The sequence below is a fragment of the Physella acuta genome, unplaced genomic scaffold, assembly GCF_028476545.2.
Source record: "Physella acuta isolate Inbredline_101_S28 unplaced genomic scaffold, ASM2847654v3 ptg000299l, whole genome shotgun sequence".
Classification (NCBI taxonomy): Eukaryota; Metazoa; Mollusca; class Gastropoda; family Physidae; genus Physella; species Physella acuta.
In genome coordinates, this window is record NW_026731818.1 from 74,532 (window position 1) to 188,418 (window position 113,887).

Genomic DNA, 113,887 nt, shown 5'->3' on the forward strand with positions numbered 1-113,887 from the left:
TAGAATCAACGGCGTTTAAACAAAAAATCTAAATTATATTTTTAATAGTTGTTGTTTACGTTCTAAAGTTTCATTTTATGATTGTAATATTTTTTAGAGATTCCGATGTTTTAAACAGTGGATTGTTGAGCTATGATTGACGTCACATCCGGTGTATTTCCAGATCTCAAAAGATAAGCTGATACGACCCATGGAGGGAGGGGTAACAGACTCTTCTCACAGGGAGGGGTAGGCTGCGAGGGTGGGGGTGGGGGGGGGGGGACAATTTGGGACAATTTGTGTCCTGGCTGGGAACGTTGTGGTTTAGAGTCGTAGGAACAGTTAATGGCTGTGTTTGTGTGTTTGTGTGTGTGAAGTGATATTTCTGTGATGGAGACATGAGGGGGGAGGGGGGGGGGGGGCGACTAAATGACAGTCTTTAGTTGACATTAACCTATGGAGCTACAAGCTAAGATTAAAACTTACAGATCGAGAGATGTGGCACCATAGGATCTAGCGATTAGGGTGGGTCACAATGAGAGGTAGAGATTAGACTGTGTCACCACTGGACCTAAAGATTAATGACGTGACACCAATTACAACTATAAAGAGGCGTCTATATATATATTTATATATATATATACATATATATATATATATATATATATATATATATATATATATATGTATATATATATAGATATATATATATATACTTATTTTTCCTTTGGTGGAGGGGTGACACACCGGGTGACACTCTACCTAGCGACGCCACTGACGAGATGTGTGAGTGTCCCCATACAGTCTAGAGATCAGTCGGTGTCTCCACGATTAGTATTTTCAAACATCTCATTAGTAGTTTAGTAGTTCGGAGACCCGCGCGCCTCTTTTGACAACTGTAGCCTTCCACCCCCCCCCCCCCCCCCCCACACCTCCAGCAGAGTCTATAAAATGGAACTCATGGAACTAAATTTTTGATTAAGCTGACATTTCTTTCCTTTTTTTTTTAGCAGCTTATTTTTTTTTTTTCTTAACACATAGCTCTGAAACTGAACAAAACAAGTCCCTATTCTAAAAGTTTATTACAAACAATTTGTGATACATTATTCTTTTAATGTTTACTTACCAGATTAAATAACGCAGCATTTGGTTTTTTATTTTTAAATTTGCATTTTAATTGTATATTTTTATTTCTTTTTTTTTCCTTATTTTTACCACAAATAATTGAAAGTATTTTAGAATCTTATAAAGGAAATATTATTTTTATGTTTTTGTAATTAGCTCTTTGCTTTTTTTTCTATTTTGGTATAAATAATGTTTGTAATGTGGTTTTAGAAAACTGAAAATTAAAGCTTTCTTGTCCGACTTAATTTTTTTCTGTTGTTGCAATCGTTCAGATGGACTCGATGTAGACTTAACTTTTGAACATCATCATATTACATTGTCTAACATACAAGCCAGATATTAAAAACCGTATTTTTCTGAAGATTCTACTGAAATTATTACGCAGAAATGTGTGTTATGTGTTGTCGACTAAAACAGGTTTATATAGAATCAACTCACACGCAGTGTTTAAATAACAGAGCAAAGGGCCATAACCACACTTTACATCACCTATCATTCGTCTCTTAGTTCCGTCGAGTCAGGTTTAAAAGAGAGCAGGTGTATAATTTTTGTTAATATTTTTTTTTTTCAAAAGTCTATCCGACACTGATTTTAATTAATTAGATCATGATCTTAATTAAAGAGCAATTATTTTATTTATTTGTTAATACGAATATTTCTCAATAGAAAGGGCAAATTAATTTTCAAGTTACATAACTATTCTTCATTTAAATCGATTGGGCTTCGTTTTTTTCTAGAAATAATTAATTTTAAAAAGTAAAAATGCGATAAAGTCCCAAAAGTGTTTTCTAACGTGCTGCCCATTTTCCTTTTTATTTTAACACAATTGCAAGAGTTGCGTAACTTCAGTCAGGTTTGCCTCGGTCACCTCCCTTGACGCGGAGTGTGTGTGTCACATGAGAAATGAATGGCTATCGTTTTACAAATGAATTCGATTTTTTTTTTATGGGAGGCACGACTTGAAAAATGAGAACACAAAACGGCCATATTGTTAAGAAAAAATAATAATCACGCAATGGATTTAGATCATTTATAAATAGATTACTTTTTATATTTAGAGTAAAATTTAATTACCATTTTAAAAATGTATTAATTATCCCACACTAGAGTGTGAAAAAAAATCTAGATCATAAAGAAATATTTTCGCGTACTTTTAGAACATGTTTAAGCGATTACGAAATTTCCTGTTTTTGTTGTGATCGTATGGTGTCATCAATCCCTAAACAGGTATTTAAATAGACTGGCCACGATAAGTTGAGAATTAGGGGCTTAATTTAACGAGTAAGCTTATACTCAAGCCCAATTACATTTTCAAAGCTAGCGTAGAGAGGAAATACAAGACTTTACTCTAGCAAGTATTAGAAAAATATTTCCTATGACAAAAGAAAAGGAAATTTAATTCAGGGCTTTAGAACGACGAGGTGAAATTAGGGTCTTAGTATGGCGAATGAACAGGAAATTGGGACTTAAAAAGGCTTATTAAAAATTGGATTTAGTGTAGTAAAGTACCAGTAAAGCGAGAAGATCGGGTTTTTAGTGAAGAAAATAGTCGATAAAAACGGTAAGGAAAAAGCGAGACAACTCTGTTTGGTATTTATTTGTACGAACGACACTCACAAGGGTACTATCTCTTTTATGACCAGGTTATGTTATACACTGTCATGTTATTGTGGTAAAGTGGTTATAAACTGTAATTGTCTAATTAAAGCCTAGTTTGTGTATACCCCCATCTCAGTATGTGAATGACAGTAAGCTGTTTTTTTTATTATACATGGGGTTGGGGGGGGGGGGGGTGAGATGAAATAATTGACGAAACATCATGCATGTATATATATAAAATATAAATAACCCCTTTATATTTTGATAATCTTTACTAAATCCAGTGAGTTTCAAGTCAGGAAGTAAATTGTACGAATATACGGAGATGTTCCATTTCTTCAACACGCAATACAAGCTGGGGACACGAGGAGAGCGAAGAAGAAGAAGAAGATTCGGGTCTATTTGTCTATCGACACTGGGGCCGTCTGAGTCAACATCTGCTGCTCGGGCTTCTTGGAGGGCTGAACCTCCTTCACCAGCGAGGATGCCGGGATGGCCATCTGCACAGGGTTCAGGGGCCCCTTCTCCATGGCCTCGGTCTGAAGCGGGACCTTCATATCCGGGTCATCGCAGGTCGCCTCGTCGTCACAGTACCGGGTGAGGAAGGAGGGGAAGAGGAGCGACATGGCCAAGGTGACGCCCCCTATGCAGAAGAGGATCAGACCAATCAGCTTGCACATGTCCAAGGTCGTGTTGTATTCCTGCGCGCGCTGGTCCACGTACGCGTTTCCGGTGAGGCTGTCGCCAATCAGGACGTGACGTGGTGGAACGAGGTAGCCAATCAGAATGCCGGTAACACCGAATAGTAGGAGGGTGACCCCGATCCACATAAACAGCTGAGGATTATAAAAATAAACATTAATTTACAAGGATAACGATTTAAAAAAAATGGAACCTTTCAAGCTGTCAAGACAAGATAATGTAGTGTTTAGCAGTGTTTCTTCCAGACTATTTTCTCCGGGGGGCACTTGAAATTTTCGGGGGGGGGGGGGGGGGGGGGCTCTGCCTATAGAATAAAAGGTATACAAAAGAAATATTTTCAAATATGTCACTCCACTTTGCTGAAGTTAAGTTTTTTTTAATCCCGTTGAGTACGTGGAATGTAAATGTGTGAATATAAATCAATGCAATGCGCATATACCTTTATTAATCTAAAGATAAAACCGCGCCATAGCGCAGGTTTTTAGCAACGTGTAGTAGATGTAGACAGTAAATTTCTGGCAGCAACTATGACTAGTTGGCCAAAACAAACATGGAACAGGTCAGCTGTCAGTGAAGCAAAAGCAGCCGGAATGTCGTGGACCCAACTTGGAGGAATCTCCAAAAACCGAGTAGGGCGGAGAGTTGTGGTTGCATCCCTGTGCTGCAGAAGGGGTCCACTTGAATGATGAGGATGCTATGACTAGTTCTTTTTTTCCAAGCTTTTAATCTGGTTTACCGCACCATCTAGTTAGGCTGAGAGCACCGACTTTGTCCAAAATTTGCCTACGGCCGAGATGATCAAATACCTGTCACCCGTTTTAAATACTAAGAATTCAGTTACGGATTCATGAACCATTGATAGATGTGACTTCATGCTTTACCTAATGCACTATATCACCCTGGCATTAAGGGCTAACAAGTCACCATCCTTTCACTTCCACAAGCAACATTGTCATAGTAGTTGCGACATCACAAAGTAGTGTTGACATTACAAAGTCAGTGCTCAGGCTACAAATAAATCATTGAATGTGTCCTTTATTAAAGCAAAAATTCAACTCCCCCCTCTCTCTCTCTTATACAGGCTACCGCTATGTTTATAGCCAGGCAGAAAACAACAGAGTGACAAGTCGAGCAATGTCCAAACCCCTTTAGCCAGCTGCTAGATCCACAGGTCTGCCACATGCATGTGCTACCTCCACAGTTCATCGTAGTGGGGATGTTCAGCAAGGGATGACCCACATTCTCGATCCCGGGTACTGAACTCATGACTTTCACGGTAGCAAGAGCTCGCTCTACTACTAGACCCCAACATAACTGATCAAGTTTGGCTATACCCCAGCATAATTGATTAGTGTTGACTAGACCCAAACATAACTGATCAGATTAGCGTTCTGAGATCACCGAGTTGATCAAAATTTATAGACAATCCCTAAAATGCTGAACTGCTGAGACAACCAGAATGACTAACAGATTATTCTTTGATCACTAAACCGATGATTTAACCGCACCATCACCACCACAACCACACCGAACACAATCTCTGATTCTCTAGAGACCCTCACTGCCGCCATCACCACCACAACCACACCGAATACAATCTTTGGTTCTCTTGAGACCCTCACTTCTAGCAAGAAAATTAGCCAGATAAACCTTGCCAGTTGGGCTATTGCTAAGTTGGAACCGGAAGAAGACGGGAACTCTGGCATTTGACATGGGCTTGCGTGTCGTGCGCCCAAGTCACGAAGCGTACCCTCTGGTTTATGAATAATTCATGTCATTTCAAAACACGTTTTCGTTAAGCCGCGGAATAATTTCATGGAAGCGATTTTTTTTGTCTGGTAGCGTCTGTCTTTGCGATGTTTTTTTTTTTGCTAGTGACAAAATAGATTACAAAACAGTAGCTGTTTTTTTTGGTTCCCGTGTGAGGCTTTACAGGCAAGTGTAGTGACTTTAACGTTAGTGGCGGCCGTATAAAGTAAATTGATTTTAAAGGAAAGCATTTTTATATTCAATATGCAATCATTTTTAAAGCCTCTAAGCGAATGTAATAAATTTTGAAATTACTTCTCGTTATTGATGGTTACATATATAGAAATGATTATTTGATACAATCTGAAAACAAATGAACCCACCTTTAAACCCACACAATCCAAAAAAACCTGAACCCTCCTTCCAAACCACACACGCTTAAAACACATGAACCCATAAATCCTAAAACCCCTGACCCTATGCAATCCTAAAATATCTGAACCCACACAATCTTCAAACCCCCTAACAAAAACAATCTTAAAACTCCTGAACCCAGAAAATCCTACAACCCCTGAACCCACCTTCCACCCACACAATCCTAAAACCCCTGAACCCAGACAATCCTAAATCCCCTGAACCCACCTTCCACCATATGGGCGTACACCGCCGACGCCTCTGATGGGGCTGCAGCAGAAAGCGGTGGTCATCGTCCTCGTAGACCGAGGGGTCCTTGAAGGTGGGGTCTTCGTAGAAGTGGTGCAGGTACGACTTGACCCCGAAGTACATGGGGCAGCTCCTCTTGCGCTTGGGTTTGCTGCCCGTCTCTGAAGCAGGGGGGGTGGGGGTTGGGGGGCGTGTTAGAAAAGATAAGACTGTAGCATATACAAGTGACAGTCTAATTCCTGCACTTATGTGGATAGTGGGTGCAGAACAGCAGTTTTTTTTTCTTTTAGTGTATTAATGTTTGCTCCTTTCTACCAGCCATGGTTACCTGTGCTCCCCTGGAACACCTGTGCTTACCTTTTATCCACCACGACCACCTTTGCTTACCTTTATTCCCCCTCTCGATCACCTGTGTTTACTTTTACTCCCCACGACCACCGTGATTACCTTTACTCCCCCACCCACACGACCACCTGTACTTACCTTTACTCCCCCTGACGACCTGTGCTTACCTTTACTCCCCTGACCACATGTGCTTACCTTTACTCCCCACGACCACCTGTGCTTACCTTTACTCCCCCCTCTACTACCTGTGCTTACCTTTACTCCCCCTCTGTACCACCTGTGCTTACCTTTACTCCCCCTCTGTACCACCTGTGCTTACCTTCACTCACCACGACCACCTGTGCTTATCTGTACTCCCCACAACTACCTGTGCTTACCTTTACTCCCCCCTCTACTACCTGTGCTTACCTTTACTCCCCCTCTGTACCACCTGTGCTTACCTTTACTCCCCCTCTGTACCACCTGTGCTTACCTTTACTCCCCCTCTGTACCACCTGTGCTTACCTTTACTCCCCCTCTGTACCACCTGTGCTTACCTTCACTCACCACGACCACCTGTGCTTATCTGTACTCCCCACAACTACCTGTGCTTACCTTTACTCCCCACGACTACCTGTGCTTACCTTTACTACCCCTCTCGACTACCTCATGTTTCTCCTCCGCCGGACCGTCAGAACTGGAACCATCACCTGGCCCAGTGTAACCCTCGCCATACCCCGCCATGGATCCTTACTTTAGAGCATTCTGGAACCAGAGAGAAACAGGTAAAAATTGGTGACAGAAGCAGAGAGAAACAGGTAAAAATTGGTGACAGAAGCAGAGAGAAACAGGTAAAAATTGTTGACAGAAGCAGAGAGAAACAGGTAAAAATTGGTAACAGAAGCAGAGAGAAACAGATAAAATAAAATACTTAAAAAAACTTTTTAAAAAACCACGTTTTTCTTGTGGACTAAAAAATAGAAAATAACTATTTACATACATTTGATGACAAAAAACGTGGGTACGTTCACCATCAAATTTCCCGACCCATCTGCCCGACCCACGTTTTTTGTCATCAAATGTATGTAAATAGTTATTTTCTATTTTTTAGTCCACAAGAAAAACGTGGTTTTTTAAAAAGTTTTTTTTAAGTATTTTATTTTCTCCTTTTTAGTCCGTTGCTACACATGAAAAACGTGGTTTTTAAAAAAGTTTTTTATATAGTTTATTTTCTACTTTATCTAATGACTTGATTAAGTATGAATTGACTAAGTGTTTATAAATACACGGACTAAAAAAATCTTGAGCGACCAGGATTCGAACCTGGGTTGTCGCGGCCACAACGCGAAGTACTAACCACTATACGATCACGGCCAGCGCGCTCACATCGATTGGGGCCGAAGTAACTGTGTCAATAAGCCTTCAGTCTTGTCGGTATCTTTAGAAATCATGTCCTCAATTTTATGGTCCTTTGGGCGTAATTAAATTAAGCTAATTACGGTCTCTAATTGCTAGTTTTTATGATTGCATCTGAAATTGTTAGGCGAAAGTAGCATGCATGCCAAATTTCAGGTCTCTAGAGCAATCAGAAGTGGGCTAATTTTCGATGTCAATTTTAACAACAAACAAATCCACACATCCACAAACGCGAAGCTGAGTTAAGAAAAACGTGTTAAAATGGTGACAAAAGCAGAGAAACAGGTAAAATTTGGTAACAGAAGCAGAGAGAAACAGGTGAAAATTGTTAACAGAAGCATAGAGAAACATGTGAAAATTGGTGAGAGAAGCAGAGAGAAACAAGTAAAAATTGGTAATGGAATGTGAAATAGAAAGTAGTGATAAAAAAACTAAATACGGGTAAAAAACAACGCAAGCAAAAAAAAAACAGTAGTACTATTTAATTCGATGTTGGCTAAGAAGTAAAGAGATACGATAAAAACAAGCATACCGGTAATAACATGTTATTTACAAAATATAAATAAAATTGGACGAAGTTTTTAAAACGGTCGATAGAAGTCAGTTCTTTTACGCTGATTAACTCAAACCATCCGGATTAGTTTAGTATTTTAAAAGTTGGTTTGTTATTGTGGAAAAATAAAGAAATTTTATACGCTTTGTCACAAACATTGTAAATTGTTTACTTTATAATGTTGTCAATGTCGCTGTTAATGTCTCAGTGATTGTCGCAGTGAATGTCGCAGTGAATGTCGTAGTGAATGTCGCAGTGAATGTCGAATGTCGCAGTGAATGTCTCAGTGAATGTCGCTGTGAATGTCGTAGTGAATGTCGAATTTCGCAGTCAATGTCGCTGTTAATGTCTCAGTGAATGTCGCAGTGAATGTCGTAGTGAATGTCGCAGTGAATGTCGAATGTCGCAGTGAATGTCGCAGTGAATGTCGTAGTGAATGTCGCAGTGAATGTCGAATGTCGCAGTGAATGTCTCAGTGAATGTCGCTGTGAATGTCGTAGTGAATGTCGAATTTCGCAGTCAATGTCGCTGTTAATGTCTCAGTGAATGTTGCAGTGAATGTCGCAGTGAATGTCTCAGTGAATGTCGCAGTGAATGTCGTAGTGAATGTCGTAGTGAATGTCGCAGTGAATGTCGCAGTGAATGTCGCAGTGAATGTCGCAGTGAATGTCGCAGTGAATGTCGCAGTGAATGTCTCAGTGAATGTCGCTGTGAATGTCGTAGTGAATGTCGAATGTCGCAGTCAATGTCGCTGTTAATGTCTCAGTGAATGTTGCAGTGAATGTCGCAGTGAATGTCTCAGTGAATGTCGCAGTGAATGTCGTAGTGAATGTCGTAGTGAATGTCGTAGTGAATGTCGCAGTGAATGTCGCAGTGAATGTCGCAGTGAATGTCGCAGTGAATGTCGCATTAAATGTCGCAGTGAATGTCGCAGTGAATGTCGTAGTGAATGTCGCAGTGAATGTCGTAGTGAATGTCGTAGTGAATGTCACAGTGAATGTCGCAGTAAATGTCGCAGTGAATGTCGCAGTGAATGTCGCAGTGATTGTCGAAGTGAATGTCGCAGTGAATGTCGCAGTGAATGTCGCAGTGAATATCGCAGTGAATGTCACCGTGATATCCTCCCTGCAGCCAGATGGGGAGTTAATTGAGCGGCGGGACTTCTCTTCTGCGCATGCGTAAATTAGCATTCCCTGATAGCCTGTGCTCATCGAAGCCAAGGACAGGCCGAGTATATGCGCGCATGCGCAATCAAGCGCTTATAATCCAGTAAAAGCCGGATTTGGGCTTTGAACGCATTAACCCCCACTCCCCATTCCCCACCTCCCTCTATGCTTAACCTTTCCCCTACCCCCACCCCTTTGTTACGAGATACTGTCAGATATTTTATTTTGTTACTCACACGCTTGCTAATACACGTACGTCTTGTTAGAGATTACGGTTATAATTCTTGCACCGAACACATCATTTTAGCCGCTTGATACCTTTTAAAACGCTAATTTTAATAGTTCGGGCGATTGAGCTTAAGAAAAAATATTTTTCCTTGTATAATCAAGAGTCATATTGAGCTTTATATAACGGTACACAGTTTCAAAATATCAAAGAACCATCACATCTTTCCAAAATTCAGAAGAAAAAATAGTGACATCATACGTCGATTTAGCTTTGTGAGAAAGCATGGGACAATAATTATGTGTTCGGCCGAGGGTGTTGGCTTAATTCGAGGTCCGTCATCTAGTAGATGACTTTGTATAAAGATTTTTGTATAATATCAATTGATGGCGGTACTGTGGTAAAGTATCTTTAATGATGGTAGTAGAAGTAGAGTTTTTCTGCTTTAGAGGCAATAGGAAACAGATTTATATTTTGTTATGTGGTCAATACAGTTCCAGTACTGCCCTACTCTGCCTATTTAAAATAGGCTCTGTGTTCTACCCATTGATGTAAAAACCATTTTGTTAAGATGTGGAGTCTGGCAAACAAACAACCATCAACTCTTGACGAAATTCAGCAAAAACTCCATGAGCGGTTTATACACTGCTCACGTTGAGGTTGCAGCAAGAGATCGTGACCCCGTCATAAATTAGCCACGATTTAATTAGGTCTCTAAAGCCTAACAAGGTCCCACGACACGAATATCTCAAGGTCCTTCAACTAAGACCCGTTGTAAGACACAATGATGAACCCCTCCCCGCCCTGTAAAAGTTTAACAATAAACTTGTAATTCTTCTTTCAATTCGTGAGGGCGCTTGGCGAATTAAAAAAAAAAGTCCCTTTTCAATTCATCAACCTTAACATCTGTACAGAATTGCTATGTGAAGACATGAGATTTTTTTATTTTCATGAAATTGTCGTGAAATTTTCGTGAGATGACGTGAAATTGTCGTGAAACGTCGTGAAAAGTCGTGAAATTGTCGTGAAATTGTCGTGAAATTGTCGTGAGATGACGTGAAATTGTCGTGAAACGTCGTGAAAAGTCGTGAAATTGTCGTGAAATTGTCGTGAAATTGTCGTGAGATGACGTGAAATTGTCGTGAAACGTCGTGAAAAGTCGTGAAATTGTCGTGAAATTGTCGTGAAATTGTCGTGTCTTGTTTAGCTCACCCCTCCAGTTCTAGTTCCCACTCGATCAGGACGCACACACTGATCTGACCCCATCAAGTCCCACACAACACTGGTTTTTAATTCGTGTAGTAGCTTTACAAATTGATGGAGGGTAAGGGGGGTGGGCTAGAGGGGGGGGGGGGGATATTCAACACAGAAATTTGTAATTGCTTTTTAATTTTTTATTCATGTTATTATCACTGGTTTGGGAAGTTTCGACCAAGAATAGATAATCTACTACCCAACAAAATGGTTTTTTAATCAATGTGTAGAGCACTGAGCCGATTTTACATAGAAACCTAGAAGTCTGTCGTAGAACTGTATTGACGATATAATATTTCCGAATGACGTATCTCGAATTTAGCCACCCCCCCTCCACACAACATGTATTGTCTCCCACTTACTCCCACATCGCCAAAATGACGTCACTAATTCTCACCTACCCGACCCCGCTCCCTAAAATCACTCGGTTATTGTTTTTATCCTTTCCCTGTCTTGATTAACCCCTCCCCCAAACAAAAACAGTCTTAAAAATCTAACCCCCCCCCTCCTTTAAATATGCGACGTCATTAAAAAAAACAACCTCCCGTTACACTTTTTTTTTTTAAAACGAAAAAAAAATCTGTGACAAAATAAAAAAACAAACTCCCCATTGAAATTCCCGACAACACCCTATAGGCGAAGAACCCTGTGTTTGGTATCTAAGTGAAAAAAAAAATCTCCCGTCATTTAGACTAGCAGCTAGCTTATCCCATCACCCCCGACATTTTTATTTCATCTGCCTCTACCCAACATGGAGCCCGTTACGTCAGGCCGCATTCAAGGGAGATAAAACGGAAGTGAATTTCCATTCGATTACTTCCCCTTGGGTTATCTCTTTATTCTTCGCTCACCAACCAACGCATAGAGAGACAAACGTATCTTGTTCAAGGACATAAAGCGCTATAATTTGGTTTGTCATCTGGTTTCAGACATATTTCTTGAGGGATGTATCCTGTAGAGTTATCCATACATTAGCCTGATGAAAAAACCTCTCGATTTGATCATAGAATATATATATGTAAAGAAATATGTTCAGAAAAGGCGAAAGCTAAAAACAATATGTAGATTTATTTTAAGCTTGGCAGGTGATGCAAAATTTGTAAACGGAATATTTTTTTTTTCTCAACAGTTTCTTTGAAATGGTTGCTCACGAAATAACTGTTTTTGGTATCTATTTTATGGTGGATTATTTTTAAAAAAAAATGACTTTTACCGATTTCTATAAAAAGAAATGACTTGATACGTGTAGATAACACTGTAACAAACATATGTATGTGCAAAACATGTGCTAAAATGGTGCTAAATCAATAGACAGCTACGTATATGCTGAAACATATGGTCGATATCAATAGATAAATATTGTGGTGTATTATAATGTGCTAAATTGTATGCGTTATGTACCAAGTGCTGTATTACAACCATGTAGCGCCAATCTAGGAGAGACAACTGCAAAATCAAACAACTGCTGCCTTGTAATTTGTTCTTGGTTGGAAAAGTGCTACGGGAGCAAATCCAAAAAGAAAAGCAGGCTGAAATCGGAATCATCGGCTCAAAACCAGTTGACACGTAATGCTTAATTATGTTAGGGGAATCCCTTCCACATTACAATTAAGAACAAAGAAGAAAAAAAATGCCAAGTGCTAGAATATATGCATGCAGCATCGAGTGCTCAAGTGTACAAAGTGTAGTATACGCAAATGTGAGCAGTTACAAATACTCAAAACTATGGCACGAGATTTGGATATCCTCCTTTACAGACATTAACAAATAAAACATTTGTCCCCGAAATTTGACAAAATTGAAGTGTTTTATTATAATTAGTTTGTTTTTGCGCATTTTTTTCTGATTGCGCTTTTCTCTTAATTCTGCGTGATAAGGCGTAGTTTCCTCCCCTTGATTTGTGATGGCTCGGCTCAAGCGATAAAATCAATACTTCGATAATTAATTGCATGCCAGCAGCATTAGCTTTTGGTAAACTTCGGCCACGTCATCACTGCGTGAGTAATTAATTGTGTGCACGGTAACATCAGGTTCAAGGTCAAGAACTTTATCTCGGATAACAATAGGTGTAACGTAAAGCTAGTCATCTCTAGGATCTTCTTCATTCTTAATTCCCACGTTTTCTTTAACTTGCTTTCTCTGTTTGTTTGTCTTTCCAATCAAATCTTGCGATCGAAATTTCTGGCACTTCCCAGTTAGCTAGCGCGCTGAAATTTTCAGGGAAGCTTTCTTTTGGATGACCATTGAATATTCAATTGTTATTATTACTAAATTGATCAATGGAAACATTTTATTGAGCATTTTAGACCGCTATATAATCTATATATATAATTCTCCTCTGCTAGCGTTAGAAAAAAAACCAGCGACGCGTACCTCGCGCGCAGTGAAGCGAACGATCACATGTCGCCACAGGCTTAGGGGCAGAGAATTTAGCTTGAACCGAGTTTAAACTTACAGGAGGTAGGCCAGTTTGGGGGAGACGATATGGTCGAGTGGTTGGGCACACGATTGCTATCCCACTCGACACGGGTTCAAATCTATGTGTTCTAGTCAGTAACGTATTCAAACAACGTGTTTTTTACGAGTTGTCTTTTTACGAGTTGTCTTCGTTTACCCAAAAAAAGTGAAAAGATAAAATCGATAGCAAGATTTTAATGCAAACAAACAGACAAAGACTAAAAAGTAGAAAATAATAATCATTAAAAAAGTTTAAAAAAACCCACGTTTTCTGATTGAACTAAAAAGTAGAAAATAAATGCTATAGGCCCTACATCACAATAATGCAAGCGATCAGTCTACTATAAGCGAGCAAAAACGTGGGGCGCCGTGATTTTCTTACAGTTTCTAATACTGTTGACTCTCTACAAGCTCCCTAATAAAAGTCAATAGTATTATCTAATCAATAGTAATATAACTTTTACTTCGGCGCCCCACGTTTTGCTCGCTTATAGTAGACTGATCGCTTGCATTATTGTGATGTAGGGCCTATAGCATTTATTTTCTACTTTTTAGTTCAATCAGAAAACGTGGGTTTTTTTTAAACTTTTTTAATGATTATTATTTTTAGTGTTGGAAGGGATCGAGTTGTATCTGCCAGAGGGTTTGAACTCGAGACTTTTTTTTCGAATTTATCAACCATGAGCTTTTGCCGACTCGACCACGCCTCCATCACAATTAAGGATACGTGTCAACTGGTTATGCGCCATTGAGGCCATTGACTCCGATTTCAGCCTGCTTTTCTTTTTGGATTTGCTTCCATAGCCTTTGTCCAACCAAGAACAAACTACAAGGCAGCAGTTGTTTGATTTTGGAGTTGTCTCTCCTAGAAGAGTGGCTGTCCCCAGCTAACGAGCCTCATCTGTCCGAGGGTTTGAACTCGAGACTTTTTTTTTCGAATTTATCAACTATGAGCTTTACCGACTCGACCACGTCGACCTTATCTCTAGGATAACATCAGTTTACCGTAAAGCAAGTGAACTACGGTGACATCAGGTTAAGGTTAAGAACTTTAGCTTGGATAACAGTAGGTGCACCGTATAGCTTGAAATCTAGGATAACATTAGTTTTACAGTAATGCTACGGTAAAATCAGGTTCAGGGAAACTTGGATATAATCCGTTTTACCGAAAAGTTAGTCAACTACGGTGAAATCAGTTTTACCTTAAAGCAAGGCGGCTTGGATATAATAAGTTTTACCGTACAGCAAGTCAACTACGGTGAAATTAGTTTTACCTTAAAGCAGGGCGGTTTGGATAAAATAAGGTTTACAGTACAGCAAGTCAACTACGATGAAATCAGCAAGTCAATTTGTATAAAATAAGTTGAACGGTAACGCAAGCCACGCAGCAACAATGTGATGGGGATTGTGTGGAAAAGTTCAAGGGGAAAAGACTCCATCTATGCCAGCAGAAGAAATAATATTCGATGAGTTCGTGTGTGCTTGGTGATCGTGTGCAGATAGAGGTGGAGGGGGTGGGGGTGGGGGGGACAGGTTTGGTTTTTTAAAAAGTGAGGAATTTAATCAAAACACATGACGGATTGGGTGGTGGTGGTGTGGAGGTGGGGTTGTGGGGGGGGGGGGGGGGGGAAATAAAAGTGTGAAGTTTAATCAAATATTGGAATATGAGAATGGCAGTGGGGTGTGTGTGTGTGTTTGTGTATGTGTGTGTGTGAGAAGATGAAGCTCTCCAACTGATGAAGTATGTGGAGATATCTAGCCCGGGGGGTGGGATTGAAAGTTTAATCATACAAGATTGAGACCTGCGGGGGTATTTTAAAATATAGCAGTTGTTTTTTTTAGATGTTAAAGGTCATGGTCAGGTGACTCTGTTTTTCTCTCATTCCTTGATGGACGTGGGTTGGAATTACATACGGGTGGATACAGTGGCTGGAGTGGATACGGTGGATAAAGGGATACGGTGGATACATGGATACGGTGGATACAGGGATACGGTGGATACGGTGGGTACAGGGATATGGTGGATACAGGGATACGGTGGATACAGGGATACGGTGGATACAGGGATACGGTGGATACAAGGATACGGTTGATACAGGGATACGGTGGATACAGAGTTACAGTGGATACAGGGATACAGTGGATACTCAGATACAGTGGATAGAGTGATTAAAGTAAAATTGTGGATGTAGTCAACAGGTGAATAATGCGCAAATGTTGGATTTGACCCTTGGAAAAAAAACCTTGAGAGTATGCCGTAATGTTACATACATCAAATTCGTCAATATCGAAACTCAAATAACAAGAAATAATTTTAAAACATTTTTGTAATAGGTTAAGCTGAGCTTTAAAACAAAAACACTCTCTGACTGTTCAATACTTGACTGCGATGACGGGGGGAAAAAACAAATAAAATAAATTAAACGGCTTAATTTCTAAATCCTCCATTAAATAGCCCACACCACTAGGCGGCGCTGGCCGTTATTGATCTCTGTTTACGTCCGGTCTGGCCAAGGTCACGCGAAGTCTAGGCCAAGGTCACGCCATCGAGAAATCTGGCTCACTGCCATGCGTAGGCAACACTGTGTCGCAGACTATGACTATAACAGAGGACCCGGCTAGTTGCTAGCATTCTGTCTAAGTCTATTACAGAGGACCCAACTTGTTGGTAGCACTGTGTCTAGGACTATAAGAGGACCCGGCTAGTTGCTAGCATTCTGTCTAAGTCTATTACAGAGGACCCAACTTGTTGGTAGCACTGTGTCTAGGACTATAAGAGGACCCGGCTAGTTGCTAGCATTCTGTCTAAGTCTATTACAGAGGACCCAACTTGTTGGTAGCACTGTGTCTAGGACTATAAGAGGACCCGGCTAGTTGCTAGCATTCTGTCTAAGTCTATTACAGAGGACCCAACTTGTTGGTAGCACTGTGTCTAGGACTATAAGAGGACCCGGCTAGTTGCTAGCATTCTGTCTAAGTCTATTACAGAGGACCCAACTTGTTGGTAGCACTGTGTCTAGGACTATAAGAGGACCCGGCTAGTTGCTAGCATTCTGTCTAAGTCTATTACAGAGGACCCAACTTGTTGGTAGCACTGTGTCTAGGACTATAAGAGGACCCGGCTAGGTGGTAGCAGTGTGTCTAGGACTATAACAGAGGACCCGGCTAGTTGGTAGCACTGTGTCTAGGACTATAAGAGGACCCGGCTAGTTGCTAGCATTCTGTCTAAGTCTATTACAGAGGACCCAACTTGTTGGTAGCACTGTGTCTAGGACTATAAGAGGACCCGGCTAGTTGCTAGCATTCTGTCTAAGTCTATTACAGAGGACCCAACTTGTTGGTAGCACTGTGTCTAGGACTATAAGAGGACCCGGCTAGTTGCTAGCATTCTGTCTAAGTCTATTACAGAGGACCCAACTTGTTGGTAGCACTGTGTCTAGGACTATAAGAGGACCCGGCTAGTTGCTAGCATTCTGTCTAAGTCTATTACAGAGGACCCAACTTGTTGGTAGCACTGTGTCTAGGACTATAAGAGGACCCGGCTAGTTGCTAGCATTCTGTCTAAGTCTATTACAGAGGACCCAACTTGTTGGTAGCACTGTGTCTAGGACTATAAGAGGACCCGGCTAGTTGCTAGCATTCTGTCTAAGTCTATTACAGAGGACCCAACTTGTTGGTAGCACTGTGTCTAGGACTATAAGAGGACCCGGCTAGTTGCTAGCATTCTGTCTAAGTCTATTACAGAGGACCCAACTTGTTGGTAGCACTGTGTCTAGGACTATAAGAGGACCCGGCTAGTTGCTAGCATTCTGTCTAAGTCTATTACAGAGGACCCAACTTGTTGGTAGCACTGTGTCTAGGACTACAAGAGGACCCGGCTAGTTGCTAGCATTCTGTCTAAGTCTATTACAGAGGACCCAACTTGTTGGTAGCACTGTGTCTAGGACTATAAGAGGACCCGGCTAGTTGCTAGCATTCTGTCTAAGTCTATTACAGAGGACCCAACTTGTTGGTAGCACTGTGTCTAGGACTATAAGAGGACCCGGCTAGTTGCTAGCATTCTGTCTAAGTCTATTACAGAGGACCCAACTTGTTGGTAGCACTGTGTCTAGGACTATAAGAGGACCCGGCTAGTTGCTAGCATTCTAAGTCTATTACAGAGGACCCAACTTGTTGGTAGCACTGTGTCTAGGACTATAAGAGGACCCGGCTAGTTGCTAGCATTCTGTCTAAGTCTATTACAGAGGACCCAACTTGTTGGTAGCACTGTGTCTAGGACTATAAGAGGACCCGGCTAGTTGCTAGCATTCTGTCTAAGTCTATTACAGAGGACCCAACTTGTTGGTAGCACTGTGTCTAGGACTATAAGAGGACCCGGCTAGTTGCTAGCATTCTGTCTAAGTCTATTACAGAGGACCCAACTTGTTGGTAGCACTGTGTCTAGGACTATAAGAGGACCCGGCTAGTTGCTAGCATTCTGTCTAAGTCTATTACAGAGGACCCAACTTGTTGGTAGCACTGTGTCTAGGACTATAAGAGGACCCGGCTAGTTGCTAGCATTCTGTCTAAGTCTATTACAGAGGACCCAACTTGTTGGTAGCACTGTGTCTAGGACTATAAGAGGACCCGGCTAGTTGCTAGCATTCTGTCTAAGTCTATTACAGAGGACCCAACTTGTTGGTAGCACTGTGTCTAGGACTATAAGAGGACCCGGCTAGTTGCTAGCATTCTGTCTAAGTCTATTACAGAGGACCCAACTTGTTGGTAGCACTGTGTCTAGGACTATAAGAGGACCCGGCTAGTTGCTAGCATTCTGTCTAAGTCTATTACAGAGGACCCAACTTGTTGGTAGCACTGTGTCTAGGACTATAAGAGGACCCGGCTAGTTGCTAGCATTCTGTCTAAGTCTATTACAGAGGACCCAACTTGTTGGTAGCACTGTGTCTAGGACTATAAGAGGACCCGGCTAGTTGCTAGCATTCTGTCTAAGTCTATTACAGAGGACCCAACTTGTTGGTAGCACTGTGTCTAGGACTATAAGAGGACCCGGCTAGTTGCTAGCATTCTGTCTAAGTCTATTACAGAGGACCCAACTTGTTGGTAGCACTGTGTCTAGGACTATAAGAGGACCCGGCTAGTTGCTAGCATTCTGTCTAAGTCTATTACAGAGGACCCAACTTGTTGGTAGCACTGTGTCTAGGACTATAAGAGGACCCGGCTAGTTGCTAGCATTCTGTCTAAGTCTATTACAGAGGACCCAACTTGTTGGTAGCACTGTGTCTAGGACTATAAGAGGACCCGGCTAGTTGCTAGCATTCTGTCTAAGTCTATTACAGAGGACCCAACTTGTTGGTAGCACTGTGTCTAGGACTATAAGAGGACCCGGCTAGTTGCTAGCATTCTGTCTAAGTCTATTACAGAGGACCCAACTTGTTGGTAGCACTGTGTCTAGGACTATAAGAGGACCCGGCTAGTTGCTAGCATTCTGTCTAAGTCTATTACAGAGGACCCAACTTGTTGGTAGCACTGTGTCTAGGACTACAAGAGGACCCGGCTAGTTGCTAGCATTCTGTCTAAGTCTATTACAGAGGACCCAACTTGTTGGTAGCACTGTGTCTAGGACTATAAGAGGACCCGGCTAGTTGCTAGCATTCTGTCTAAGTCTATTACAGAGGACCCAACTTGTTGGTAGCACTGTGTCTAGGACTATAAGAGGACCCGGCTAGTTGCTAGCATTCTGTCTAAGTCTATTACAGAGGACCCAACTTGTTGGTAGCACTGTGTCTAGGACTATAAGAGGACCCGGCTAGTTGCTAGCATTCTGTCTAAGTCTATTACAGAGGACCCAACTTGTTGGTAGCACTGTGTCTAGGACTATAAGAGGACCCGGCTAGTTGCTAGCATTCTGTCTAAGTCTATTACAGAGGACCCAACTTGTTGGTAGCACTGTGTCTAGGACTATAAGAGGACCCGGCTAGGTGGTAGCAGTGTGTCTAGGACTATAACAGAGGACCCGGCTAGTTGGTAGCACTGTGTCTTAGACTATAACAGAGGACCCGGCTAGTTGGTAGCACTGTGTCTAGACTATAACAGAGGACCCGGCTAGTTGGTAGCACTGTGTCTAGGACTATAACAGAGGACCCGGCTAGTTGGTAGCACTGTGTCTAGGACTATAACAGAGGACCCGGCTAGTTGGTAGCACTGTGTCTAGGACTATAACAGAGGACCCGGCTAGTTGGTAGCACTGTGTCTAGGACTATAACAGAGGACCCGGCTAGTTGGTAGCACTGTGTCTAGCACTATAACAGAGGACCCGGGTAGTCGGTAGCACTGTGTCTAGGACTATAACAGAGGACCCGGGTAGTCGGTAGCACTGTGTCTAGGACTATAACAGAGGACCCGGCTAGTTGGTAGCACTGTGTCTAGGACTAGGACTATAATAGAGGACCGGGCTAGTTTGTAGCACTGTGTCTAGGACTATAACAGAGGACCCGGCTAGTTGGTAGCACTGTGTCTAGGACTAAGACTATAACAGAGGACCCGGCTAGTTGGTAGCACTGTGTCTAGGACTATAACAGAGGACCCGGCTAGTTGGTAGCAGTGTGTCTAGGACTATAACAGAGGACCCGGCTAGTTGGTAGCATTCTGTCTAAGTCTATTACAGAGGACCCAACTTGTTGGTAGCACTGTGTCTAGGACTATAAGAGGACCCGGCTAGTTGCTAGCATTCTGTCTAAGTCTATTACAGAGGACCCAACTTGTTGGTAGCACTGTGTCTAGGACTATAAGAGGACCCGGCTAGTTGCTAGCATTCTGTCTAAGTCTATTACAGAGGACCCAACTTGTTGGTAGCACTGTGTCTAGGACTATAAGAGGACCCGGCTAGGTGGTAGCAGTGTGTCTAGGACTATAACAGAGGACCCGGCTAGTTGGTAGCACTGTGTCTTAGACTATAACAGAGGACCCGGCTAGTTGGTAGCACTGTGTCTAGACTATAACAGAGGACCCGGCTAGTTGGTAGCACTGTGTCTAGGACTATAACAGAGGACCCGGCTAGTTGGTAGCACTGTGTCTAGCACTATAACAGAGGACCCGGGTAGTCGGTAGCACTGTGTCTAGGACTATAACAGAGGACCCGGGTAGTCGGTAGCACTGTGTCTAGGACTATAGCAGAGGACCCGGGTAGTCGGTAGCACTGTGTCTAGGACTATAACAGAGGACCCGGCTAGTTGGTAGCACTGTGTCTAGGACTAGGACTATAATAGAGGACCGGGCTAGTTTGTAGCACTGTGTCTAGGACTATAACAGAGGACCCGGCTAGTTGGTAGCACTGTGTCTAGGACTAAGACTATAACAGAGGACCCGGCTAGTTGGTAGCACTGTGTCTAGGACTATAACAGAGGACCCGGCTAGTTGGTAGCACTGTGTCTAGACTATAACAGAGGACCCGGCTAGTTGGTAGCACTGTGTCTAGGACTATAACAGAGGACCCGGCTAGTTGGTAGCACTGTGTCTAGGACTATAACAGAGGACCCGGCTAGTTGGTAGCACTGTGTCTAGGACTATAACAGAGGACCCGGCTAGTTGGTAGCACTGTGTCTAGGACTATAACAGAGGACCCGGCTAGTTGGTAGCACTGTGTCTAGGACTATAACAGAGGACCCGGCTAGTTGGTAGCACTGTGTCGCAGACTAGGACTATAACAGAGGACCCGGCTAGTTGGTAGCACTGTGTCTAGGACTATAACAGAGGACCCGGCTAGTTGGTAGCACTGTGTCTAGACTATAACAGAGGACCCGGCTAGTTGGTAGCACTGTGTCTAGGACTATAACAGAGGACCCGGCTAGTTGGTAGCACTGTGTCGCAGACTAGGACTATAACAGAGGACCCGGCTAGTTGGTAGCACGGTGTCTAGGACTATAATAGAGGACCGGGCTAGTTGGTAGCAGTGTGTCTAGGACTAGGACTATAATAGAGGACCCGGCTTGTTTGAAATGGCTTCCATTAAAGATTCGCTGTCATTGTTACGGTATTTGTTGACTCGACCTTAAACACGACAAACATTCGGAATTTTTCAATCACAGACAAAAAAATGCAATCATAAAAAAGCGAATTTTTTCAAACATGTCAAACAAACAAAAAATAAATAAAATAGAAATAGAAAAATTGTCTAATACAAACAAAACAAATTGTTTCAAAGAAGTAAAAACATCCTAGTGCAAGCAAGCAAATCACATTTAATATTATCAGAAATGGAGAATAGATATGTATCAGGTTTATTGAAAACAAAATTATAAATAGCTAATTAATTAGATGTTTTTTTTTCTTTCTAAAACTAGATAAATAAAACGTCAGGAACTTATACAACAAAACATTGCGTAACTATGGAAACCTCTTGTGAGACATAAAAACTTAAGTTGACTGTACATTAAAAAAAACAACAAAGAAATTCTCATGAAATATTGATGTTTTAGCCGTAGTGTCTGTACAGTGACACAGAAAAACCACTGTCTCGCATTACAACAATACTGGGAACGCTGCAACTCTCGATAGAAACAATACCTTAAACAGTGGCGTCGCTATGTCGGGTATCACCTGATGCTGTACATCACAGTGTCACCCTACCCCCCACCTCGCGACGCCTCTGACCTTATAACAGCGAGATTTCTAAAAATGACAAGGTTTTTGATAGAATTTCGAAAGTACATACAAGTACAAGCCGGCCTTACTTTTTACTAAGTTAAGCCAAGTTTAATGTGTGGATTAAAAGATCCACCAGCTTAAATCAAAGTGCTAGCACCAGATTAAGACGACGTATAAAGATTACAGACGCCATCACCAAGCAGCAGAGAAGCCCTAGCTGATCTAAGATGTCACCCCGTCAACCTGTACTGTGTCATGTACAAGGGACAAACAAATCTCAATCTCCGTCAGAGGCGTAGCGACCCTTCACGGCGCCCGGGGACAAACTTTCAATTTGGCGCCCCGCCCCCTGGGAGCAAATTTTCAATTTGCCCCCCCCCCCCCACCTCAAACTTTCGATTTGCTCCCTCCCCCCAAAACTATTTATAATTCAAAAGTGCAACTAACACGACATTTTAATTTGTTTTTACAACCCATTTTGGCGCCTCCTAAGGTCGGCGCCCGGGGACATATGTACCCCCCCTGCCCCCCCCCCCCCCCCCATCGCTACGCCTCTGATCTCCATTACTCTGCCTTCAAATGAGAAGAAAATATTTAGGGGAAAAGTTAAGGTTACACACATTGTTGCCAGTGGATATACACAGAACAAAGGTCAATGTTTTTTATAAGTCGAACTTGACCACACACTAATTAGTTGGTTGCACCGCCATGGACGTATTTTTTTCGACGCCAGTTCGCTAGACAATCAATACAGCTAGTACCTAATGGCGTCTGGAAGTTGTACGGATATTAGGGCATTTTTAGAATATGAGGTGGACGCAGAAATGTATTTATTATATTTTTATTACAACAACCTGGTCTTCAGGTGGTGTTTAAACTATCTGACCCACAATTAATTCTCACCTAAAAGTACCCTTTCTAACCTGACGGCCCACGGTGTAGGTGAAGTAGAGTTCACCTGTTTCAGTGACTTCGGCGTATGAAGAAAATAGATAGTACTTAGCCTAGCATCCTGTACTAACCCTGACTAAGTCAGGTACCCATCAGAGCTACAAGTCCTGGATCTCTTTCAGAGATTTTTGGGTTAGCAGTAGATCGCTCTACTACTATATCTCACAGTCCACTTTGTACTAAACTACCTGTCCCATCTATAGTACTAAGCTACCTGTCTCACCTACAATACTAAACTACCTGTACCACCAAGTACTAAACTACCCGTCTCACCTATAGTACTAAACTACCTCTACCACCAAGTACTAAACTACCCCTTCCACCAAGTACTCATTTACCTGTACCACCAAGCATGAAACTACCTGTACCACCAGTAAGCTGCCTGTCACACCTAGTACTAAACTACCTGTCCCACCTAGTTCTAAACTACCTCTACCACCAAGCATGAAACTACCTGTACCACCAGTAAGCTGCCTGTCACACCTAGTACTAAACTACCTGTCCCACCTAGTTCTAAACTACCTCTACCACCAAGCATGAAACTACCTGTACCACCAGTAAGCTGCCTGTCACACCTAGTACTAAACTTCCTGTCACACCTAGTAATAAACTAACTCTACCACCAAGTGCTAAACTACCTGTATTGCTAACGCCAACCATAACAACCAGGGTTGCTGTTATCTTATAAGGCTACTAACCCCCACCCCCACCCCCCCCCCCCCCCAAAAAAAATAAAAAAATAAAATAACAACAACTAACCACCGAGTTCCGGTGTTTCCCATTTAATTAAACTACTGTATAGAGAGAGACATTTTTTTCCCCAGACTTCAGCCATAATGGAACCAAAGGTCAATTTGCTTCATTGTACTAGGCAGTGGATCCAGCCTCTTCATCCAAATATGGCCGACCTCACACTGGGGGAGGGGAGGCAGGGGAAGCAGTGTTGATGACAAGAAGATTAGGCGAGTTGTGAATAAGGTTTAATTTAATACGGATGTCTGCCGGCTAAGGGGTCGGGTAATGGGATTTGGGAGAGGGGGGGGTGAGGGGCAAAGAGATAAGTCACGTTGTTTATGGCGTTATGTGGTTCAATCGATCGATTACTGAAATCAATAGTAGAGTATGTTCTGGTGAACACGTAGATGACTGAAGTATTGTTGTGGGGGGGGGGGGGGACAAGCCAGGTTTTGTGTGGTAGTGTGGGGGTAGTCGTTGTGTGGTTGTTCGTTTGTGGTGGTCAGTGTGTTGGTTGGTCAGAGTGTGGGGGTAGTTAGTGTGTGGGGTAGTCTGTGGTGGTCGGTTGATGTGTGTGGTGTGTGGTATGGTCAGTGTGGGGTGGTCGGTGTAGGGGGTCTGTCTTTGGGGGTGCTCGATGTATAGTATTGTCAATATGTGTGGTGGTCAGTGTGGGGTTGTTAGTGTGTGGGGTGGTCAGTGCGTGTTGTGGTCAGTGTGTGTTGTGGTTAGTGTGTGTTGTGGTTAGTGTGCGTTGTGGTTAGTGTGTGTTGTGGACAGTGCGTGTTGTGGTTAGTGTGTGTAGTGGTCAGTGTGTGTTGTGGTTAGTGTGTGTGGTGGTCAATGTGTGTTGTGGTCGATGTGTGTGATGGTCAGTGTGAGGGCGGGGCGGTAACGTACACCCTCACTATGATAACAACAGGTGAGCACAATTTTGTGTGTGTGTAGGCAAGTGTACTTTTCTCTGTACACCTTTACCTTAACTAGCAACATCTATTTTCTCTCAGCCATCCGTCAACATTAGCTCATAACAATGCTGGTGTCAACATTAGCTCATAACAATGCTGGTGTCAACATTAGCTCATAACAATGCTGATGTCAACATTAGCTTATAACAATGCTGGTGCCAACATTAGCTCATAACAATGCTGATGTCAACATTAGCTCATAACAATGCTGGTGTCAACATTAGCTCATAACAATGCTGGTGTCAACATTAGCTCATAACAATGCTGGTGTCAACATTAGCTCATAACAATGCTGATGTCAACATTAGCTCATAACAATGCTGATGTCAACATTAGCTCATAACAATGCTGATGTCAACATTAGCTCATAACAATGCTGATGTCAACATTAGCTCATAACAAGGCTGATGTCAACATTAGCTCATAACAATGCTGGTGTCAACATTAGCTCATAACAATGCTGATGTTAACATTAGCTCATAACAATGCTGATGTCAACATTAGCTCATAACAATGCTGATGTCAACATTAGCTCATAACAATGCCTGATGTCAACATTAGCTCATAACAATGGCTGATGTCAACATTAGCTCATAACAATGGCTGATGTCAACATTAGCTCATAACAATGCTGATGACAACATTAGCTCATAACAATGCTGATTTCAACACTGACGAGCAGCAATTAGGATGGCTAAAAATAGACGGAATCGTTAACTGCTGTACTCAATAAGGAAATTGGCAGCTCTCTTCAAGGTGAGTGTCTTGTAGGGGAAATGTGGGAGTGATGTGGGGGTGGTGTGGGGGTGATGTGGGGGTGATGTGAGGGTGGTGTGGGGGCGATGTGGGGGGGGGTGATGTGAGGGTGATGTGGGGGTGGTGTGGGGGTGATGTGGGGGTGATGTGAGGGTGGTGTGGAGGTGATGTGGGGGTGATGTGAGGGTGGTGTGGGGGCGATGTGGGGGGGGGTGATGTGAGGGTGATGTGGGGGTGGTGTGGGGGTGATGTGGGGGTGATGTGAGGGTGGTGTGGGGGCGATGTGGGGGGGGGGGGGTGATGTGAGGGTGATGTGGGGGTGGTGTGGGGGTGATGTGGGGTGATGTGAGGGTGGTGTGGGGGTGATGTGGGGGGTGATGTGAGGGTGATGTGGGGGTGATGTGGGGGCGATGTGAGGGTGGTGTGGGGGTGATGTGGGGGTGATGTGGGGGTGATGTGAGGGTGATGTGGGGGTGATGGGGTGATGTGGGAGTGGTGTAGGCGTGTTGTAGTGGTAACAAGTGACAGGATCGTTAACTATGTTGCAGACGGTGGGCGGCGGATGAACAGCGAGTGATTGAGTTAATTTGTTGTAAATTTTGGTAAATTGAATGTGTTTGGTGTTTACGTTTTGTGGGTGACTGGTAACACTTATACACCAAACACCTTTAATATGGTTTTCGTTGTGTGAGACACCAAACACATTTTACATGGTATAGGTGTGCTAAAGGAATATCCACACCAATGCAACGCATACACAAGGGACGTGCTACCGCCACCCGTGCGCAGCGCAGCCCCGGCGCTCTGCTAGTTGTATATACAGGGTGACATTTAGACCCTGAACACCTACAGTGTATGCCGGGTGACACATACATACTATACACCTTTAGTCCATTAAACACCTCCAGTACACATAAACATTGTACTCATATACACCGCATCTTTCCCAACGTATCGAACCTTTTACACGAATAATATACGTGTTAGTGTGTGGGATTGTGGGGTGGTGCTTGTAAGTGGGAGTGTGTGATTTTAATTTCTTAGAGAGTGGAATAAGGCTGATTGTATTGCATGCTTGACCATATGCAATTATTGGTATTTTTATATCCTCCTGGCAAAAAAAAAAAATAATAATAATAATAAGCGCTATGATGATTTTTGAAAAACAAAACAAACAGGTGACAAACAAGCACTTTAACTGCACAAGGCCGTCTATGGTTTTTGTAATGAAGCCAGCAACAAAATCAGACTGTCTTTAAAAATAACACTAACAATTTGTTACAATTATATCGGGCTACACTTCCGTTTCATGACTTTTATTTAAAACCCGCCGTGTTTTTAAATGAGGAAGAAAATCGATCAGCGGGTTGACATTTGTCATTGGCATTTGTCGTTGGCATTTGTCATTGTGCCGGCGTCGTGGGTTTTCTAGAGAGGTGGAAATAATTAGTTTTAGAGAAAGTTCTGGTGAGTTTCTGGGCTTAATGAGGATAGACTTCAAGGGGCTTCCGTTAAACGAAAACGAAAATATCGGATTTAATGAGAGGATAATACTTCTTTTGATGAAGACCAATGTAAATGATTAAATTGAAACAATTAAAACTTTCTAGAACTTATCACAAAAGACATGACGATGTCATTAAACGGAGTGATTTTAAAACATTTTCGAGACTTTTTCATTATATTAAGTTTGAAAAAAAATAAGCTGATACATTATTCATCCTTGTTACATCTTTATATTCAGTGTTTTAACAAGTTGATACATAATTTATCCTTGCTTCAATATGGAGTGGTTTTAAAGATCAATCAAGCTTTTATTCAATCTAGGTTGGATTATGCTTCTGTAGTGTGGAGCGGCAGCTTTATATCTAAGCAGCGTCCTCTTCTATCTTTACAAAAAAGGGCTATAAAACTGGTTACTGGCTTGTCTAGTAGTCTGGATTCTTTTCTTACAACTAAAATACTTCCATTAAATAAAAAGATAATATATACTAAATCAATTTTCTTATATAAAATATTCCACGAAACAGCCCCCTCTTACTTATCAGATCTATTTTCTTTTAACATAAAATTAAATCGTCGTCTTAATTTACCATTCCCATATTCAACTTTTTTCCAAAAACATAGCTTCGCCTACTCTTGTTCTAATTTGTGGAAAAATCTTCCTAATAAAATAAAGCTATCTAGATCTGAAAATATATTCAAATCTAAACTAAAACTAAAATTATTTAATGACCTAACTGACTCATTGTAACATTTCTCATTCATCTATTATATTCTCTTTTTTATCTCACTATGTATGATAATTATGTAACATTGTTTCTTTATTCCACATTTTTAGTGCTATGTTACTGCTATGTGTTATTGAATTGTTATATTTGTTTAACCGGCCAATGTGAAAAAAGGCCTTTGTGCCTACAATTGTAACCGTTTTTTTTTAATAAATTTGAATAAATTTGAAATTTGAACAAGCGTAATTTGTGAAATCTTGTGTAGATCTAAGGAAATTGTGTAAAAAAAACCTTCCGTAACGGTACCCAAATTTTATTTTGGCCGAATTCTAATATTCTAACATTGTTTTAAATTATGTGTATTCCAGAAATCGTCTCTACGCTGTAAGCGTGAAGTGTTTTTTGTTTCACATTTAGACGCTACAAAATGGAGTTCAAGCTACCGGCCCTAATTGATGTCGTTCGGAAAGGTGTGGAGACAGAATGGATATCTAGACAACTGCTAGTCTGCACGCATATATATATATATATATATATATATATATATATATATATATATATATATATATATATATATATATATATATATATATATCGAGCAGTTTTCACCAGGACATGGTGACATTGATCAAAAAGGACGTCTAGTAATTTCAAGAGTTCCCAGCCAGCAGATTAGATTGGCATCAGAATACTCATGTAAACACGCTACAGTTTGTTAACTCGATGAAGCAGCTGGATATAGCCAGTCTTTAAACTAGAGCAGTCGCTGCCTACATTGGTCTGAAGGTCACACCCACTAGACTTAGTCCTCCACTGGTCTCAAGGTCACATCCACTAGACTTGATCCTACACTGGTCTGAAGGTCACATCCACTAGACTTAGTCCTCCACTGGTCTGAAGGTCACGTCCACTAGACTTAGTCCTACACTGGTCTGAAGGTCACGTCCACTAGACTTAGTCCTACACTGGTCTGAAGTCTAGTGTCAAATCCACTAGACTTAGTCCTCCACGGGTCTGTAGCACTGTGTCACATCCACTAGACTTAGATGGTCTTGTTGGCTCTGTTTTAGTTGAGTTGAAAATAGTTGACACCGGGGACCAATTTCTAGTGCAACACAAAGTACTGTCGACCGTCGAGGGGAGACAGGTCTCAAGATAAGCCGGACATTCCGGGGGATGGGGAAAAATGGGAAGGGGGGGGGAGGATTTTTGTTGTATTACAAATCAACCGCTACTCAATCTTAAAATGGGGGGAGGGGTGAGGAGAAATGATGTTCCTGGTATTACAAATGAACAGCTACTAAATCTTCCACGAATAGAAAAAAAAATCATAAAATATTTCTATACGTTTCCGTCTATGTCTTTAAATCTACATCAATATTTCCTTACACATAGAGAAAATAAACATGACACAATTATCTTTTTTTTAATCTATATTGTCCTTACACCAAGAAAATAAATACGCCAACTGTTTATCATTGATAATCTATATTTAGCTCCTCCCCGCTAAAATAAAAATCACTTTGTACTTCCCCCTGTACGAAATGACACTCCGACTCCCTCTAAGTGACACTCCATAGACACCCTTTAAATCACACTCTGTTCCTTGACGTGATTACGTTTATTAATAGATGAAACAGTCCCCCGGGGAAATCCTCTGACTTCTCTCCCTTTAATCAAAGTATTGACGTGGGAACTGTGGCATTTTCACCCCGAGTTGCGTCCCCGTGATATTTGTCATTGTTTCCCTTGACTGAACTGATCACAAATTTTGCATTGAATACCACGTCTTTTCCCCTCGCCAAGCCGTGTAAGGGTTAAACCTACCAAGTTATAAACTAAATACTTATTTTAAAATAAGGAATGGTAAGTTAGGGTCGCTTGTTTCATTCCAAGAATGAAATAGAGAGAGCAACACTAGTAGTGATAAAGATAAACGCGACGTAGAGCAGATCAACCGAGATAGTGGTGTTAAATGCTTGACAGACGTGGTTCGATGTATAGAGAAAGTTTAACAGCGATCGTCAGCAGATTATGGTCGTGTGGACGATTCATCATAGCAGGGTTGGGGGGGGGGGGGGGGTGGGTGATTAAGAAGATAGATGAGAAGCAAGAGAAAATTAATTAATGATGAATGTATTGACCTGCCCCGCCACAGCCCCCTCCCCCTGCACTCACAAATCTGCAGGTAATAAATGAAATAATCACGACGCCATAGAACACCTGCTGTCCCTTCTCTCAACCCCACACCAACAAATTATCTGCCAATATGGAAATAATCACCAACGGCATAACAAATCATCCCCCACTGCACACACATTTCCAACCCCCCCCCCCCCTTCCCCAAAAAAAAAAAACAAACCCAAATTGTCTGCCAATATAGAAATAATCACTACAGCAATATAGAAATAATTCCTACAGCATAACAAATCAATCTCCCCCCCTCCACTGCACATCACCTCTCAACCCCTCCCCCAACCACAATTTATCAGCCAATATAGAAATAATCACAACAGAATAACAAATCAATTCCCCCCCCCCCCTCCACATTGCGCAGACCCTCTCACCCCCCCCTTTCACACACACACCCACAAATTAAATACGACTATAAAAATAATGACGGTACCATAATAAATCAGCCTCATCCCCGCACCCTATCCACCCCTCTCACCCCAAATTACCTGCCACTTACGAAATAATCACGTCTCCATATAAAACATGTCCCTACTGGCACACCCACTTTCATCCCCCCCCCCACCCCATTCCCACCCCCACTAATCAACTGCTACAAAAAACCACCGCGTCAATTTGAATCTGCTGACCAGCAATACACACGTCAACAGAAAAAAAAAATCAATCATGCGTTCAGTCTAGAAACCAGCGTTTCTGCGTCTCGCTCTAACGATTTTCTGAGAGCGACTCCGTCCACTTATAGTTTAATCAGATGCACTTTTAAATTCCAGACTTGACAGACCAAGTCTAATGACGGGATTTTCTGAAATCGTGTGTCACGTGGGAGTTATTGACAAGAAAGATAACTGGGTTCACAATACACTGACGACTGTATGTATGTTCCATACATAAAAATATTTTTATAGGTGTCGTAATGTCAGAGCCATTCAATTTATGTCTTAGGAAATATAAAGATTTAGATTTATCTCTTTACATTGCAGACACAGATTTTCTTTAAAACTACATATATTTAGATATAGGCTATGTTCTTACATTACATTCATTTATATTTTCTTAAAACTATAGATATTTATATATATGTTCTTACACGTGCGGCGTCAAAACGGCCAATGACAAAACGGCCCCGTCAAAACGACCCCGACAAATCGGCCCCGACATAAGAGCCCCGTCAAATTGACCCCGTCAAAATAGCCAGCGACATATGGACCCCGTCATAAAGGCTCCTGATAAATAGGCTCCCGTCATTTAGGCTCCCGGCAAATAGGCTCCCGTTATATAGGCTCACGACAAAAGGGCTCCAGTCAATAAGGCTCCTGACAAATAGGCTCCCGTCATTTTGGCTCCTGTCATTTAGTTTTTTTCCGCAAAACGGCCCCCGTCATTACGACTCGCGACAAATAGGCTCCCGCCATTTAGTTTCTCCACAAAACGGCCCCCGTCATTACGACTCCCGACAAATAGACTAGCGTCATTTTGGCTCACGACAAAAAGGCTCCTGTCAATTTGGCTCCAGACAAAAGGACCAATGACAATACCGTTTCTGTAGAGACTAAGTCTCCCGGCAAAGCGGTCTCATTGAATATGGCGCCTGCCAGTGGGACACCTTCATCAATATTCTTTAGAGTTTGCTTATCCAACACTCTTATGTAATACAACGTATGCATCTCTTGTTCGGCAGGTCTTATTTTTATATTAGTTTATCTATTATAAAATATAGTATGTTTTAATTTAAGGGTCATCTATCTATGACTTCCATAATTGAGTCGGTTAAGGCTGTTCTAACTAAGTGTGTGGGAGAAGGGTCCACGCTATACCTTCCTACCTGCAGTATGCTTGTAGGATATCAAAACAAAACGTCGTTATCTTGTAAACATCATGTATATCGTACAATTTCACTTCTGTGCTCGCTTTTATGCAACAGATCTTTACTGTTGTAAATTAAACATTATCAAAATTTTAGAATTGGTAGATTTTAGCTGTTAATGGCTTGATTTGTTTGTGAATTGATGTTGGTTCATGAAAAACAATTTCATTCAGGCATTAAAAAGAGGTTATAGATTAGTAGTAATGGAGGTAGGACAAAATGGTTACTTTTATGCCAATAGTGGCCATGCCATTCATTTGTCTGGAGCCAATATGTTGGGAGTCATTTTGTCGGTAGCCAATATGTCGGGAGCCTATTTGTCGGGAGCCTATATGTCGCGAATCAATATAACAGGAGCCCATTTGACGGGAGCCAATTTTGACTGGGTCGTTTTGTCGGGGTCGATTTGACGGGGTCATATTAACGGGGCCGTTTTGACGGGGCCGTTTTGTCCCGGGCCGTTTTGACAAGGCACCGATTACATCAACAGACAAAAGATGAAATGTGGTTGATATTATAAAATAACAGGTGACACATTGATTGCCAAAAATTGATGAGGCATTTGCAAATGACAGAGACTGAGAGACTTGAGTGAAGACATCAACTGACAAATATCCTACGTCTGTCAAAAATTAAAGCCATTACATAATTTTACTTGAACTTTAAGCTCAAAATATCGTATTGTACTCTGCAAGCGATTTCTTAAGTCCGTTTTCTTTTAATACTGCAGATTGCCAACTAACTTTAACCCCAAGATGTGTCAAACTCGATGTAGACTCCTAACCTATGCAATCATTTAAGATATGTATCAAAAGACAGACTGACTATGGAACTGCAAAGATTACATTTGCCTCTTGTTATTCACTGCAACATCATAACAAAGCATGTAGAATGTGGCCTTGATCAGCTAGCGTTCGCCAGATATAACATGTATGTGAATCTAGTGCTCTTATTTTACACCACTTAAACTAACTGGGTCAATCACACATTAGTGGATAAAAACAATACAAACCTGGAGCACACTTTAAAAAAACAACAGGTTGTTTGTCTGGAACTGTAGACTGTTGCTTAAATTGTTGACTCCGTTTGATTATTTTAAATCCATTTATGTATTGATGAATTGAGGAAGTTGTTGAATACGCTACTACAATCTTTCAGACCATAATTATAACTGAACAAGCTAAGAGATTGCAGACTGCGTGATAGCGCATCATTAAAGAGAAGACACACGATGATTATGTCGATTGATAAAGACACTTTATTACATAAACTTGATGAAATAAATCGGAACTCAAAATAACTGGCATTAAAAGACCCCACACCCCCACATCCCACCCCAAGTTTCGTGTTCCACCTCTAGTTTTGATGTTTGCGGTATCTTGTATTTTTGGTTTATTTAAAGCTCTTGATTCAGATGCGCTTTGTTCTTTACATAAACAACTTCAGTGATGCATGGATCTAGAGCACCCATATTTTTAATGTAGAATTATGTTTTTATACTTATAGACAGTATATTGTTAAAAATATAATTATTTTACTTCATGTTAGTTTTAATTACCTCCCACTTAATCTGTTGTTTAAGTACTACGGACAATAATCTAAAATATTTGATTCCATATTAGGTGGAAATTATTTGTCATAAAGCATTCGATGTTTCAAAAAATGTGATTAATTTTTTTTTAAATACATACATAAAATGTGTCAAAATTTTATTTTCCTTTAAAAATTAATTTATCTATTGACAAAATGTATAACAAAAAACTGAAAGCGTAATTAAATGATGTATTACAAGACATCTGAACACTTATATTTAATAGAGGTTATAGTGATACTATGCTTTGGTTACATATTTATGTATTCACTTTAAATAAAATGCTAAATACTGCACTTTAACAACAACATAAAACCTTTTTTGATTACTACCAAATGTAAAGTATAGTTCTAAAAACAAGCATGTGGGATACAATAAACCTATCGCATAACTATGATGGAGACAAAAATGAAACAACAACAAAAAGATTTGCTCGGCATAAGTTGATAGCTAAGCTTAATCCATAAACCAAATCATGAGACCACTTGAACATGTTTGTTTTTAAAAGACAATTATCAATCATCACATATTAGCTAAAATTATATGAATAAAAGTAAATTAAAAAAAAACTGCATCTCTAAAATAATAAATGTGATCTATTATAGGGACAAGGAACTTTTTTTAACCATATTAAACAAGCAATGTTTTAAGGCGTAATTAATAAAGATTTAGAGTAGAGTAATTAAGACAAAACTATTACCAAAAAGGTATTAATTACGAATAAAGCTGCGCATTACAGTATCAAATTACTTCAAGCGCTGTTAAATTACATGTTATTGGCTCAATAATATATTTTTTCAAAATATAAACAAAAAACCAAGATATATCACACAAGATCTTCTGTCAAATGTGTTGTCTCTATCAACACGCTGCCACAATGGGGTTATGTTACGCTGTTGTGATGTGAAAAGCTTGTTTGACTCCTTTATCCCTCTCTTGCTGTCCCTGAAATTTGTTTGGCCCATGATTTCATTAAGCCATTATGGCAGCCATTTGAGATGGTTGTCTTTGCTGTATCTGAAAAGGTTTGAGCCCATACTTTCATTAAGCCACTAAAGCCGTGGCTCAAGTGGCTTTTCTAACTGGCTCTCGCCTTACAGGTAACATGAGAGGGAGCAACTCCACTGTTGATATTGTAAAGCGGTATCAATAAATGATGTTATGTATGCAAAAATTGAGAACAATTTAAACTGTTGTTTTGAACAAAACTCAATTGATCATCCTGCGTTCTAGCATCTTAGATGTGTGCTGTTAGTGATTTAATAGTTATTAAAAACTTAAAAAATATATATATTCGTAAAAGAAAATACAAAACCCATTTTAAAATCAGTGTATACAAATACAGTGGTACACCGACATGTGAGTGCTCCGACAATAGAGATCGTTCAAATATTTTATTAATGACTGTCGAGACATTTGAGATACGAGTAACTGAAGTAGTGGAAATAACGATTCGAAGAAAAAAAACCATGTCAAAAACATTGCAAATGTATTGTGCATCGGAACTATTTAATGACACATGTAGAACTCAATTGTAAAAAAAAAAATTCTCAAAAGAAGGATACAATAAACATTATCGTGCAGATATATATGTATACATATGTACATTCTGAATTAAAAAGTGGAGATAATGAGGAAAGCCTGGAGAAAAGTGAAACGACCACCAAAGAGAAAGCAGTGAAGCAAATTAAGCGAAATTAATAAAACATGATAAAGGAACATTTAGGTTTCATTATGTTCGGTGAAGTACAAAGATTAAGTGTAATGTTAAGTGTCCGAACAATTTTAACATTAACTGTGAGTGAGTGAACGAAGTGAAGCGCCACGGCCTATCTCATCCCCCCTACACAGGGCCTACACCTCCACCAGCATCTTCTGTGAGCTCAAGTAAGCTGTTTTTCTAGGTAACTACACTTTATAAACCAAATTATATAATTGCATTATCGTTTGGTGTTTTATTAAACACAATTTTTTTAAATTTATAGATACACTATTATTATTTTTAAAACACGTAACGAAACAATCGCGATTGTATTTGGAGACACAGTGGATACTTGGCATTTTAATTGATTTCTTCAATGAGGAAAATCGCTTTGATATACGAGCAGTTTGACGTACGAGCTATGCTACAGAAGGAGTTAAAATCGTATTTCAAGGTAACACTATTAAACATAATAGTCATTCTACAACAGTGTTGAACAAATCTAGAATTCTAAACAGAGGCGTAGCGATGGGGGGGGGGGGGGGCAGGGGGGTACATATGTCCCCGGGCGCCGACCTTAGGGGGCGCCAAAATGGGTCGTAAAAACAAATTAAAATGGCATTATAAATAGTTGGGCGGGCGGGTGCAAATCGAAAGTTTGAGGGGGGGTGGGTGCAAATTGAAAATTTGCTCCCGATGGGGGCGCCAAATTGAAAGTTTGTCCCCGGGCGCCGGATAGGGTCGCTACGCCTCTGATTCTAAAATCTAATATTAGTAGTTTAATTTCTACCAATGTGTACTTCATAAAAATATAAGGGAGACAACTTACTGTTAGTTCTTAAAATTGTTTAAGTTTAGCAAATTTCATTTTTTTGAATAGAGATAGACATATTTACAATTTTACATTTAATTTTTCGTAGATAATTTAAAACTTCTCAATATATTTATTCTCTAGCCTCTATTTATTCCCAAAAACGTTTCTATTTTTTTGAAATTAAATACCATGAATGCTTTATGATTCGTTTTATACAAACTGATGATAAGCGAAATCTTTTTGGTTTACGATATTAACCATCCAAAAATTATCATTGGTAATAAAATACTTTTCTTTTACTTGGCCATAGGTAACCATAATGTCAACATTTGGCTTCACAGTCTTGGCTTCACAGTCGAAAATGGGGCACAGTAAACAAAGCAGTCAGAAGAAACATAGTAGCATACCCTATTGTAGTCCAATTTTATGGAATTTTAATTTCTCCATTTAACTACTATTTATAAAATTTAATTTCATGTGTTTGAAACTACAAAATAATTGATCATTATAATTTAAAATGTTTAAAAGAAAAGTATTAAAAAGAAAACCGTGGGACAACTGCTATAGATATAGATGTTTAAAAAGGAAGAAAGTTTGTATTCATGTGTATCATTGTAATGAACATCCTTCTGGCTACTCATAAAATGTATTTAAAAATCCATTAAATATATATTTAATTTTCCATCTGGTACATGAATAAATCAGAGGTTTTCCAACACACGAGCTGGCCCCATTCAGTTTTCCAAGTGAGAAGCAAAGACTCTCTAAATCTAGTCCAACACACGAAACTGACGCCGATTTTTATGAGGCTTTCATCAAAACGTTACCAACCGCGTGCCCTGTTTTCTAGAAGTTGAATTAGATCTAAATGTTAACAATGTCGGCAGTTCATTTCTTGGATCTTAGGGCGCGGGTTTGTCCACACTACCAACTAGACACGCCAAGGCATGCTGTAAGTCCCTCGGCGACGGCGCTCAGGATGGATTCAAGTAGTAACCTCATCCACTTATGCAGGATCTTGGGGCGCTAAATCACATAATTCCGTTAGGTCTATGACAGAAACCTTTGCGGGTTTCAAACCTGTACTCAACAGCTTCCCAAGTTTTCATGGCGATTGGGTGAATGATGCAGTAATGCTTAATAGACAGAAAAATGTTTTTCACATTTACAACTGTATGTGGCCAGCTCACGCGTCGGATAACCTTCTGATTTAAGGGGGGGGGGGGTGTGGGGGTGGGGGGGGGGATCCACAAATGACGTCACATTTTTTAACGACTAACAAAAAGGCAGACCTTCACACACACCCACCTCAATGACGTCATTTATAAATAGTGATTGACTATTAATAGTTCTAAATGTTCTAATTAATTTCTAAATAATTATATAAAAAATAATCTTACCTTCCATGTTTTGTGAATTAGATGTGCCTAATACTATGCAAGTAAATTAATATCTGTTGACTAGTGCTGTCTAGTGTCTGATAAATGTGCTGAACCGTACGGCGTCAAAACGGCCAATGACAAAACGGCCCCGTCAAAACGACCCCGACAAATCGGCCCCGACAAATCGGCACCGTCAAAAGGGCCAGCGACATATGGACCCCGTCATATAGGCTACCGACAAATAGGCTCCCGTTATATAGGCTCACGACAAAAGGGCTCCAGTCAATAAGGCTCCTGACATATGGGCTCCCGTCATTTTGGCTCCCGAAATATAGGCTCCCGTCATTTAGTTTTTTCCACAAAACGGCCCCCGCCATTACGACTCCCGACAAATAGGCTCTCGCCATTTAGTTTCTCCACAAAACGGCCCCCGTCATTATGACTCCCGACAAATAGGCTAGCGTCATTTTGGCTCACGACAAAAAGGCTCCTGTCAATTTGGCTTCAGACAAAAGGACCACTGATAATACCGTTTCTGTAGAGACTAAGTCTCCCGGCAAAGCGGTCTCATTGAATATGGCGCCTGCCAGTGGGACCCCTTCATCAATATTCTTTAGTCAGCTTATCCAACACTCTTAAGTAATACAACGTATGCATCTCTTGTTCGGCAGGCCTTATTTTTATATTAGTTTATCTATTATAAAATATAGTATGTTTTAATTTAAGGGTCATCTATCTATGACTTCCATAATTGAGTCGGTTATAGGCTGTTCCAACTCAGTGTGTGGGGAGAAGGGTCCACGATATACCTTCCTACCTGCAGTATGCTTGTAGGTTATCAAAACAAGATGCTGTTATCATGTAAACATCATGTATATCATACATTTACACTTCTGTGCTCGCTTTTAAGCAACAGATTTTTTCTGTTGTAAATTAAACATTATCAAAACTTTAGAATTGATGGAATTTAGCAGTTAAGGGCTCGATTTGTTTGTGAATTAATGTTTGTTTATGAAAAACAATTTCATTCAGGCATTAAAAAGAATTTATAGTGGTATTGGAGGTAGGAGAAAATAGTTACTTTTATGCCAATAGTGGTCATGCCATTCATTTGTCTAGAGCCAATATGTCGGGAGTCATTTTGTCAAAAGCCAATATGTCGGGAGCCCAATTGCCGGGAGCCAATATGTCGTGAGCCCATTTGTCGGAAGCCCATTTGTCTTGAGCCCTTATGTCGGGAGCCAATATGTCGGGAGCCGCTTTGTCGGGAGCCAATATGTCCTGAGCCTATTTGTCAGGGGTTAATATGTCGGGAGTCCATTTGTCGTGAGCCTAAATATCGGGAGCCCATTTGTTGGGAGCCTATATGTCGCAAGTCAATATGACGGGAGCCCTTTTGACGGGAGCCGATAAGTCGGGGCCCTTTTGACGGGGCTATCTTGACTGGGTCGTTTGGCCAGGGGTCTATTTGGCGGGGTCAAATTAACGGGGCCGTTTTGACGGGGCCGATTTGTCCCGGGCCGTTTTGACAGGGCACCGTTCTTACACTACAAACATTTAGATTTTCTTAAAACTATAGATATTTAGATGTATGTTCTTACATTACATACATTTAGATTTTCTTAAAACTATAGATATTAGATGTATGTTCTTACATTACATACATTTAGATTTTCTTAAAACTATAGATATTAGATGTATGTTCTTACATTACATACATTTAGATTTTCTTAAAACTATAGATATTTAGATGTATGTTCTTACACTACATACATTTAGATTTTCTTAAAACTATAGATATTAGATGTATGTTCTTACATTACATACATTTAGATTTTCTTAAAACTATAGATATTTAGATGTATGTTCTTACACTACATACATTTAGATTTTCTTAAAACTATAGATATTTAGATATAAGTTCTTACACTACAGACATTTAGATTTTCTTAAAACTATAGATATTTAGATGTATGTTCTTACACTACATACATTTAGATTTTCTTAAAACTATAGATATTTAGATATAAGTTCTTACACTACAGACATTTTCCTTAAAATAAATTATATTTAGATGTCTCTCTTTAAAAGTACAAACAACTAGATTTTTTTCTTTAAGACAATTTGATTGCTGATTATTAATGACAGGGCATTAAATGACGTCCATCTGTCATTTCTAATCAAGCTTGACATAAAAATAAAAACTAAATTAAAATAAAAGCCTTAAATTTCACTTGAGAAAAATTTAAACTTTACATTTAATGGATTTGACACGTTGTTGTTTAAAAACAGCTTGAATCGTTCGATAATTGGTCATCACAAACAAAATGCACGCTATGACAAGTTTGTTGAATAAAAAAAAAATTCAAAGGAAACAATTAATAATGAAGGCAAAACAAGAATAAAATATCACAGGAAACAATGTCACAGGAATAAAATGTCACAGAAAAAAAGGAGAAGAAAATAACTGGAAAAATTATGTCGCAAGAAAATAATAATTCAGAGAAAAAGCGCAGGAAAAAAGACAAGACAGTAGTCACAAAAAGTAGCGCTATGCGTGATATTGTCTACATAATTAATGCCTGTGATAAATGGCACGGAATTTTACCAAGATATTCTGCCTTTCATATCACAAAAGCACAGCAAAAAGATTTGTCCCCAATATATTTTTCTCTAGCATGAGTTAGGTACCCATTAGAGCTGGATGGACTCAGGGTCGTTCTACTGACTTGAACCCGGTTTCGAAAACCAGACTATTGGGTTTGCAGTCTAGCGCTCTACATCTGGGCCACGCCGTCCCTTTTTTACTCCACATTAATTGGGTCTACTTCAGATTTTGCTTTGTTTATAAACTATTACTTTTTGAAACAGAAAACTACTAATGTGAAATTATAACCCAACTAATACCATGCTATTTTATAACCTATAACAAAAATCTACCTTCTGTGATCAATTATGCCTAGTTTAGTGATTATAACAAGACCGGTGATGACGTATGCCTGTGAAATCTGGACACAATGAGAATGGATAGACAGTTTGAATGAACCAGTGTTTCTTTCAGCCATTTCTCCGAAGCACGTCTACCGCCCCTCCCCTCGATCGAAATGGAATTTATTTAGCAAATATATACTTTACCAGTGTCTGCCCCTCCGCACGGAGAAAAAAAATCTGCAAGAAAGACTGGTAAGAATGAAGAGATATGTGATGATGACAGAAATACTACAAGTATAGCAGGCATTTCAAACAGAAAACTGCAATGTTTCGTCACTTGGGAAGAATATCAATTTCTTCTGCGGTGAGAGTGGAGTTTTAACTAAGTTCCTGTTGAGAAAAACTGCTAAAACACATGCCTATACTTATATGAACATATCTTTTGCTTTAATCCTCGGTAGAAATAAAATCAGTGGATCCATTTTTTTATTTAAAGTTTTAAAAAGTGTATAGCGAGTTTGAACTTTCTAATCTTTATGTGAGGTAGAGTCAGTTTTTTTTTAAAAAATAGCCACAGAAATTAATTGATTCGTTTTCGTGTCAGTGTTAGTTAGAGCTGGTCATTTTAATTGTCTTCACAGTGTTTAATTGATTAATTTTTGTGTGAGTGTTTTAGTTGGACATGTTAATTAGCTTCACAGCATTTAATTGATTAATGCTTGTCACCAGATTTCCATAAATGACATCACAATATCAGCGGCGTAGGCGGGTTGTTGACGTTTAGATATGTGTGTGACTCTGTGTGTGTGTGTGTAGCTGTGGGGGGTGGGGGGGGGGGGGTAATTTTTACGGGGGGGGGGGGTAGAAAATAGGGTGGTGGTGTGTTGTGGCTGTGACTTGGGTGTGTAGGATGAGTGATGGGGGGATTTATGTGGGGTAATGTGTTCCGAAGCGTTGTCAATTTATTTTATACTCAGGGAAATTTGTCATTTCCTACTGTCCAGTACCTCATCTCTTAATGTTCAGTACCTCATCTCTTGATGTCCAATACCTCATCTCTTAATGTCCAGTACCTCATCTCTTAATGTCCAGTATCTCATCTCTTAAGGTTCAGTACCTCATCTCTTAATATCCAGTACCTCATCTCTTAAAGTTCAGTACCTCATCTCTTAATATCCAGTACCTCATCTGTTAATGTCCAGTACCTCATCTCTTAATGTCCAGTATCTCATCTCTCAATATCCAGTATCTCATCTCCTATTGGCCCATACTTTCCGTTTGCCACAAAACACAATCACAATTAACACCCTCCTCCATAATTCTCCAGCCAAGCCAAGGAAATGACCATCTCCTCGCGACTGCCCATCCGCCCCCCCCCCACCTCGCCGCAACACTAGATCGATAACCACGACATTGATCCCATTACGTAAATAACCAGTGTTTAACACAAACGACAGGGAGAGATGCTACAGGGGAAAGCCTGGAAAGTGAAACTGTCAAGGGCGTTCACTCCCCTCTATTTTTTAAATCAATTTTTAAAAAAAACAAACTCGGTTTTCTTTGTTTATCCTAACAAAGCACCGTTTGATAGATCTAGGTCGCATTAAAACTTCTTTTAAATTCATCAAATCATACTTTTTATTATAAAAAAATAATTTAATTTGTCTTTCATATGTCGTTTAAAAAAACGTGTTTTCATTCTTTTAAAAATATTGTCTGTATTTCTCCCAAGATGTCTGCCATTAATGTAACATCATTAATCCTAAATATCAGCTGATCCCGTGCATTGTGTTCTCATCATCTGCATCTAATTAGTTTAAAATTGGCTTTTTTTCATTGGCATCATCAGGTTAATAACACGGTTGCATTTCATCTGATTCGGGTTTTTATCCACAATATGGATGGGTAAAAACGATGCTGTTTAATGGTGCTTTATTTCGCTATGATAACACTAAGAACTATGTAAGATGAATTAGTTTCAAATCATCACAGTAGAAAGATCAGCAGGGTAGAGGCCAGCATTTGTTTATGAATGCACACTTGTACAGAACAACAAGGCTTAAGAACAGCTGAAGGAAAGAAATGATTAGCCAATTTGATAGAAATTTAAGAAGGGGAAGTATTTGCATGTAATTTGGAAGTCTAATCACCTTTATTTAGCAATGTGGTGTATATGGTGTCGCTGTTTTATAAAAACCTACACTGAAATATTGTCGGGTTGTTTTGTATTGGGCAGATATTGTGTCTCTGTCTCACGAGGGAGAGTATTCTGAGTCATATAAAGAAGTGTATACTGGGCCTTAATTAATGAGGGTCTAAACTCGGCTTTATGAAGAAACTTTGTCTTAGCTCTGTGGAAAAGGGTAGTTTCAACCAGATGAATAATGTAGAATTATACATAAAAAGTAGTTTAGGTCGTAAGGAAAAGCGTAGGTTCGGCCCTTAGAAAAGTATAGTCTTAGCCCTATAGAAAAGTGTAGGTTCGGCCCTTAGAAAAGTATAGTCTTACTTAGCCCTATAGAAAAGTGTAGAATCGGCCTTTAGAAAAGTATAGTCTTAGCCCTATAGAAAAGCGTAGGCTCGGCCCTTAGAAAAGTATTGTCTTAGCCCTATAGAAAAGAGTAGGTTCGACCTTATAAAAATCCCTATAAAAACCTTACAACTAGATTCGACCCTATGGATCAGTGAAGAATCTGCTTATATCGATATGTTTCCAGCAATTTGAAATAACAGCCCATTTTTTAAGACCTTCATAGAACGGATCAAACACAAGAAATAACCAACCAAACCTGCTCACGTTGAATTGTCGTTCACGTGCAAGGTAATCTGTGAGACCAATGCCGCACTATTTCATTGCTGAATGAACGTCATTTAGGTAATATGTGAGACCATGCCGCACTTTTTCATTGCTGAATGAACGTCATTTAGGTAATATGTGAGACCATGCCGCACTTTTTCATTGCTGAATGAACGTCATTTAGGTAATATGTGAGACCATGCCGCACTTTTTCATTGCTGAATGAACGTCATTTAGGTAATATGTGAGACCATGCCGCACTTTTTCATTGCTGAATGAACGTCATTTAGGTAATATGTGAGACCATGCCGCACTTTTTCATTGCTGAATGAACGTCATTTAGGTAATATGTGAGACCATGCCGCACTTTTTCATTGCTGAATGAACGTCATTTAGCAGCAGACCTACAAAGGTATTTCTCAAATATGAACACAAAAACACCTATTGATATCCCATGACGCCATCACCCACGCATCGATATTTTAATCAATCTGTTTACAGTACACACGGCCCAAACTCATTGAACCGTGAACCGGCTTACATCACACGTACTCACTCGTTCAAAACAGCTATAAATATTTCAACCTTTGGTCCGCAACACAAAAAACCTCTAAAAATAACCACCCCCACCCCCACACCCCACCCCACCCATTTCGCGATCGTCACGTAGCTGCTATGCTGGCCAGCAGACGTCAGCGTCCACAGGCCTAATTTTTTTGTCCTCTTCCAATGTGGGTGGGAGCAGCCAATCGATATGCAGCACGAGTAGGCGTGACCTTGAAACTAGAAAGGAACCCAAGTTCAAAGCTGAATCCATTTTTTACCCACTTTGGTATAATTTTTTTTTTACTCTCTTTGTTGTTTACTCAATATTTTTTTTTTCCGAATGATATGAGCATTGTGTGTAGTCTAATGGAATAGTGCCTCAGGGGAGAGAATAAACAGTTAATAAAGACAAATGAGACAAGAGTTAGCCATGTGTATACAGGGTATATATTAGATAGAAAGTAGCTTTAAGGGTAGACCTATTTGTGGATAATATGCACTAGTGATATCATGACTATTGCTAATGATGTTCTAACTATATATTTTAGGGATTAGTATTGCGATTAGGGAATGTATCTGTTTAATTTGGCTAAGGTTTACTATTACCATAACAACGTGGTAAGTCTGGGTTAGTAATTTTATGTAAGCGGGTTCGTTTCACTATGTCACCGGATATATGTTAGTATATCTGTCCTAGCTGCCATATCTGTATAGTAGCATGCGTGTCTCAGCCGGCAAATTTTTAGTCAGTCGATTTACATTCTTTACCAAATCAATTATTTTAGCCAGTTTACTTTCTACCTCCCCCCCCCCCCCTTTGTCAACTAACTGCACAAAAATTCAGCCCCCTCCAAAAAAAACTTTAAATGAAAACCTACATGTTTGTTTTTCAATTGATTTTTTTTTTTACATATAAATAATTTTTTTTCGTCACATTTTTAACACCCGAAGTGTCGGGTGGCCATTCGTCACCAAACTCCGACTACCCCCCCCCCCCCCCACCTCCCACTCCTCCTTAGATGCGTGACGTCAAGACTGGGCTACCGCCTTAGCCGGTCTATCAACGTGTTAGCCGGTCTGTTTACAGGTTAGCTAATTTCCGGTCGATGCTCTAAATAACCGGCTTGACCTTTTTAATTCAATCTCACATAGGGTGCGTGGGAGTTGGCGAAGGACAGCGGCTTGCTGGGGGTGGGGGATGGGGGTGTGGGGGGGGTGTAATTGATTGCATGGATTTGGGTTTTGGTGGTGGGGTATTGGCTTGCTGGGAATCTGGAGTTGTGGGGTAATAGTTCGTTGGGATTCGGGACAGGTGGTAGGGAAAATATTTACTGAGATTTGGGTCTGGGGTTGGGTAAAGGCTATCTAGGTGGGGGGGGGGGGGGGGAAGGTGGCTTACTCTGATTGGATGAAGGATAAAACCTTAATAAGGCTGCAAAGAAAAACCTAAGTTCCGACCTAGATCCACAAATTAACACGCGCAAACTGAACCACCATAAAAAAAAAATCTATTATTAGACAACATTTTTTTTTGTTAGACCAAGATAAATCCAAGTCCTCTTGTGATCATGTTGTCATTAGGTTTTTATCAGTGGATTAAGTTACATACTACAGATTATATAACGAAACAAATATTCAAGGTCAGCGCTTGAACATCAACCGTTAAATATCATAACCGTATAATCAATGCAACAACAACACTACCACGATCGCATGACAGAGACAACAACTACCACATACTACCACTCCACAGCCACCGCAGCGATTGGTGAAACCACAATCATTGCGTCAACGGCAGTGGCTCTTAAACTTTTAGGAGCTACCCAGCCCCACTAGTTTCATATAGACATTCACCGAAACTTTCTAATTAGTTCTATCGTCCGCACAGACAAAATCTGATCGTGAATTGTATGTGTCGTGTGTGTGTCTTGACCTCCGCCGAACTCATAACACTGACTCACCGAACTGACTCACCATAAACCACAAAACGAAACAAGCACTACGATTACCATCATGCCTACACCATCAGCCTCCAGTAACATAGTTCTATCACAACTAAAACAGCGACACCAACCACGACAGCTGCCTTTACTGCAACAACATTTTCAGCAACAAAATATCACAAGAAACTAACACTAAATCAAATAACGTCAACAATATCCACCACAACGGAATTATCGGATGATGAAGATTGTTCAGCGGCTACCACCAAACCAAATACCCAAAACAACATCCACTACTGCAGCATCACTAACAGCACCAAAAAGAAAACAACAACTGATGGTGAAGATTATACAGCAGTTACCACCAAACCAAATAACGACAACACTACTACAGCAGCATCACTAACAGCACCGAAAACAACAACATATGATGAAGATTATACAGCAGGTACCACTAAACCAACTAACCACGACAACATCCACCACAACATCATCATTAACAACACCAGAAAACAACAACGGACGATAAAGATAACCACGAAACCAAAATACCACGACAACACCCACTACAGCAGCATCAGTAACAGCACCGAAAACAACAACATATGATGAAAATTATACAGCGGCTACCACCAAACCAAATAACCACAACAACACTACAACAGCATCACAAACAGCACCGAAAACAACAACATATGATGAAGACAGTAAAACGTTCCAGACATCACGAGCCACTCGAGATGACACAGAAAGTAATCGATAAATGTAAACAATTATTTGAGCATCCGTTAGCTTTATCTCTGGCAATGGTTGCTACACGAGGTCACGTGGTCGTTTTCATGGCTGTATGTATAGCTGTATATGTGGTTGTATGTATAGCTGTATCTGTGGTTGTATGTATAGCTGTATCTGTGGTGTATAGCTGTATATGTGGTTGTATGTATAGCTGTATCTGTGGTTGTATGTATAGCTGATTCTGTGGTTGTATGTATAGCTGTATCTGTGGTTGTATATATAGCTGTATCTGCGGTTGTATGTATAGCTGTATCTGTGGTTGTATGTATAGCTATATCTGTGGTTGTATGTATAGCTGTATCTGTGGTTGTATGTATAGGTGTATCTGTGATTGTAATTGTATGTATAGCTGTATCTGTGGTTGTATGTATAGCTGTATCTGTGGTTGTATGTATAGCTGTATCTGTGGTTGTATGTATAGCTGTATCTGTGGTTGTATGTATAGATGTATCTGTGGTTGTATGTATAGCTGTATCTGTGGTTGTATCTTCTTCTTCTTCTTCTTCGTTCTTAATTATTGGTGTTGAAGGGGATCGAGATTTATCTGCCAGTGGATTTGAACTCGAGACTTTGTTCGAATTTATCAACCATGAGCTTTTTGCCGACTCGACCACGCCTCCAACACAATTAAGCGTTACGTGTCAACTGGTTATGCGCCATTGAGGCCATTGACTCCGATTTCAGCCTGCTTTTCTTTTTGGATTTGCTTCCATAGCCTTTGTTCAACCAAGAACAAACTACTATTTTTGGAGTTGTCTCTCCTAGAAGAGTGGCTGTCCCCAGCTAACGAGCCTCATCTGCCCGAGGGTTCGAACTCGAGACTTTTCGGTTTAGCAACCATGAGCTATACCGACTCGACCACGCCGAACCCTTGTGGTTGTATGTATAGCTGTATCTGTGGTTGTATCTGTGGTTGTATGTATAGCTATATCTGTGGTTGTATGTATAGCTGTATCTGTGGTTGTATGTATAGCTGTATATGTGGTTGTATGTATAGCTGGATCTATGGTTTTATGTATATCTGTATCTGTGGTTGTATGTATAGCTGTATCTGTGGTTGTATGTATAGCTGTATCTGTGGTTGTATGTATAGCTGTATCTGTGGTTGTGTGTATATCTGTATCTGTGGTTGTATGTATAGCTGTATTTGTGGTTGTATGTATAGCTGTATCTGTGGTTGTATGTATAGCTGTATCTGTGGTTGTGTGTATATCTGTATCTGTGGTTGTATGTATAGCTGTATCTGTGGTTGTGTGTATATCTGTATCTGTGGTTGTATGTATAGCTGTATTTGTGGTTGTATGTATAGCTGTATCTGTGGTTGTATGTATAGCTGTATCTGTGGTTGTGTGTATATCTGTATCTGTGGTTGTATGTATAGCTGTATTTGTGGTTGTATGTATGGCTGTATCTGTGGTTGTATGTATAGCTGTATCTGTGGTTGTATGTATAGCTGTATCTGTGGTTGTGTGTACATCTGGATCTGTGATTGTACGCATAGCTGTATTGTGGTTGTATGTATAGCTGTATCTGTGGTTGTATGTATAGCTGTATCTGTGGTTGTGTGTATAGCTGTATCTGTGGTTGTATGTATAGCTGTATCTGTGGTTGTATGTATAGCTGTATCTGTGGTTTTATGTATAGCTGTATCTGTGGTTGTGTGTATATCTGGATCTGTGGTTGTACGCATAGCTGTATCTGTGGTTGTATGTATAGCTGTATCTGTGGTTGTATGTATAGCTGGATCTATGGCTATATTTACAGTTTTTTATGGTTATATGTATGGATGTATGTGTAGTTTTATGTATAGCTGTATGTATGGCTAAATGTGCGTTTTAATGTTCGGTTGTATTTGTTGTATATATAGTTGTATGTGTGTAGCAATATGGTTGTATCTAAGGCTGTATTTACGGCTGTCTGTATTTTACAGCTTATCGTATGCCGGTATGTATGTCTGTATGGCTGTATGTATGTCTATTTGTATGGCTGTATGTGTAATTGTATGTTTCTGTATATAAGGCTGTATTTACGGGTGTCTGTATTGTTGCTTTTACAACTTAACGAATGCCGGAATTTATGACTGTATATTTGAGTGTTTGTTGGCTGACTTAAGGGTTTACATATGTATGGCTGTAAATATGTATATTAATGGCTTTACATATGAAGGTATGTACGGCTGTAGATATGTATATTAATGGCTTTACATATGTCGATCTGTATGTCTGGTTCTCTGTTTACTTGCCTGTATGTGTAGAAGAGGGTAGCTGTAACATACTGCCAGTCTGTATGACAACAAGTATAAATGTCTTACAGTATATTTGTCAGGTTTACAATTTGGATTTACTCCCCCCCCTCCCCCCCATATCTGTCAGGCTGTTTGGGCGTGTCTGATTAGTTTGAGGTTGTTTGACTTTGTACAAGGGATGTTCATCTATTGATCTGTTTCGATTAGTATCTACAGCACCAGTGGTAAGGAATCTAACGTATGCGATGAACAAGTTGCTAGTATTAGAGGAAAATAGAAAGATAGATGAGAGAAAGTGAGACAGATATATAGAGAGAAAGAGAGATAGAGAGAGAGATTAGAGAAAGATAAATAGAGAGAAAGAGACATAGATGAGAGAAAGTGAGAAAGATATATATAGAGAGAAAGTGACGTGAGAGAAAGATACACAGAGAGAAAGAGAGATAGAGAGAGAAAGTGAGAAAGATATATATATATATATATATATATATATATATATATAGAGAGAGAGAGAGAGAGAGAGAGAGAGAGAGAGAGAGAGAGAGAAAGAGACGTGAGAGAACAATATACAGAGAGAAAGAGAGATAGAAAGGTAGAAAGAAAGATATAAAGAAAGAGAGATAGAAAGAAAGAAAGAGAGATAGAAAGAGAGATAGAGAGAAAGAAAGATTAACAACGGCCGATAAAGTTGACTAAAGAGTATCTGTTATGGAGGAATAAAAACCATCACCAATATTATTATTTTGCCCGACTCAAAGAGCCGTAACTCTTTCTTGGGCCGGAAGTGACATAAAAGCTGTTCATGATGGGCATAGTCTGGGATTTTATCCCGTTTTTTTAAATATAAAAAATACGTTTGGCCTTGAACTTGAATGATGATGTTGTATTACAAGTTTGTCTACAGGTGGAGCGTGATGACAACGTTTTGTTACGATGGAACTATACACTCAACTTGGTCTAGTGATGTGTTAACTTTTACTGGCTTTATAGTAGCTTTAGACTGCGACAAATAAAATGTGATCTTGAAAGTACCGCAGATAAAATGTGATCTTTAAACTTAGGCAGGTAAGTAATTAAAGGCAGTTGCTTTCTGATGTAAATAATACAATTTCGTTCAATGGCAAGTAAGTCGAGTAATAACAAAGTAAGGGAAAGTAAGTCGAGTAATATCAGAGTAAAGGGAAGTAAGTCGAGTGATATAATAATAAAGGGAAGTAAGTCGAGTGATATAATAATAAAGGGAAGTAAGTCGAGTGATATAATAATAGAGGGAAGTAAGTCGAGTGATATAATAACAGAGGGAAGTAAGTCGAGTTAAATCAGTGTTGAAAAACTTCCAGCGGTATTAGACGATGAAATCAAGATAATTAGGTTACGGTAGGCTAATTGGGACAGTAACATATGGCACACTGTGTACATTTGTGTCGTTATTACACACCTGAGGTTTGGAGTGGATGTTTTTGTACACAAAAATATATAAATTGGTGACTGGTGAATGAAAAGGATGGGAGGGGGGAATACTGGAGCGGCGAGGTTAGGAAAAGTCAGACGGGTGCACATGACGACCCAACTCGACCCAAGTGTAGTAGGTCTCTTGATGCAATGAAGTAACGAAATAGGAGAAGTTTGACCGCGGCAACCTCAGATGAAGACCCAATATCTTGTCTTTACTAAACATGGTGCCAATTCAAGTCTGGAGATCTGTGTACAAAACCCGTCTGGTGATTAGTGATATAAGGAAAGCTCGTGTCGTCACGTGACCAAGATTATAAGCTCGTTTATAACCTTTACATCGTACGTTATATCTCAGCAATCTCCGTAGTTGTAATAGTCTTAACGCTCTATACACAGATACTTTTTTGTACAGTTAACTTATATAATTCTTTATGGTTACATTTGCGTCTATATTTCAGTATCTGTGTATAGTTCAATTTGTAATTGTTGTCATTCATATTTATTAAACATCATATTCTCTATCTATTTAAGTGGCGTTAAGTACAACTGCAAAATTACGGCATGGTCGAATAAATTCAAAGCTTGTAGTAGTTACAACTAAGTCACGTGCAGACTTAGAGACCACTTGATGGTAGTTGAGGTGATCAGTTAAACTAGAAGGTGAGAACTTAAACTAAATGGTGAGCAGTTAAACTAGAAGGTGAGCAAAAAAAAACGACATGAAATAAAAATGTGAAAAGATGCACTCACCATTCCCACATAAGATCGACAATAACTAGATGGCATCCATTCTCCCTCTACTCTCCCGCGCTCAGCGCTAATGGAAACACGGTCTGGATTCGGCGGGCTAACACCGACGTTACAATCACGCGTGGAACTGTATCGAACGTCCAGCACTAAAACCAGATCGATCGGGGATAATCTGGTCAGGCGATCGGAAAATTTATCAGCAGGAAATAAAAAAATAAAAAAAAATAAAAGGAAAAACAACAGGCGTCGTATTGTTGTTGAAAAAAATTAAATGAAATTGTAAGAAAATAGAAATAACCCGGCTGAAGGGTAGGCAGGGGGAGACAGTGGTGACAACAGTTGGGCAGGCGATACCAGCTCGCGAGGAATCTCAGCCAGCAGGGCGCTGGATTTATCGACGAGTTCATGGAATCGCTGGGAAATGTACTCGATATTTTATACATATCGAACTCAGTTTTTAGAGTCGATGTAACTAGCACGAGATAAATGGGTTCCACGTCAAGTACAGGAATCGTTTCAACTCGATACTTTGTGATTAAACACGATACTGAGATTAAACTCGATACTTTGTTATTGAACTTGATCTAAGAATCAACATTAAAAACATGTTGTTTTTATTCGATGTTTGAATGTCCTAGTAACAATGCTGATGCTTGGCCATAAGAAAAAAAATTTACAAGAATATATCAACTACGATCATGCAACACATACGTTCTGCTCACAATATAACACAAAACACGATCTTTATATAATGCAGTACAAGCTTATTTTAGGTGTAGGCCTACATGGAGCTAGTATGTAACGGAGAAAGCAGAACGTATTTTCATATCAATAGTATTCCAAGAGATATTTACTTGTATATTTCTCATTTCTCTGTATATATATATATATATATATATATATATATATATATATATATATATATATATATATATATATATATATATATATATATATATATATGTGTGTGTATGTATATATCGGTGCCATCCGATTGGGTCAGCGCTCTCCCCCGACATGTGAATCAACTGGTTTCAGTTTGCTTAATATTTTGTTTTCTTAACTTTAGTGTAGTTAATGTTAATCTGCTAATCAGTGGCGTAGCGAGGTCGGGTGTCTTCCGGTGCGGCACTTAATGGTGTCTTTATTTTTTACTATTTTTTACTATTTTTGTCTTCGTGTCACCCCCCTAAATGGTGTCACCCGGTGAGGTCCGCACCCCCCCCCCCCCCCTCTCGCTACGCCTCTGCTACTAATTAATCATCTACCGTATCTTTATGCGTGTGATAAATGTGTAGAGCGTACAATACCGAATGAAGCGGGAGTCATCTCCCCTAAGTTCTGTATGTTTGTGTATAGCAGCCGGCGTCTAGTGAAATTGGGCAAAAGATATGGTAGGTAAATTTGTGAGAAAATCGATGTTCTTAGAATATGGTGCTTTATATGAATTTGATATAAAATTGTCAAACCCTGTATGCTTTAAAATAAACTCGATATAGATAAGGGGTCATATATAAATGACGTCGCGCTTTTTATGACGATTTTTACCTCCCCTCCCTCCCCTCCGTCACACATCGTCACAAAAAGCCAGATCCCCACCCCTAAAATGACCTCAGCCTACAACCCCCCCTCAAAATTGCAGCTGAATTTTTCTTAAAACATCGACATTTTTCCAAAATCTTGGCTGAACTCTGTCAATATAGAGTATTTTAATCAATTCCTATTGCAATTTATTAAAAACAGTTCTTTAAAACGCGAAATAACGTCTTAAATTAGTTTTTAACATTGCATTTTTATAATGCAAAAGTGTGACGTCGCATCATCTGAACCCCCCCCCCCCCTCTCCCCCTCACCACACACTGTCACAAAATTACGGACCCCCCTCCCCTTCGTGTGTGACGTCATTTATGGACGACTAAGTACCAAATCCGGTTTTCGCAATTTGTTTAAGAGTTGATAGAAACCTACCTAAAGGATCTAATACTTATGTATGAAATTCCGTACACCATAATGAAACGGTACTTATGATATCGTAGTTACTATCACATACAACCATTTACACATTCAGACATAAGCACGAAGGGACGAAGTGGTCTGCTAACCCGTAAGTCTCGAGTTCGAATCCGGGTTCAAGTTAGTATACCGTCCCTGATTCCACCCAACTCTGATGGGTACCTAACTCAGTTTAAGGAAAGTAAAGGTGGCTGGGCATAGTGCTTACCACACTATCTCATCATATGCCGAGGTCACAGAAACAAGTGAACTCTACTTCACTTGCCCCATAGACCGTCAGGTTTGAAAGGGAAACTTTACTTACTTTACATAAGCACGCACATACAATATTGCAAAACTGGGCCTTTCGACTTCATGAAGGTTTCGAAATTCGAAGTTTGTTAAAATCTCCATTTTGATTTGTTTTCTCGATTACAATAGTTCCCCTTTTGTTTGCACGATTACAATACTTCCCCTAGTCTTTGAACGATTACAATACATCCCCTAGTCTTTGAACGATTACAATACTCCCCTTATTGTTTGCACGATTACAATACTTCCACTTTACATAGTTAGTTGCACAAACCAAGAAAATATGACGTCACAGTCTCAAAACCTTTCGTTTACAAAGAAAATAATTACGTCTACAGCCGTCTACGCATAGCGCATCAAACGGCTTTAAAATAGATATCACGTGACTCCGTAACCCGTTTTAACTTTAGTCGGAACGACTTGATGCGGCCGCTTACGGCAGATTAATTTTTTCTTCAAGACCCCTTTTCTTTATGTCAAAACAAAAGCCACTTAAAAAGGTAAGTTTTCAAAAATTGTATTAAAATATTTTAACACTCGGACTAGCTCTGTATTTGTTAGGATTATTTTAATAATCCATTTTTCTGCTTAAGTCTAATTTTTTGTAATATTTTACGCTTTAGCAGACTACGAACTTCGTCTCACAAAGCAATCCTCCGAATGACACTATTTAAACGGTATCGATACTTTTTAAACCCCTTTCCGCGCCGATTGATTGATTGTAAAATATAATAAATTTTATGACATTGACGCTTTAAAAAAAAAAGAATACTTACAAAATTGGAGTTTAAATGTTGCTAACGTAATTATCTTGTGTTAAATGTTAATACAAAACACATTTATACAAATATGTAACGTTTTGAAGGCCCGCTCTAGTTGTAACTAATTCGCTGTAATCATGATCGAACTGGGAATCGAGCTATTAAAATAAAATACTGTAAAAAGATACACACTTGAACTAAACATGGATCGAGTGTAATATATTTATCTATTTAATTAAATGCACTAGTAGACTTCTTTTTGATAATTATTAGCAATGTAGAAAATATTGAAAATGGTCTCACAAAGTAGACCAATACTAGGAATATCGATACCGCTTAACACGTATCTCCGTTCAGCCTTAAATCTAGTTTTTAAGCCCCGAACTTACTAGTTAATTAATTAGCTCTAAAGGCTTTATACATGATTAATATTGATAAAATTAAAATTAGTGATTCAATTATTGTTTAAATTGTAAGGTTCTTGTTAATAAAACACCATATTGCAATGTCTGTCAACCTATTAAGTAGGCCTATTAAATATACTATATATTTTAAAATAGGCATATCGTTGTTTTCGACTTACTAGATTATTAATTATTATTACTCAGTTGTTTTTTTAAGCACTCACAAACACACTAGCTTTTGTTTAACTAATAACTGTAATAAATATATTAATATGTTTAATATTATTAAAGTTTAATTAACTTTATTAAGCCTATAACTTGATATATTAGTAGTAACATATTTTATGCGGACGTTACAAAAACACAAAAGCCAGTCACTCTTTTAATTTATAATTAGTGGTATCGATGCCCTTCTTCAAAAGGTCCGTGTATTTTTTTTTAGAATAATAAAATATATTATAAGTAGAACTATTAATTTTTTTTTAGCTATCCATTGTCAAAAATTAAATAATATAACTATAATTAACTACTTATGATTTCATTATTTATAGGCAAGACAGAATGGGGAAGAAGAATGCCTTGAATGTAGTCAATCTCTATCAAAGGTATTCTGGTGTAAGTGGTGAAGTGTGAATAGACAATGTAGTTTATTTGTATTATATAAAAAATAAAAATATCTCCAAGGTACTTGATGAGCTATTAGATAGAAACAGACATATAAAAACAACAAAAAATTATTTTGCTAACAGAAACTCTGTAAACAGAATCATAAAAAAATTCATGCTATTAAAATCAAACCCTGAAAGAAATTGGCAACAGTTGGTTAGTTATTTCAATGAACCTTATGTAGGAATAAACACACAGGCAACACCACTATCTGTGAGAAAAGGTTAAAGCTAAATTAAATAAATCAATGGAGTGGCTTGATGCAAAAAGTATCAATGAACAAAATCAGCTAATTGATTTTGCTATAACTGAAGGTGCTCGCAGGCGAAGATCACACAAAACCCAAAAGCGAGAAATTGAAAGTGAAATCATACAAAGAAGAGAAGAATCAATTAAAAAGAAAGAGAATAAAGAAAGAAGTTAAAGATAGATGTTGATAAGTTGGCAAAAGGTCAGTTATTTATTAATGATAAAATATTCTGCAATGTGGAGACCAGACCAAAACAATTGTTAGCTAAAATTATCAATGGAGAGGATATGACTGGCCAACTGCTAAGTGGGAATGTATAAATGAATATGACACCTTGTTTTTTGATTCAATAACGAGAAACACAACCAAAAAAAACTAGGCATAAGAACTAGCCGTGCGTTATGAGCAAATACCTTTTTTTTTTATACCTTTTAGTATTTTACATAAAATATTGCCTGTATTCCTGGATCTCGTACTATGAAATCTAGCATTTAGGCCTAGTTAAAACCGTTTCAGATAATAAAATAGTTTTCGACAAGACTGACAACATACGATCGGTAATTCCCGTCAATAAATTTGTATTTAACATAAGACTATGTGCTTTAATGAACGGAAGAAAAGCCATATTGACTAGTGTATATATGTTCGATGTTAATGGTAGTTTAGAAATTACTTGTATAAATTTGTATTTGTTATTTTGATTTCCTTTTAACTAAATAATGCATAATTTTCATTCCAGGATTCTCAGGTAAGGGTAAATTAAAACAGTGGAAGATAGTTACTAAAGAAACTTATATAAAGTCAATTAAAATAAAATAAAAAACTCTTAAGATCTAGACCTAGATTTTCTAGATCTATATAATCGTCTATAATCAAAACAAAAATAAGCTACCATTAATGGTTATACTAGACATATTCACGTGCGTTAATATGTCAATAGCTGCTGTAGCATACAAAAGACGTTGTATATATTTTAAAAGGTAGATAAAGGACTAGGATAGAGATGGTGATAGGAAATTTGAAATTCTTTATAGGTAAAAACAGCTAATCTGTATAATTTCATAATGCCCTAACGAAAAATTACCGCATCGACTGAGCCATAAACCAATCATTGATCTAATTAAATTAATCAACCCAAGTAAATAAATGTCCAGAGGATTTAAAATTTAGTTGCAAAGGCAGATAAATCTCAGAGAAGATACCGATTACAGAGACAGACAGGTCTTAGAGCGGAGTTTCTCCACTCCCCCTTCCACTTTACGAGACACACTTTCCTCATCAACAGTAACCATTCATAAGATCCAACCTCCCTCCCCCTCTCTAGAATAGTATCCCATGGTGAGTTATAGAAGAATGTAATAGTATTACTTATCCAATAAAATGCTCTAAACAGAATACAAGAAATAAGAATATCTCCTCTAATAAAAATGAGAATTCACAAAATCATTCTGTAATCTGTGTGCTATATTTCACGGGTCCTAGGTGCTTTGACCACACGTGCTTTGACCATAGGGGGTTTGACTATAGGGGGTTTGACCACAGCGGGGCTTTGACCACAGCGGGGGCATAATATATAGATTTTAAAATAGAAATTATAAACTGCTATTTTAATCTTAATTTATGATACAATTAATATCATTGTATACATGTTTCCTGAAAGTCCATTAATAGAAATTATTATAAACTAAAATAGTCAAGAACGATATTTTAGTCTCCACATAAAGTCTGGTGCTAGACCTAATAGATTTATTTTAAATATAAATGAAACACAAATAATGCGACATATAACAAGATGGTTAACTAAATGACAGATGTGCTATAGCAAGAGGCGTAGCGACCCTTCCCGGCGCCCGGGGACATACTTTCAATTTGGCGCCCCCCTTGGGAGCAAATTCTCGATTTGCACCCCCCCCCCCCCTCGAACTTTTCATTTGCACCCCCCCGCCCTCAAATTTTCGATTTGCACACCCCCCCCCCTCGAACTTTTCATTTGCACCCCCCCCCTCAAACTTTCGATTTGCACCCCCCCTCGAACTTTTCATTTGCACCCCCCCCCCTCACACTTTCAATTTGGCGCCCCCCCCCTAAGGTCGGCGCCCGGGTACATATGTCCCCTCCCGCCCCCCCCCCTCGCTACGCCTCTGGCTATAGCACGCAAATATGTCAGTACATCTGTTTGACCATATGTCTCGACAGCACGCTGTACTTTTTCGTGCACCATCTTGTATCGCTTCTCAGCTGGGTAGCTTGCCTCTGCGACACCTTGCAAGAAAGTTGTCTTTTGCCGTGTGCAGTCCATCTGTAGACCTTCAAGGAAACGCCACATTGTTGGGTGACTACATTGGAGGAGAGACTGAAGACTGTAATGCCATCCTTCACAAATGTTATTTGTTCGTGCTACACCATCGCCAATCGTGTGCATTTGATTCCAAGTTTCATCTGGAAACAAGGCAAGTTTGTACTTTTCGCCACGACCACGGATGCGACGACCTCGGATGTAAACTCGAATGTAAATAATATGCAAATGAAAGACTTATAGTGGGACTACATATTTGTGAACACATTTGCTAAAGCAAAAATTCTTGAGTGCAAATCTTAATCCTTTAGGTTATCGCAATTTAAAATATGATTTAGCAACTTTTAAAATAAATCCTTACCATATATGGACAGCATTGGACAAACCACCTGAAATCAGAGACCCTATGTGGACAAAACACCTATGATCAAAGCCGGACACAGCGTTTGTGATCAAACACCCGTTGATAGACCACCTGTGATCAGAGACCATCTGCTGAGAAAACACCTGTGGTCAAACCCCCTATGGTCAAACCCCCTATGGTCAAAGCACCTGTGTTCAAAGATCCGCGCACCATTTCACGACATATTTCTTCATTTTGTTACTACTATGTTTTATAATGTAAATGTTATTTCTAAAGCTATGTTTTGTTGTAATTTAAATTGTATTACATGCGGCCAATGATTAAAAAGTGCACCGTGTTTTACAATACTTTTAAATTTTAGTGATGAATTTAGTGATGTATTTAATGAACGAATTTCGTTTTCTTTGTTTTTTTTAAACAAGGGAAAGAATTCAAAAATAAATTCTGATTCCAAGTAATGAGGCGTTGTCTATTCGATGGTGGGGCGATATTGACTGAAAACACCTATAAGATACTAAAATGATTTCAGATAAAAGCATCTATACGAAAATATATTAGAAGGCATGATCGAAAGGTTTACCGAATAATGCACAATCCAAAAGCTGCGAAATGGAAAACTGTATAAACAGTTTAATTGGGAAAATACAACATAATTATAGTAATAATCCATAGTATTGTCTAGACTTGAAGACGAGTGTTTTTATTATGCTACTCATTGTTAATATCTATAAAAGCTCAACTTCAAAAAGCAAAATGCCATTGCGCACTTTTTTTGTGTGCTCAATTTCCGTTGCGCATCTTTCCTGTAACCCGTCGGGAGTTGAGCGCATGACAGCAAGCCGCTCATGAAATCTCATGACATCTCATGAGATCTTTTATATTTATTAGCAACCAAAGCTTTTTATTTAATACAGCACATTAGTTTTATTTTCTTATTTTCAGTGCATTTAAAAGCTTGTATTATAAAGGTTTTTATATTTCTTTTTTTTTTTTTTACTAATTATTCATTCGTTCTGTATGAAGATGGCACTACGACTACAACCCTGTGTGTTAAAACCTGACTGATAGCTCTAAAAGAGAGTTATTTGCCCTTAGTTCAAGGGCGACGCTCAGACCGTGACAAAACATTCGGCGTGAACCACAGCTCAGCCGACTGATAGAGCGATCACGTCTAGCTAGTTATCTACCCTTTTATTATTGAATTCAGTTATCTTTTAATTAAATTGTAATGATTAATCAACAGTCTAATTAGATTTTAAAAAATGACATTCATACATTGTCATTGAAGAAGAAGATATCAGTTATCTTTTAATTAAATTATAATGAATAATCAACAGTCTAATTAGATTTTAAAAAATGATATTCATACATTGTCATTAAAGAAGAAGATATCAGTTATCTTTTAATTAAATTATAATGAATAATCAACAGTCTAATTAGATTTTAAAAAATGATATTCATACATTGTCATTGAAGAAGAAGATATCTGGGAAAAATGAATGGAATAGTTGGATTAGAAGTGGATTAAAATTAAGTGACAATATTTGCCACAAACCCACAGACAAACAAACGGACTTTGCGACCTAAGTAAAAGGTTATAAAACATGCAAATGTAAACTGTTGCACACTCTTACAGGCGAGGTCATCGACACAGGTGTCAAGGTCAACTCAGGTCCCCCCACACAGTGCTGCGTGGGCGTGTCAAAGTCATCGGCTTGTTCGTTCTCCTGATAACCAAAGTCACACCTTGTGAGTTGACTTATGACTTCAGAAAAAGTTGAAAAAATATTTCCAAATACAGTAGGTCAATTTAAAAAAATCATTGTTCATCTCTCTAACTCACCCTCCCTCTCTTTCTGTTTATGTGTGCGTATATATATATATATATATATATATATATATATATATATATATATATATATATATATATATATATATATATATATATATGCATATACATATACATATATATATATATATATATATATATATATATATATATATATATATATATATATATATATATATATATATAGTAAGATTTTAAAAGGAGATCCAATTGTTTAGCCTGCGATCAGGATGGGTTTTTTGGTGAGGTACGGTGTAAGTACAAGTGCCACTGTCAAGGACCATGCGACCGTACTAGTGGAGACTGTCTGAGGGAGGCTTTGTGTCAGGACGGGTACTTTGGTCACAAGTGTCAGTATTGTGAGTGAGCAGCTTGTTCTGTCTTGGGTTCATGTAAAGATGATGGGGTTCAGCTGTAGAGATGGGGTTCAGCTGTATAGATGGGGTTCAGTTATACAGATGGGGTTCAGCTTTACAGATCTGGTTCACCTGTAGAGATGGGGTTCAAATGTAAAGATGGGGATAGGGTTCAATTAACAGATGGGGCTCAAATGTACAAATCGGGTTCAAATGTTAAGATGAGAATGCGGTTTACCTGTACAGATGGGGTTAGAATATACAGATGGGGTTCGCCTCTATAGATGGGGTTCAACTATACGGATGGGGTTCAAGTGTAAAGATAGGGATGTGTTTTTACCCATAAAGATGGGATTCACCCTTCAACCCCCCCACCACCCCTATCCCTCATAACCCACCCTTCAACTCTCACCCTCCACCTCATCCAACAACCCCTCACCAACTCCACCCCCTTCCTCATCCCTCCACCTCCTCCCACTCAACCCCTCACCAACCCCCACCCCCTCCTCACCCCTCCACCTCCTCCCACACAACCCCTCACCAACTCCCACCCCTTCCTCACCCCTCCACCTCCTCCCACTCAACCCCTCACCAACCCCCACCCCTCCTCACCCCTCCACCTCCTCCCACACAACCCCTCACCAACTCCCACCCCCTCCTCACCCCTCCACCTCCTCCAACTCACCCCCCCCCCCACCCGCTCCTCACCACTCACTACCCCCACTTCCTCCTTTCAGACGACATCGCCCGGCAGTCATCGACTACATCCCCACAAGTAGTCGATAACGACACCACCACCTGCCTCCGTTCCTCCCACCTGCCCGTCTCCTTCTCCTGGCCTGAAAGAAACCATTACTTCCGGTTCATACGATTCTACCACTACCAACGTAAGGAGAATGAATACAGCCAGTGGCGTAGCGAGGTCGGGTGTCACCCGGTGCGGCACTTAATAGTGTCACCACCCCTCCCCCCCCCCCCCCGAGGCGTAGCGACTCTTCCCGGGGACAAACTTTCAATTTTCGATTTGCACCCCCCCCCCTTTCTCAAACTTTTGATTTGCACACCACCCCCCTCGAACTTTCGATTTGCACCCCCCTCGAACTTTCGATTTCCACCCCCCTCCTTCACACTTTCGATGTGCACCCTTCCCCCTAAAATTTTTCTCCATATATTTTACTATCTTTTGCCTTGGTGTCACCCCCCTAAATGGTGTCACCGGTGCGGTCCGCACCCCCGCCCCCCCCCCCCTCGCTACGCCTCTGAATAAAGCCACAAGTCAACACACACTACTCTAGTTATAGAATTTGGAGTACCTGCGCATTCATATACATTGTTTGGAATTAAAATTAAAAAAAAAAAAAAGAACAAAATTTTAATTTAAAATGGGTCACGTTTTTAATTACTAGGGGACGGCTTGTTGGAGTGTTAGAGCACACACTACTCTAGTTACAGAATTTTAAGTAGGCTATCTGTACTTTCATAATGTTGTTTGGAGCTAAAATAAAAAATAATAAATTACAAAGATTTTAATTTAAAATGGCGATGTTTTAAATTATTAAGGGAGGGTTTGGTCGAGTGATAGAGCACACGAAAATTAATTAACCCTTGAGTTCGATTCCTATATTCAATCGCGCACGACGTCTAAACACACTAATACCTGACGTAAACACTTTTTAAGTCGCGGGGTTAATCCTACTTATACACAGTTCCATCCAGAAGATTCGAACTCGGGATTTTTTTTTTGTCGTTGTAAAATCGCCTGCTCTAGCCGCTCGACCACACGCATTACCTGCTCACCCCAACATCCACCCCCAACATCCATTACAACATCCACCACAACATCCACCCCCAACATCCATTACAACATCCACCACAACATACACCCCCAACATCCATTACAACATCCACCACAACATCCACCCCCAACATCCATTACAACATCCACCCCAAACATCCACCCCCAACATCCATTACAACATCCACCACAACATACACCCCCAACATCCATTACAACATCCACCACAACATCCACCCCCAACATCCATTACAACATCCACCACAACATCCACCCCCAACATCCATTACAACATCCACCCCAAACATCCATTACAACATCCACCCCAAACATCCACCCCCAACATCCATTACAACATCCACCACAACATCCACCTCCAACATCCATTACAACATCCACCCCAACATCCATTACAACATCCACCCCAACATCCACCCCCAACAGCCATTGACAAGATACCCAAGAAGGAAGAACTGAACATCCTAGTTGAGAACAGCGCAGGGGCGGTCCCGTGTCAGGACGAACAGCGGATTCGATCCGGCTCCGTCATCTTAGACGTGTACTGCACGCTGACCGACTTGATCAGCAAGGTGACCCTCTCTGGACAGTTCATTAACGGCTTGTGTACTGTGTACATCAGTCCAGGTATGTACAGCTTGGTACACCATAGTTCATGCATTCATGAGAGTCAAAGTAATTTTTTCCATTCAGTTTTAAGTCCATGCTAATTATAATTTCAATAAAAGAAAAATGTATTTTAAAGCTCTACGTAAGGTAAAAGATATTGGAAAAGTTTCAATCTGATAAAAGGAAAACATACCAAATAAAGAATGGAATCCTTAAGAAGACGTAATGGACACGAGCGAGAAAACTCTCAAAGGTATTTGAGAGGTGTATAAATTAGTTTAAAAATCATGCACAGCGTAGTTACAATTAATATGGTTATAAAATCCTGTCTATCTGGTTTTTTTCGGACTTTACTAAAGATTGGATGTATTTGATGTTTATAATATTTTCGGTAACTAAATAAAAATTTAAAAAAAAAGCAAAAACAATTTGGTTTTCACGTGTAATGGCGACATAAACAATGGCATCCTGCTATTGGATAGGCCATCATTGATTTTATTGTACACATTGTAAGCTAAAAATAGAAAACTAGGTCATGGGGTTTTTAATTTGCATTGTAATTTAAAAACTTGATCTGCAAAGTTTTGTAAACAAATAGTTATCGATCGCTAAGTTACTGTACAGCCAATCAATATTTGTCTTACGAAAGTGAAACATCCGGTTTTAACTTAGGCTTGATGAAAATAAATAGAAATGTAGCCTTAAACTCAACAAATTATTTTCAAGTTCTCTGGATTTGCAACTTTTATAGCATTTATTCTAAAAATATAAAATTTCTAAATTAATTTTAGGCTTAAGTTTTTATTTTTTATTTTTTTTTACGGTCTAAATCTTAAAATGCACGTTTTTATTCCATGTCAACAACATTGGGGACGGAATCTCGTCAACTCGCTTGCCTCCATTGTTAGGTACTAGTCAGTTTACTTCTTGCTTTAAATAAATTGTAAACTTTAGCCAGGTACTTGGGAGCACGTAAGACGGAATCAAATCAACACTCAGACACTACTCGGAGACCATATGGGTAGAAGCCCAAACAGTTTGGGCTTGTGGCTACACAGACCTCAAACTTTGGCTTGTGGCTACACAGACCTCAAACTTTTGGCTTATGGCTACCGGACTTCAAAATTTAGGCTTGTGGCTACACAGACCTCAAACTTGGGCTTGTCGCTATACTGGCTTCAAAATTTGGGCTTGTGGCTACTGGACCTCAAAATTTGGGCTTGTTGCTACATTGACCTTACAATTTGGGCTTTTTGCTACATTGACCTTAAAATTTAGGCTTGTGGCTACACTAATCCTGCAATTAGGGCTTGTAGCCGCACACATCCTACAATGTGGCTTGTTATTACACTGTTTCTACTATGTGGGCTTGTCGCTGTAATAAATGAAGGTTAAATACACACTGCTGACACAGACACCTGTTCTGCTTATAATGTAGCCTACCTTTGTGTATGGTCCCTGTAGGTAGGAACCTTGCCATACTTAGCAGCGTCATCTCGCACAAGACCATCAGAAATCCTGCGATTGTTGATGGCAATGTTGCGACATGTTCGAGTTCGAATTCCAAAGAGAATCCATTCTGGAAAGTTATGTTCCGCACTCACGCGTACGCTAACTACTATTACACAATCTGGAACAAAGGTGAGACGTTGGTAGGGTCACCACTTGGTTTAATAAAGGTGAGACAAGGTGTGTTGTTACCACTTAGGTTAATAAAGGTGAGACGATGGTGTGTTGTCACTTAGTGTTTTAAGGTGAGACGTGTGTGTTGTGGGTCTGCGAATTATCCATTCGGCGTGTGTCGCATTCGGGCAAGTGTCCATTCGGGAAATCGGCCTTCGGGCAAACGGCATTTGGGCAAGTGTCTTTTCGGGAAAACGTCCAGCTCCCTTGTGTTGTCACCAACTATTTTAATAAAATAAAGAAGACACGTTAGATTGCTGATACTATATTGTTTTAAACAGAGGTGAGATACATGTAATAAAAATGTAAATAGTTAAAAAGAAAAGCTTGTGAAAAATTGTGTTTGTGTGGGCGCAAATTTTGTTTGAAAGTGTCACATATCTGTCATCTGTCATCTGTCATCTTTCATCTGTCATCTGTCATCTGTCATCTGTCATCTATCATCTATCATCTATCATCTGTCATCTGTCATCTGTCATCTGTCATCTGTCAACTGTCAACTGTCATCTGTCATCTGTCGTCTGTCGTCTGTCATCCGTCATCTGTCATCTGTCATCTGTCATCAATCATACGTCAAGTGTCACCTGTCATCTGTCATCTGTCAAATGTCACCTGTCACCTGTCAACTCCCACCTGTCACCTGTCAACTGTCACCCGTCACCTGTCATCTGTCATCTGTCACCTGTCACCTCTCACCTGTCACCTCTCACCTGTCACCTCTCACCTGTCACCTTCCACCTACCACCCGTCACCTGTCACCTGCCATCTGTCACCAGGTGACTTCACCTACTCCACCAGCATTGTGTCCGGCAACGAATCCATCATGGTCAGCGGCCGGGTATTTCATAAGCGCGAGATCTTGCCCCTCCTAGTGACTGACCCCCAGAACCTCTACAAGCCAGTCACCCAACTCACACTGGAAGCTGATGACAAGACCGCTAACAACAAGACTCTGGGCTTGTGTGAGTTGCGGGCCTTTGGAGGTAAGTTTTGCTGGGTAGAATGACAGGAACCCTAACAACAAGACTCTGGGTTTGTGTGAGTTGCGGGACTTTGGGGGTAAGTTTTGCTGGGTAGATTGACAGGAACCCTAACAACAAGACTCTGAGCTTGTGTGAGTTGCGGGCCTTTGGGGTAAGTTTTGCTGGGTAGAATGACAGGAACCCTAACAACGTGACTCTGGGTTTGTGTGAGTTGCGGGCCTTTGGGGGTAAGTTTTGCTGGGTAGAATGACAGGAACCCTAACAACGTGACTCTGGGTTTGTGTGAGTTGCGGGCCTTTGGGGTAAGTTTTGCTGGGTAGAATGACAAGACCGCTAACAACAAGACTCTGGGCTTGTGTGAGTTGCGGGCCTTTGGGGGTAAGTTTTGCTGGATAGATTGAGGAACGGATGGATTAAGCTTAAATGGGACCCCGATATACCGGCAGATTAAGCTTATCCACTGAGTACGTTGACTGATTAAATTTGGCCCCTGGATACACGGGTAGGTTAAGCTCAGCCCCAGGGTACACGGGCGAATAAATCTTACCCCTCCACCCACGTAAATACGAACGGATGAAGCTGAAACCAAATTTGTAATTCTTTCAAACTTGGGGCATGAGCCAATATCCGATCACAATGCAAGGTAACATTGAATCTGACGCATTTGGATTCTTAATTAATTTTTAACGAGTTAATTGAAATTTCCTATATAAAATGCTATTTTTCCGCGGTATTATATGAACATTGTGTCATTTAGTGCACATTTGTTTTTAAACATGCATGAATATTTTCAACGTATCGAAATTTTTAAAAATTTATAACGTTGTAATCAAAAGCTTTTAGATAACAATGCTCTAAAAAATAAATAAATAGAAAATAGGCCTAAATTATTTCTTTAAATATATAACAATGCTTATCTATTCAAATAACTATAACGAAAATCGTGTGTTAGCATTTTATCTATTGAATACCTTTACTAAGATTTTAAGAAGCGGCCCGCGATTTTCACTAATGTTATTTAAGTAGTCATGCTTCATTAGATATTTAAAGAAACTCGTTTATTTTTTACTTTTTAGAACTTTATCATATAAAAGCTTGTTATTGAAACGTTGTTTTTTTTTAAATTAGTTTTTAATAATTTTTTTTTTTTAATTTGTGAACAACTTTTCACACTGCAAAACGTTTTCTTTTTTAAATTTTCTTTTTAAATGTGACAAACTTTCAGACTGCGCCCCCAATGCATACGGCCTGGACTGTGATTACAGATGTCCAGATAAATGCGAGCAATGCGATGTGCAACTGACTTGTATTGGCTGTAAGAAAGGATACTTCGGACAGTATTGTCAATACAGTAAGTACATCTAGCTGAGTTATTCAGACAGTACTGTCAATACAGTAGGTACATCTAGCTGAAAGTACTTCATACAGTACTGTCAATACAGTAGGTACATCTAGCTGAGTTATTCGGACAGTACTGTCAATAGAGTAGGTACATCTAGCTGAGAGTACTTCAGACAGTACTGTCAATACAGTAGGTACATCTAGCTGAGAGTACTTCAGACAGTACTGTCAATACAGTAGGTACATCTAGCTGAAAGTACTTCAGACAGTATTGTCAATACAGTAGGTACATCTAGCTGAAAGTACTTCAGACAGTATTGTCAATACAGTAGGTACATCTAGCTGAGAGTACTTCAGACAGTACTGTCAATACAGTAGGTACATCTAGCTGAAAGTACTTCAGACAGTATTGTCAATACAGTAGGTACATCTAGCTGAAAGTACTTCAGACAGTATTGTCAATACAGTAGGTACATCTAGCTGAAAGTACTTCAGACAGTACTGTCAATAAAGTTGGTACATCTAGCTGAGAGTACTTCAGACAGTACTGTCAATACAGTAGGTACATCTAGCTGAAAGTACTTCAGACAGTGCTGTCAATACAGTAGGTATATGTTAGTGAGAGTATTTCATACAGTACTGTCAATAGAGTAGGTACATCTAGCTGAGTTATTCGGACAGTACTGTCAATACAGTAGGTACATCTAGCTGAGAGTACTCCGGATAGCATTGTCAATACAGTAGGTACATCTAGCTGAGTTATTCAGACAGTATTGTCAATAAGGTAGGTACATCTAGCTGAGAGTATTTCATACAGTACTGTCAATAGAGTAGGTACATCTAGCTGAGAGTACTCCGGATAGCATTGTCAATACAGTAGGTGGGAATTAAAGTACTTTATTTTCTCAGAATGTAATACATTTGTAGACAAGTTGTTATTGAAGTATTTTATTTTCCCAGAATGTAACAAATGTTCTGGAGACAAGTTGTTACTGAAGTATTTTATTTCCCCAGAATGTAACAAATGTGCCGGGGACACGTCTTGTGACAAGCTAACCGGGGTTTGTACGCACGGCTGTACACACAGATACAGGGGAAACAACTGCAACCACTGTAAGTAGAGTGGGTTCTCTCCCTTTATTGTTTCGATACAATAACAAATGAGTATAGTAAAAGCCAATGATTGTTGGGTAAAAAAAAAAGGCTGGTGCAATACCGCATTTTTTTAAAAAATCACTATTTAACAAACTCTAATTATTGAATACAAGTTAAAAATTACTAACGCGGCTTTCAACCTTAACGTTTTAACAAAAACTCTAAAAGCACTAATTCTATCTTACAACAAAACTCACCGACTCGATCTTCCAACAAAAGTCAACAACAGTTTTTTATCCCCTCCTCCGGATGTAATAGAAAAATAAACTGGGAGTGATCTCCCCTAAACTTTTTTGAATATTCTTATGTAACACTACGGGGATGGCAACTTGGGGTATAGACAATATTGTTAATCCATTTTTACTTTCTCGTCTATACAAAGTATAGAGAAAGTCTTGTAATCGTGCAAAAAAAAAAAAGAGATTTATGCAAATCTCGACGTTTTATACCTCCGGAGTCGGAAAAACACAGTTTTGCAATTTTGTCCATACGTCTGTGTGTGTGTGTGTGTGTGTGTGTGTATGTGTATGTGTGTGTGTGTGTGTGTGTAGACACGATAACTTAAGTACCGTTACAGCTAGGTTGATAAAATTTCAGATACAAGTATTATATAAAAATCGTAGATCCGTATCAACTTTTGAGCGATTTTCGATAACCGGAAGTGGAACATTTTCTACTTTGAATTTTTCAAAGCCTATAACTTGAGTACTAATTCAGATATATAAATGAAATTTCACTTGTAAGTATAAGATCTAATTCTCTGCCTTCTTTCAAATTTTGAGTAATTTCCGTTGAACGGAAGTAGTAATTTACGATATTTTTCATATCTAAAAAAAAACCAAAAAACGCATGTGATTTTATAAAATACTAATATAATTCCGCACTATTATGCACATCTTTTTTTTTGGCATTCACTTGGTGTGCAATTCTTTTTTCTAAGAGATTCTGTTCTTTTTTAAAAAGTTTAAGCAATTAAAATGGATTAAAAATATTGTCTATATCCTGAGTTGCATCCCCCGTAGTGTTATATAATAATATTCGAGAAAGTTTAGGGGAGATGACTCCTGGTTTGTTTACATTGTTTTATCCAGTACAATGTTGCAATCCGCCGCTCATACCCTATTACTTAATCTTTACAAAATATACAACACACACTATAAACTAAAATAATTTAAACTTTTAATCGACATAACTTAATCTTTGAACAATCTTGCATATTTCTTGCAATAGTCTGCATAAACTGCAACGAACAAAACTCATCGTGCGAACAAATAAACGGGACGTGTTTGAATGGTTGCCGGACGTCATTCACGTCGCACTCTTGTTTAAAAAGTACGTCATTCATGTGATATTCTTGTTTAAAAAGTACGTCATTGATGTGATATTCATGTTTAAAAAGTACGTCATTGATGTGATATTCTTGTTTAAAAAGTACGTCATTGATGTGATATTCATGTTTAAAAAGTACGTCATTGATGTGATATTCTTGTTTAAAAAGTACGTCATTGATGTGATATTCTTGTTTAAAAAGTACGTCATTGATGTAATATTCTTGTTTAAAAAGTACGTCATTGATGTGATATTCTTGTTTAAAAAGTACGTCATTGATGAGATATTCTTGTTTAAAAAGTACGTCATTGATGTGATATTCTTGTTTAAACTACTTTATTTGTAGAACAGGAAACCGTGTTTAAATGTAGGTCATTGGTGTGATATTCTTTTTTAAAAGTAGGTCATTGGTGTGATATTCTTGTTTAAAAAGTACGTCATTGATGTGATATTCTTGTTTAAAGTAAGCCATTTTTGGTGGAAAAAATCGTGTTTAAATGTAGGTCATTGGTGTAATATTCTTATTTAAAATTACGTCATTTCAGGGCAAATCGTGTTTAGCTGTACGTCATTGATGTGATATTCTTGAATAAAATGTCGTCATTTGTCCATTTTGAAGATTATCCTATTGAAGTTGTTGTCCATATTTCAGACTGCCCTATTTGAGATTGTGCTATTGCAGATTGTCCTATTTTAGATTGTCCTATTGTAGATTGTCATATTGCAGATTGTCCTATTGCGAATTGTCCTATTGCAGATTGTCCTATTGTAGATTGTCCTATTGTAGATTGTCCTATTGCAGATTCTCCTATTGCAGATTGTCCTATTGTAGATTGTCCTATTGCAGATTGTCCTATTGCAGATTGTCTTATTGTAGATTGTCCTATTGCAGATTGTCCTATTTTAAATTGTCCTATTGCAGATTGTCCTAATGTAGATTGTCCTATTGTAGATTGTCCTAATGTAGATTGTCCTATTGTAGATTGTCCTATTGCAGATTGTCCTATTGCAGATTGTCCTATTGTAGATTGTCCTATTGCAGATTGTCCTATTGCAGATTGTCCTTTTGCAGATTGTCCATATTGTGAAGGCAATGGATCTTGTGAAAGGCACGACGAATTCCACTGTAACTTTGGATGTATATATGGCGCTCGCGGTAAAAACTGCTATGGTAAGTCGCCATTCAGATGGGGGTACACAACGACAGCTAATGCCTATTCAACTTGTAATAAACAGCAACAATAACCCACTATACAGGAGGGGGGGGGGCTTTACTTTGCTACGTTATGTGTTTAAAATGTGTTGAACAGTACTACAGTAGATGACTACATATGTGGTGCACAGTACTACTAAAGTAACTATCTAAAGAAGTGATGAACAGTACTACAGTAGGTGACTACATATGTGGTGCACAGTACTACTACAGTAACTATCTAAAGAAGTGATGAACAGTGCACATACAAGACCACTAGAGATGTGCTGTAGATACACATTTTTTATGTTTCTTTATAAATATTAACGTAATTCTATCGTTGGGACCAGAGGTGGATTAACCAACTGGCCGGGTTGGTAGAGCAACACCCCCTCGTTTTATTTTACAAACGGCAGCGGACATCACGTTCTTACCGAATTTTTTTTCAGTTTATCAATAAAACTGAATCTCAAAAGTGAAACACAAAAGCTAGATTTTATGTGTGTTTTTTTTACTTAAACTTTAAAAAAAAAGAATCTCGTAGAAAATAGAATTGCTCACCAAGTGTACAGCAAACAATGTGTGTATAATAGTGCGAAATATTAGTAAAAATTCAGATGCGTTTTTGATAAATCGGAAATAGCGTAAATTACTATTTCCAGTTTGCAGAAATTACTCACAATTTGACAGAAGGCAGAAAATTAGATCTTTTATCTATTTGTGAAATATCGTTTGTCGATCTCAAACAATACTCAAGTGATAGTCTTTTGAAAAACGCCAAGTAGAATTTCCACTTACGGTCACCGGAAATCGCTAAAATGTTGATACAGAACTAGAAATTTGATATTATACTTAAATATGAAATTACATCAACCTTGCTGTAAAGGTACTCAAGTTATCGTGTTCACATATATATACACACACACGGACTAAATTGCAATAGTTTTTTCAACTCAAAGGAGGTGTTATACGTCGAGATTTATGAAAATCTCAATTTCGATTTTTTTTACACACTATTACAATACTTCCTTTATACTTTGTATACGAGAAAGTAAAAACACTTAGTGCTAATTTTTTCTTCATCAACAACAGCCTGACTCGTGTCATTTCTTTCCCTCAAACAGTGAGCGCGTTTGGTCTACAAATCATAACTCTACCAGTCTCCATCTACTTCTTGTCGGTGGCATTTTTCCTCATCGCAATCATTTACTACGGCTGTCGGAGTCAGTCAGAGCTGGAGGTCGTCGAAGAGTAGCCCGACCGTTACAGGTTCATTGTTACATGTTCATGATGAATAGCCCGACTGTTACATGATGAATAGCACAACTGTTACATGATGAATAGCACAACTGTTACAGGTTCATGATGTATAGCTCGACTGTTACATGATGAATGGCTCGACTGTAACAGGTTCGTGATGAATGGCTCGACTGTTACATGATAAATGGCTCGCCTGTTACAGGTTCATGATGTATAGCTCGCCTGTTACAGTTTCATGATGAATAGCCCGACTGTTACATGATGAATAGCACAACTGTTACAGGTTTATGATGAATAGCGCAAACAGAAGTTACATTACATGCTTCATAATAAATCGCCCAAACACAATTACAAGCTACGTAAGAATTTCATGAGGAATAGCCTAACTACAAGTTACATTTAGAGTTTCACGATGAATAGCCCTACCACAAGGAAATGTAAGAATTTCATGGTGAGTAGACCAATCACAAATTATATTTGGAGTTTGAAGATTAATAGCCCAAACACCAGGAAATGGAAGAATGTCATGATGAACAGCCCGCCTACAAGAATGGAAATAATCAGCATGACGTAACGGTGTTGAGGCGAGATACCAAACATTAACTAACATAATGATGTCGCTATTCTGTAATGTTGTACTGTACGTAGTTCTGTACGTGAAGTTTCATAAAGCATATCGTTTGAATCTTATGAGATTGCTTATATTACTATGTAATAAATTCCTGACATAATTGTCTTTGAAAGAGTTACGTCTGTAGGTCTGATATTTATTTTTTTAAAACGCTCTAAAGCGTATCCAACATAAGTGTGATCCTTGCTGCAGTTGGCCTCCTAAATTGTGTCTAATGTCAGATATCCCATCCAGCTCTATTTGAGAATTGACTTTATTAAGCTGCACTTCCTTGGGTGCACTCGACGGTACGAGATCAGAAACAAAATCAAACCCGAGTTTTTTTCATGTTTCTTTTTCTGTGGCAGCTCCCCCCCCCCTTCCACTCTCTCCAGAGTAGGTTCACCCCACTGACCCCGGACGAAATAGAAATAAAAGTATTTTATTTAGAAACTAGGGTCGGTGGGGTCTAGCGGTAGAGCTCTAGGATGCTAACCGTAAGTCGCGGGTTCGAATTCAGGTACAAGTCAGTAGAACTTCATTGACCACCCAACTCTGATGGGTACCTAACTCACGTTAGAGAAACAAAGGCGACTGGACTACACTATACCCTTGTGTGTGCCGAGGTGTTTAAAACAGATGCACTCTAATTCACCTGCCCCATGTGTTTTGGATATGAACGGGAAAGGATAATTATGATATAGAAACTAAAAAATATATATACATTAACCAGTGTCCATCGTATATTTCAAGCGTCCCCCCCACCCCCGAACCGGAGAATGTCTCCACCTCCCAATGATTAAACTATGGTAGAACTGATCTCTACACGACTTTAGAAATGACTTAACGGAACCAGAGGCGTAGCGAGGGGGGGGGGGGGGGGGGGCGGGGGTGCGGACCGCACCGGGTGACACCATTTAGGGGGGGTGACACCAAGGCAAAAAATAGTAAAATATATAGAGAAAAATTTGAGGGGGGGGTGCAAATCGAAAGTTTGAGGGGGGGGGGGGGGTGCAAATCGAAAATTGAAAGTTTGTCCCCGGGAAGAGTCGCCATTGACACCATTAAGGTGCCGCAGCGGGTGACACCCGACCTCGCTACGCCACTGAACGGCAGGTTTGCTAATGTCTTGAACTACAACTCATGTTGCGAAACCCTACCCGCCCATTTTCTGGAATAAAAAGGTAAAATCAAAAGCTTGAATATTTGTTACATAAAATCTGGCAAAGGTAAACTTTAGAGAAGAGAGTGTTAATATTTTTAAAAGTGATAAGAAATATGCAGAACAAAAAAAAAAAAAAACAAAAAAAAAAACAACTTAAGATATTGCTTTCAATTTATTTAACAATTTCACACATACGGTAAATGTCCATAAAATTAATACTTTACACAAAATCGAAAAAAAAGTATATTATTAAAATTACTAAATAAATATATATGTCATAACCATTTACATTTTAGTTGCAAATATTTCTAAGCTCATACAGTATAGCGTTGTGTACATGATAAATAATTTATCGAAACAATATACCGGTTTCCAAGATATCCTTTCGATTTAAGTTGCGTATAATAGTAGCTAAATTGTCTTGTTCGCTGAATAAATCCAACATCCAACGCTTACATAAAGAATATAATTTTTCCCCAGCTAATTTAAGATACCGTTGTATTACCTTTCTTTCTCATGGTCACATAAAGTATGCAATTCCCCCCCCCCACCCCCCACCCCCACCAGTTATTTAAGATAGCGTTGTTCTATTTTTCCATCTCATGTAAAGTTTCGCCCTCCTTCGCCTGGTACGTGCCGTGCTCTTCTTCTGGCATCTCCCATTCCTTCTGCACGAAAAAATGATCGCTCATCTTTCGTATTCGTACCCTCTTTCCTTGGTACAAACTCCCTCCACCCGAGTTAGGGTCATAGGGTGCGTCGTCTTTCTTACCCCCCAAGGCAATCGGTCGCACTTTTGGAAACGATATATCAAAATCTTCGTCGTCGTTGGATTTGTTTTTCTGATCCTGTTTAGGTTTTTGCTGCTGGGATTTCCCGGAGTTTTTGTTGTCTGGTTTCGGCGATTTGCTGGGATCGGTCGAGCTGGCCCCTGACTTCCGAGACTTGCCGCCTGCTTTGTTTTTGTCGACTGATGAAGATACCTTCGGTGGGTTTTTACTTGATTTGTCGTCCCCACCCTTACCCTTCCCACCCTTACCCTTCCCCTTCCCATCTTTTCCAGCACCTTTTTTACCCTTACCCCCACCGCCGCCATCTTTATCCTTATCATCTTTATCGTTGCCAGCGCCGTCCTTATCCTTATCATCCCCGTCATTATCCTTACCCTCACCGCCTTTATCCTTATCCCCCTTATCCTTATTTTTATCAGCACCGCCTTTATCCTTATTGTCTTTATCCTTTTTGTCTTTATCCTTTTTGTCTTTATCCTTATTGTCTTTATCCTTATTGTCTTTATCCTTTTTGTCTTTATCCTTTTTGTCTTTATCCTTATTGTCTTTATCCTTTTTGTCTTTATCCTTTTTGTCTTTATCCTTACCGTCTTTATCCTTACCGCCCTTATCCTTATTTTTATCAGCACCGTCTTTATCCTTATCTTTATTCTTGTCTGCATCGGGCTTTCCTTTCCCGTCCTTATCTTTTGATTTGTCATCTTTGCCTGCACCGCCATCTTTTTTCTTCTTTTCGTCCTCTTTTTTCTTCCTGTCCTCCTCTTTCTTTTTGTTCTTTTCGTTCTGCTTATCCCTCTTCTCTTTCTCCTTCTTCCTCTTCTCTGCCTCCTTTTTTCTCATCTTGTCCATCTCCTCTTTCCTCTTCGCCTTCAGCTTGTCCTGCTTCTCTTTCCATTTCTGTCTCTCCTCTAGGTACTTCTCTTTCTCTTTCGGCGTCATTTTTTCCAGGTCCGGCTTCTTGGGGGGCGCGCCCATGCACCCAGGGGGCTCCTCCGAACTGTTTGAATCCTTGTCGCGATTCTTGTCTGCAAAGTTTGATAAGGTGCATGTTTAATTGGTGATACCTGTGATAAGGTGTGCTAACACCTATTTATAGACTCGTACGGTACAGTAATATGTAAGTTAAGATAATATGTAAACAATAATTCATAGAATCGAGCGGTTCGGGAAAGAAGAAAAATAGAAAGCATTCATACAATAGCTATTATATAAAAGCATTATTTACTCTATCAGCCGTTGAGCTTAAATGTATTTACATGCTAAAACTAAGACACAATCTCTTCATACTCTGTGATATTTTATCTAACCGCGAAACGTATACCACACTACGGAGTTACCCGATTACGTAGTAATAATTAAGTAAAGATGTTTGGAATTAGGGGTTAAGGACATCTCTAGGTAATTAACGGCAGAGACTATGCATGTTCCAACATAGACATTAGACCAACATCGTGTACAGACCACCATAGACAATGGACCACAGACCACCATAGACAAACCACAATAGACCTCATATCACAGACCACCATAGACCTCATATCACAAATCACCATAGACAATGGACCACAGACCATCATAGACAATGGACCACAGACCATCATAGACAATGGACCACAGACCACCATAGACAATGGACCACAGACCATCATAGACAATGGACCACAGACCATCATAGACAATGGACCACAGACCACCATAGACAATGGACCACAGACCATCATAGACAATGGACCACAGACCACCATAGACAATGGACCACAGACCATCATAGACAATGGACCACAGACCATCATAGACAATGGACCACAGACCATCATAGACAATGGACCACAGACCACCATAGACAATGGACCACAGACCATCATAGACAATGGACCACAGACCATCATAGACAATGGACCACAGACCATCATAGACAATGGACCACAGACCACCATAGACAATGGATCACAGACCACCATAGACAATGGACCACAGACCACCATAGACAATGGACCACAGACCACCATAGACAAACCACCATAGACCTCATATCACAGACCACCATAGACAATGGACCACAGACCACCATAGACAATGGACCACAGACCACCATAGACAAACCACCATAGACCTCATATCACAAATCACCATAGACAATGCCACAGACCATCATAGACAATGGACCACAGACCATCATAGACCTCATTTCACAAATCACCATAGACAATGGACCACAGACCACCATAGACAATGGACCACAGACCATCATAGACCTCATTTCACAAATCACCATAGACAATGCCACAGACCATCATAGACAATGGACCACAGACCATCATAGACAATGGACCACAGAACAGACAATGGGCCACACAACACCGTAGACGATGGATCACATAACACTACAACCCACAAGCTATAGATCACTGAACATACTTCATTCTACCATACACGATAGACGACATACTATATAGACCATTAAACACAGACCACTCGAGACCACTCCTCAGCATTGACCAACATACAACAACAACAAGCACGCCACAAGTACACACATACCGCACATATACCAGTATGAAGGACACATACCAAAATACCAACAAAAAAAGACAGATCAATAATAGCATAGAATAATAAACCCTATTAAAACCACACAAAATTAATTACAAACGGAGCCACAGAACAGACAAACCAACAAACAAACAGCTAGTGCCACATCTGACCTGAGTCCTCTGGTCTCCTGTTAATGTACACAACCTTGCTACAGCAGTAGTAATAAATCAACCCCAGGAGCAGCAGTAGCAACAACAAGGCCAGTAACCCATACAAGATTCTCTTGAACCACTTAGTAGATTTGGCTTGGAAAGGGAAAGTAATAAAATATTTCCTTACTTACAGAGTTAACAAAGTTGTGTTGGTATTATTTGACCCACGACCCAGTCGATAACGTACTGCGACATACCCCAGTCAATGAATTATCAAGAAACAATCAACTACAATACTTTCTTAGTCCTCGCCCTCTTTTAAAAGACCCACTTTGACATGTATCTTTTTTAATAAACTCATTAAGGTTTCGTTTCGGGAATGGGGGGATTTGAAAATTACAGGTGGGAAGGGGTAGTCAAAGATTACAAAAACTAAACCCCATCAACAACTTACTTACACATAGATCCCAATCAACAACTTACTTATACATAGACCCCCATCAACAAATTACTCATACATAGACCCCCATCAACAGCTTATACATAGACCCCCAAAAACAACTTATTCATAGACCTCCATCATCAAATACTCACACATAGACCCCCATCAACAACTTATTTATACAAAGACCCCCATCAACAAATTACTCATACATATACCCCTATCACCAACTTACTCATACATAGACCCCTATCACCAACTTACTCATACATAGACCCCTATCACCAACTTACTCATACATAGACCCCTATCACCAACTTACTCGTACAAATATCCCCTTCAAAACCTTCAACGCAGCCTTCATCACAGCGATAGGTAGTCCTGTGGCAAGTGCCATTTCCTGCACAGTTATAGCAGGCTGTGACACATACAAATAATTTTAAGACATTGACCCATGCCAATTAGTGTGGTTTAATAGCTAATTAGTTCATATATATATATATATATATATATATATATATATATATATATATATATATATATATATATATATATGTATATATATATATGTATATATATATATATATATATATATATATATATATATATATATATATATATATATATATATATATATATATATATATATATATATATATATATATATATATGGGTGTGTGAGTAGTATAGATGTATGTTTACCTCGAGCACAGTTGGCATCACTGAAGCCAGGCCTGCATCCCCTCGTACAAGCACCTGTTGTTTGATCACAGGTTCGGTCTCCAGCACAGTTGGTGCAGGCTGAAAGCATCAACACATCACACATCACAATTTGCACACCACGCATCACAATTTGCACATAATACATCACAATTTGCACACCACGCATCACAATTTGCACATCAAACATCACACTTTGCACATCACACATCACAATTTGCACATAACACATCACAATTTGCACATCACACATTACAATTTGCACATCACACTTCACAGTTTGCACATCACACATCACAATTTGCACATCACACTTCACAAATTGCACATCACACATCACAATTTGCACATCACACATCACAATTTGCACATAACACATCACAATTTGCACATCACATATCACAACTTACACATCACCTCATACATCATACATCACATCATGTGTATCAGACTTCATGCATCACACATCAAACCTCATTTATCATAATAATATATCAAAACTCATTTATGACACATCAATTGTTATACAGCCCACCCCATACATTACATATTACATATAACACGCCACAGCTCTTTCATCATAAATCACAACCCATACATAATGCCCTATACATAACACCCCATACGTCACATCTGATATATCACACCTCATACATAACACCTCATACATAACACCTCATACGTCACATCTGATGTATCACATCTCATACATAACACCCCATACGTCACATCTGATGTATCACACCTCATACATAACACCCCATACGTCACATCTGATGTATCACGTCTCATTCATAACACCCCATACATCACATCCTGATATATCACACCTCCTACATAACACCTCATACGTCACATCTGATATATCACACCTCATACATAACACCCCATACATCACATCCTGATATATCACACCTCATACATAACACCCCATACATCACATCCTGATATATCACACCTCATACATAACACCCCATACATCACATCTGATATATCACACCTCATACATAACACCCCATACATCACATCCTGATATATCACACCTCATACATAACACCCCATACGTCACATCCTGATATATCACACCTCATACATAACACCCCATACGTCACATCTGATATATCACACCTCATACACAACACCCCATACGTCACATCCTGATATATCACACCTCATACATAACACCCCATACGTCACATCCTGATATATCACACCTCATACATAACACCCCATACGTCACATCTGATATATCACACCTCATACATAACACCCCATACGTCACATCTGATATATCACACCTCACACATAACACCCCATACGTCACATCTGATATATCACACCTCATACATAACACCTCATACATCACACATACTTACATCTATCCACGTGTGTCTACATACAATGAAAACGACATCTGTTTATGTTCCCATTCAGACTTTCTTCCTGGCATTTAAAAGTCCACCACCCCCCCCCCCCCCCGAACGAAATAGAATTTAAATAAAAAATACATACTTTTAACAGTGTCCACCCCCCCCCCTGGAAATTTTAGTCCGCCCCCCCCCCCCCCCCGAAATTTTCAAGTGCCCCCCCCCCCCCCGGAGAAAAAAAGGTCTGGAAGATACACTGTTCCCATTTCGGCTGTTAACAGAAGTAGTATTGCATTAGATAACTTTTTAAACGTGTAGGCCATTGACAAGCTTTGCCTTCTACCACTGACAGCTGACGATATTGCAAGACAAATCAGCGTCCAACCAAACGGTTTCAACTATTAAACAACATGTACTAAACAAAGGAATTGCCTTTCATAGTTTGTAACCTGGAACGTTCGTGTGTCGAGACGTTCGTAGAACGAGGTATATTACCTTGATCACAGGCAGCTCCGTGGTATCCTGACTGACATCCGCCAGCGCAAGCCCCGCCCTCTTTAGCGCATGCGCCGTTGCCGGTACAGTGTCCACAGCCTAGAAATGGAATGTGGTTTTCATGGTTTAGTTAAGATAAAAAGTGGTTTTTGTGGTTTAGTTGAGATTAAAAGTGGTTTTTGTGGTTTAGTTGAGATAAAAAGTGGTTTACATGCTTCATGCTTTAATTAAGAAAAAAAGTGGTTTTCATGGTTTAGTTGAGATAAAAAGTGGTTTTTGTGGTTTAGTTGAGATAAAAAGTGGTTTTTGTGGTTTAGTTGAGATAAAAATTGGTTTTCGTTGTTTGGTAGAGATAGGTAGTTAAATAGAGATACTTGTTTCTGTGTTGTTTTATATTGTGATTTTAAAAATAATGGTCATCATTGTTGAGTTGGGATATACAATGCTTTGTCACTTGATTTCTTTGCCAAACAAAGTGTTTTCGGGGTTTATGTTTAGGAAAAGCAGATAATTTCCCCTAAAATTATCATTAGACTGTAGCACCTAGCCTGTAACCCACTAGCCTGTCGCCCATTAGCCTGTAGCCCACTAGCCTGTCGTCCATTAGCCTGTAGTCCACTAGCCTGTAGCCCACTAGCTGTAGCCCACTAGCCTGTAGCCCACTAGCTGTAGCCCACTAGCCTGTAGCCCACTAGCTGTAGCCCACTAGCCTGTAGCCCACTAGCCTGTAGCCCACTAGCTGTAGCCCACTAGCCTGTAGCCCACTAGCTGTAGCCCACTAGCCTGTAGCCCACTAGCCTGTAGCCCACTAGCCTGTAGCCCACTAGCCTGTAGCCCACTAGCCTGTAGCCCACTAGCCTCTATACTTACGTAGAGAACAATCCCCTGAATGGTAGCCAGGAGTACACCCATTTGTGCAAACCCCGCGCTCGCCGCATGTGTTCCCAGCACAGTGTGTGCATTCTGAAAGTTAATGTACAGTAAACATGTTAGTGTAGGCCTAGCCAGACACACCCACCTAGTAAGACACACCCACCTAGCCAGACACAGCCACCTAGTAAGACACACCCACCTAGCCAGACACACCCACCTAGAAAGACACACCCACCTAGCCAGACACACCCACCTAGAAAGACACACCCACCTAGTAAGACACACCCAGCTAGCCAGACACAGCCACCTAGTAAGACACACCCACCTAGCCAGACACACCCACCTAGTAAGACACACCCACCTAGCCAGACACACCCACCTAGAAAGACACACCCACCTTGCCAGACACACCCACCTAGTAAGACACACCCACCTAGTAAGACACACCCACCTAGCCAGACACACCCACCTAGAAAGACACACCCACCTAGCCAGACACACCCACCTAGTAAGACACACCCACCTTGCCAGACACACCCACCTAGTAAGACACACCCAGCTAGCCAGACACAGCCACCTAGTAAGACACACCCACCTAGCCAGACACACCCACCTAGAAAGACACACCCACCTAGCCAGACACACCCACCTAGAAAGACACACCCACCTAGTAAGACACACCCAGCTAGCCAGACACAGCCACCTAGTAAGACACACCCACCTAGCCAGACACACCCACCTAGAAAGACACACCCACCTTGCCAGACACACCCACCTAGTAAGACACACCCACCTAACCAGACACGCTCTCCTACACATACACGCCTATCTAGCCAGACACGCCCTCCTACCTTTTACGCAATCATCCCCCCATAGACCAGCCTGACAACCTTGTGCACACCGTAACGTCTGCTGGTCGCATGTCCCGGCACAGTTAGCACAAGCTTAAGGTGAAAAAAACAGTAACCACAAGCTTAAGGTGGGAAAAACACAGCACAAGCTTAAGGTGGAAAAACAAAGTTACCACAAGCTTAAGGTGGGAAAAACAGCTGTTAGCTCCATCAGCGATAAACCATATGTTTTAGCATGCTCATTACAGACGTGTTTAACGCACCTTGTTTGTATGTTTATGAGTTTTGACCTATGTTACTTCAATAAGCAAGAGAAAAGTTCCCTGTTCAAACCTTAAGGTCTATAGGGCAAGTGAAGTAGAGTTCACTTGTTTCTGTGACCTCGGCATATGAAGAGATCGTGTGGTCAGCACTATGCCCAGCCGCCTTTACTTTCCCTAACGTCAGTTAGGTACCCATCAGAGTTTTGTGAGCTCAGGGACGGTCTACTGACTTGAACCCGGATTTTGTGAACTCAGGGACGGTCTACTGACTTGAACCCGGATTTTGTGAACTCAGGGACGGTCTACTGACTTGAACCCGGATTCGAACTCGAATAAGCAAGAGACCCTATGTTTAATGAGCTATGATCGGGTATTGATTGGTTTGTGAGAGGTGAAATGACTCGTATTCAACGACCTACATCTGTATGTTTAATGAGCTATGAGCAGGTATTGATTGGCCCGTGAGAGGTGAAATGACTTGTATTCAACGACCTACATCTGTATGTTTAATGAGCTATGAGCAGGTATTGATTGGCCCGTGAGAGGTGAAATGACTGTGAGAGGTGAAATGACTGTGAGAGGTGAAATGACTGTGAGAGGTGAAATAACTGTGAGAGGTGAAATGACTCGTATTCAACGACCTACATCTGTATGTTTAATGAGCTATGATCAGGTCAATATTGGCCCGTGAGAGGTGAAATGACTGTGAGAGGTGAAATGACTCGTATTCAACGACCTACGTATGTTTAATGAGCTATGATCAGGTCAATATTGGCCCGTGAGAGGTGAAATGACTGTGAGAGGTGAAATGACTTGTATTCAACGACCTACATCTGGCTCGACTCTTGCAAGTCAGCCCCTGATAATTGGCTTCACAGCCGCTGGGACACGCCCCTGTGTATCTGTCGCACGAGCCTCCGGTACAATGGCCACACTCTGAAATGGTAAACATTCTATACTCATCGTTCACTTTATTGGAAACATTGAACTCATTGTTTACTTTATTGGAAACATTGAACTCATCCATCACTTTATTGGAAACATTGAACTCATCGTTCACTTTATTGGAAACATTGAACTCATCGTTCACTTTATTGGAAACATTGAACTCATTGTTCACTTTATTGGAAACATTGAATTCAGCGTTGTCTAAAACAGGAAACAGTCTAATCATCGTGCACTCTTAAAATTTTCACAAATCTCAATGTTTTAGACAACCTTGAGTCGGAAAAATTTAATTTTGCAATCTTGTCTGTATGTCTGTGTGTGTGTGTGTGTTTGTAAGTGTGTGTGTGAACACGATAACTTGAATATCGTTACAGCTAGGTTAATGAAATTTCATATGTAAGTATAACATCAATTTTGTAGTTCTGTATCATCTTTTCAGCAATTTCCGGTAACCGGAAATATAATTTATTCTACTTTCGATTTTTCAATAGCCTATAACTTGAGTTTCCTTTCTGATAGATAGACGAAATTTCACTTTAAGTAAAAGATCTAATTTTCTGTTTTCTGTCCAATTTCGAGCAATTTCCGGTGGACGGAAGTAGTACTTACGCTATTTCCGATTTCTCAAAAAAAAAACGCATTTGAATTTATAAAGTACTAAAGTTCAGCACTATTATACAAGCATTGTTTGCTGTTCACTTGGTTCGCATCATCTAAGATGACACACATGATGACTTATACAATGACAGACAACATGACAGACAAGATGACAGACATTAAGACAGACACAATGACAGAAGTGATGACAGACGTGATGTCACACAAGGAAAAAGACACACACAACTCACCGTCAAGGCACAGCTCCCCCATGAACCCGGCCACGCATGAATGACTGCAGATACCTGAGACCTGATCACATGACCTGTCGCCCCCACAGTTCACGCAGGCTTGACACAATTTCGAGAAGAAAGAGATTAATTTTCACCCATTACCAGAGTTTCTTCCAGGCATCTCTTCAGCGGTGCAGAGCCCCCCCCCCCCCCCCCCTGAAGAAAGTCTACCGCCCCCCCCCCCCAAACGAAATGGAATTTATATAGAAAATATATACATTTAACAGTTTCCGGCAGAGCCCCCCCCCCCCGAAGATAGCCCACCGCCCCCCCCCCCCCCCGAAAATTTCAAGTAACTCCCCCAAAAAAAAGTCTGAAAGAAACACTGCCCACTACCCAGTACCACATCACAGAGTAAAAAACAGCAGCGCAACAAGCAAACTCGGTACCACAGTACAGAGAATATAAACTGAGTAACACATTGGAGCAGCGGTTCTCAACCTAGGTTCGGTCGAACCACAGGGGCTCGCAGAGACGTAACAATCCGTTTCGGCTCTATCCGTTTTGCGCTCTCTCCTTATATTTAGTTATTCAAGTTGGCGGAAAAGCGCCCCCCTAATAGGGCTGGTAAGTAGGTCACCAACCAGTTCTACGGCTCAATAAAACTTGCATGAGCCATAGAACTGGTTGGTGACCTACTTACCAGCCCTATTCTATTTGGAAAGGCTGTTTGCGCATTTTACCAGTCTCTTTCCAGTAATAGTTTTTATTTTGCCGTCTCACAATCGATGTAGAAAATAGATAAAGAGAGCAGTATGTTTAGCCAAGTAGCAATCTATTTTTAAACTTAGAAATGTTTATAATTCAGTGATGCAGAATGAATGAGCTTTTTTTGTTTTTGAAAAAAAATTCTACCCCCCTTTGGCGCCTACTTAGGTTCGGCGCCCGGGGCGGCCGCCCCACCCGCCCTCCCAAAGCTACGCATATGTGGGATCGGTAAGTCAGTTTAGGGGTTCGGCGGAGGTCAAAACACACACAAGATAGTTTCGGTGAATGCTCGTATGAATGTTGTAGGGTTCAAAAAGGTTAAGAACCACTGCATTGGAGAGGGATACAAACTTAGTAACACATTGGAGAATAATTCACAAACAGAACATATCAACACATCAGAGTGTCATTTGCAACAGTGTGTGTTTGGGTGTGTAAGTTTGTGTGTCTGTGCTAGTGAGCATGTGTGTGTACTTAACTACAAAACAACTGCCAGCCAAATATGATTTGCAACACTGTGTGCTTGGGTGTGTGCAAATGTATGTGTAAATGCGTGTGTAAATGCGTGTGTAAATGAGAGTGTAAATGCGTGTGTAAATGCGTGTGTAAATGCGTGTGTTAAAGCGTGTGCAAGTGAGTGTGTAAATGCGTGTGTAAATGCTTGTGTAAATGCGTGTGTAAATGCGTGTGTAAGTGCGTGTGTAAGTGCGTGTGTAAATGCGTATGTACATGCGTGTGTAAATGCGTATGTACATGCGTGTGTAAATGCGTGTGTTAATGCGTGTGTATGCGCGAGTGAGCATGTAGGCTACTCAACTACAAACCAACGTCCAGCCAATAGCTCTCACCTTGTGTGCAGTCCTCCCCTGTAAACCCTGCCACGCAACCTTCGTCACACAAGCCGCTGACCCTGTTGACCCTGTTCTCAGAGCAGTGGTTGGGGTCCTGCTGGGCCTGGATGTTCATGTCCATTATGGTGTCTGGGGTCAAGGTTAAAACATGGAGGTTAGGGTCAAGGTTAGAGCTGGAGGTTAAGGCAAGGGTTAGAAATGAAGGTTAGGGCCAAAGTTTGAAATAGAGGTTAAGGTTAAGGTTAGAAATGGACGTTAGGTTCAGGGTTAGAAATGGAGGGTTAGGTAAGGGTTAGAAATGTAAGTTAGGGTCGGGGTTAGAAATGGAGGTTTAGGTAAGGGTTAGATATGTAAGTTAGGGCCGGGGTTAGAAATGGAGGTTTATGTAAGGGTTAGAAATGGATGTTAGGGTCAGGGTTAGAAATGGAGGTTTAGGTAAGGGTTAGATATGTAAGTTAGGGCCGGGGTTAGAAATGGAGGTTAGGGTCGGGGTTAGAAATGGAAATTAAGATCAAGGTCAGAAATGGTGGTTAGGGTCAGGGTTTGAAATAGTGGTTAGGGTCAGGGTCAGAAATGGTGGTTAGGGTCAGGGTTTGAAATAGTGGTTAGGGTCAGGGTAAGAAATGGTGGTTAGGGTCAGGGTTTGAAATAGTGGTTAGGGTCGGTGTTAGGAATGGAGTTTAGTATAAGATTTAGAAATGGAGTGGATTGACCCTATGAACAGAATGAATCAATGATTAGCTATATATTATAGCCTACATGTATAGCCACTTAATGAAACAATTTTGTTTTTGAATTATACCATTTGTCTTATATAAATATAATACATTTTTGCAGCTATGTTACACAGTTGAACATAATTTTATAGCCGGTCCTAATTCTCTTTTGATATCGTCAGCTAGTACTGGTGTTAGACTGTGGGTTAAATGTCAATTTTTAGACATTTTGGGTTTGCTTTAGACAACTTCAGTCAACTGCTGAAGGTTGAACAAGTGCTTAACATTGAACACAAGTAGCATGTTTCGAAAATCATACATGAGCCTGGAAGACAATACAAACAACCTGAAGATCAAAACAGATACCTTGAAGATCATACAAGTACCATGAAAATGACACTTCAAAGTTAACAAAAATACACATTTTGACTTCTTTTGTAAATATTGCAAGTATATTTCGTTTAGGAAATATCCCCACAGCCTAAAATTGTAAGATGGTATGCGATACATGCTGTTACACCGGGGTCCACCAAAGCCATCCCAATATCCTACAAGACGATACCTACAGTTACACCGGGGTCCACCAAAAACATCCCAGCATCCTACAAGACGATACCTACAGTTACACCGGGGTCCACCACAACAATCCCAACATCCTACAAGATGGTATGCGATACCTACAGTTACACCGGGGTCCTCCAAAACCGTCCCAACATCCTACAAGACGATACCTACAGTTACACCAGGGTCCACCAAAGCCATCCCAACATCCTACAAGATGGTATACGATACCTACAGTTACATCGGGGTCCACCAAAACCATCCCAACATCCTACAAGACGATACCTACAGTTACACCAGGGTCCACCAAAACCATCCCAACATCCATTGAGGCACCGTCCAGTTCGTCGGTCACACGAGCCGTCTCCAGCACAGTAGCCACACTCTGCAGAGGAAAGAATACGTCCATGGTCGATTCGGTCAATTGAGAGTTCGACGAATGGGTCATTTCGGCGAGTTGGTATTTCGGCGAATAGGTATTTCGGCGAATTGATCATTTCGGCGAATTGGTATTTCGGCGAATAGGTATTTAAGCGAATTGATCATTTCGGCGAATTGGTATTTCGGCGAATAGGTATTTCAGCGAATTGATCATTTCGGCGAGTTGGTCATTTCGGTGAATTGGTATTTCAGCGAATTGATCATTTCGGCGAATTGGTATTTCAGCGAATTGATCATTTCGGCGAATAGGTATTTCAGCGAATTGATCATTTCGGCGAATTGGTATTTCAGCGAATTGATCATTTCGGCGAATTAGTCATTTCAGCGAATTGATCAGTTTGGTGAATTGGTCAGTTCTGCGAATCGGTCAGTGTTGATTTCACTTCTTTAAAACTGGTTCCATGAATACATGTTAGACAGATGGACACTCTACTTTACCTCCGGTGCAGTCAAGTTTCCAGAACTTCACCTTGCAGCCGTGCAAACATTCTCGGTTGTCGACGAAGAAGATTCCTGCGACACAGTTGTTCTTTTCTTTGGTGGATGTTGGTGTGGGGGTGGGTGTGGGGGCAGGTGTGGGGACAGGTGTGGGGGCAGGTGTGGGGACAGGTGTGGGGACAGGTGTGGGGGCAGGTGTGGGGACAGGTGTGGGTACAGGTCTTGTGGTTGTTGCATTCGACTGTAGTGGGGCTAAAGTGGAGCATGGACGAATGACAAAAATAATAACCATCACAAATAACAAAGCAATAAAAAAAGTTAATACACGTTTTCCAAGTAATATTTAACACCACTTTTATAGACACACGAGAGTTGATGCCCCTGGTACAGACACACCAGAGTTAAGCCCCTTGTTATAGACACACCAGAGTTAAGCCCCTTGTTATAGACACACCAGAGTTAAGCCCCTTGTTATAGACACACAAAGCTTGCGCTCCTATACCGAGCCAGAGTTTCTTCCAGGCATCTTTTCGGGGGATGGGGGAGGTGGGGCAGAGCCGAAACAGTCTACCGCCCCCCCCCCTGAACGGAATTTATATAGAAAATATATACTTTTAACCGTGTCCGCCCCCCCCCCCCCCCGGAAATTTTAGTCCGCCCCACCGAAAATGTTAAGTGACCCCCCCTCCCCCCAGAAAAACAAATCTGGAAGAAGCACTGTACACAGCAACACTGTTGTAGCCATAAAGAAGAGTTGTGCCCCCTGTCTTAGAGTCACATAAAAGTTCACCCCTGACCCAGCTATGTTACCCTGTCACAGTCGTAAAAAAAGAGTTGTTGCCCATGTGCTACTAAAAATAAGAGAACTGTTACAGTGCATTTTTTAATGACTAAAATATTGTTAAAAGTTACATAGACTTTAAAAAAAATCTTTTTATTGAATTCCTTAATCAACTTACCAGCGACGACAGTTTGTACAACTAGCAACACAGAAATAAAGTGACCATAGTCCACAACCATTATGATCGAATGCTAAGACAGAAAAAGGTCATATCAACTCGATTGCTGACCATTGATGTCTAACTCTAGGAACTATTTGATAAATATAAACAGTTCAACACAGACACTACTAGGTTAGCGTTGAACACAGACACTACTAGGTTAGAGTTGAACACAGACACTACTAGATTAGTGTTGAATACAGACACTACTAGGTTGGTGTAAAGTAGATGTCAAGTATATACACCGAATGCATATCTAGAGATCAAGTTATAAAGTGTAGATCTAAATCTAGATCTAGTTTCCATTCTACTAAACCTGGATAGAAAAATAAAAAATCAAGTGAAGCAGCAACACTGACATGAATACACAATTGAATGCGGACTGTGTGAATTTGGTTCAGTATATTCTCCAGCTTAATTAAGTTAAAACATTGTTTTAAAAACTTAGTAAATTTATCTTTAAAAAAATGTAAAAAATAATCTTTTACCTTTGAAGGTAGACTGTGTTTTCAATATGTAAACAAACATTGTTTCTTCTCTGATTGTAGCTTTCGACTGCTGCACTAGTTTGCACCAACGGGAATTTCCCGTGATTATTATTAATTATAATTTTATTAGTAAACAGGTCTCACCTGGAATCTACAGGGCAGGAGGAGGAGAGGCAGATCAAGAAAGACCTGGAGACGTGACCTGGAAGAAGACAGCAAGAAGATTGGATACACCTGGGGACTGTTGGAGAGACTAGCCCAGGACAGAGGCGCCTGGAAAGCTCTTGTCAGCGGCCTATGTCCCAGGAGGGGCGACAGGCAAACCTAACCTAAACGGGTCCCTGTGTGGGGTGGGAAAAAATTATCAGTCTTCCCACCCTCACCCCATTCATAACCAGGCTATGTAGTATATTTCAATCTCTACAATATGGGCTAATTTTTTAGTATTGTTGGAAAGACACTGAGATTCAGGAATTTCCTCATGGGGGGGGGGGGGGGGGGGGTTTGAAGAGTAAGTCCGCCACCCAAACAGAGAAAAATGTATATTTATATATACAATAAATACTTAAGTCAATGTCCACCATCCCCCAGCCGATTCCCAGAAGTTACAAGAGCTCCTAACTCCCCCCCCCCCCCCCGCAGTGTTTCTTCCAGACTTTTTTCTCCGGCGGGGGGGGGGGGGGGGGGTAGTACTTGAAATTTTCGGGGGGTGGGGGCGGTAGACTTTCTTCGGGGGGGGGGAGGGCGGACACTGTTAAAAGTATATATTTTCTATATAAATTATAAAAATTTCATTTCGTTCGGGGGGAGCGGTAGAATTTTCTCTCGGTGGGGGGGGGGGGGGCTTTGCCTCCCCGAAGAGATGCCTGGAAGAAACCTCCCCCCCCCCCTGGTTTAAACTGGGTTCACATCGTTATTAGTATTAGCAGCCCCCCTCCCCCACACCCACATACAAGCACACTTTTAGTTAAAGACTGTCTGGTTTTCTTGACGTTTGTAGGTGGTGGGAGGGAGTCAGTCTGTCAGAACAGCTGGTTATTTGAAAAGTTTTACTCTAATCAACCTAAAACTCGATGCAAGTAACTAAATTCAGAACCCTGGCAGCGCTGCTAGAAGCGGTGTCCGATATTTATTTGTTCTGTTCATTTATACTGCACGAATACCATCACACAGATGAACCTCGAGCATTTCAAACAACGATTGGAAAACGTTAATTTTTTTTTATCGTATTAGGATTGTAAATATTTGAGCCCTATTATTGTGATTTAAGAACTACATGTCGCTACATTTGTAATAGCTGAATTCTTGAAATAAAACAACGTCCTAACATTAAGGCTACACTTCAACCGAAAACAAAGCAAAAAAAAAAAAAACAATGAAATTTGAAGTTTGTAAAATGTACATTTATTTTAATAATGTATTAATCCTGAAATTATGATGGAGCTGGATAAAGCATACCTTTAAAAACAATGCTTTTTTTTTTAAATACTTATTTTAATAGCACATTAGGAGAAATTTTACATTAACAATTTGTATAGGAATAATACTTTACATCAATGATATGGTACAAAATAATTCAATGTGTGAAAGTTTAAAAAAAATGTATACAAAAATTATAACTGTGTTCTTTAATCAGATCATTTGACTGGGTCCATGTCACATGAATGTTCAAACTAATTAGTCTGAAGCATATGCATGATTATAAAAATACTCATTGCAAAAAATACATTGAAAACTTAATAGAAATTTTTATGTATTTATTTATCGTATAATAAACCCTTAACCTAGCCACTGGCCATTACGGAATAGAAGTAGTTTTTAATTTACCTTTCTCTACTTGTAAATTAAAAAAATGTTTTATTATGAATAAAATTAGCGATCAGCGTTGAAAATACAGTAAATAGTTTTTCTTTAAATAAATGACATCAATTTTTGTCTTACAGTTTAAAACACATAGATCTATTTAGGTCGTGAAGAAATAATATAAATATTGTCTTTTAATCTACGAAGACAAGTTTCTCACCATTCTTTAACTTGTAGAATGTCGTTAATCCAAACATCGAATTCCATGATCCCATTTCACTGGTAGGATTCCTTTAATCCAAGACGACAAACTCCTCCCCTTTCTTCACCTTGTGTGACGCCCCATCCTTTAATCCAAGACGACAAACTCCTCCCCTTTCTTCACCTTGTATGACGCCCCATCCTTTAATCCAAAACGACAAACTCCTCCCCTTTCTTCAACCTGTATGACGCCCCATCCTTTAATCCAAGACGACAAACTCCTCCCCTTTCTTCACCTTGTATGACGTCCCATCCTTTAATCCAAGACGACAAACTCCTCCCCTTTCTTCACCTTGTATGACGCCCCATCCTTTAATCCAAGACGACAAACCCCTCCCCGTTATTCACCTTGTATGACGCCCCATCCTTTAATTCAAGACGACAAACTCCTCCCCTTTCTTCACCTTGTATGACGCCCCATCCTTTAATCCAAGACGACAAACTCCTCCCCTTTCTTCACCTTGTATGACGCCCCATCCTTTAATCCAAGACGACAAACCCCTCCCCTTTATTCACCTTGTATGACGCCCCATCCTTTAATCCAAGACGACAAACTCCTCCCCTTTCTTCACCTTGTATGACGCCCCATCCTTTAATCCAAGACGACAAACTCCTCCCCTTTCTTCACCTTGTATGACGTCCCATCCTTTAATCCAAGACGACGAACTCTTCCCCTTTCTTCACCTTGTATGACGTCCCATCCTCCCCCTCTTCCCATTCTTTCTGCACCCAAAACCTCTCGCTCATCTTACGGATTCGTCTCTTGATACCTTGATACAAGGACGGTCGTCTAGCCTGACCTTCACCTTTGCTGCCCTCTGCCTCGGCAGATCTAAACTTTGGAATCTTCACTACAATCTCCTCATCCTGCGGCCCGTCTGTCTCATCATTCGCTTGTGGCTTTGCAGACGGCTCCGCCACTGACGAGGCTTTAGATGAAGCTGGCTTTGGCTTCCTAACACCAGGTTTTACCGTAGAAGCTATAGATACGGCGTCGGCGTCTTTCGTCTTGATTGGAGGTCGGTAGCTTTTTACACTTGCGGCGTCAGATGTCTTTTTCTTCATAACTGTCGGCTGCTTCTCTTCTGAGCTCGCGTTTGAACGTTTGCTCAGCTCTTCGTGGGAGTCTGCAACGGCGTTTTCATTTTCAGCTTTTATTTCAGCTCTTTTCTGTTTTTCAGCTTTTTGTTTTTTAAGTTTGGGGATCGGCGGGTCGACTGAACTACCAGTATCAGAAAATGATTCTTCAGGTTTGGGGGCTATGACTGAAGGAATAAAGAAACCGGTTAGTTAATTAACAGGACGTTTGTTATGAAAATGGAACGGAACATACAGTGACTACAGACACAGGCGCTCACACTAACCTTCAGGCGATGCGTCTGGAATCGTTTTCTTGACGTCTTGTTTCTTCCGACAACAGCAGCAGAGCAGGAGTAGAAGCAACAGCAGCAACAACAGAAGAGCCAGCAAGATGTAGTAGAGGTTCTTGTCCACTGGCTTTATTGGGGCTGGGGAACACATACTAAATCAACATAAACCCCATACAAGCTGGGGAACACATATACTAAATCAACATAAACCCCAATAGGGGCTGGGGAACACATACACTAAATCAACAACCCCCCCCCCACCACACACACACACATTTAATACGGGTTGGAGAAGACGTATACTAAAACAAGATGGGGAACACATATACTAAATCAACATAGCCCCCACACTTTATAGGGGCTGAAAAAAAACGTGCTAAATGGTAAAGATGTGTGCTAAATTATCAAGATAACATTAGGTTTTAATTGAATGGGTTCATTTTTTTTTAATCGTAAAGATTTATAGGAATTGGACATAATTGCGATGCTAAAATAATCACTTCTTTGTCGTTTAAAAAAATCGACAAAGAAAAACTAAATATAAACTGTTTTCTGACAAAATTAAAAAAACATTTCTACTTCCGGTACTCACTTAAACAAAGATCACCTTGGAAACCAGCCACGCATCCCTCCAGACAAACGGATGTGTTCCGGTGACAGGTGCCGTTCCCTCCACAGTTGACGCACACTGTCAGGATAGACGGAGAGGAAACGCTTTTCTTTCATATATCAGTCCGCCCTACCTCCCCTTCCACACCCCTCCCCCAAACACACACACCGTCTGAATAAATGGAAACTCTCCTGCTTCATCCTTTCATACACTCGCCCCAACCACTTCACTACCCCAAACCCTATCAGGAGAAAAAAAGAAAAGCCCTTGTTTCATTCTATCATAGATCAGTCCACCCTACCTCCTCCCCCCCTAACACAGTGTTTGGTTTAATAGAAACGACCATGTTTCCATACTTCATACATCCATTACTACCCTCTTATAACATAAATTTATAACACAACCTCCTTAACAACTACAGTGAATGCAGCCAGATAGCACAATGATAACACCATTACAACATTCATATCACACAATTATAACACCATTAAAACATTCATATCACAAAATGATAACACCATTAAAACATTCGTATCACACAACCATTAAAACATTCATATCACACAATGATCACACCATTAAAACATTTATATCACACAATGATAACACCATTAAAACATTTATATCACACAATGATAACACCATTAAAACATTCATATCACACAACCATTAAAACATTCAGATCACACTATGATAACATTATTAAAACCCTCAGAATACACAATGATAACACCTTAAAACAGACCTTTACTACAGTCAGGACCTGTGAATGCTGTGACACAGTCTCCCAGACAGGTCGAGGTGTGGGGGTCAAGCTGACCCCCCACACAGTTGTTAGGCCCGAGAGGGACTATTGCGACTGTTGTTGTTTCTTTTGTTGGTACAGCACTTGTTGGCTCGGTGGCTGCTGTCGTTACGGCTGTTGCTGTAGTTTCTTTTGTTTCTTGTGGTGTGGCCGTTGTTGGCGCTGGTGCTGATGCTGTTGCTGACTCTGTTGTTGATTGTGCTGTTGATTCTGTTGTTGATTTTGTTGTTGATACTGTTGTTGATTCTGTTGTTGGTTTTGTTGTTGATACTGTTGTTGATTCTGTTGTTGGTTTTGTTGTTGATACTGTGGTTGATTTTGTTGTTGATTCTGTGGTGGATTCTGTTGTTGACAATGTCGTTGATTCTGTTGTTGTTACTGTTGTTGTCACTGTTGTTGATTCTGTGGTGGATTCTGTTGTTGATTTTGTTGTGGTAACTGTTGATTTCGCTAAATCTGTTGACATTTAAATGAGACATTTTTAAACATCAATTTTCTAACATTTGCCTTTAATCAATACAAGTTAATTCTGATATCTCCTAAATATCAACCTAACATTTTATAATCAACAATTTCTGTATCAACTCTATTGTATCCTTTACGTATCAACCGTAATTGTGCTTCTCGTATTAAGCCTAAATAAATTCAACCCTTATATTGCATCAAGGTATTCGATCCTCAGCCTCTATTGCATTCTTCTATCCAAATTTCCTATACCAATACTAATATGTGCTTACCAACCTACCTCCCTACCAGCCTATCTGTTTCCCAGCCTGATTGCCAACCTACCTATACACAACAATATTTATTTACAAACATATCAACTAAACAGCTTATCTGCTTACCTATCTGTTTACCAACCCACCTTTCTACCAGCATGTCAGTTTATCAACCTACAACCTGTTAACTAACCTGTTTGCTTACCAAATAACATATTTACGAACCTACCTATGAACAACCTTCCTGTTTACCAACCCAACTCTTCACCAACCAGTTTACCATCCTAATTATTTACCAACCTGTTTAACCAACCAGGAATTTCTTCGCGCCCCCCCCCCCCCCTCCCCGAAAGAAATGGAATTTATATATAAAATATATATTTACTAGTGTCCGCCTCTCCCCCCCCCCCCCCCCCTCGGAGAAAAAAGTCTGAAAGAAACACTGTACCCAGCCCTCCTTATCTGGCCCGACTATCTGGTTACCATCGCAACCTATCTACCAAACCGAAATATTTGCCAACCACAGATCTGCACAACCCTCTCTTTACCTGTTTGCAACCACACTTTAAACCCAACCTACCTCATTACCAACCCTCGCTAATCACATCTGTCTGCCCAAACTTACATATTTCTTAACTGCCCAACCTTACTATTTACTAACTGCCCAACCTTACCTATTTACTAACTGCCTAACCTTACCTATTTACTAACTGCCCAACCTTACCTATTTACTAACTGCATAACCTTACCTATTTACTAACTGCCTAACCTTACCTATTTACTAACTGCCTAACCTTACCTATTTACTAACTGCCTAACCTTACCTATTTACTAACTGCCTAACCTTACCTATTTACTAACTGCCTAACCTTACCTATTTACTAACTGCCTAACCTTACCTATTTACTAACTGCCTAACCTTACCTATTTACTAACTGCCTAACCTTACCTATTTACTAACTGCCTAACCTTACCTATTTACTAACTGCCCAACCTTACCTATTTTCTAACTGCCCAACCTTACCTATTTACTAACTGCCCAACCTTACCTATTTACTAACTGCCTAACCTTACCTATTTACTAACTGCCTAACCTTACCTATTTACTAACTGCCTAACCTTACCTATTTACTAACTGCCCAACCTTACCTATTTACTAACTGCCTAACCTTACCTATTTACTAACTGCATAACTTTACCTATTTACTAACTGCCCAACCTTACCTATTTACTAACTGCTCAACCTCACCTATTTACTAACTGCCTAACCTTACCTATCTACTAACTGCCTAACCTTACCTATTTACTAACTGCCCAATCTTACCTATTTACTAACTGCCCAACCTTACCTATTTACTAACTGCTCAACCTCACCTATTTACTAACTGCCTAACCTTACCTATCTACTAACTGCCTAACCTTACCTATTTACTAACTGCCCAATCTTACCTATTTACTAACTGCCCAACCTTACCTATTTCCTAACTTGCTTACCAAAACTTACCTGTCTTACAGTCCAATCCCCCATACCCCGTATCGCACATCAAGCAAAGTCCAAACTCCACCATGCAGTTCTCCCCCTGTAAGCAGTTTCTACACTCTAAAATCGGAAACAAATAAATTATTGACCTAATCTGGAGGTGGACGTACCTGTTCTAGGGGGTGCCCTGTCAAAACGGCCCGGGACAAATCGGCCCCGTCAAAACGGCCCCGTTAATACGACCCCGTCAAATCGACTCCCAACAAACCGACCCGTCAAAATAGCCCCGTCAAAAGGGCCCCGACTTATTGGCTCCCGTCAAATGGGCTCCCGTCATATTGACTTGCGACATATAGGCTCCCGACAAATGGGCTCCCGATATTTAGGCTCCCGACAAATGGACTCCCGACATATTAACCCCTGACAAATAGGCTCAGGACATATTGGCTCCCGACAAAGCGGCTCCCGACATATTGGCTCCCGACATAAGGGCCCAAGACAAATGGGCTCCCGGCAAATGGGCTCACGACATTTTGGCTACCGACAAATGGGCTCCCGACATATTGGCTCCCGGCAGTTGGGCTCCCGACATATTGGCTTTTGACAAAATGACTCCCGACATATTGGCTCCAGAAAAATGAATGATATGACCACTATTGGCATAAAAGTAACCATTGTGTCCTACCTCCAATACCACCATAACCTCTTTTTAATGCCCGAATGAAGTTATTTTTTCATGAACCAACATTAATTCACAAACAAATCGAGCCCTTAACAGCTGAATTCCACCAATTCTAAAGTTTTGATAATGTTTAATTTACAACAGAAAAGATCTGTTGCTTAAAAGCGAGCACAGAAGTGTAAATGTATGATATACATGATGTTAACATGATAACAGCATTTTGTTTTGAAAACCTACAAGCACAGTGGCGTAGCGAGGTCGGGTGTCACCCGGTGCGGCACTTAATGGTGTCACCCCCCCCCCCCAGAGGCGTTGCGACCCTTCCCGGGGACAAACTTTCAAGTTTTCGATTTGCACCCCCCCCCCCAAACTTTCGATTTGCACCCCCACCCCCTCAACTTTTTCTCTATATATTTTGCTATTTTTTGCATTGGTGTCACCCCCCTAAATGGTGTCACCCGGTGCGGTCCGCACCCCCCGCCTCGCCTTCGCTACGCCTCTGCGTTAGGCTACAGAGGAGTTAAACGAAGACATCAACTTCTACTTACGATGGATATTTTTTAATATATAAATATTCTGAAGGCAACATTTTGTATTTTATATGTCCTGATTTTGTATTTATACTATATTATTATGCTTGCCTACTACTGCTAAAAAGTTTATTTATAGGCTGATTCTCTCAATGTCTTGCACGACAAAGTGATATAGCCTGTAGTGTTATTATAACGATTGGGCTCTGTTTGACCCACAAACACTGAATCCCACTGCCGAAACGGTGGGGGGGGGGGGGGCTTTTTGGAACTTTTAACCTTTTTCTTTTTTAAAATTATTTATATGTAACAAATATTAAAATTCCATTGTAAAAGTTTTAATTGTTTATGAGGGAAAAGGGCCCCTATGTGCCTTGGGCCCCCATGCCTTGCTTACGCTAGCTTTACGGTAGCTACGCCACTGTGTCAGTGGTCCTTTTGTCTGGAGCCAAATTGACAGAAGCCTTTTTGTCGGGAGCCAAAATGACGCTAGCCTATTTGTCGGGAGTCGTAATGACGGGGGCCGTTTTGTGGAGAAACTAAATGGCGGGAGCCTATTTGTCGGGAGTCGTAATGACGGGGGCCGTTTTGTGGAAAAAACTAAATGACGGGAGACAATATGTCGGGAGCCAAAATGACGGGAGCCTATTTGTCAGGAGCCTTATTGACTGGAGCCCTTTTGTCGGGAGCCTATATAACGGGAGCCTATTTGTCGGTAGCCTAAATGACGGGAGCCTATTTGTCGGGAGCCTATATGACGGGGTCCATATGTCGCTGGCCCTTTTGACGGGGCCGATTTGACGGGGTCGTTTTGACGGGGTCGTTTTGTCGGGGTCGTTTTGACGGGGCCGTTTCGTCATTGGCCGAATTGACGCCGCACGGTTCTAGGGAACAACCTAACCTACCAATGCTGGTCATTGACCTACCAGAGCTGGTGACTATACAACTCAATCTAGGAAAGACCTAATGAAGCTGATGAATGTCATACCGAACCTCAGAATGACCTGTTAAAGTTAACAATGACGTGCTGACAAAGCCGATGATGATGGAGAATAGCACTTTGAAACTGAAGAATGACTTACAGAAACTGGAAAATTAACTATTGGTTCTGAAGAATGATCTACTGAAAATGGGCGAAAATCGGAATGACCTTATAAAGTCGGAGAAATATTTACTTGGGAAATGGAGAGTAGTTTACTGACTGGGCATAGGCCATCTAAAGCTGAAGAGTATTCAATATAATTAATAAATAACACTCAAGCTGGAGAATGACTTAGTAAAGTAACCTTTAAGATATGGTGGATCACGGGGCAGGTGAAGCAGAGTTCACCTCTTTCTGTGACCTGGGCATATGAGGGGATAGTGTGGTCAGCACTATGCCCAGATGCCTTTACTTTCCCTAACGTAATCCAGGTACCCATCGGAGCTGAGTGAACTCAGGGACGTGCTGCGACTCTAGCCAGGGACCTGAGTGGAGAATGACCTACCTAGCTGTTTAAGCTAAAGAATGACCTACCGAGCTGATAAAGCTAAAGAATGACCTACCTAGCTGTTAAAGCTAAAGCATGACCTACCTAGCTGTTAAAGCTAAAGAATGACCTACCTAGCTTATTAAGCTAAAGAATGACCTAACTAGCTGTTCAAGCTAAACATGACCTACCTAGCTGTTAAAGCTAAAGAATGACCTACCTAGCTGTTAAAGCTAAAGAATGACCTACCTAGTTGTTCAAGCTAAATAATGACCTACCTAGCTGTTCAAGCTAAAGAATGACCTACCTAGCTGTTAAAACTAAAGAATGACCTACCTAGCTGTTAAAGCTAAAGAATGACATATCTAGCTGTTAAAGCTAAATAATGACCTAACTAGCTGTTAAAGCTAAACATGACCTACCTAGCTGTTAAAGCTAAAGAATGACCTACCTAGCTGTTCAAGCTAAATAATGACCTACCTAGCTGTTAAAACTAAAGAATGACCTACCTAGCTGTTAAAACTAAAGAATGACCTACCTAGCTGTTAAAGCTAAAGAATGACCTACCTAGCTGTTAAAGCTAAATAATGACCTACCTAACTGTTAAAGTTAATGAATGACCTACCTAACTGTTAAAGTTAAAGAATGACCTACCTAACTGTTAAAGTTAAAGAATGACCTACCTAGCTGTTTTTTAGCTAAATAATGACCTACCTAGCTGTTAAAGTTAAAGAATGACCTACCTAGTTGTTAAAGCTAAAGAATGACCTACCTAGCTGTTAAAGTTAAAGAATGACCTGCCTAGCTGTTAAAGCTAAAGAATGACCTACCTAGCTGTTAAAGTTAAAGAATGACCTGCCTAGCTGTTAAAGTTAAAGAATGACCTGCCTAGCTGTTAAAGCTAAAGAATGACCTGCCTAGCTGTTAAAGCTAAAGAATGACCTACCTTCCTTGCAGTTTGTCCGAGTATATGCCGGACATCCGGTGCAGAACTTGTTGGTAAACATCGCGCTGCATTGTCCCTTTCCAAAGCACTTGGTGCATGCTGGGGAGTTTATTTGTGTTGAGGTGAGCTAGTCGGAGTTTATTTGTCTTTAGGTGAGCTAGCCGGAGTTTATTTGTCTTGAGGTGAGCTAGGCGGAGTTTATTTGTCTTGAGGTGAGCTAGCCGGAGTTTATTTGCCTTAAGGTGAGCTAGCCGTAGTTTATTAGTCTTAAGGTGAGCTAGCCGGAGTTTATTTGTCTTAAGGTGAGCTAGCCGGAGTTTATTTGTCTTAAGGTGAGCTAGCCGGAGTTTATTTGTCTTTATGTGAGCTAGCCGGAGTTTATTTGTCTTAAGGTGAGCTAGCCGGAGTTTATTTGTCTTAAGGTGAGCTAGCCGGAGTTTATTTATCTTGAGGTGAGCTAGCCGGAGTTTATTTGTCTTAAGGTGAGCTAGCCAGAGTTTATTTGTCTTAAGGTGAACTAGCTGGAGTTATTTGTCTTAAGGTGAGCTAGACGGAGTTTGTTTGTCTTAAGGTGAGCTAGCCAGAGTTTATTTGTCTTAAGGTGAACTAGCCGGAGTTTATTTGTCTTGCGGTGAGCTAGCCGGAGTTTATTTGTCTTGAGGTGAGCTAACCAGAGTTTGTTTCCATATACGGTTGTATTACATATTGTTTTGTTTTAAAATCCAGTATTTTTATTCTTGAGTGTGTTAGGAGATATGGTATTTTTTATTCTTAAGTTTGTTTCGATGTACGGTATTTCTAATTTTGTTTTTCTTTCAACATACGGTATTTCTAATCTGCTGTTGTATTGAGACACGGTACTATAATCCATCTCCACTTAAATAATTAATACCAAACGGAAACTTTTCACCTAACAGTAAAGTAGTGATGCAATCCCATGGAATCAAGCTATGCCACAATAGTGTCCAATCTACAATGGTCTGATGGGGTGACCCGTCAAAAGAGCGCACGACAAATGAGCGCCGACATAAGAGCGCAGACAAAAGAGCGCCGACATAAGAGCGCCGACAAAAGAGCGCAGACAAAAGAGCGCCGACATAAGAGCGCAGTCAATTAAAAAAACACATGTTTTACACTAAACGAATAGGACATGGTTAACACTTGTTTTAATTAAACAATCGGCGAGAGAACAACGTCGTTATTTATATATTATGGTTAATATGTTATGAATGCAGTTTGACAATATTTCTAATCCAAGTAACATGGAGAAGATCGAATCACAGAAATGGAAGGTTATTATATTGGTCGAAGGCTACTGATATAGACAGGACAGATCAAATGCTGATGGAACTTATTTCTATTTTGTTAAATTTCATTTCAGTTTATATTCTCACTTTAGGCCTAAAATTTAAAATCTTTGTATGTGTGATTAGATTGAGTTTTGAATAATTGGACTTCACGTTGATTGTACCACTTTTTTTAGTTAAAGAAACTGAACAATTACTTTTTTAATGAAACAACAAAGAGTTAACATCAAACGATGCCTTCTGATCTGAGTTAATTTTCTTGTTTTTATTTATTAAATATGTTTTTTTTTAATTTTTAGTTTGCGCTCTTATGTCGGCGCTCTTTTGTCGGGAAATTAGTGCGCTCTTATGTCGGCGCTCTTATGTCGGCGCTCTTTTGTCTGCGCTCTTATGTCGGCGCTCTTTTGTCGTGCGCTCTTTTGACGGGGTGCCGTCTGATGGATGGTTATTATCCTTGAACACGTGTATAACTCCAGCAACCACTGGTACCATGTGAGACGTACATTTCGAACAACTTCAGCAACATAAATGGTACCATGTGGGACTTACATTTCGAACAAAAATCGTCTGCTTGGATGTCACAAGTGAAGCAGACGCCATTTTCCGAACAACCACCCTGAAAGCAATATTCACAGGTAGTTCTACATCCGGGGCCGTACCTAGAGGGGCCACACTCTGTTGAAATAATGATCTTGGGAAAAATTTGTCAGCTTTTGAAATGTGCAGACTTTTTAAAACATCAGAATAATCAAATTAATGGGTTGACGTGTAGAGGGCACAATTGTTTTTGACTTTTCAAAGATGAAATACAAAAAAATATATTTGCTGTTGTATAATCAATTTGTTGTATGAATTTTTAAGATGTTTAAAAAATGTTCTACAATATTTACAAAATAGCAAATCAACTGTAATTATTTTTTTTAATAAGCCTAGCTGAAGCTTGTATAAAGTCAGCTAAAACATTTTGTGTTTTTGTTTTTACTAAAAGTAAACGATGTTGAATTGTTGAATTGTTTAACTGATGGAATAACATAAAAGACAACATACCCGAAAGTACATAACACATGCATTCATTAGAATTTCATGAAAAAAAATAAGCGCATCTTTAGAGAGCATCTAAAGAACAGCCCAACGGAGTGGTCTAGCGGTAGAGAGCTGGACTGCTAACCCGTAAGTCTCGAGTTCGAATCCGGGTTGAAGTCAGTAGACCGTCCCTGAGTCCATCCAACTCTGATGGGTGCCTAACTCACGTTAGGGAAAGTAAAGGCGGCTGGGCATAGTGCTTACCACACTATCTCTTCATATGCCGAGGTCACAGAAACAAGCAAACTCTACTTCACTTGCCCCATAGACTTTCAGGTTGAAAGGGAACTTCACTACTTTTAAAGAACAGCCCAATGTACACCCCTCCTCTGACAAACATGAGCTCCACCTACCCCCAAACAGCTCCATCTCACAAAAGCCCAGCTGGAAGCCATTAGGTCCCCTGGAGGACGGGTAGACTCTGAACCTGTCGGCTGCGTAGTTCTGGTTCAACCGTCCAATGAACTGGGGCGTCTTGTCCAGGTACACGGCGTGGTCGGCCACCGCTTCCACCATACCCTGCCGTCCGACACCGTCTTCACCAGTGAAGAGTTCCAGTCTAGGCTCTTTCATTTCACTGGCGTCTGTTGGTAGTTTTAGGTGAAGATGGTAGTTTTATGTGAAGATGGCAGTTTTATGTGAAGATGGTAGTTTTATGTGAAGATGGCAGTTTTAGGTGAAGATGGTAGTTTTATGTGAAGATGGTAGTTTTATGTGAAGATGGTAGTTTTATGTGAAGATGGCAGTTTTAGGTGAAGATGGCAGTTTTAGGTGAAGATGGTAGTTTTATGTGAAGATGGTAGTTTTATGTGAAGATGGTAGTGTTATGTAAAGATGGTAGTTTTATGTGAAGATGGTAGTTTTATGTGAAGATGGTAGTTTTATGTAAAGATGGTAGTTTTATGTGAAGATGGAAGTTTTATGTGAAGATGTTAGTTTTATATGAAGATGGTAGTTTTATGTGAAGATGGTAGTTTTATGTGAAGATGGTAGTTTTATGTGAATATTATGTAATGACTCAAGCCTAGCTCTTTGTTTCTTGAGGGATGGGGTGGATTATTTTTATCTAGAATAGTTACCTGGGTGTGCGTAGAGAAATATCATTGTGGGCAACAAGACAGTATCTAGATGTATGTCGAAATAATGGTAGTCGCGCTTTGTTGACACTGTGGTCAGGAAACACGAGTCTGTGCCATAGTTACCGTCCACTGCCCGGTCCGAAGTCTGGCCATTCAGGATCTCGGTACTCTTTGTGGTCAGCTTGGTAGATAACAAGCGGCCTGTAGTTAACGCCAGAGGTTCAAATTCCAAAAAAATTATTCACTTAAGTCTTGATATATAGTAATGAGAGTTTTAAAAATAAAGCTAATGCGAATAAGTATACCGACTTTGGTGAATAAACTAAAAAAAGAATAGAGTTATCGTACACGGGAATAGAGAAAAAAATATAGTTTGGCGAAGACAAAGAATAGTGGTATAAATGTTATAATATCTATGATTCGGAAATGAATGAATATATACAAAAGAGGAAGTATTTTGTATTTATAAATGCTTGGGTAACTAAAATAGTCGATCCGAGACTTCGAGAGTGGACTATTCCAATAATAGGTGTGTCAGCTTGACAGTTGTATTACCTAAGCCGAGACTCTGAGAGTGGACTATTCCAATAATAGGTGTGTCAGCTTGACAGTTGTATTACCTAAGCCGAGACTCTGAGAGTGGACTATTCCAACAATAGGAGTGTCAGCTTGACAGTTGTATTACCTGAGTCACCTGGGCCATAACGTCCACAGCTCGCGAGCTCCAGTGGACGTCATCGAACGATAAAGGTGGGGTGTTAAATTAGGTAAAGCATTCCGTCGTACGAAATAAGCATAGATGTGGGGGTGTATGAATCTGCGACAGTTGAACGTAGGCGAGAGATCGAAGATAGAAGACCAAAGACCTACATAGGCTGATGTAGGTAGAAGACCTAAGACAGGGAACTACCTGGGCTGGTGTAGATGGAAGACCTAACACAGGGACCTACTTGGACTGATGTAGGTGGAAGACCTAAGACAGGGACCTACCTGGGCTGATGTAGGACAAAGACCTAAGACAGGGACCTACCTGGGCTGATGTAGGACAAAGACCTAAGACAGGGACCTACCTGGGCTGATGTAGGGTGAAGATCTAAGACAGGGACCTACCTGGGCTGATGTGGGTCGAAGACCTAAGACAGGGACCTACCTGGACTGATGTAGGTTGAAGATCTAAGACAGGGACCTACCTGGGCTGATGTAGGTTGAAGCCCTAATACAGGGACCTACCTGGGCTGATGTAGAACAGGGACCTACCTGGGCTGATGTAGACCGAACATAAGCTCGCGCCCTCTATGAGCTCAAACCTCTTGATGCCTGTGATCACGGGGTTGCAGTAGAGGTCCACGGTGAAGTCGTCCTGAGCCTTCCGCTTGAGCTTGCCACACTTGACCGTCTTTGACGCGGCGTCATCGTAGCGGAACTTGATCACGTCCCGCTGAGCTAAAACCAGACGTCAAAATCTAGGTCAAGTTCATCTTTGAAAAACTAACTTCATAAACCAGGTGTCAAAATCTAGGTCCACATCATGTTTGAAAAGCTAACTTCATCATCTTCGTTCTCAAGGTTACTATTGAATTGTATTTCCTTTACCACAAGTAAGTATTACGTTTCAATATGTGTTAAATCCTATTCAACCTGCATTTTTTGGATTTGCCTCCAAAGACTTTGTTTACCCAAGAGCAATCTGTTGTTGGATTTTGTAGTTTTTTTTTCTTAAATGGGTTGCTGTCCACAGCTAACGAGCCCCTTCTAGATGAAGATTCGAACTCTAGACTTTTTTGTGATAGCGATTAAACGCACTACAGTCTGACCATGCCGTCACCCAAAAAAAAACGGACAAAAACGCGAGATCGTTTGGTTATTTTTTCCTGAACAGTCCAACATTCACTTATTTAAAATCGTTTTCATTTAAAATTTTAGAGGCCGAGAAGATTTCGTATGGAAATTGTCCTTTTCAATCCTTCAATATTTGCAGTCATACACGGATATTTCAATTAAATAAAACAGGAATTTGTTGTATAATACGTTTTAAAATAACATCTTTGCTATTTTTATATCACCCCCCACTCCCTTCAAAACCTCTCTCCACCTGTCAAGGCACATGAGATCATATACGCTAGCCGCAGGTGCTAGCCGCAGGTGCTAGCCGCAGGTGCTAGCCGCAGGTGCTAGACGCAGGTGCTAGCCGCAGGTGCCAGCCGCAGGTGCCAGCCGCAGGTGCTAGCCGCAGGTGCTAGCCGCAGGTGCCAGCCGCAGGTGCTAGCCGCAGGTGCTAGCCGCAGGTGCTAGCCGCAGGTGCTAGCCTCAGGTGCTAGCCGCAGGTGCTAGCCGCAGGTGCTAGCCGCAGGTGCCAGCCGCAGGTGCCAGCCGCAGGTGCTAGCCGCAGGTGCCAGCCGCAGGTGCTAGCCTCAGGTGCTAGCCGCAGGTGCTAGCCGCAGGTGCTAGCCTCAGGTGCTAGCCGCAGGTGCTAGCCGCAGGTGCTAGCCGCAGGTGCTAGCCGCAGGTGCTAGCCGCAGGTGCTAGCCGCAGGTGCTAGCCTCAGGTGCCAGCCCCAGGTGCTAATTCATTTATTACATAAAAAACATGTTTGAGCATGTCAGAGTGGGGTTTTGGGAGCGACATGTGTTCGTTTGAAATGATAAAATACGTAAAGTACCTGTAACAAACTTACGATTCAAAGAGTAGGTGAGGTAGAGTTCAGCAATTTCAGTGACCTCGGCAAAAGAAGGATTAGTCCATTAAGGACTATACCCAGTCGCATTTACTTTCCCTAACGCGAGTCAGGTACCCATCAGAGCTGGATATCCTCCGACTCGAGAACGGGATGCGAACTCGAGTCTTTCAATCGAACGGCTCTACCATTCGACAATGCGTATAAAACATGTACCTATACACAAAAACACCCCGACTAAACGACTACATGAAACCGACATTACGGAACTGGGACAAATACGACAAAATTATTCAAGTCGACAAAATGTCTCCGTATATTATGTTTTTGCGTGCGTTAATATGCGTGTATGTGTGCGCATGCGTGTATGTGCGCGCATACGTGTATGTGTGCGCATGCGTGCGTGTATGTTTAACGCCAGCATACACACCTTTATCTTTAACAACGACCCGGATGAAAGCGATAGAATACGGCTGGGAAAATGTCATCGTGACGTCACGATATGACGCGTCCAAACAGGTGTCGTCATTGTGATCAAATACTTCCGGGTTGCGGGTTGCACCTTTAGGGGCCAGGTCCACTGTGGAACATTAGGTGAGCATCGTATGGGCGGTGTGAAATTGTGATGTGTTGCACGTGAGTGTTGGATTGATTGAAAGCTGTGAATGCTGTGTAGGTAGTGCTAGTTAAGTAGGTAGTTCTAGTTACAGGGGAAGTTCTAGTTAAGTAGATAGTGCTAGTTAAGTAGGTAGTTCTAGTTACAGGGGAAGTTCTAGTTAAGTAGGTAGTGCTAGTTAAGTAGGTAGTTCTAGTTACAGGGGAAGTTCTAGTTAAGTAGGTAGTGCTAGTTAAGTAGGTAGTTCTAGTTACAGGGGAAGTTCTAGTTAAGTAGGTAGTGAGGTAGTTCTAGTTAAGTGGGTAGTTCTAGTTACGTGGGTAATTCTAGTTAATTAGGTAGTTCTAGTTAAGTTTTGATAGGATAAACTGACATTATAAGAGTGTTAGTAACTTAAAGAATCACTCGACAGTAATACTAAAGGATAGATTGTTGCTTTTGTAGACTAAATTAAAGTTTTACAACCTGTGGGTTGTATTCATTATGTTAGGCGTTTTTAATAATACGACGGGTAACATAGACATGCAATACAAGCAATAGATATACAATATTGACACACGATAGATCATGTTGACTTAAAATATTGACACAATACATGAAACAAGCTTACAACAAATCAAACAGAAGTACAGTACTGACACACAATAGATAAGACAGAGACACAATAGAGACAGCATACTTACAATACTAACACACTATATATTACATCGCCAACAGACTTTCAGTAATGACACAACATATGATACAGATACACAATAGAGTCAGCATACTTACAGTACTGACACACAATAGATCACACAGTCGCACCATAACCAGCATACGTACATTACTAACATACAATAGATCAAACAAACACAAAGTGTCAGCATACTTACAGTACTGACTCACACTAACCAGTATACTTACAGTACTGACACACTAACCGGCATACTTACAGTACTGACACAATAACCGGCATACTTACAGTACTGATACAATAACCGGCATACTTACAGTACTGATACAATAACCGGCATACTTACAGTACTGACACAATAACCGGCATACTTACAGTACTGATACAATAACCGGCATACTTACAGTACTGACACAATAACCGGCATACTTACAGTACTGACACAATAACCGGCATACTTACAGTACTGATACAATAACCGGCATACTTACAGTACTGACACAATAACCGGCATACTTACAGTACTGACACAATAACCGGCATACTTACAGTACTGATACAATAACCGGCATACTTACAGTACTGACACAATAACCGGCATACTTACAGTACTGACACAATAACCGGCATACTTACAGTACTGATACAATAACCGGCATACTTACAGTACTGACACAATAACCGGCATACTTACAGTACTGGCACAATAACCGGCATACTTACAGTAGCGGCACACAATAACCGACATACTTACAGTACTGACACAATAACCGGCATACTTACAGTACTGACACACACTAGATCACACGTACATACAATAGAGTCAGCATACTTACAGTACTGACACACTAACCGGCATACTTACAGTACTGACACACAATAACCGGCATACTTACAGTACTGACACACAATAGACCACACAGAGACACACAATAACCGGCATACTTACAGTACTGACACACACTAGATCACACGTACATACAATAGAGTCAGCATACTTACAGTACTGACACAATAACCGGCATACTTACAGTACTGACACAATAACCGTCATACTTACAGTACTGACACAATAACCGGCATACTTACAGTACTGACACAACCAGCATACTTACAGTACTGACACACTAACCGGCATACTTACAGTACTGACACACAATAGATCACACGAACACACATAGAGCCAGCATACTTACAGTACTGACACACATAGAGCCATTATACTTACAGTACTGACACTGATACCCAAAGAAGGGTAGAGCACACTTGACGCCGTCCTCACAGAATCCGTCAGCCTGGCACCTTCCGTCCGTACACCTGCACTTGAACTCACACTTGTCACCAAACCACCCGGCACCGCAGGCTAAAAATAACCATAGGTTAAACCAGTACAAAAGGTCAACACGATAGCAAAAGTTTTTTTTTTTTTTTTAAATCGATGGTGTATGCGATTTAGATACAGATACTTGTTTATATAGCTAGTACAAGAAACAGTGACACTTCATAACCAGAAATCAAAACTATCGGCTTAGCAGTCTAGCGCTCCACCGCTAGGCAACGCCGTCCCATAAATAAGGGTTAGGATTAGTGTTTACGATAGGGTTAGGATTAGTGTTTACGATAGGGTTAGGATTAAAGATGTGACAAGATTGGGACTTGGTTAAACCTGGTGAAGTTGAAACTGAGGCTGTGGTTGTTGGTCGTCTACGAGAGAGCGTGTGTCAGGCTTATGTGCAACTACCAGATGACTCAACTGACGGGCAACTACCAGATGCCTCAATTGATAGGAAGATGCTTTAACTCATGGGCAACTACCAGATGCCTCAACTGATGGGCAGATGACTCAACTGACGGGCAACTACCAGATGCCTCAACTGACCTGCAAGAACTTGCTGGACTCTGTAGAAGATCAGTAGGCCAACGGTGACCCAACAGCACATGTCACCAGTGTTTGGTGACGTGATCACTTGAAATATGACCCAAGCTGGCTGAGAAGGCTGAGGAGATAAGAAATCCTGATGTGATTTTTTTCACTTTTTAGTTACCCACAACTCAAACTCAAAAATAGCTAATAGTATTGCACGTAAGTACTTAAACCCTAAACTTAGGACGTATTATCAGCATTGTTCACATCGACCTAATCCATCCTAATGAATTTATTTATAGAAATGATAGACATTCTTTCAAACAAGCTCTACATGATTTGAACACTATGCTTAAGCCAAATTTCTACTTGTGCTAATCCTAGGTCCTAGAATGTGAAAGAAATATGCATGGTCTATTATATGGTTATCTAGCGGTCTTCTACATAATAATTTATGTAATATTCTTATAGCAGTTTTTTTCCCCGATAATTAACATCAAAATATATTCAAAACTTACATTTAAAACAAAGCTTGTTGGTTGAGTTATCGTACTAGTCAACAACAGTTTATCTTAACAACAATCTTTATCGTGAATCGTGAAAACACAAGCTATAAGTCTTAGATTTATTTATATTTTAAAAATTCTAACTCTGTCCCTAATCATTAAGTTTAAACCTTACGCCTTACACCTACTTACTACAAGTCTACTATAAGAAACGAAAGGTTTTTAGCACGCTTATATTATTCAAACCATATGAACATTTTATTAACCTTTTGACAGTCTCTCCTAGCATATAAATCTTGAACATATATTCCTGTACTTTAGATATTAGATCTAGATCTAATAGATACACTTGTTTAGTACCTTATAGAGTGAAATGTTTTGTGACCATCAAGTAATACTTCCGTAATCACAAACCTTTAGTTCCGTTTTCGTTTTGCAAGAAGTGCTTTGATGGGCGATTTCGGGATTTCCCTGATAGGTAATAGTAAAAAAACAATTTCTAGAAAGTAGAATCGGAACATTGTTCTTAAATTAACGCAAATCAAAAATGAAAAGAATTATTAAAACCTTTATAATATTAACACCTAGTCTAAAAAGAATAAAATATTTAATTTAAAGATTTTTTTCCGAATGTAGAGATTGCGGTCTGATTGTCCAATTTTTTAAAAAATTTATTCAGGATCATTCCTGAAATGCATGTGTATAACTAGGCGTATTACACGTACGATCAGGGTATGACTTAATAATAAAGTTTAAAGCTTTGGGTTTGCGTTAGGCTTAAGTTTGAGCTTTGTTTAAGTTTTCATTCTTTATTTCACGTATACATTTATAATGTCTAGATTTGGATATTTTTAGCTAATACTCAGCTTCGACATGTAACATCATCTTTAAATATGTGCATCCGAATGCTTAGCATACTTCTCCAACAGCCAAGTGTACAATAACAAAATAGTTCTATTTCGTGTGGCTTTTAAACTGTCATTTGTGAAAGAATAACATGTAGGCCTACTTTAAATTTGACATATTCAAAAATATTTTTAGTATTGGGAAAACCCTTAGTTTCAAAATGGTGCGAAACCAAAATTTTAAGCAATTGTTTATTTACTCATCATTAGAAAAGTTTGACTTCAGACGAAGAAGATTACGTATTGTTTTTGTTTAAGAAAATTTTAAAAGCATAATGTTTTGATCAACCTAGAATTAGGCTGCTGATTCAATGATGGGGACACATGATGTTGTAAGGTGAAAACTTGCTGTGGCAAGATTTTACTGCCATTTTAACAAATCACCGCTGATTATTAGTCTCTCAGCAAAGATGAATTTATGATGCTGAATCTATAGCAAAAACACAAGCTTTGATGATTATGTTGTAGGTAGGTTTGTATTCTGGTTAAAAAAAAACTTTCAAAAAGTAATGTCTATTTATACGTTTCTAACTATCCGGTTTGTTGTTTTTATTTTGCTACTGGTCATGATAATGCCAAAGTTATTTTTGGCTATAATAGTTACCATTAAATTTAACATTACCCCAGACCTATCCTAATTCTAACACTGACCAATACCATGGGAATAAACATTAACATAACCCTCTCCCTGACCTTATCATTGACCTTAACCCTAAGTCAGAGGCGTAGCGAGGGGAGGGGGGGGGGGCGGGGGGTGCGGACCTCACCGGGTGACACCATTTAAGGGGGTGACACCAAGGCAAAAAATAGCAAAATATATAGAGAAAAACTTGAGGGGGCGGTGCAAATCAAAAGTTTCAGGGGGGGGGATGCAAATCGAAAGTTTGAGGGGAGGGGGTTGCAAATCGAAAGTTTGAAAGTTTGTCCCCGGGAAGAGTCGCTACGCCTCTGGGGGGTGACACCATTAAGTGCCGCACCGGGTGACACCCAACCTCGCTACGCCACTCTCCTAAGTAGTTTCCTAACTTGAACCAAAAATGAAATATTTTTATAAAAATTTTGTCATTCTTATTTTTTAAATAACTTTAGCACCCGGTGAATATGGCTGTAGACATTGGTCTCTACCTTATGGTGATGTCGCTCGTACACAGCTCTGCTGCTGCTGGTAAGCTGATTCTACTAGTGTTGGTAACAAACACAAGTTTCTGTATTATTTTTGTACTTTGTCGATCTTTGTTTTGGAAGGAGCACTTCATGCATGTGACACCATTTTGTCGAACTTATTTGATTGTATAATTAAATGTGTGTTTATACAATCGAACTTGTCTCTCTTTTTTATTAACGTCTGTAAATATATCTATGCTTATACGTGCATTGGAACTATAAATGATGTATCTAGATAAGTAGTTACATTTTCAAACCTGCTTGTCAATTGGGCAAGCGATATAGAGTTCACCTGTTATTGTCATCTCGGCATGTAGAGGGATAGTGTGGTCAGCACTAAGCCCAGCCGCTGCTACTTTTCCATACATGAATTAGGTACCCATTAGAGCTGGGTGGACTCGGGAACATTAAATGATTTGAACCCGGACTCGAACTAGAGACTTTCGAATGAGCAGTCTAGCACTCTAGCGCTGAGCCGCGCCGTCCCACTTCCACATAAGTACGTATTTTAAAATTCTACACATAGTGCATATACTCTCATCTCCGGATATAGACAAATAAATATTGATGCATAAACATTGGCTCGATGTGTGAAGTATATATAATATACATATGTTAGATTGTGTACTTTATTTTTAGTTTCCTTTGGTGTTTAGCTGATTGCACCTATCTGAACTATTTTCTACTTGATAAACTAACTTGCATCGTGTCGCTGTGTTTGCTTTCAGTGTGTGAGAGGGGGTGGTTTGGTGACAGCTGTCAGTACAGGTGTCGATGTGACAGCAACAGGTGTCAGTCGGACGGGTTCTGTGAGGGCGGGGTCAGGTGTCAGGCACCGTTCTTCGGGTACCAGTGCCAGTACGGTAAGACATTGTGTCCCATTACTGCAATACTTTGATTTGTTAGACCTACCATTTATTAAGGGCTGGTGTCCGTAGAGCGTCCATGAGTCTACCCAGCTGTGACAGGGACCTGACTCAAGTTTGGGAAAAAATTTAAGCTAATTGCTGACCATACTATCCCTCCAAATGCCGAGATCACTGAAACAGGGGAACTCTACTTCACATTTTCCATGTACTGTCAGGTTCGAAACGATACACTAATTTACTCACTCTTTATGTGGCAGTTAAAGCAGAGTTCCTGTGTGTCTTTGACCTCGGCAGATGAAAGTTTTGTACTGTCTGCACCATGCCTAACCATCCGTCTACAACACAAGTCAGGCTATTAGTTCAATGTGTAGACATCGGTAGATTCACCCACGTTTTAACAGGACTAGAGCCTGAGAACCGATATCGTGACTTCAGTTTTAGAACAGTCTGCTCTTGTACTCGACCACTACGATTCACACTTATACAAACACATGTAATGACAACTATACGAACACATTAATCACACTTATACAAACACATTAAGCACACTTATACAAACACATTAATCACACTTATACAAACACATTAAGCACACTTATACAAACACATTAATCACACTTATACAAACACATTAATCACACTTATACAAACACATTAAGCACACTTATACAAACATATTTAATCACACTTATACAAACAATGTAATGAAGTGTATGACCAAGTATATTAAAAGATATATTATCTGTAATCCCTGTAGCGAACCTGGCTCACCGAGCTATACAGAGCCCCTCATGTGCAGCCATCCATGACAACGATGACGCTACCTGTATGGAGGACCAAGATGGCTGTCTCCTAACCTTGAGACACTCTCATCCCATCCTGTTTGTCCGAGTGGTCGTCAAGTTGAAAGGTAAATCAGGCAGCCGTACCTGCGACATTACTAAAGCAATTAAACTAATCAATTAATTTACGTATGCCGTGAAGAGAAGAATTTACAGCTATAGTAAGAAAAAGTTAATATTGTAATTATATCCTCTTTTCACGTTCGAGTCTAGGACACGGGGGGGGGGGGGGGGGGGGGCGTCTTACGTTTTTTTTTGTCGGTCTCTTTCTAGGCTTTTCCTTGAGACTGTCCATATCTTGCCAGTTGGTTCTCGGCTTTGCATCTCCATTTCTCCCTTGGTTTTGTCTTTTTCGGTTTTTTTTTGAGTCAAATTTAGCGCGGTTACAGGAATTTCATCAGACTTTATCCTGAGAATATGACCCATTCAACACCTTTTATTTTTTTATTATTTCAAAACAATACACAATTTGGTGAGGGGGCGGGGTTGTTTGCTTATTTATTTTTTTTTGTTTTTTTTTTAATTTCAATAATTAAATAGGATGCTTAATTGAAATTTAGTCTTATTTCTTTTTTTAAATTGAGTTAAATAGATTTTTCAAAAGGGCTGTTAAAAGCAGGCAACGATTTTCTACAAAATGACGCCTTCTACTATTGGTATGATGTTATCTTCTCCCGTGGTTTTTACTCGATTCCTGAATTTTTAAACTTCACTCTTGTTTGTTTGTTTCATCTTCACTCTTCTTTCTCCAATAGCCGAGCGTGACACTGTGACGTTACGTTACAGACCCCAGGGACAGAATGTGAACCAGTTATGTGACAGATCAGCCAGATACCCGTTGGATGATTTTACTGTAGACATTTATTGTCGGCCGTCGTTGTTCAAGATTCATACAGTAGAGTTCGTGGGAACAAAATCTCTTTGCTCGGCTTATATTACCCCAGGCTAGTATTTTACTCTTGTAGTGTACTGATATTTGACATTCTTGAACATACGATTTTGTATGTATTGGTAGCTGATTATATTTTAAACAATTTTCTTTTCCTACTAAAGTAAAGTTACCATTTCAAACCTGGCGGTCCATTGGGCAAGTGAAGTAGAGTTCACCTGTTTCTGTGACCTCGACTTATAATGGTATAGTGTAGTCAGCACTATGCCCAGTCGCCGTTGTTTCCCTAACGGGAGGTAGGTACACATCAGA

At 40.1% G+C, this 113,887-nt stretch overlaps 4 protein-coding genes across 5 annotated transcripts; 2 read left to right on the forward strand and 2 right to left on the reverse strand.

Annotated features, from left to right (window-relative positions):
- Positions 1 to 2,969: 2,969 nt before the first annotated feature.
- LOC131939891 (neurensin-1-like) lies at positions 2,970 to 50,674 on the reverse strand. Of its 2 annotated transcripts, XM_059298422.1 has the most exons (4): positions 50,506 to 50,674; positions 6,786 to 6,906; positions 5,797 to 5,978; positions 2,970 to 3,539 (listed from the first exon to the last, which is right to left on the reverse strand). In XM_059298422.1, exons 2-4 carry the CDS (start codon positions 6,883 to 6,885, stop codon positions 3,102 to 3,104), a joined length of 720 nt encoding a protein of 239 aa, XP_059154405.1. In that variant the 5' UTR covers positions 6,886 to 6,906; positions 50,506 to 50,674; the 3' UTR covers positions 2,970 to 3,101. The 2 variants fall into 2 exon arrangements, with proteins under 2 accessions (XP_059154405.1, XP_059154406.1); XM_059298423.1 differs by lacking the exons at positions 6,786 to 6,906; positions 50,506 to 50,674 and adding an exon at positions 6,265 to 6,270.
- LOC131939883 (uncharacterized) lies at positions 7,819 to 9,261 on the forward strand. The gene is made up of 3 exons (XM_059298408.1): positions 7,819 to 7,961; positions 8,654 to 8,845; positions 8,889 to 9,261. The coding sequence occupies exons 1-3, from the start codon at positions 7,819 to 7,821 to the stop codon at positions 9,259 to 9,261; spliced, it is 708 nt and encodes a 235-aa protein (XP_059154391.1).
- Positions 50,675 to 59,938: 9,264 nt separating the features above from the next.
- On the forward strand, positions 59,939 to 71,115 carry LOC131939886 (uncharacterized). Its single transcript, XM_059298416.1, has 10 exons — positions 59,939 to 59,951; positions 60,493 to 60,642; positions 61,995 to 62,195; positions 63,642 to 63,818; positions 64,637 to 64,843; positions 66,069 to 66,194; positions 67,199 to 67,297; positions 68,570 to 68,671; positions 69,741 to 69,839; positions 70,985 to 71,115. Exons 1-10 carry the CDS (start codon positions 59,939 to 59,941, stop codon positions 71,113 to 71,115), a joined length of 1,305 nt encoding a protein of 434 aa, XP_059154399.1.
- Positions 71,116 to 73,482: 2,367 nt separating this feature from the next.
- Positions 73,483 to 86,074, reverse strand: LOC131939887 (uncharacterized). Its single transcript, XM_059298417.1, has 11 exons — positions 86,064 to 86,074; positions 84,779 to 84,910; positions 83,181 to 83,279; positions 82,216 to 82,320; positions 81,122 to 81,214; positions 80,268 to 80,360; positions 79,398 to 79,496; positions 77,518 to 77,616; positions 77,138 to 77,233; positions 76,392 to 76,526; positions 73,483 to 74,711 (listed from the first exon to the last, which is right to left on the reverse strand). The coding sequence occupies exons 2-11, from the start codon at positions 84,900 to 84,902 to the stop codon at positions 73,483 to 73,485; spliced, it is 2,172 nt and encodes a 723-aa protein (XP_059154400.1). The 5' UTR covers positions 84,903 to 84,910; positions 86,064 to 86,074.
- Positions 86,075 to 113,887: the final 27,813 nt, after the last annotated feature.

Excerpts from the sequence above, each read along its gene's own strand:
- LOC131939891 (XM_059298422.1), bottom strand. The coding sequence starts at position 6,885 with ATGGCGGGGTATGGCGAGGGTTACACTGGGCCAGGTGATGGTTCCAGT. Across the intron at positions 5,979-6,785 it reads AGTCGAGAGGGGTAGTAAAG|AGACGGGCAGCAAACCCAAG; the intron begins GTAAGCACAGGT and ends CCCCTGCTTCAG. Across the intron at positions 3,540-5,796 it reads GTACGCCCATATGGTGGAAG|CTGTTTATGTGGATCGGGGT; the intron begins GTGGGTTCAGGG and ends TATAATCCTCAG.
- LOC131939883 (XM_059298408.1), top strand. The coding sequence starts at position 7,819 with ATGGTGACAAAAGCAGAGAAACAGGTAAAATTTGGTAACAGAAGCAGA. Across the intron at positions 7,962-8,653 it reads GTAAAAATTGGTAATGGAAT|TGAATGTTGCAGTGAATGTC; the intron begins GTGAAATAGAAA and ends TTAATGTCTCAG. Across the intron at positions 8,846-8,888 it reads TGTCGTAGTGAATGTCGAAT|TGAATGTCGCAGTGAATGTC; the intron begins GTCGCAGTCAAT and ends TGAATGTTGCAG.
- LOC131939886 (XM_059298416.1), top strand. Across the intron at positions 60,643-61,994 it reads ACGATTCTACCACTACCAAC|CCATTGACAAGATACCCAAG; the intron begins GTAAGGAGAATG and ends CACCCCCAACAG. Across the intron at positions 67,298-68,569 it reads GGGAAACAACTGCAACCACT|TCTGCATAAACTGCAACGAA; the intron begins GTAAGTAGAGTG and ends TTCTTGCAATAG.
- LOC131939887 (XM_059298417.1), bottom strand. The coding sequence starts at position 84,902 with ATGGACATGAACATCCAGGCCCAGCAGGACCCCAACCACTGCTCTGAG. Across the intron at positions 83,280-84,778 it reads AGGGGAGGACTGCACACAAG|CCTGCGTGAACTGTGGGGGC; the intron begins GTGAGAGCTATT and ends AATTGTGTCAAG. Across the intron at positions 82,321-83,180 it reads GGGGGAGCTGTGCCTTGACG|AGTGTGGCCATTGTACCGGA; the intron begins GTGAGTTGTGTG and ends TTACCATTTCAG.